We start from the raw sequence: 144,179 nt of genomic DNA, 5'->3' as shown, positions 1-144,179 counted from the left end.
GCTGGGAGGGGGAGGTGGGGGCGGGGCTTAGAGGAAGTGCCACTTTCAAATCTTGCTAGCTCTCCAAAATCATGGATAATACCTTTAAGGTCTGGGGGTTGGGAAGGTTCTGATTGGATAGGGGGGCGGACCAGAAGTTACGTCTACCGGAAGAAAAACAAACTTAGCCGCTACAACTTTGAAAAGCTCACAATTTTAATGTTTCCTCCCATCTGTTCTTTTAATTATTTCCAGGTCATCCAAGCTATTTATTAAATAAATGGTCTCTGCTCTTGACCACCGTTTACTGCTGCTGCCATCTTGAAACTTTGTTTGGAAAACCAGCCCAGCGTGGAATATAAACGTCATGGAGACAGACGGGTGAGGGAACGAGCAGAAAGAAAGACCGGAAATAATTTAAAGAGGAATGAGTCGTGGAATTATTATATTCAGATATTCAGATTTAAAGTCGGAATAAACCAGCCACTTACTTTGGAATTAAGTTTAATTTGGAATGGCCATTTCTATTCGGAATTAGGTGTTTACATGTTAATTTTTACTCATTTTAAATCAGATTTAATTTTAATTCCAAATTAAAGAGGAATTAAACTTCCCATGTAAAGGCACTGAATGTTTATGTGAAGGGTCATCTACAGCAGAGCTGTGAGGGGCCTGAAACAGGACTGTTCCTCTGCTGACTACTAGGGTCTGGATCTGGACCTGGAGTTTCTCTACTGAGTGACGGGCTGTGATTGGTGGTTTGGTACCTGTTTACCTGTTTGGCCGGTTCAGGGACTTCTGCAGGCTCTGGGCCAGCTTCAGATCACTGGGTAAACCATGCAACACCCAGCCGTTGCAGGTGCATTCCAGGAGGCTCAGCCGCAGCTCTAGAACCTGCAGCACCAGTGCGTGTGGAACTGAAGCAGGATCAATCAGAACTAGAACCAACACCTGCTCAGTGTTTAGGATAAAAACGGAGCAAATTTCTTACCTGGATTTCCTCTATCCAGATACTCTCTGACCTTTTTTCCCAGATTAGTACCATCCGCGGCAGCAGACCTCAACGCCTGGTCACAACACACTGAGGTGCACAAATACAACAACACGTGATGCAGCAACCACAAATGCAACAATCCCATCATGCAACAACGACACGCGCAGCAACCACAAACTCAGCAACCCCAGAAGCAACCACCGCAGACAAAACAACCCCAAATACAACAACCCGTGATCAGAGCTATCATGCAGATTTGCAAGGCCCTTGCGCGAAATTTTTCGGATCGGGTGTCTATATGTGCAATTTGAACTCTCCAATTAGCAAAATACTGGATACAAACACATACAGTACACACGTTTCATTATGAAGCATTGCATACCTTCACCTGCCTCATCATCATTTGGCTTGCCTCGACGCGGGGCCCCGCGGCTGCTTGAGACCCGGTCGGATCGGTGATTTTTCTAACAAATTTATCAAACGAGCCTTTCAGAGAGGCATTAAACTCTTCCATTTTCTTTAGTTTTTTTCATCCCCTGATGGAAATTTCCTGAATCTGTCTCGTTCTCTCGACATTGTGTGACAGTTGCATTTGCACATATATTTATTGATATGCACAGACTAGTACACATTTAGGTCTATAATGGAACGTGACTGTTGATATTTATAAGGGAAAGAAGGAAAAAAAACGGAGAAAAAAAAGATGGAAAAAAAAGACGAAAAAAAACAAACAAAAAAAACGGCCCATAGCGCGAGGCCCCGTGCAGTCGCACAGTTCGCACACCCCTTGCCCGTAATGCAGCAACCACAAAATGCAACAATCACAGAAGCAACAGATGCAACAACAAACAACCTCAAACACAACAACACCAGATGCAAGAGCCATAAATAAAACACAACAGATTCAGTGTGTGTGTGTGTGTGTGTGTGTGTGTGTGTGTGTGTGTGTGTGTGTGTGTGTGTGTACCGTCCACCATCTTGTGCGTCTCTGACAGCAGTGCAGCCTGGTGACTCTTCCCAGAACCGGGTGGACCCAGCAGGAGGACTCTGGGGGGTGCGGTTACGTCGCGCTTGCGAATCTGGATGAAAGCTAGAACTGACAACACACGGACAGGAGGGTTTCTGGTCTCATGACTGCAAATATACAAGCCAGGATGTGTTTGGCCACGCTGGTGGATGTTGAACCTTCAGAAAAGAAGGCTGTTGGATGATCCATCATTTACATCAATGTTGCACCCAGACATGCAAACTGCCAGAACATCTGCTTCTACAGAGGCCTGCACATCTGCTGATGATGAGTTTGTCAACACCTCTTAAAGCTTATGGAGGCAGTAAAGGTGTACTTCGTATTGCCATGCTTTTTTCATTTTGTTAAATAAATGATGGCACTGTTAGATAAGTTATATGCTGCTGTTTGTGAGGTTTTATTTTTATTTACAGGTGTGGCCTCAAGGCAAGGCAAGTTTATTTGTATAGCACAATTCAACACAATTTTTTTCAATTCAATTTTATTTATATAGCGTCTAATACAACAGAGTTGTCTCTAGACGCTTTACAGAGACCCATACCCAGAACATGACCCCCGAGCAGTTATTACATAAACAATGGCAGGTAAAAACTCCCCTGGTGGGAGAAAAACCTTAAGCCAAACAGTGGCAAGGAAAAACTCCCCTTTAGGAGGGAAGAAACCTTGAGCAGGACCTGGATCATAAGAGGGGACCCTCCTGCCGAGGGCACTTTGAATCAACACAAGTTGATTCAAAGTGCTTTACATCGACATTAAAAGCAGCAAGACCCAATTGTACAGTAAATAGCAAATAAAATGAAATAAAATTATGGGAAAAGAAGGTAAAATAATAATAATAATAATAATAATAATAATAATAAAAGCACAGGTTACTAATTTAAGAGTATGCTTAAATAACGAATAAATGAAATAAAATGATAAGAAAAGTAGAATTAAAAGAAGTAAAATAATAAAAAGCACAAGCTGTTAAAAATAAGGGCAGTAGAGTCCAGCAGGTAAGTATTTAATTTAGGAGTACGCTTCAGTAGCCAGTAATGTTTTTAGGCATGATTTAAAGGGGTTTATTGCAGGTGTTAAAGTGGTACATCACAGCAGCAGTCGTCTCCCACAGAGATGACCGCACAGGAACCTGTGTCCTGGGACTGCAGGAAGTGTGTGTGTGTGTGTGTGTGTGTGTGTGTGTGTGTGTGTGTGTGTGTGTGTGTGTGTGTGTGTTCGTACCTTCCTGGTAGACTCCATTTTGAGGTTGCTCAGTGTCCACGACCTTCAGGCGGCCCTGGTAGGCCGATCTCAGCCCTGTGAACTCACAGTTGTAACGGTGCAGCCGGGCCAGCAGCTGCTCCTCAGACAGACGCTGCCCAATCTCCAGCCGCTCAGCGACCCTGGCGTCTGCCGGTAGGACCAAGCTCTCATGGTAGACGTCTGCAGGCAGGAAGTGATGTCATGTCCCGAGCTGCTCTTATTCCACGGACAGGTGTTGTGGACTGAGGTGGAGCAGACTCACCTTTGGTTAGTGGGTCCAGCATTCGCCCCTGATTCCTGGCCAGCAGCACCGTGGCAGGAGCCTCGAGCATCACTGACACACACACACGCAGAGGCAGCAAGGTACATGCAGCATGTGCAGCACAACACACACAGAGAGAAGAGAGGGAATGTGCATGACGTCACAGATGCCACTTCACAGCAGGTTACGCCCACTGAGTGTCAGAAAGACTGAGTGTCAGAAAGACTGAGTGTCAGAAAGACTGAGTGGCAGCGTAAACTTTCAGTTTGAGCAACTGGAAAACATCTAAAATGGGAAAGAGCTGTTGTACGATTGACTGTACTCATAGATTTAGCAAGAAATTGGAGTTATCGTTTAACAGACTGCCGAAAAATAAGCTTAAAGGTATTGTGACATCATTTTTAACATGCTTTTAACACTATTAAAAGTCTTGGCCAACATCCCTCAAATGTGTCTAAAAGAGTGTAACAAGAAAATATTCACTCTAGTACTCTATTCCTGGCTTTTTATTACAGTGTTTTTTTGCGCCGTGAAAAATGCTTCCTTTCCCCCCTTTCCTGTCAATCATTGCTCCGCTCCTCCTCCAAACCTCCTCCTCCTCCAGCCATACGCTCACAGCGGCGTCGGAGAGAGCCGGGTGCGGCAGGCGAAGCATGCACGGAAAAGCAGCACGGCGAACCACAGCAAACAATCATAAAAATAAAGGCATGCAAGCAGCAGTGTCACCTTATCTTAAGTCCAGTCAGTGGCCGCGGGTGTTCTTAGCAGTTTTCCTCCGGTGATTAGAACAAAAGAGGCTCTAAACACTAAACAGCTCCGTGTTAAGCCTGATTTATGGTTCCGCGTTAAATCGATGCAGAGCCCTACGCCGTAGGGTTCAGCGTACGGTGCGCGTCGCCGCGTAACCCTACGCCGTAGGCTCTGCGTCGGTGTAACGCGGAACCATAAATCAGCCTTTATGGTGCGCTGGAGAGGAGCGGAGGCAGGGAGCTGGGTGGAGGGGGCGGTGATTTAGCGGGCCGTTACGTAACGGCCCGCCACCAAACCACATGCGCCGTTTTTGCATAGTTATGCGGAAAATCCCAGAAAGCACACAATACACTGAATGTTAAAAGTTTGTTGTTTTTTGGGTGTAATTGATGTCAAGACACCCAACAAAACACAAAAAATCAAGAAAAATGGGTTTTTCATGTCACAATCCCTTTAAGAGAGACAAATGGATCGCTGCAATTCGCAGAAACAACTGGATTCCAGACACCGAAACGTGGATTTGCGGTTCCCATTTTGTATCAGCTAATGTTGGATTTTTGGGTAGCTAACGTTAAACGGTCAAATCATAAAGTTAGGTTTTCTCATCACTTTAATTTCACCAACAAATCCTGCCTTGAAGTCGGACCAAGCGTCAAGACTTTTGTAAGCCTTCAAGCTTTGCTTTGTGTATTTCCCAGAAATGAAGTACATGTAAATATCAGGAAACTGGATTCATGGCCAAATATTAATGTCCATGGACCACTGGTTCTTGGGGTAACTGTACCAAATATTAATGTCCATGGACCACTGGTTCTTGGTAACTGTACCAAATATTAATGTCCATGGACCACTGGTTCTTGGGGTAACTGTACGGGTCACTGTCAAGTCCAACTGCCTTTAATTTAAGCCGATAATCAGCTGTTATCCCGTCTTCTCCACTAGTTGCAGCTGTTTCTGCTGATGTTTTGCCACTCAGTGGGAGTAACGGGGCTGGTCCAGTGGGGAAGTGACATCAATGCATTCCCTCTATATGTGTGTGTGTGAGAGTCGTGTTGCGTTCTCACCAACATGTTCAGGGAGGACTCCAACCCGCTGCAGAGCCAGAGCCTGAAGGTGAGTCTGAGGAAATCCCTCAAGCAACCAGCCCTACACACACAACCACACACGTTAAATGTTTGATGCCGGCTGCAGAACTCCCAGTACAACCAGTCTGCACCACTGTGTGTATGACAGGAACCTCTGAAGAGCGGGCCTGGACTCTGACTGGTGTCTCCATACACTAGGATGGTTTGCAGATGTGTACTGAGAGTAGGAAGCAGGGGGGAGGAACATGTGGACAGATGGAGTTATGAGCAGAGAAAAGAGATGGTCGTCACAGCAAGACGGAAGATGGAAGGAGTAGAGGTGAAGGAGTGCGGGACAGAGGACAAGAAGAGAGTGCAGCAGGGTGGAGCAGGTGGAGAAGATGGAGGAGGGCCAGCAACAGTAAAGAGGAACATTTACAGTTGGTTATGAGACCAGAACTTCTCTGTGGTTGGAAACAGCAGCACTGACCCAGAGACGGGGAGCAGAGCTGGAGGATGAGAAAATCCCACAACCAACCAGAATCACAGGTCTTGGGGATGAGGTCAGAGAGGCCAAATGAAGATGGTGACACACTGATAGAAGGATTATGGAGCTGACAGACAGGAGAAGACCAGAGGGACCATTAGTGGATGTGAAATCGTCTCTCCGTCTGACGATGGAGGTCTGGACCTCTCTCTCTGGACCTCTCTACTTAAACCTCAGCCTCCAGCGAGCTGCACTTGGAGAAGTGCTGGTTGTTGTGTAGAGGAATTGGTGTTTTTATATATATATAATTATTTGGTTGGAATCTAACATTGGAAACTTTTCATTCCAGAATGATCTGTATAAGAACTTTAAAGTGAGGGAGGAAAAAAGACAGTATGTGTGTGTGTGTGTGTGTGTGTGTGTGTGTGTGTGTGTGTGTGTGTGTGTGTGTGTGTGTGTGTGTGTATCTGTCTCCCTCTGGCACTTGGCTGAGGTGGGGGCAGATGTCAACAGATGGGAACAGAAAAAGTCATATATATGCGCTAAAATTGTACACATATACCAGTGATGTCATAGTTAAGGGGCCTGTTTGGGTTTGAATTGAAGGCAGAAACTGTCAGATAGGAGCGTAAATGAGACAGATTGCGCAAAACGGAGAAAGACTGATGAAGTTTGAGGAGCGGCCACTGCTTTTTATACGGTATAAAAGAAGAGTAAAAATCCACAAGTTTTCAGAGTCGGTTACTGGGACCCAGCCGGCTCTTGGTACAAATTGTAATTTTTGCAATAAAGACCTTCACAGTATTTGAACGGAATACCAGCCGAAAAACCTGACTCGGTGTTTTTTCTTCAGTCCATGGATGAAGGTGTTAATACTTATAGGAACAACTTAGTTTTATGTGGGGGTCCCGAAAGGATTCTCTACAGTTGGACGACACTCTACAGGTGTCTTGTTTACGGTCAAAGTGCAGTTCATAAGTTGATGGATGCTTGAAACAAGGATGGATGTCCCAGCTCGTTGTTCATGTGGAATAGTGTATGATGCAGATGGGAGTGTAAACGTGTGCAGGACGCTCACGTTTGGCTTTGTGCATTTCCTGGTTTTGGATTATTAAAGGTCATGGAGGTCTTTCCTGTCCTGTACCAGGAGGTTTTTCTGGAGCGGTGGGGTGGCAGTCAGACAGACGTACAGACGTACAGGTGTGGTGTTGGATGAGGCAGCAGCAGGCGGGGTTCTGAGGGGAGCTGTCAATCATCCCCCATTCACAACAACACACACACTCTAACGGTCCCAGGAGTGTGTGTGATGAGTTCAGCCTGCGGCAAAACACACACACACACACACACACACACACACACACACACACACACACACACACACACACACACACACACACACACACACACACACACACACACACACACACACACACACACACACACACACACACACACACACACACACGCGGTGCGTCCGAAATGCCATACTAAACAGTATATACTCAAAAAGTATACTTTAGTTCGGCAAACTTTTGAGTAAATATCAGTAGTATGCATTAATTCAGACGTACTATTCAAACGGACCTTCCCGCCGTTGGGAGGGGGAGTTGTTACCATGGTAACAACTCACAGCAGCAGTAGCAGCACAGCTCTTTCCCGTTTATCCTTGCCCAAAAAAGATTATATAATATTATTATATACGAATATTATAATATTAATATTATATAATAATATTATGCTTATGACATATACGTCTCTGTGCAGCACTTAGCAACCAAACACCGCTGCATTACATTGTGGGAAGTTTCTACTCAGCTAGTGTCCATCAATCCACACTAATACATTTCTCCAGAATGAGTATGGATAGTACATACTATTGAGTACGTACTAATGTTTCGGACACTAAAAAATATCACATACTGTTTTTGCTACTCATTAGGGTGGAAGGGTCCAGACTACCAGCAAATAAACCTCAAGCAGGTCTGACCCACCAGTTACTGGGCTGAGCCTAGACCAGTCACTAGACCAGTTAGTTGCTGTAGCTGATGATCTAGACCAGTGTTTCCCAACCCTGGTCCTCGGGGCCACACTGTCCTGCATGTTTTAGATGTTTCCCTGCATCATCACACATGATTCTGATTAATGCTCCTAATTAACTGGTCATCAAGGTCTGCACAACTCTGTTGATGTCACAGGCACTTGTATCACGGTGTGTTGGTGCAGGGAAACATCTAAAACATGCAGGATAGTGTTGCCCCGAGGACCAGGGTTGGGAAACACTGATCTAGACAGTAACCTGGTGGTCAGTAGAGGACCTGCAGGTCTGGATCTGGACCCTGGTGGTCTGTAGAGGACCTGCAGGCTTCTTCTGGCTTGAGCCGTCATTTGCAGGACTGCTGTGTGTTTTTTATCTGCACATCCTCATTTAAAGAGTCTTTTGTTATTTGCTTGTGAGTATTTGCAGCATGTGCATTATCAATTTGAGGATGTTTTGCTGGTGGTTCCATATATTTGCATGTGTTTCATCAAGTGTTAAGTTTAGAAAACCCTCCGTAACGGGTGTAAAGGCCTTTGACAGCCACCAGAGGAGCTGCTCCAGGACCCAGCTGAGTAAAGTGCAGAAGCTCCTGGAGGATATCCGTGTCAGGGAGTTGTCTCCGTGTCCCGCAGCACTAGAGGTGTTACTGGACGGGGAGCTCGGTTTGAGGGACAGCAGCTCGGCGTGCTGATGAAGACTGACAGGAAGCAGGACGTGATGCTGATGAGGACAGGCGGAGACGACGGGGCCTCAGAGGAACGACGGCGCTGATGTGACAACGGCACGGCCGTTTGATCAGCTGGTCTCTGAGGAGCTGAACCCCCGGTGCTCGGCCTGCTGGGAATCGGAGTGTGACACGCTGGCGACCACAGCGCTAATTATCATCATCAAAGCGTGGCAGACAGACAAACGATGGATTCATCCTCCACCAGCAGAAACACGCCAGTCAACATCATTTTTACACAAACATCAAAGCTTCACAACTGAAGGAACTCTGGGATTCTGTTGGACCGTTACCATGGAGACGAGTCTGGGGAGGCAAAGGGGACTCACATTGTTGAAGCAGTCGGACTCCCTCACTCTCTGTTGGACCAGCAAGGCCAGCAGATCATTAGGATCCCCCTGAAATAAATGCAGCAGTCATATGAATTCAATTCAATTCAATTTTATTTATATAGCGTTGTTGTGCCCGACCATATGCCCATCTGAACTTATAAAATGTATGAACATTTTGTGATTATGAGGACCTGTAAAACCAGACTTTGCCCCTTCTTCCTGAAGTCCTGCGACCCCCTTCTGCTAACTCCTGGTTATCTCGGCCTGGGTCGAGATAGCCCGTTTACGACCCCCACGGCATGGCCGGAGATCAAAACAAGGACCCAGCAGGGTTTCTGCCAGGGAAAACAGACTTCCCTGGGGGTTTTATGACACCTAAGCAGGGGTCGGGATGCAGCGGAGCCAAAACCAGACCTCAAAATGGTACTGCTTCTTTGAACCCCCCCTTTTCCGCTTTAATGTGCCTCATAAAATGGCGCTGTTGCCTGAACTACAACCCCCAGCATGCCTTGCGGGGGGGGGTGGCGCCTACAAGCGGCGTTCATCCAATCGCAATGAGGCACCGATGACGTCACCGCAGCGCGCGTAGGATCAAAACCCCTGCCGCTGCTCCTCTTCCCTCTCTTCCGATCAACCTCTCTTCCTGAGCAGCAGGACCAAAGGATCCCATCTCCCTTCTCTCCCCCCGGCTGGGGGGAGGCGGAAGGCCCGCAACGGACCGGGCCTGCGGAGCTCCGGCTCCCATTGACTCTTTTCTCAACTACATCTCGTCCTGGAACAGCTGGATCTTCTTGGCTCTGGGCCAAAGATCCCACCTCTCTCTCCCCCCGGGCTGGGGGGAGGCAGGAGGCCCGCACCGGACCGGGCCCTGCGGGGTCCGGCCGTTGAAGCCGCGGTCCCCCGGGAGGCTCCGATTTCTCACTAAACTCTGTTCCTCTTTAAGTTCACAGATCCAAGCTTCCGACGCCCACGCGCTCCCGGCAACCAGATCGGGACACAGCTGCGATTCAGACTGAACCCCCCTCCCCGCTCCGAGCCCCTGTCTGCCAACCGGCGCAGGGATCGGGGACGGACGGCCGGCGTCTCGCCCGGCGTGAGCTCTCCCGGGGCCCGGACGGCCGCGCGTCGGCGACCGGCGCAGAGAGGGAAGCACGGCAAGGAGAGACCGGTCCCCCCGCCGCGCCTAGGAATGCGTGTGAGCCTCCGTTTGGTCCGGAACCACGGCCCGGCACGCCGCTGTCTAATCCGTTTCAGGGGAAGGGACGGGACGCGATAGCCTGACTGCGAAACCCCAGCAGGACCACGGCCCAGTCACAGAACCCGCAGGCACCCGATTCCGGATCCCAGAGGAGACGTGAGCCCGCGTAGCAGTGATCAGTAGGATTTAAGAGTGTTCAGAACTGTGTGTGAGATTGTGAGACCTGGGTTATCAGTAACTTAAGAGTGTTACAGAGCTAAATCTGTGTTCAGAGCTGAGATTACACCACCATCATTATAAGGACTGTTTTCATTAATTTGTAGCCACTACTTTCTGCTAGTCATTCATGTTTTAAAGCGCTGTTTTCTACAGTTGATCACGGTTTAACACCGGGATCACCATCCGTTCTAATTGCACGTGGCCAAGAGGGCGCGTCCATCTTTAAAAGACCACAGGAGCCCAGTTTGAACTGTAGATGTTCTGTATCTTCGTTATTATTGCTTGATTTCTTTTCTTTTTCATTCCATGCATTTAACGTTTATGTTTCATTTTATTGATTGTTGTTTTTCTAGTTAATTAATTGTTTTATGATACTTAAGCCATTTCGCCATCGGGATTTATTGGGTATTTATTTACCATCTTTTGATACCCGTATGTAAATAAATCCTGATTGATGTTTTAACGAGTGGTTGTGTTATTTCATGCAAGATTTGGTCACAAATTGATTTGTTTAAGCAGAGCCTAGTGTTCGGATATCACGCCTTCACTGTTATTCTGTAAGATATAGTAAGATCTGCTGTTCTGCAGGATAATTCAAATCATAATGAGACTGATTTTCTGCTGTTAGTTATCGAATCCCACCGGAAGTAAGGCCCCGGCGGTGGTGCCCCTACGAGAATTATCATTTTTGATAATACAATTTGATAAATAGTCAACTTTATTAATTATTAATAATTCTTTAATAGAATTATCATTAGCCTTGATAACTGGACAGCCAAGCTACCTATGAGTTGCACAACATAAATGGTGCCCCGTGTGAGGGCTCTAATAACGACATAAATGGCGCCCCAGCGTGAGGCTCTCTCGAAGCGATATTTGTGACTGAATTTGTATGAAATGACAGAACATTAATTTTGATCGGGAAAGAAAATATTTCTATTTTTATTCCCCTCTCATTATCTGATTCCTACGGTTATTTTAAAACCTGTTAATGGCAACCTCGCCTCACTAAGGGTTGGTTGCTTTGTTAAGTTCTTTAATTTTATTAATTTGAACTTTTATTTTTCATCACACGATTATTAATCTTGTGATTGATTTCCTCTGCAACCTTACTTCACTGAAGGTAATGGTTGGGTTTGCTTTAAGTTCTGTTAATTTTATTAACCTGAACTTTTTCTATCACTCAATTTTTGTGAATCTGTTTGAGTAATTTCCTTTTGCAACCAGGTTCCATGGAAACTAATGGTTGGCTCGCTGTAAGTTCCTGATTTTTATTAATCTGAACTTTTATTGAGGGATCACTATTTTATTAATCTCTGATTAATTCCCTTTTGCAACCATACTTAACTGAAGGTAATGGTTGACTTAATTTCTTTAATCCTATTAATTGAACTGTTGCTGATTACCCCATGTGAGTTATTAATCTTCTCAGATTAATCTCTACTGTGTTTTAAGTTGAATCTTTAATTTAAAGTTATTTAAAGATTCCTCCCTTTTAACTCACTTTATTAATTCCTTTCAGTTGGTTCTTGCTTCTAAGGTTATAACCAATACCCCAGTCTCTCAGGGTTTGTTATCGGTTTAATTCTTCTAATCTGGGTGATAACGTGAGCTGACTTCGTTAATAAGTGTAATCTCTTGCCAGAATCCCAAGCGAAGCGCTGGGGCCTGGACCGTGAGCTGAGGTGTGGTTATTAATGGCAGAGAGCTCATCGCAGTGGACGGAGAACCAGCAGAGGTGGGCATGCAGGCTGATAGAGATCGACCGACAGGCAAGTCTGTTCTTAGGCTGGACCCAAAAGTGGTGAGCCCGGTCATCTTATCCCCTGAGCCCCCTGGTCAGACGCCACCATGAGTAAGCCAAAAATTAATTACCCGAAAGGAGCTGCGGCCCTTCCCAGTTTTCACTGTTACTGACGCTGAAGAAGCAGCTCAGCGTCTTCTTAAAGTAAACCAGAGGAGAACAGATCACGATTAACAACCAAGGCGCAGACGCCGTACCTCAGAGCGAGAGGGGTCCCACGTTTGACCTTTTTTAGCCAAAGAACACTGAACAGCTGCATTACCTTGTATGCAGCGGCCCCCTCACAATTTTTCTGACCCAGAAGTGGAAGTCCGCTCCACACCTGGAAAGGGGGGTAGGATACTTTGTGGCGTTAAAGAAAAATTCACGCCTACACACAACTTTCAGGCTTCCACAGCCAAACATAAGTTAATGTGTGTTTTTGTCGCCTAGCAATTAATCAAAGAGTGGTTAAATTGTTGGCTTTTGATTTTAGGTACAGTGTACATCCTGAAACCTAACTAACCCCTCCTTTTATCTTTCATCTACCGCACTTTAAGAGTGATATCACTGTGTTAGGTAAATGAATGATGTTATTGCTTTGAATATGTTTTTCTTTTCATATTTTTGTGCATTGCTCGCCTAGTGGACTAACCAGGCTAGCCTCACGCCCCCAACCAGAGTTTATGACCACATGGACTGGTGCACCGTTGTTAGATTCGACAACCAGACCCTGCATTCCGGTTTTCGATTCGAAGGGGGGATGTTGTGCCCGACCATATGCCCATCTGAACTTATAAAATGTATGAACATTTTGTGATTATGAGGACCTGTAAAACCAGACTTTGCCCCTTCTTCCTGAAGTCCTGCGACCCCCTTCTGCTAACTCCTGGTTATCTCGGCCTGGGTCGAGATAGCCCGTTTACGACCCCCACGGCATGGCCGGAGATCAAAACAAGGACCCAGCAGGGTTTCTGCCAGGGAAAACAGACTTCCCTGGGGGTTTTATGACACCTAAGCAGGGGTCGGGATGCAGCGGAGCCAAAACCAGACCTCAAAATGGTACTGCTTCTTTGAACCCCCCCTTTTCCGCTTTAATGTGCCTCATAAAATGGCGCTGTTGCCTGAACTACAACCCCCAGCATGCCTTGCGGGGGGGGGTGGCGCCTACAAGCGGCGTTCATCCAATCGCAATGAGGCACCGATGACGTCACCGCAGCGCGCGTAGGATCAAAACCCCTGCCGCTGCTCCTCTTCCCTCTCTTCCGATCAACCTCTCTTCCTGAGCAGCAGGACCAAAGGATCCCATCTCCCTTCTCTCCCCCCGGCTGGGGGGAGGCGGAAGGCCCGCAACGGACCGGGCCTGCGGAGCTCCGGCTCCCATTGACTCTTTTCTCAACTACATCTCGTCCTGGAACAGCTGGATCTTCTTGGCTCTGGGCCAAAGATCCCACCTCTCTCTCCCCCCGGGCTGGGGGGAGGCAGGAGGCCCGCACCGGACCGGGCCCTGCGGGGTCCGGCCGTTGAAGCCGCGGTCCCCCGGGAGGCTCCGATTTCTCACTAAACTCTGTTCCTCTTTAAGTTCACAGATCCAAGCTTCCGACGCCCACGCGCTCCCGGCAACCAGATCGGGACACAGCTGCGATTCAGACTGAACCCCCCTCCCCGCTCCGAGCCCCTGTCTGCCAACCGGCGCAGGGATCGGGGACGGACGGCCGGCGTCTCGCCCGGCGTGAGCTCTCCCGGGGCCCGGACGGCCGCGCGTCGGCGACCGGCGCAGAGAGGGAAGCACGGCAAGGAGAGACCGGTCCCCCCGCCGCGCCTAGGAATGCGTGTGAGCCTCCGTTTGGTCCGGAACCACGGCCCGGCACGAGGCGGCCCCGCCGCTGTCTAATCCGTTTCAGGGGAAGGGACGGGACGCGATAGCCTGACTGCGAAACCCCAGCAGGACCACGGCCCAGTCACAGAACCCGCAGGCACCCGATTCCGGATCCCAGAGGAGACGTGAGCCCGCGTAGCAGTGATCAGTAGGATTTAAGAGTGTTCAGAACTGTGTGTGAGATTGTGAGACCTGGGTTATCAGTAACTTAAGAGTGTTACAGAGCTAAATCTGTGTTCAGAGCTGAGATTACACCACCATCATTATAAGGACTGTTTTCATTAATTTGTAGCCACTACTTTCTGCTAGTCATTCATGTTTTAAAGCGCTGTTTTCTACAGTTGATCACGGTTTAACACCGGGATCACCATCCGTTCTAATTGCACGTGGCCAAGAGGGCGCGTCCATCTTTAAAAGACCACAGGAGCCCAGTTTGAACTGTAGATGTTCTGTATCTTCGTTATTATTGCTTGATTTCTTTTCTTTTTCATTCCATGCATTTAACGTTTATGTTTCATTTTATTGATTGTTGTTTTTCTAGTTAATTAATTGTTTTATGATACTTAAGCCATTTCGCCATCGGGATTTATTGGGTATTTATTTACCATCTTTTGATACCCGTATGTAAATAAATCCTGATTGATGTTTTAACGAGTGGTTGTGTTATTTCATGCAAGATTTGGTCACAAATTGATTTGTTTAAGCAGAGCCTAGTGTTCGGATATCACGCCTTCACTGTTATTCTGTAAGATATAGTAAGATCTGCTGTTCTGCAGGATAATTCAAATCATAATGAGACTGATTTTCTGCTGTTAGTTATCGAATCCCACCGGAAGTAAGGCCCCGGCGGTGGTGCCCCTACGAGAATTATCATTTTTGATAATACAATTTGATAAATAGTCAACTTTATTAATTATTAATAATTCTTTAATAGAATTATCATTAGCCTTGATAACTGGACAGCCAAGCTACCTATGAGTTGCACAACAGCGTCTATTACAACAGAAGTTGTCTCTAGGCGCTTTCCAGAGACCCGGACATGACCCCTGAGCAATATGAGCATATAGTCCATGGGCCAGAGCCCAAAATTTCACTTGTCAGCACCACTCAAGGTGACCAAACGTCCTTATAATTTTTGAAAATATCCATGTCTGTAGATGATATTTTGGTACGATAACCCTTCCTGAGTGGCAGCTGGATCACAGTTATCAGCTCATGAAGTTCAGAAAATTACATTTTAGATGCTGCTGCATATCCTGGTTTAGACTCATGTACAGGAAATCTGTCAATATTTCACAATATTGTCTTTGGTATCATTTTAAAGGGGACCTTTAAAGCATTCATTCAAGCTAAGATGTGATACATTTCCTGAATCCTTATGGTCCTGTGAGTATTCCAGTTTTTGTATTTTGTGTCTCTGTTGTTCCTAGATGACACAGGGATAAAAGATAGTATATCATTTAGGCGAAAACTGTGTAAAAATGTGTGTTGTTTATAGTTTAAAGAGCTGCAGTGACCTCTATGTTGGTCAGAAAGATTCACATCTTAGCTTGAATGAATGCTTAAAATGATACCAAACACAATATTGTGAAACATTGACAGATTTCTTCCCAGCCTGGTGCAGGTCTACAATTTTGTTTCTCTGTCCTTTGACAGCTCTTTGGTCTTGGCCATAGTGGAGTTTGGAGTGTGACTGTTTGAGGTTGTGGACAGGTGTCTTTTATACTGATAACCAGTTAAAACAGCTGCATTAATACAGGTAACCAGTGGAGGACAGAGGAGCCTCTTAAAGAAGAAGTTACTGGTCTGTGAAAGCCACTGATTAATGGAAATACCGACCCCCATAGTGGTTCCTTATTGCAAATTCAGAGATTTCTTGTGCAAAATTGTGTTATGGAATCCCGACTAATGGAAATGGAATTTCAGTATCTGCTGATCCTAAAAATCTTGTTTTGGGGTCCGAAGTTCACTTTGTGCAATTTTTCTGCCATCAACATTGACAACATTTACGTTTCAGGATGAAAGCAAGACTCTGCTGTACAGTAGACATAGTTTTGTTTGCGTGGTTAAATGCATCCAGAATTTCCCAATAGAGAGAATGTGCATGACGTCACAGATGCGACTTCACAGCAGGTTACACCCACTGAGTGTCAGAAAGACTGAGTGTCAGAAAGACTGAGTGGCAGAAAGACTGAGTGTCAGCGTAAACTTTCAGTTTGAGCACTTGGAAAACATCTAAAATGGGAAAGAGCTGTTGTGCGATCGACTGTACTCATAGATTTAGCAAGAAATCGGAGTTATCGTTTTACAGACTGCCGAAAAATAAGCTTAAGAGAGACAAATGGATCGCTGCAATTCACAGAAACAACTGGATTCCAGGCACCGAAACGTGGATTTGTGGTTCCCATTTTGTACCAGGTAATGTTGGATTTTTGGGTAGCTAACGTTAAACGGTTAAATCCTAAAGTTCGGTGTCCTCATCACTTTAATTTCTACAACAAATCCTGCCTTGAAGTCGGACCAAGCATCAAGACTTTTGTAAGCCTTCAAGCTTTGCTTCATGTATTTCCCTGGCGTACAAAATTAAGTACATATAAATATCAGGAAACTGGATTCGTGGCCAAATATTAATGTCCATGGACCACAGGTTCTTGGGGTAACTGTACCAAATATTAATGTCCATGGACCACTGGTTCTTGGTAACTGTACCAAATATTAATGTCCATGGACCACTGGTTCTTGGGGTAACTGTACGGGTCACTGTCAAGTCCAACTGACTTTAATTTAAGCCCATAATCCGCTGTTATCCCATCTTTTCCACAGTTTCCCCTACTAGTTGCAGCCAAGTAAGGGGGCTTGGTCCAGTGGGAAAGTGACGTCACTGCATACCCTCTATATGAAATATGTTTTAAACTCAAAAGTACGGTACCATGGTAACGATGAGAGACACTGATGAAGTCAGACAGGGAACATCGACTGAGATTTCCTGCGAACTCTTAGTGGATGTTAAGGGTGGAAACCGGAACCTGTCACAGGAAGTGGACGAGTACCTGCTCAGTGGATTTGCTCTGCTCAATCTTCTGCTGTATACTCTCCTTGGTCACAAGAACAACGTTCAGCTCAGTGCTCAGCCTCTTCGCCTAAAAACATCACAGAAGAAGAAGCACTCGAGCACATGAACAGAGGACAGGAAATGTGTGTTCGTGAGCGTGTGCTGCTTGAGAACTCACCATGGTGTATTTTCCGACAGCAGGAGGACCGATCAGCATCACCCTGGGAGCTAAGCACAGGTCAGACTGGTCACAACCAGAACCACAACTTCCTTTCTGGCTCTGTTCACAATGGGTTGGAACAGAACCACCATCTCTTAGAATGAGTTTTAAATCAGATGTTAAATCAAGGTGTAAAGAGAGTTATCAATTATGTGTGAATGCGGTTATTAACATGGGAATTAAATCAAATTTTAAATTGCTGAATAAATCAGACTTGTAGGAATCATTAGCCGGAACATTAGCAATGTTTCTGCACTTGTTTACAGTACATTGATGCGCTTCTACACTTCAGGAATGTGTCTGCAGTCATTTACTGTAAAAAGGAGTAAATCTACTGATACACTGTGGAAAAAAACTCTGAATTTCCTGAAAGTCTTTTTTTTTTTTAAATTTGATTTCATGTTCCCAAGTTTACTTTGTTAACTTTAAAATTTCCTTCTAAAAAAAGTCAGACTTTCAACAATAAAATAATTAAATATTAAATATAAATTTGTGAATACTTGACTTGATTTGACTAATTTGGGGCTTTATAAATTTGCAAATATTAGAGAAAAATGTTATTGTAGATTCATAAACTTGAATTTCCAAAACATTTTTTTAGACCCCAACATAAATGGAGGACATATGCATGATGATTGCAGTCCTCACAGTAAAGTTGTGAGTAAAGTTCTCATTCATTTATTCCTCCTCTCACGCTGGATATCAGGCTGTAGCCTGAGATCTGTACAGGCTGCAGGGAGACCCTGTTCATCCACATCTCCCCACATATACGAGACCTGAAGTCTTCAGAATATTGGATGATGGAGGTGCCGCCCATCAAACCCCAACCCTGACAGGAGGAGACCTACGATACGGGTTGGTCCTCCGCAGCAGCCGTATCATGTAGCGTTTGGGATCCTCGGGCTTCTCGATGAGCAGGTTGGACAGCAGATCCTGGAACATACAGAAGGATGCAGATACAAAACCAGTGTCGGGATGCAGTTTTCATGCTTCTAACGTGGAGAACGCAAGCAGGAGCATTTATCTGCATCAACGTAACCCCCCCACCCCACCCCACTGGGTGCTTTTCTGTATATGTGGGTGTGAGTGTGTATAGGAGGGTGTATAGAGGGTCTGCATTGACGTCACTTCCTCACTGGACCAGCCCCCTTACTCACACTGAGTGGTAAAACATCAGCAAAAACAGCTGCAACTAGTGGAGAAGACGGGATAACAGCTGATTATTAGCTTAAATTAAAGGCAGTTGGACTTGACAGTGACCGGTACAGTTAGCAAGAACCAGTGGTCCATGGACATTAATATTTGGTACAGTTACCCCAAGAACCAGTGGTCCATGGACATTAATATTTGGTACAGTTACCAAGAACCAGTGGTCCATGGACATTAATATTTGGCCACGAATCCAGTTTCCTGATATTTATATGTACTTAATTTCTACGCCGGGGAAATACACGAAGCAAAGCTTGAAGGCTTACAAAAGTCTTGACGCTTGGTCCGACTTCAAGGCAGGATTTGTTGTAGAAATTAAAGTGATGAGGACACGGAACTTTATGATTTGACCGTTTAACGTTAGCTACCCAAAAATCCAACATTACCTGATACAAAATGGGAACCACAAATCCACGTTTCGGTGTCTGGAATCCAGTTGTTTCTGTGAATTACAGTGATCCATTTGTCTCTCTTAAGCTTATTTTTCAGCAGTCTGTAAAACTTTAACTCCGATTTCTTTCTAAATCTATGAGTACAGTCGATCACACAACAGCTCTTTCCCATTTTAGATGTTTTCCAGTTACTCAAACTGTAAGTCTACGCTGCCACTCAGTCTTTCTGCCACTCAGTCTTTCTGACACTCAGTCTTTCTGACACTCAGTGGGCGTAACCCGCTGTGAAGTTGCATCTGTGACGTCATGTGCATTCCCTCCATATAAATATATATACATAGATAGATGTGTGCATGTACGTATGTGTAGATAGATAGGTGAGAGCATGCAGCTTGTTACCAGTCTGATTTTTACAATGTGGACCAGATCTTTAATCCATTTCAAACGCTTGAAATGGAGAACATTTGGACCCACCTCTGCCTGGTTGATGGTAGCACTACACCAACATCCAGAGCTCAGTCAAACTACTTACTAATGATCTTCTATGAACTAAAACCTGATAAAAGCAGGTCAGGTGTCGAGAGCTTGTCAGTCCTAAACTCCTGCTCAGAACGGTTCAGACTCCCCTGCCGCCTCCAAGTCAGGAGACGGTTTGAGATTCTGAGTTTCCAACATGTGTCCTGTCAAAGTTCCTGGAATGAATAATAACAAAGAGAAGACTGGTTCCTGTTGAAGATGCTGGGCGTTGGTCTACCTGCATCATGTGGCAGACTTCATGTTCTTCGGCGTAGGCCCTCATCCTGGCGGGAACACTCACATTCTTGAACCTCTCGTCCATGTCCATGGTCTTGTTTCCTGAGGGCCACCAACGCAACATGGTCAGAAACCTGCAGGCTGAAGGTGGAAAGAATCTGGCCCCAGTTTAACATTAGTCCTCGTCCAAAACAGAAGCCGGTCCCAGTCTAAAACTTATCCCAGACTAGGACCGGTCCCAGTTTACCACTGGTTCCAGTCTGGGTCTCGTGTGAATGTGAAACTGATCTTGGTTTGAGACTGGTAACTGATCAGACCAGGGGCCTCATGTATAAAGAGTTTGTGGATTTCAACGTGAATCTGTATGTGGAATTCTTGCGTGCCCAAAAAAACAACAGAGCTTCAAAACTGTGCGCCCAAATCCACGCACGTGGATCACAACCAACGTGGAATTGAGCGCACAATTTTTTTACTTTTTTGTAGGTGTGCCGTCACCTTAATGTTTAGCTGTGTTTTAATCTGTGTTTCTGGTGCGCCGTCACCTTAATGTTCCAGCGGTGGATGCTAATAATGCTAATAATGATATTGGAATACTTTTTATCACACAATAGCTTAAAGTGAACAGCTGCTGACAAAAAACATGAGCTCTTGACAGCAAACGCTCTACTCCTCTGTTTGCATTGAGACGCAGTTGCTGCACAGACACCATCAATTTTGTCCCACTCTCGCCTCATCCCGTCTTTCTTGGTCTTCATTTGGCTCGTTTTGAGATATGTTTTCAGTGTTGTCCTCGTCCTTGACCTTGTGCTCAGGTTCAAATTGAAATGGCTGAACAAATGACATGTTTATCCTCTGGATTATCTCGTTGAACAGTCACAACAGTGGAAGGGGGCCAGCAGGTGCAACCGTCTGACGTCACTACCCAGAATGCCTTGCGGTGTAAACAACAATGGCGACCTACGAGTTCAATTATATTTTCAAATTTTATAAAAACGAAGACATCAAAAAGGTTTTTTATATCACATTGTTATAATTGATACCAACATTTATCTTTTAAGACCTACATGTCTTAATAGCCAGGGTTCCCTTTAAATACTAACAGATTAAGCCCAATGTACATAGCTGTGTCCGAAATTCACACCCTAATGAGGAGCAAAAACAGTATGTGCGTCCGAAAACATTAGTACGTACACAATAGTATGCGCTATCCATACTCATTCCAGAGAAATGTATTAGTATTAGGGCTGTCAAAGTTAATAACGCATTAACTTTACGTCCTCTCAATGCCGACAATTTTTTTAACACACGATTAACGCGCAGGATAAAAAAATAAAAAAAAGCGCATTATATAATTTCTGGCGGTTAACGCCACCCGCAGCTTGAGGAAAAGTATATTGGATTACTGCGTGAACTTTTTTGAAAATCGATGAAAGATTAAGAATGAAAAGGGACTTTTGAACGGCAAGTTCACTTTCAAAAAGATGCCCGATGGTTCGCTGGACAAGTCTAAAGTTATTTGCCCCCCCCCCCTTGTCAAAAGCAGACGACGCTGGATAGCAGCTTGCACTTAGTAGAAGGGGATTTTTTTTTTTTTTTATCCCGATTCTTTCCCCCATTTTCACCCAGTATATTTTTTGAGCCTTATTCTCCTCCATATGAGGTTAGACATAATTACATGGAAAATTTAACTGACCAATGCATTTCTTGTACAATGTTTGTGATGCATATGGTTCATTGTTTTACATTGAGCTGATTAAAAAGTCTTTACAAGTGTAAAGTTGGAGACTACATTGTGTTTGTATTTATGAAGTTACATTCAGGTCAAAAGCTTTTTTTTGTGTAAAGTTGAATAAACATTGGCATAAAGCAAGCATATTTGCCCTTTCTCATGTTGTTAACAGTATTAAAAACATTTCAAAAAATACCTTAAGGTAATTTAGAACAGCAAAAAATTTGTGAATAAATGTATGATTAATCGCAAGTTAACTATGGACAACATGCGATTAATCGCGATTAAAAAAAATGTATCGTTTGACAGCCCTAATTAGTATGGATTGATGGACACTAGCTGAGCAGAAACTTCCCACAATGCAATGCAGCGGTGTTTGGTTGCTAAGTGCTGTGCAGATACGTATACGCATAAGTATAATAATAATTATTATAATAGATAATAATAGTAAATAGTAAATAATAATAGTAATTATTAATAGTATAATATTATTATATAATATTAATATGTCATATTAATATTAAATAATATATAATATTACTATTATAATATTCGTATATAATATTATATAATTTATATAAGGGGAAAGAGCGGTGCTGCTACTGCTGCTGTGACAGGAGTTGTTACCATGGTAACAACTCCCTCCTCCTCCCTACGGCATGAAGTGCCGTGTGTCTCTGAGTAGTACGTCTGAATTAATGCATAATACTGATATTTACTCAAAGTTTGCCGAACTAAAGTATACTTTTTGAGTATATACTGTAAAGTATGGCATTTCGGACGCACCGAGTGTGTATTGACGGTGCACTCTCTGTACGTGAGGCCCCTGGTCTGAATTTAACTGCGTCTTTAACAACTGGACTAACGGTTTAGAAACCAACTCCAGTGTCATAACGAATGTAATGCTTTTTTTCCTCAGTTAAACCCAAACCGAGCCCACTGCTGTCAGCATCTTCAGACTTTACCGTGTTTGTAGATTCTTGAAGCAGAAACCAACGTCACCAGGTCAAACTTCGACAAGAAAAGTAACGTAAATCCGCAGTAAACGGTAAACGGGCCGCCGGTTGCCAAGACCCGTCGTTAGGCCAGCGGTTGCCTAGCAACGGGTCCTCCTTGAACTTTCTCCCGACGCTCTCGTTTCTTATTTATCTATTTTTTAAACAAAACTTTGTTGAAAATATACAAACTCTCAAAGAAGATAATGGACAAATATCAATTTAAATACAATATGAAAATTAATTGTCTCTCCACGTTGATCCACTTGTTTGACCTCATCTTCATGTACAGGACTGTCTCAGAAAATTAGAATATTGTGATTTTCTGTAATGGAATTACAAAAACAAAAATGTCATACATTCTGGATTCATTACAAATCAACTGAAATATTGCAAGCCTTTTATTATTTTAATATTGCTGATCATGGCTTACAGCTTAAGAAAACTCAAATATCCTATCTAAAAAAAATAGAATATTCTGTGAATCTTAATCTTAAACTGTAAGCCATATTAAAATAATAAAAGGCTTGCAATATTTCAGTTGATTTGTAATGAATCCAGAATGTATGACATTTTTGTTTTTTTTAATTGCATTACAGAAAATAAAGAACTTTATCACAATATTCAAATTTTCTGAGACAGTCCTGTAAGCGTTTGAGGAGCTAATCTGTGCATGCTTCCAATAACGTATCCGTCTCTCGTGAAACTTTCAGCATCGTGAGAACAAAGTTATTCACCTTTTCCACATTCCACATTTTCACATTCCACATTTTCCGTCCCATGAAGCATTTAAGACATCATCAGTGACATGGAGTGAGCATGTTCAGGACAAAGTGCATACGGACGCAGAGGTTTCTCTCATTCTTTATTGCTGATGTTGAGTGTTGCTGCAGATCAGTGGCAGAGTCGGCCTCAGATCAGCAGACGTCTCACGAAACACCAGTCAGTCATCCTTCTGGACATTTGCAAAGATAAAAGCTCAAATCTTAAAGACATTGCTCTTCTGAGTCATTAAACACCTGTGTTCATTTCTGAATCAAAAACAAGGAGCTAAATTAAAGTTTACATGCATGTGGTGGTTCTTCTTCATGAGGTCAAAGCAGGTCACTGCAGACACACCCACCAATATCCAGTAAACCCCTGGATCCACGGTGATCACAACCTTCTCAGGGCCACACCCGACCCTCCACCCCTTTAAAATCTGCAGCCATGCATCATTAGTCAAGACAGAAAGGCTGTGCCTGTGAACATCAAGTCCACGTTTAAGCCGAGCAGGTATGATGGGAAATTAGACACGCACGGCAGGGAGGAGAAAAAAAAGAAAAAAATCAGAAATAGGACAAGATCTGGTCATTAACAAACAGTGAAGTGAAAAAGAAAAGAATTTAAGTGTTTGTGTTATTTGTGTTACCCCAAAATTAACCTTTATTTGATAAATTCTTGACTTCATAAAATCATTATAAAGTCAAAAACTCAAACGTTGACATTGAAAATTTGGAAAAGAATAAGCCCCTAAGGATTCCCTGATTGAATAAACTTGGACAAACCGGAATTTCTTTGCTCACAAAAAACCAACAAAACGAAAAGCAAAACACCTCAGAAACTTGTGAATTTGAGAGAAAAGCATTGGGGACCCAAACGGAAAACATCCGAGTCTCACAGTGAAGGTCTTGGATGGTCTGATTGAGCAGGCCACAAGTGAAGGCTGGATCTGGATCTGACTGGGAACGGCTCTGAACGTCCAACTCATCTCAGACATCTGACCCGACCCCCGTCTGGAGCTCGGCAGGATTTGGAAGGACGTCTGACGTACCGCGTCAGATGTCCCATGTGTGAGTGACGGTCAGGCTCCATGAAGGGGGAGCATCCTGACAAACAACCGTTGCTAAGCAGCAGTTCCATTTGGGGCTGGTGGTTACGCTGGCATTGTCGTGTGTCCTCCACCTTCCTCTCTTCGGGACTGAGACAACACCGTCAGTACGTTAATGACACCGTTCTTCTGGAAATCATTCAGGAGAGACATTTACTATTTTCAGCATCTTCTAAAACGTCCTGCTGGCTCCGCCTCCTCCACCAGGGCCCGCCTCTCCTTGTCTCGTCACGCCCTCAGTACTCTGGCGGGAACTCGTCGTAGTCCATGATGCTGAGCTCGTGTCTCCTCTGGCCGCCAGATGTGGAGGTGCCAGATGTGGAGGCGCCAGCGGGGGAGGCCGTGACCTGATTGGACGGCTCAGCCTCCGGACTCATAGAGAGGGGCGTGGCCTCTTCCACCTCCTGAGCCAGAGGAGGACTCAGCTGGCCTTCTTCCTCCTCTTCCTCCTCCTCCTCCTCCTCCTCCTCTTCCTCCTCCTCCTCGTCCTCCTCCTGGCTCTGACTGGTTGGTGCAAACAGCTGCCTTGCTCGCTGCTCCAGGAAGGAGCCCACGGCCAGAGGGGAGTCGAGGGGGGAGGAGGAGCCGGGAGGGAGGAGCAGGGGGGAGGTGGACAGCACCTCCACCGCACCGTTTAAGATCCCAACAGCAGAAGAAGAGGGGTGGAGCTTGTTGCTGTCCTGAGCCACAGGTGAGGAGACGGCGCTGCCACTCGGCCTGAGGGGACGAGAGACGACATCAGATGACTTTAGATGACGTCACAGAACATCACAGGACATTTCTAACTTGCTGTAGGCCTTATGCAGGTTCCCGCTCAGACACACTCCAGGGGGACAGAGGAGTGCAGAGCTTTGAAGAGAACCGACTCAATTTGTGGATCTGAAGATCAAATCCCAGTAGAGCTACAAGCAGTACTGGAGTTGAGGGGGGATGAGGGGGTGGCATCCCCCCCTGAAATAAAAACGGTTAAAATCATCCCCCCTGTAAAACTGCCATCCCTCCTTTCCATCCCTTATGTAATTTCATCAATGAATGTGGTTTTACTGCTATTTCAACATTTAGAGTCATCACCAGAAAAATAACACCAGAAAAATAACTTATTTCACAATTTTCACCTGTTTCAAGTAGCCTTTAACTTGAAATAAGTAGGAAAATCTGCCAGTGGGACAAGATTTATCTTCATATTACAAGCAAAAAAATATATACTTATTTCAAATGAAAATCTACTTGAAACAGGTGAAAATTGCTGTTTTTTTCAGTGATGAGTCTTGTTTTAAGTGTAATGAGATTGTTTTACTAAAATGAGACATTTTAACTAGAAATAAGACAAATATTCTTGTTAAGATTGTGAGTTTTTGCAGTGATCCATTTTACTTATCCTGTGAAGGACAGAGTCATATTGATAAGTTCAGAAAAGTGTTTTTTATTGTTGTGTTTTGATGTATTTGATGTAAGCCCAGTGGATATTTAAAGCTTACAGAAGGCTGCATTTAACTGCTGCTATGTCATTCCTGCAGTATTTCTGCAGGTGTTTTGGTCAGTGATATTATTTGTAATATATTATATTATTTGTAACCAGCACAAATTATCTGTCCCCATATGATAAAATCCACCATCCCCCCTGATTTTTTTTTTTATAACTCGAGTACTGGCTACAACCTAGCCTGGTGGGATACCACTGCTGAGGCTGACTGATGGCGTACAGAGGACTGGAAAAACTATCTCCTCTTGATTTCTGAAACTTGCAAATACAATTACAGTTTCTGGTCCCATACACTCTATAAGAAAATGAAGATTAAAAATGAGACAATAATGAGTTAATACTCAATGAAGTGATGATGAACATGTAGAGGCTGATCTGATAACAAGCTCTGACTTCTGCTGCGTCACCTGTCCACATCCTGAGGTCGGCTGCCAGAGCGTGCACCGTGGCCAGCGTGCACGTCCAGGTGAATCTGGCTGTACAGGTGAAGCATCTCGGTCTGCAGAGTCTGGGTGACCTTCCTCAGAGCGACGTAGCGACTCTCTGAAGCCGACAGCTCAGTCCTGAAACCAACACACAGTCAGGAATGAATCTGTCATGAAATTGTGTTAATATCAGTTTATTTTCTGCTGAAGGTCTGTTACTAGGGGACACACCTTGTCAGCTGCTGCTCCTAAACTTTGGAACTGCCTCCCTTTTTCTGTGAGGTCTGCCAGAACTCTCAGTGGTTTTAAATCTCCTTTAAAAGCATGTTTTTTGCACTGTGTTTTAACTCCAGCACGATCAATAGGCCTGCCTTTCATTGTATTTAGTTTATTTTAGGGATGTTGCTTACTGCTTTTATTTGTATCTTATGGTTTTATTTGTTTTAAATTGATTCCCCTGTACAGCACTTCCTGTTCAGTCCCTGTTTCTTAACTTTCTCAGACAAATAGGTTCAACTGATAGCACAGTAGGAATGGGCGATATTTTACCGTTCACGATAAACCGTCAAAAAAATTCCCCACGGTAAGAATTTGTCGTCTCGCGGTAAAAATGATAAATTCCTGTTGATGACGTTTTTGTGTAAAACTGATTTATGGTTCTGTGTTAAATCCACACAATGTACGTGAAGGAAGGAAGGAAGGAAGGAAGGAAGGATATGAGCCAGAAAGAAAGAAAGAAAGAAAGAAAGAAAGAAAGAAAGAAAGAAAGAAAGAAAGAAAGAAAGAAAGAAAGAAAGAAAGAAAGAAAGAAAGAAAGAAAGAAAGAAAGAAAGAAAGAAAGAAAGAAAGAAAGAAAGAAAGAAAACATGGTGGATCTGAGTCATTCCAGTTTTGCAGTACAGGTGTAACTCATTTAATTGGTTTTTATTAATTCAATTTAATTGGTGTAGTTTAGTATTTAGTATCTTTTAGAGCAGTGTTTTGGCTCCAAAGACTGAATGTGGTGATAGATTTATAGTTACAAAGGTGGAGTTGAATTGGTATTTTTTTTATCGTCATTTTTATCGTTATTAAATGATATTAAATGCCAGAAATTATCGTGATACATTTTTTAGTCCATACCGCCCATCCCTATAGCACACAATCAATTAGTATTCCTCCTGACTTTATTGAGCACATGTATGTCTCTAAACTACACCTCCAAAATAATTTCATTACCTAAACTTCAAGTGTGCAAATTATGAGTCCAATGAGCTGTTGGAGCAATCAATGTCTGGGTTCCCTCAAACTCCCAGCAGTTCCTTCCAAGGGTTCACATACTAATACTAATAGAACTGAGAGCCAATCAGTAGCTGTTGTGGTTCATCTGCCTGACCCGCGTTGAGACCGGTGCCAGTAACCGTACCAGTTAACAAGTGAACAGTGGACCAGGACTCAGACCTGCTCTGGTTCTTGGTGTCCTCCAGAAGCTTCTTCTGGTTCAGGATCAGCTGCTCTTTCTTGGCCAGCTGGCTCTCCAGGTCTGCCACCCTGTGATTGGCTGCTTCCAGCTTCTGCCTCAGGTGGACGTCACTCTCCTTCAGTCTCTGGAAGTCTCGCCCCACGCTGCTCTGCAACATGGAGGACTCCTACACAGCAGGGACAGACGGGATCTGAACCAGGGACCAACATCTGGCTCACCGCTCTGATAAGAACGTAATATAAGTGCAGGTCCTCTGCTGACCTCTAGAGGGAGCAAGTCCATCTCCATTGACTCACATGTTAATATGTCCAACTTTCGAGCAGAAATAAACATTTTTACAGCCTGTTCATCGTCATGACAACTATACTGGGGAATATTTATGTTCGTCAGTTAAAACACATTTATGAATAGAGGGTCTGCATTGACGTCACTTCCCCGCTGGACCAGCCCCCTTACTCACACTGAGTGGCAAAACATCAGCAAAAACAGCTGCAACTAGTGGAGAAGACGGGATAACAGCTGATTATGGGCTTAAATTAAAGGCAGTTGGAGTTGACAGTGACCCGTACAGTTACCAAGAACCAGTGGTCCATGGACATTAAAGGGGACCTATTATGAAAAACACGTTTTTTCTTGTTTTAACATATATAAAGTGGTCTCCCCTCACCCTGCCAACACAGAAAAGATGATATCCCATAGCCACAGCTGCTCTGCCGTGTACTGAGCCGTGAGTAAACCCCTAACAGGAAACAGTCTTGTTTAAGAATTGTTGTCCTGTTAGCTGCACCAATAGACCACTGAGAACATGTGATTCACTTTCCTTCAGGGATATCAAAGTATTTTTGAATTTGAATCTGAAGGAATTCCTCACAAATCTGGCAGTGTTTTAGGTCAGATATGGTGATTACGTAAAACCAGTGTCATTTTAAAGTCAGATTTCCTGACTATGCTCAACTGGATGTGAGTATTTATATATCTCAACTTTACATTCACAATTGTAAGCTGTTTCCTTCTTAAAGTGCGACTGATTACCGCGTCAGCTCAAACAGAGACTGGTGTGTGCATGTGCATGTCCTTACGGTCCAGCTGTGCGCGTCCCCTCCTTGCAGCTGCTCGTTCAGAGCTCTGTTAGCGTCTCTCAGCAGGACCAGCCGCTGGTTGAGCAGACAGATGTGCTCCTGCAGCTGCTGGCTGCTGCACAGCTGCACAAACACCGTGCACGGTTACTGCAGCAAACGTAACACCAGACACCAAAATACAGCTAAAAAACTTATATTACCAGAATTAACCCTTGTGCTGTCTTTGGGTCAAGGGAGGGGGAAGGGAGAAAAGAAGGAAAGAAGGAAGTAAGGAAGAAAGGAAGAAAGGAGAAAAGAAGGAAGGAAGTAGGAAAGGGAGTAAGGAAGGGAGAAAAGATGGAACGGAGGAAAGAAGGAAGTAAGGAAGAAAGGAGAAAAGAAAGAAGGAAGTAGGAAAGGGAGTAAGGCTGTGAGAAAAGATGGAAGGGAGGAAGGGAGAAAAGATGGAAGGAAGGAAAGAAGGAAGTAAGGAAGAAAGGAGAAAAGAAGGATGGAAGTAGGAAAGGGAGTAAGGAAGGGAGAAAAGATGGAACGGAGGAAGGGAGAAAAGATGGAAGGAAGGAAAGAAGGAAGTAAGGAAGAAAGGAGAAAGAAAGTAGGAAAGGGAGTAAGGAAGGGAGAAAAGATGGAGGAGAGGGAGAAAGAAAGTAAAGAAGGGAGAAAAGGAAAGAAGGGAGGGAGGAAGGAATGGAGAAAAGGAAAGAAAGAAGGGAGGGAAGAAGGAAGGAATGGATAAAATAAGGAAAGAAGGAAGGAAAAGCAAAGAAGGTAATAAAGGAAGGAATGACGGAAGGGAGGTAGGAAGAAAAAGGAGTAAAGGAGGGTAAAAAAGGAGGAAAAGAGGAAGGGAAGAAGGAAGGAGAGAGCATGGCAGGAGGAAAGAAGGATAGAAGAATTGGGTCATTTTGAACCAAAGACAGCACAAGGGTTAAAGTGTACCATTACTGGTAGATAAGTCATAGTTTTACTAGAATAAAGTCATAATAACTTGAATTTAACACAAGGACTTATAATGTTTATCTTTCCATCACGGTGGCTGCAGCTCTGCTGTGAATATTACTGAAACTTAAACATAAATGTTTTGATCCAAACTGGATTTTTGGTATGAAGAGCCTGCTCACCTTGAGTGACAGCTGGGTCAGCTGATGCTCCGCGTTGTAGGCCGTGTTATTGGCTTTCTGAAGCTCCGCCTCCAGATCCCCCAGTCTGTGCCGACTGTCCTCAAGTTCAGTCTGAGACATCCAACCACAGCACAGATGTTGTTAAACAGATGCTTTTACCAGCTGCACTAACTCTTTCTGACCTACCAAAGAACAAGTCCGTCTAAGCAGATTCTTACATTTCTGCATGCTATACTGCCATTTTATGGAGTATTTTTATTTGCTATGCATCAAAACAACCCATATAAGCCAATCTTTAATAATCTGTATGTCAAGTCCATACTAACTAAATAAATAGCTAAAAAGTGCAAATAACTACCAAAAAAATGTCAATCTAAATTTTACACATATTTTTATAAATACAGAAATCCCATAGCAAGATCACTCAAAATTGTCAATGGAAAAAAGTAACACAGAGGCCTTTCAAACCAGGAAAAATGTATTTGGAATGAATTCATACTTTAGTTTTTGAGATATATCATTTTATATATCGCGTTTAGATATCGCGTCTTAATCCGGCGCTTAAACCAGCTGTTTGTGTGTGGGCTTGTATAGTGAGTGTGTAGTGTCAGTGTGTGTATGGTGTGTTTGGGTTGTCGCTAAGTAATCTTTTGTGAAAATCTCTGATAAAAAGCACAAACAAGAGCGCAAATTCAAACAGACTAGTTTCCCGCGGGAAGTGGTGGGACAAAATACAGTGAAAAAATCCAACCTGATGACACGCTGACAACGTGATGATATATGTGACAACGTAGGACACGTACCGGATCTATAAATAACCCGCGGTGTCAAGTATGAAGATTTCCGTGTGGCAATATCACTGGATTATTATGTGATTTTTCCAAACGATTTAATGGATTAAAACAGCACTCTGGGCCACACTCAATGCAAGATATGTAAGTGAAACTCTTCCTGTTTAACATGCAAAAAGAATTATTGCTCTGTTTTATTTGGTTGTAATTGTACATACGTTTTGAAAATCAATATGCAAACGAGAGCGCCGGCGCTCCAGCCGATCATAAAGGGTTAACAGAGCTGGACACAGCGTGTCCTAGTGTTTCTTCTGTTCAATTCAATTCAATTTGGTTTTATTTATATAGCGTCTATTACAACATAAGTTGTCTCTAGGATCTTTCCAGAGACCAGAACATGACCCCCGATTAATTATTACATAAACAATAACAGGTAAAGACCCCCCTCTAGGAGGGAAGAAACCTGGACCAGGACCAGGATCATAAGGGGGAACCTCCTGCTGAAGGCCAGCCGGGTAGAGCAGGAAAATAGAAAACAGACAGAGAGAATGACTACGTTTACATTCAGTCAAAATTTGGGTTATTGCTAATATTCCGGTTACTGAAACATTCGGAATCTTCTTCTTCCTTTTTTTTTTCTTTTTCCGCTTCTTCTTCCTGTATCCAAATTCAAAACAAATGCTGCTTCGCGCAACTTTTCGCTCACCTTCTTGTAAATCTCGCTATCCCGGTACTTTCTACCGTCTACAAATGCAGAAATGTTCATATCCTTCATTACATTTATGAAGTGATTAGTCTCCTCCTGGTCTTGTGTTTCTCCGTGTTTATAAGAACTTCCTGGACTCAAAAGACCAGGATTCCTTGTGAACAGAGCATGCGCAGAAAACAAATTCATGTTCCGTTTGATCGAGATATTCTGTTAGGCGTTTACATGACCAAATATTCAGGTTTTAAAAGGAGTAACCCAGGGGTCATATTCGGGTTTTTAAAAGGGTTATTGACTGCATGTAAACGCAGTCAATAAAGAACAGAGAGAGAGAAGTTCTCACTGGCTGCTCCTCCTGCAGCGTGTATTTTAGTGTGTGTGTGTGTGGACACACCTGCAGCTGCTGGTTCCCCTGCTGCTCCTCCTGCAGCTGCAGCAGCAGCTGTTGGGTTTGTGCGTGCAGCTGGTCCATGCGTTTCTGTGTATCCTGCAAGAGTTGGCTGTTTTGTTTCTGCTCTTGGGCCACAGTGGACTTCAGACACCGGATCTCCTCGTCTTGAAGGCCCAGCTGCGCCTTCTGCACCACATGAGGTAAAACATGGTATGTGAGGAACAACCAAACATAAAAAAAACAGCAGAATCAATGCAAAAGGAGGGGTTGAGGTGTGTGTGTCACCATGGCAACGCTGTGCTCCTCCAGCACGGTGGTGTTGATGACTCGGCGCAGCAGCCGGCGGTTCCTCATGGCGTGCTGCTGACGCTTGAAGCGCTCGTACTGAAGCTGGCTGTGAACCAGCAGCAGCTGACTCCTCAGGGAATGAAGCTCCTCCCCCTGGGCGGAGCCTGACAACACAGGTGAAGGAACACCTGAACACCTCAGCACGGCACAGGGACCACGAAGCAGCACACATGCATTAGGAACGGAGTTGAAGACACAAGCGTGCATGCAGAACCTGCAGCGTTTCCAGAGGACAGCATCAGCTGCACTGCAGACTTTAACGATCTTATTCACTGGAGCTCTGGGAGAGCTTGCACCTTTGGTGGCTGACTAAATACTTTTTTGCCTCACTGTTCCAAGACATCAGAGTCTCCAAGAAAGGTCAGGGGAAGGTTTACCGTCCCGGTAACAGGACAACACGCAGCAGCCGTTACTTGCTCCTGCCATGGAAGCATTGGGGGTAAATATATGAACCAGTGTATATATAGCATTTCTACTCTTATATAGTTATTCAAGTATATTGTTATACCATTGCTGTCTATTGTTCTCTATTATATTGTAGTATTATAGTAAAGTAATGATAATGTAATACTATGCGTTATGATTACTTCTATTAGTACATACATACATAATAGCACAACTTAATGCTGGGCGTTTGTTTTGTTTTTGACTATATTTATACAGTTATTAAAGTACACACACACACACACACACACACACACACTCATTATATATATATATATATATATATATATATATATATATATATATATATATATACATACATACACATATATATATATACATATATATATATATATATATTTTTTTTTTTGTATTCTGTTTTTTTTTACTTTTTTGTACTCTTTTTTTTATCATGCATGTTCGAAATAAAATCTTTCAATCAAATCAAAGATTCACTGCACCACATCCACTTTAGTGGCAGGACAAGGAGCAGGTCACACTAATTAAACTGGTTAGACTGGAAAGGCTGGTCACAATCCCACTTCCACACATGTACAAGCAGATGTTATCCAGAAATGCAGCAGGTTGTTTGGATCCAAACAAACCTTTTGACTTTTTAATCTCGACATTTCGGCTTTTTTATTTATTTATTTATTTTCCTGAAATTTTGAATTTTTTCTCGACATTTCGACTTTTTTCTCGAAGTGCATAATGAAAAAATAAATCTTCCCCCAGTTATAACTAATATAGAAACATGCAGCATGTGTTGTCTTCATTCTAAGGCTTATGCAAGACTTAATTTTTAGCGGCTCCAGACATATTTGTTTTTTGTGTTTTTGGTCCAATATGGCTCTTTCAACATTTTGGGTTGCCGACCCCTGGCCTAGACTAATAGAGCTCGTCCAGTCCAGGATGGAACCCACACTGGCCACGGTTGCATGATGCTTTTTAATTGGGAATTAATTATTCCATAATGAAATACTTCTGAATTAAACTATTTTCTTTCGAGTTTAAATGGAAATAGTAATTCCGAATTGAGGTTTACATGGAAAACATTTTTGACCGGAAGTTACGTCTACTGGAAATGATGTCTACCGGAAGAAAAACAAACTTAACTAGGTACAACTTTGAAAAGCTCACAATTTTTATGTTTCCTGTTTCCATCTGTTCTTTTAATTATTTCTAGGTCCTCCAAGCTATTTATTAAATAAATGGTCTCTGCTCTTGACCAGCGTTTACTGCGTGCTGCCATTGTGAAACTTTGTTTGGAAAACCAGCCCAGCGCGGAATATAAGCGTCATGGAGACAGACGGGAGAGGGAACGAGCAGAAAGAAAGACCGGGATTAATTTAAAGAGGAATGAGTGTATACATGATCGTGAAATTATTCTATTCAGATTTAAAATCAGAATAAACCAGCCACTTACTTTGGAATTAAGTTTAATTCCGAATGACCATTTTAATTCGTAATTTTTATTCTCATTCTAAAATCGGATTTAATTTTAATTCTGAATTAAAGAGGAATTAAACTTCCCCTGTAAACGCACTCAGGGAGTCTGCTGTGGAGATGCTGACTAGGAATCACTGCTGAGGTGAAGACAGACTCCATCATGGCAGTTGGATCAGAAACATCACAGCGATGAGATTAATGAGGCGTGTCAGTTTTAGTTGCAGGTACCTTTGGTTTTCATGCTCTGCTGTTTACCTCCAAAGTGACTCCGATCCACCGACTTACTTCCTGCTGACAACCTGCCGAACACCACAACCACGACAAACATGTTAGCTGATATATTCACACTGATGGAGGACTGACTCCTCAGGTATGTACTCACCTGACTCTTGAAATTCAAACTGAAGACTCTAAATCACACAAACTGAGAAAATGTTTGACACCTCAACATTCAATGCAACAGGAACGTATCCAGAACAACAGGCCTGCAGCGCTAACTCACGGTGCGTCCGAAATGCCATACTAAACAGTATATACTCAAAAAGTATACTTTAGTTCGGCACACTTTTGAGTAAATATCAGTAGTATTATGCATTAATTGGGAAGTACTACTCAGAGCCATACGGCACTTCCTGCCGTTGGGAGGGGGAGTTGTTACCATGGTAACAACATGACTATGCTCTTTCCCCTTTATCTTGGCCCAAACAAGATGACAGTATATAATATTATTATGGCGCTTTTGCACTAGTCCCGCGTCCGCCCGGCTCGGCGCGGCTCGTCGCGGCTCCACCCGTCCTTGTCCTCGTTTGTTTTTCCACAGCCAGGTGAGAAGTGGGGGGTTGGGGTGAAGCTGCTGTGACGTACTCGATTGCACAACACCTTTGTTTGTGTCGGCGCAGATGAGAAATCAGCTGGAGCCGCGAGCGGCTGTAGAAAAAAACAGCCCGTCTACATCCCTTTTTTAATTTTCTCGACAGCCACCAGGTTTATGAACATCTGCACCTCAGAGTTGGATCACCAAACAGACGTTTGTGCTGTATAATAAAATCGCCGCGAGCCGCCTCGCGCTGACTCCCGCTTCCTGATTCAAAAGTTTGACGGCCCCGCCCCCCGACCAATGAGGGGCCTGTAGTTTGATGACGGCCCCGCCCCCCGACCAATCGGTGGCGAGGAGGGTGGTGACGTCAGAAATAGTCCCGGCTCAGCCCGGATAGAACCTCGCCAGAATGGTTACTTTCAGAGAAAGAGACTCTGACGGATTCATTTTATTCGACAGGCAACGGCAGCACAAAAGTCTGTTTCATGATCCAACTCTGAGGTGCAGATGTTCATAAACCTGGTGCTGAGGAGAGAATTAAAAAGGGATCTAGACGGAGATAAGGAATGACCAGATCTACCAGGAGATCTGTCACTTCATAGCTGCTAACGGCTCCAGCTGACTTTTCAGCAGCACCGACACAAACTAAAAAAGATTAAAAAAGCGTCACCGTTTGAATCTTCTCTCACTCTCATTTTTTAACTCGATATCGAACACGAGCCACAGATCCAGCAGCACATCTATCATCTCCTCCAGGTTCTACATCTTTAGTGTTGTTGTCTTCTTCGTTTAGATCACACAATCAAATACGTCACAGCAGCTTCACTCCAACCTCCTACTTCTGCTCCAGGTGCTGAATTGGCCGAGTTGAGATGAGTAGAGCTGAGAAGGTACTGGTGGAAAAGCGTTTTTAGGTACAGGAACTCTCACAGGAGCCATGTGGTGGAAACATCTCACCTCCTGCTGAGGTCTTGGTGGGCTTCATTTCCATGGATGATCATCTGGTCCAGAGCCCTGATAGGAGACATGGAGGAGTTGTGTTCCTCGCCCTCCTGCTCCTTCTCCTGCTCTCCTACAGCTTTCTGCAGCGCCTCCTGCAGGAGAAACAACGCTGCTGACCGCTCTGAACACGGGTCCCAACCGGCTCCCTTCCCCTGCGTCTGCTCACCTGCGTCTTCCTCCCGATGAAGAGCGAGGCGGCTCGGGGCAGAGCGAGCTCGAACAGGCCGTCGTAAGGAGAGGCGGGGCCGAGGTCCGACAGGGCCGAGCCCCTGAGGGAGGAGACGTGAGGAGGGGTGAAGCACAGGGAGACGGGGGACGCCTCGTCTCGGGTGGGGGTGGGGGTGGAGGTGAGGAGGTGGGGCTGAAAGGACTCTGCTGCTTTGACACCTGAAGACGAGCAGAAAGTGGTTTAAAAAAAAGCCCGGTGACATCTAGGTCTGTGTTGAAAAAAAAATAATTTTCGATTCTAAATCGATTCTCATATTTATTCCTAAAAATCGATTTGTATGTCTAAAGATTGATTTTCTTTCATCATTACATTACAACTTTTTGTTTTTGCCTTTAAATATCTTTTTAAAAGGTATGAAAACAATAAAGTTTTCAGTTATAATTGCATAAATTGTCTATATTTCATTACTTTATATACTGTTTTGGGGTTACATGGAAAAAATTTAAACGGAATGTGTTAAAAAATAAAAACAATTTCATACGTTTGCTGCCCTGGATCTGTTTGATAATTCTGACCCGCACGATGTTTCTGAAAGCAGTTATAGAGGGAATGCGCACAACGTCACAGATGCGACTTCACAGAAAGACTGAGTGGCAGAAAGACTGAGTGGCAGCGTAAACTTTCAGTTTGAGCAACTGGAAAACATCTAAAATGGGAAAGAGCTGTTGTGCGATCGACTGAACTCATAGATTTAGCAAGAAATCAGAGTTATCGTTTTACAGACTGCCGAAAAATAAGCTTAAGAGAGACAAATGGATCACTGCAATTCACAGAAACAACTGGATTCCAGACACCGAAACGTGGATTTGAGGTTCCCATTTTGTATCAGGTATAGGGATGCAAATTATCGATTATTTCATTAATTGATAGTTGATAACCTTATCGATCGATCATCGATTAGTTGATAAGCGGCGTTTTTCCCCCATCTGAGATACAAACATAATTTTTTTTGCTTATATAAAATACAAAGGATATTTTAATGTATTCCTTAATCAAATATTTATTTGATACAAAAGTAACAAAAAGACATTTTTGTACCACAAGGAATATAATATAAAGTGCACTTCAAGGCTATTAGTAGTAGCAGCAGCCATAATAGTGTCATTTGTGTCAAGCAAATTTTAAGTTCTAGTTACGTTTTAAGTTAGAGTTTTGGCAGTGTTCAAAATAAAATGATGAGACCTGCTCTATTGGAGCACATTTTCTTCTAGTTAAAACTGTAGCGGGGACAGATGTTTAGAGAAACCTATGTATGTACCGGGTGAAGGCTGATTTATGGTTCCTCGTTACAACGACGCAGAGCGTCGTAGGCTACGGCGGCGGCTCTGCGTCGATTTAAGGCGGAACCATAATTCAGGCTTTAGGGGAACAGATCGGAGAACAACCAGAAGAATATAGAGTGGATTAAAAATAAAAGTTAAGCACTACGCTACATGTGTCTCCCGTCTGGGCCATTGCAGACTCATTGCCTGAGCATGATATTACTAAAACCAAACATATCCGCCGTCTCTTTCTTCTGCGCGCGCCGCGGCGGCAGCGTGTTGTGTCGCATTAAATGTGGTCCGGGCGTAATACCAGCTGGTGAAATTAAACGAAAAAAATAAATAAATAAATAAATAAATAGATTAATTGTAATCGTTAATTTTAATCGGGTAATTTCATAACGGCAATTAATCGAAAATTGATTAATTATTAACATCCCTAATCAGGTAATGTTGGATTTTTGGGTAGCTAACGTTAAACGATCAAATCATAAAGTTCAGTGTCCTCATCACTTTAATTTCTACAACAAATCCTGCCTTGAAGTCGGACCAAGCGTCAAAACTTTTGTAAGCCTTCAAGCTTTGTTTCGTGTATTTCCCCGGCGTAGAAATTAAGTACATATAAATATCAGGAAACTGGATTCGTGGCCAAATATTAATGTCCATGGACCACTGGTTCTTGGTAACTGTACCAAATATTAATGTCCATGGAAAACTGGTTCTTCAGGTAACTGTACGGGTCACTGTCTAGTCCAACTGCCTTTAATTTAAGCCGATAATCAGCTGTTATCCCGTCTTCTCCACTAGTTGCAGCTGTTTTTACCACTCTGTGTGAGTAAGGGGGCTGGTCCAGTGGGGATGTGACGTCAATGCAGACCCTCTATATCAGCATTCTGGGAGGTGATTGGTCCTAACAGCATCATTAGCTGCCAATACTTGCTGTTGAATCTCAATATAATACTAGTATTAATATGTTGCATAACTACAGTCATATAATTCATGCAACAGCTCAAAAAACAGTTTTAATAACACTAACCCAAATCGATATTGGAATCGAATCAGATCTTGATCATCGAATCGGAATCGATTCTTGACATTTTTACATGGATCCCCAGCCCTGGTGACATCAGGAAGTGGGTCAGCTGATCAGCTCACCTGCTCTGCTGCTGTTGTTGATGGATTCCCTCAGACCAGGCTCCTCCTGGGCTGTGATTGGCTGCTTCGTCTGTAAGGAAATACAGGTGCTGAGTTACGAGCGAAGCCTGGGAGCAGAGACAAGACCTGTCGGTCTCCCTGACCTGGCTGCTGCTGTCGGGTCGCTGGCCGTCTTCAGCGGGCAGCACTACGGGGAGAGACGTGGGACATCTCACACCTGAACACAAACACAAGGACTCGCGCTCAGTGGAATTCATTTCCCAAACACATCACACAAACAAAACAGCATAAGAACATTCAAATTATTAGTTAAGCAACATGTTTTGAATCAGTATAAGCAACAATTATAGAACATGGAAATAGAAATCACTTAAACCAGCAGATTGCTGAGACTGATTGTCTGACCTGCTGGAAATTGAAACATAGTTGGTTATGACTGTTGTTGAATGTATTTTTTACTTTTTTCTGTATTAGATCAGCTGTGAAGTTCTAGACTACCAATGAAATGAAATTGTGGACTGATTTTCAGACTTTTTGACGACCTCAGATGAATCTTAACTGTGCAGGGGTATGTTCTCCTTTAGCTGTCTTCATTTTGTGGAATGTCTTTGATTTTTTTGAGTATTTTTAATTTGATATTCTCTTTATCTAGTGGAAATTTACTTGGTTTGCTTTTATTATGTTATGTTTAGTAGTGTATTATTTTAAAGTGTTGGCGGACCCCAGGAAGAATAGCTGCAGTAATGCTGTAGCTAACGGGGATCCTAATTAAACAATTAAATGCTGTCGTTACTGACCATACTGCTGCTGATACACACCAGAGGTGAAGTCTCCTCACCTGAGAAGGAGGTGCACCTGCTGAGTGAAGGTGTGGAGTCTGCACTCTCACTCTCTGGGGGGGGCGTTGACAAACCACAGTCTGAGGACGGGCTCCATGTGACATCATCAAGCTGCACAGAGAGGGAGAGAAGGGTAAAGACGGGAAATTAACCGTTACAGTCTTCATTTCAGCGTCTTCAAGAGTTACTGCAGAGGGTTACTGTTGTGAGTGAGTGAGCGCCGCGTGAGTGGCAGCTCGTTACAGCAGCTCCTGCTCACCTTTGAGCTTTTTCTCCTTTTTTTCTCCTTTAATTTTGTAATCTTGTTATTTTTTGTAAGTGTGTATATATTATTTATTACTCTGCACCATGGAGACCAAAACAGCCGTCTTGATCTCAACTTTTTTATTACTTTTTTCGCCGTTTACGTCCGTGTCTGGGGGTCCCGCAAGCAGCCCTATTGTTTACAGCAGGGATCAGCTGCTGGCGCTCCGCAACACCGCGCTGCTGCCGCCACGGGAGAGACCCGACGTCCCCCCCGAGATCAAGAGGAGGAGACGGGGATGCCGTGCCGGAGCTCAGCGCCGCATCAGGAGGAGGAAACACAGACCTGTTCTCCCGTCTGTTTTAATGGGGAATGTAAGATCTCTCCCTAACAAGATGGATGAGCTGGCGGCGCTGAGCCGGCATCAGCGGGAGTACAGAGAATGCAGCGTGATGGTTTACTCTGAAACCTGGCTCACTGCGGCGATCCAAGACACGGTGGTGGAGCTGGACGGATTTAAGTTGGTGCGGGCGGATCGGACGAGAGAAAGTGGAAAGAGGAAAGGAGGGGGCCTGGCGGTGTTTGTGAATGAGAGATGGTGCAAACCCGGGCACATCACTGTGAAAGAACAACAGTGCAGCAGGGACATTGAGCTGCTGGCTGTTAGTATGAGGCCGTATTATCTGCCGCGGGAATTTACGCACGTTATACTGATGGCTGCATATATTCCCCCTTCTGCTAATAGTGATGCAGCATGTGATGCCCTGAACTCAGTCACCAGCAGGCTGCAGACACAGCACCCGCAGGCTCTCATTCTGATCTCTGGAGACTTTAATCACGTTTCTTTGTCCTCCACTCTGCCAACTTTCACCCAGTATGTAACATGCTGCACCCGGGACAATAAAATACTGGACCTTTTTTATTCCAACACCAAGGAGGCATACACCTCATCACCTTTCCCCCCGCTGGGCAGATCCGACCACAACCTGGTTCATCTCCTGCCTGTGTACAGACCCCTGGTGCACAGGGAACCAGCTGTCTCCCGCACAGTGACGAGATGGTCCAGCGAAGCTGAAGAAGCTTTGCAGGACTGTTTTAACACAACTGTGTGGGAAGAACTCTGTGACTCTCATGGGGACGACATTGATGGTCTCACTGACTGTATCACAGATTACATTAACTTCTGTGTGGAAAACACCATACCCACAAGGACAATAAGGTGTTTTTCAAACAACAAACCCTGGATTAATCCTGGCATAAAGGCTCTCCTGAAGGAGAAGAAGAGGGCCTTTAGATCAGGAAATAAAGAGGAGCTGAAGACTGCTCAGAAGGAACTAAGAAGGAGGATCAGGGAGGGGAAGAACTGCTACAGAAGAAAGATGGAGGAACAACTGCAGCAGAACAACATCAGAGGAGTCTGGAAAGGCCTAAAAACCATCTCGGGCCACAAGAAGAAACCAGACTCCCAGGCTGTGGGGGATCAACAGTGGGTGAACGATCTAAATTTGTTTTTCAATAGATTTGATCAGTCTTCTCCCCCTCCCCCAACCCAGCTCACACTGCTGCAACCCCCTTCATCTGCTTCTACAGGACACCCCCCCTCCCCCTCCTCCTCCTCCTTCAGCTCAACAACAGCCCCCCCACTGTCATCGACACCTTCACCTTCACCTCCAGCTCCCCCCCCACCCCCACCTCCACTCCCAAAACAACAAAGCTCATCCCACAGCCGACCCCCCGCTGTTCCTGCTCTCTGCTCTACCCCCCCACCCCCCTCCACTGTTCCTGCCCTCTGCTCTACCCCCCCACCCCCCTCCGCTACCTCTGATACACCCCCCCCCTGCTCCAGCTTGTCCCTCACAACCCTCCAGGTGAGAAATCAGCTCAGGAAGATGAACGCGAGGAAGGCGGCAGGTCCGGATCGCATCAGCTCCAGGCTCCTGAAGTCCTGTGCAGACCAGCTGTGCGGGATTGTTGGACACATGTTCAACCTGAGCCTGAGGCTGGGGAGGGTACCACCACTATGGAAGACATCCTGCGTGGTACCTGTTCCCAAGAACCCACACCCCAAGGACCTCAGCAGCTTCAGGCCGGTGGCTCTGACATCCCACCTGATGAAGGCCCTGGAGCGGCTGCTCCTCCGACATCTCCGCCCCATGGTGAGCCCAGCGATGGACCCACTACAGTTTGCTTACCAACCTGGCATTGGGGTGGATGATGCCGTCATCTTCATGTTACATCGTGCCCTGTCTCACCTGGAGAAACCTGGGAGCACTGTGAGGATCATGTTCTTTGATTTCTCCAGTGCGTTCAACACCATCCAGCCGGCACTTCTGGGAGACAAGCTGGAGAATGCAGGGGTTGACAGTCACCTCACATCCTGGATTCTGGACTACCTCACCAACCGGCCACAGTATGTGAGGACACGGGACCACACATCGGACATGGTCGTCTGCAGTGTGGGGGCCCCGCAGGGAACGGTCCTGGCGCCGTTCCTCTTCACCCTCTACACTGCTGACTTCTCCTACAACTCCCCAACCTGTCACCTCCAAAAGTTCTCTGATGACTCTGCTATCGTCGGCCTCATCACTGATGAAGACGATAGCGAGTACAGAGAACTGTCCCAGGACTTTGTGGACTGGTGCCTGCAGAACCACCTCCAGATCAACGCGGGGAAAACCAAAGAACTGGTGGTGGATTTCCGCAGGTGTAATAAATCCCCCTCGACACCGGTGAACATCCAGGGAAAGGACATTGAGATGGTGACATCTTATAAGTACCTGGGTGTTCACCTCAACAATAAACTGGACTGGACTACTAATTCCTCTGCACTCCACAGAAAAGGCCAGAGCAGACTCTATCTGCTCAGGAGACTGAGGGCCTTTGGTGTGCAGGAGAAGCTCCTGAAAACATTTTACAACACTGTGGTGGCATCAGCCATTTTTTACGGAGTGGTCTGCTGGGGCAGCAACATCACAGCTGCAGACAGAAGGAGGCTGGACAAAACAATCAAAAGGGCCGGCTCTGTCGTGGGCTGCTCTCTGGACACAGTGCAGGTGGTGGGAGAGAGGAGGATGATGGCTAAGCTGTCATCTATGATGGAGAAGGACTCCCACCCCATGAAGGACACCTTCAGAGCGCTGGAGAGCTCCTTCAGCGACAGGCTCCTTCACCCTAGGTGTGTGAAGGAGCGCTACAGAAGGTCCTTCCTCCCTGCAGCTGTGAGACTACACAACCAGCACTGCTCACAGTAGACCACAAACAAAACAAACAATCCTGACAATAAAAACCATTCTGCAACGGGCATAAATAACATCTGTAAATATCCATCTGTTTTTTCTTTTTGTATACTAGAATTTTTTTTTTATTTATTACTATTTTTATTCTCCTTCTTATTCTTATTCTTATTATTATTGTATATACTGTTTATAGTGTTATAGTGTTTATTATTATTATTATTGTTGTGTGATATTGTGTGATATTGATGCCTCTTGTTTTGCACTATCCCCTTTGCTGCTGTAACCTGGAAATTTCCCCTCTGGGGGACTATTAAAGGATTTCTTATCTTATCTTATCTTGTGGACAGGACTGCTGGTAACAACTCGTCTGTTGCTATGGTTACTCATCACAACAGTTGGTAAAATGCATACGTAACCAAGGAAGCACAGGATGATGAAACCTAGATATTAACGAAGAGACTGGGAGCAGGATCCACTGCAGCGAGCTGCAACCATGAGCAAACGCTTACCTGTATACAGGAGGGCTCCAGGATCAGCCGAGGTGACGACGACGGGCCCACGGAGCTTCCTGTCAGCAGAAAGACAAACGCCTTTAGATGGACAGAGAAAAAGCACAACAGCACTGCCTTTTCTGCTGAGGTTACTCCTGAATCATCATCTTATCATCATCATCATCGTCATCATCATCACTCCGATACCACGCACCGATACCACTTCATTGTTGTTGTAGTTACTGGTTAGTGACTCTAGGGGGAGATGTTGAGCTGCAGTCAGTGGTGATGAGAAGAGAGTGATACATGAGTGAGAAGAGAGTGATACATGAGTGAGAAGAGAGTGATACATGAGTGAGACTGGCAGTGCCGTTTCAGGCAACATAGCAACAATTAATGCAGCGGGACGTCAGCAGTGTGGACATATTTCTAAATAAGGGACGACGACAGAAGCAAGGCAGACTGAAGCTACGTGCTGCTAAGGTGTCAAGAGGAGGGAAGGAGAATACGTCGTTTAATACCAGCAACTTGATAAAACATCTCAAGACGCATCATAAAGCTGAGTATACAGAGTTTTCTAATGCTACTGCAAGAACACGACAGCAACATTAGCTCAGGTTCTGCAAAAGAGGCGGACAATGGCAAGAGACAAGTTAAAATAACGGAGGCTCAGAGCCGTTATCTAGCGCTGGATGAGCAGCCACTGAAGTTGGAGAAGACGAAGGATTTAATGGCATTTCTGTTCTGTCAGTGTTTCCTGCAGGTGTTTTAAAAAGGAGGGAAACCAACTCATTCACTCCCTCCAGGTAAAGGTGCTGCGTATCACCATCAACTTGCAGAATTTAATGGTTAAGTTACAACAGGTACATTCAAGAGGGTGCTGGAGACGTCTCTTTAGGAGACGATGTGTAAAATTCCTGCAGATAATCATAAGGATCATCATCCTATGTCTCACTGACGCTGCGTCTGCAACGTCTCTCTCTTCACTGGTCATGTAAAGATGCACCGGGCTCGGGCCACCGTTGCTATGGAGCTGGTGCCCGTTGCTATGCTAGTGTGTGAGCTGCATTGTGGGTAATGTAGTGAGAAGTCGTTGTCTTGTCGAGTATTTTAAATGTGGTGAAATGTATTCCGTAATAATTGGACCTAAACAGTGAAGCTGAAACTCATATAATCTGAACAGTTCAAACTCCAGTTCATGATTTGCAGAATTAAGTTCACGTTCAAGTTCTTTATTTGCAAATATGTTGCGTTCGGTTCAACGTTCTCACAGAAATGAACGTGTTCAATGAACGCGTTCATTTGAACTGGTTCATGCTCAACGCTGCCTGTAGTTTGGTGGTTTAGGTGCTACCTGAGTGACTGAGTGGTGCCGCCTCTGCGACACCAGGAGTTGAGGGGAGCTCCAGGTGAGGGAGGAAGGAGGAGACGGAGGGAGGTCCGGGTGAGGAAGAGGAGTAAATGTCCTCTTCGCAGGAAGACTCCAGCGGATCCAGAGACACCCTGGAGCACTCGATCAGGATGTCGTGGACTTCATAACATCTCCACCTGCAGAGAAGACGAGCAGATTTCTGTTGATCATCACATCTGGTCAGTGAACTGGTTTCTCTGGTTTTAGAGGGGTTCCACAGGGATCAACACTTGGCCTACTGAGATGTCCAGAACCAGTAGGACAGATCTCTAACAGGGCACATGGTGCAGGCCAGAGAGGACGACTGTGGTGTCTGACTCCACCCTCTAAAACCAGCTGCTATGAAGAGTGCTGTAAAGAGGTGGTTGATCAGGGAGCTGTGGGGGAATCTTCACCAATACATACAGTGGACTCACCTGGACGGCTCCAGTTCGTAGTCCTGGGTCCCTGTGACCAGCTCTGGGTGAACCCGTACATGGTCCAACATCGGCTGAAAGAAGAACGGAACCAGAGAGGAGTCAGAACCTGCAGAACCAGCAGAACTGGTCCAGCAGAACTCATTTAGGGGGGAACTAGGGACGGGTTTAGGCGGACAAACCTGATGAACACCGGTACTTTTAAAACACAGAACCTCAAAAGGTTCTAGTTGTTAGTGGTTGGTTCCATTTAAGATGATGAAAACTTCCATTTAAGAAGGTCCCTGGTCCAAAACCAGTCCTGAGGAAAGCTTCCAGAACTACCACTAACACGGGTCAGTGTACGGTTCAGACAGCTTTGTACCGGTCTGTGCAGGTCTAACCTGGTCTCTACCGGTCTGTGCAGGTCTAACCTGGTCTCTACCGGTCTGTGCAGGTCTAACCTGGTCTCTACCGGTCTGTGCAGGTCTAACCTGGTCTCTACCGGTCTGTGCAGCTCTATACTGGTCTGTACCGGTCTGTGTAGCTCTATAATGGTCTGTACCGGTCTGTACCGGTCTGTGCAGGTCTAACCTGGTCTGTACTGGTCTGTGTAGCTCTATACAGTGGTCTCTACCAGTCTGTACCGGTTTGTGCAGGTCTAACCTGGTCTGTACCGGTCTATGTAGCTCTATACTGGTCTTTGTAGTTTGTTGCTGGACTCCACATGTCTGCAGATATCTTTTGCAGTGTGTGTAGGTCTTTTTTGGTTCTGTAGTGGTCTTCAGTGGTCTGTTCAAGTCTTACTGGTCCATACGAGCCTTTGGTGCTCTTCTACTGGTTGTACTAGTCCGTCCAGGTCTGCAGCGGTCTTCAACGGTCCACACGGGTCTGTACTGACCTTCACCACCTCCTGGAAGGTGTCCAGGTTCTCCTTCATGCTGTAGTGCAGCCTCAGGTAGGAGACGAAGTTACAGGGGAACATCCCGTACAGCCGGTGGAACAGAGAGTAGACACCTGCATGGAGGTGGACCAGGTAGACGGAGGGCACCCGACCTGCAGGGGACAGAAGCAGCCGGTCAGAGCGACCCGCGACTGAAAACCCAACCAGGGAGCTCTACACTAGAAAAACTGCGCGGGACTGTTTTCATCATCCCGTACCCGCTGAATTTCTGACCAATACCGCCCGCTTCAGCAAAACTCTGAGAATTTATGCCCGCACAATAATAGAGATGCATTGATTTTGTGTCTTCTCCAGTCCCGTAAGAGAAATGTCCTGGACAAATCTATCTGATTTAATGTTAACGTGATCATTGTGCTTCCCGTAGGCCCACCACCCGCAGGAAGGACCGTGAGAGGCTGGTGCAATGTGGGCTGGGTAGCAGTCGTGGCGGGGCCTCGACGACCCAATCCCTGGACCAAAACCCTCACAGTGGGGACATGGAATGTCACCTCGCTGGGGGGGAAGGAGCCGGAGCTTGTGCGTGAGGTTGAGAGATACCGGCTAGAGGTAGTCGGGCTCACCTCCACACATAGCTTGGGCTCTGGAACCCAGCTCCTTGAAAGGGGCTGGACCCTCCACTACTCTGGAGTTGCCCAGGGTGAGAGGCGGCGGGCTGGTGTGGGCTTGGTTATAGCCCCTCAACTCAGTCGCCATGTGTTGGAGTTCACCCCAGTGAACGAGAGGGTCGCTTCACTGCGCCTTCGGGTCGGGAAAAGGTCTCTCACTGTTGTTTGTGCCTACGGGCCGAACAGCAGTGCAGAGTACCCGGCCTTCTTGGAGTCCCTGGGAGGAGTACTTGATAGTGCTCCAACTGGGGACTCCATTGTTCTACTGGGGGACTTCAACGCTCACGTGGGCAATGACAGTGATACCTGGAGAGGCGTGATTGGGAGGAACGGCCTCCCCGGTCTGAACCCGAGCAGTGTTTTGTTGTTGGACTTCTTAGCTAGTCACGGTTTGTCCATAACGAACACCATGTTCAAGCATAAGGGTTCCATCAGTGCACGTGGCACCAGGACACCCTAGGCCGAAGGTCAATGATCGACTTTGTTGTTGTTTCATCTGACCTTCGGCCGCATGTCTTGGACACTCGGGTGAAGAGAGGGGCTGAGCTGTCAACTGATCACCACCTGGTGGTGAGTTGGATGCGCTGGCGGAGGAGGAGGTTGGACAGACCGGGCAGACCCAAACGGATTGTGAGGGTCTGTTGGGAACGTCTGGCTGAGCCCTCTGTCAGGGACATCTTCAACTACCACCTCCGGGAGAGCTTCTCTCAGATCCCGGGGGAGGCGGGGGACATCGAGTCCGAGTGGACCATGTTCTCTGCCTCCATTGTCGACGCGGCGGCTCAAAGTTGTGGTCGCAAGGTCTCCGGTGCCTGTCGTGGCGGCAATCCTAGAACCCTGTGGTGGACACCGGAAGTACAGGATGCCGTCAGACTGAATAAGGAGTCCGACCGGGCTATGTTGGCCTGTGGGACTCCTGACGCAGTAGATGGGTACCGGCAGGCCAAGCGAGCCGCGGCTTGGGCGGTCCTGGAGGCAAAAACCCGGGTCTGGGAGGAGTTCGGGGAGGAGGAAGACTTTCGGTCGGCCTCGAGGAAATTCTGGAGGACCGTTCGGCGCCTCAGAAGGGGGAAGCAGTACTCTGCCGGCACCGTTTATGGCAGGGGTGTCGGATTCCGGTCCTCGAGGGCCGGTGTCCCTGCAGGTTTTAGATGTTTCCCTGCTTCATTGCACCATGATACAAGTGACTGTGTCATCAACAGAACTATCCAGACTTTGATGACAATCTGGTGACGATGATTAATTAGAATCAGGTGTGTTAAAGCAGTGAAACATCTAAAACATGCAGGACACCGGCCCTTCTGGGATTCAGTTTGACACCTGTGGTTTATGGTGCGGGTGGGGAGCTGTTGACCTCGACTGGGGATATCGTCGGACGGTGGAAGGAATACTTCGAGGATCTCCTCAACCCGACTGACATGCCTTCCACTGAGGAAGCAGAGAGTGGGGACTCTGGGGCGTGCTCATCCATCACCCAAGCCGAGGTCACTAAGGTAGTTCGTAAGCTCCTCAGTGGCAGGGCACCGGGGGTGGATGAGATTCGCCCTGAGTACCTCAAGTTTCTGGATGTCGTAGGGCTGTCTTGGTTGACACGCCTCTGCGACATCGCATGGAGGAAGGGGACAGTACCGTTGGGGTGGCAAAACGGGGGTGGTGGTCCCTCTGTTTAAAAAGGGGGACTGGAGAGTGTGTTCCAACTATAGGGGGATCACACTTCTCAGCTTCCCCGGGAAAGTCTACGCCAAGGTACTGGAGAGGAGAATACGGCCGATAGTTGAACCTCGGATTCAGGAGGAACAATGCGGTTTTCGTCCCGGTCGTGGAACACTGGACCAACTCTACACCCTCCGCAGGGTGCTCAAGGGTTCATGGGAATTTGCCCAACCAGTCCACATGTGCTTTGTGGATCTGGAGAAGGCATTTAACTGTGTCCCTCGTGCCATTCTGTGGGGTGTGCTTGGTGAGTATGGAGTCCGGGGCCCTCTATTAAGGGCTGTCCGGTCTCTGTATGATCGGAGCAGGAGTCTGGTTCGCATTGCCGGCAGTAAGTCAAGACTTGTTCCCGGTGCATGTTGGACTCCGGCAGGGCTGCCCTTTGTCACCGGTCCTGTTCATAATTTTTATGGACAGGATTTCTAGGCGCAGTCAAGGGTCGGAGGGGATCTGGTTTGGGAACCACAGGATTTCGTCTCTGCTTTTTGCAGATGACGTTGTCCTGTTGGCTTCATCGGACCGGGACCTTCAGCATGTGCTGGGGCGGTTTGAGGCCGAGTGCGACACGGCAGGGATGAGAATCAGCACCTCCAAAACCGAGGCCATGGTTCTCCACCGGGAAAGGGTGGCGTGCCTTCTCCGGGTGGGTGGGGAAGTCCTGCCTCAGGTGGAGGAGTTCAAGTATCTCGGGGTCTTGTTCATGAGTGAGGGAACGATGTAGCGGGAGATTGACAGACGGATCGGTGCAGTGTCCGCAGTTATGCGGTCGGTGTACCGGACCGTCGTGGTGAAGAAGGAGCTGAGTCGAAACGCGAACCTCTTGATTTACCGGTCAATCTACGCACCTACCCTCACCTATGGTAATGAGTAGTGACTGAAAGGATAAGATCGCGGATACAAGCGGGCGAGATGGAATTCCTCCGCAGGGTGGCTGGACACTCCCTTAGAGATAGGGTGAGTAGTTCGGTCACCCGGGAGGAGCTCGGAGTCGAGCCGCTGCTCCTTCACATTGAGAGGAGTCAGCTGAGGTGGCTTGGACATCTGTATCTGATCCTCCTGGACGAGGTGTTCCAGGCATGTCCCTCCTCCCCAGGGAGGTGTTCCAGCCATGTCCCTCTGGGAGGAGAACCCGGGGAAGACCCAGGACACGCTGGAGAGAATATGTCTCTTGGCTGGCCTAGGAACGTCTCGGACTCCCCCCGGAAGAGCTGGAGGGAAGAGCTGTCTGGGGGGAGGGAAGTCTGGGCATCTCTGTTGAGACTGCTTCCCCCACGACCCGGGAACGGATAAGCGGCGGACGATGGATGGATGGATGGATAAAATATGTTCAGCAATTCAAGTTCTACACGGACAACCTTGTTTTAGCTTTCATAAGACAGCCATCTTGAAAAAAGGGTTGGATTTTCAGGCGGCTAACGGGCTTTTCCGCATAAGTAGGTACTCGGCAATGTTCATGCAAAATTTGGTGCTTGTCTCACAAAGGGAACGATTCTCCTAAAAACCTGACTTAATTTCCCTCACTATGGAGGGAGAGAATGTTGCTGATTGACTGCTGGTTCCAATCCCTCGTCTCTCTTCCAAGATGATCCACAGACACTGAACGCAGTTTCTCCAAATATCTGACAGGCCTTGCTTTGTCTTTGTTTTGTAAAGACCTTGTTTGAGGTTCTTTTCCACATCATTGATTTCCACCTTGTTGCTAGACTACATCTTGAACCCGCAGTGTTTTTTTACTTCAAACCGCCCGCTCCCGCCAGATTTGTGTTGGGTCCCGCGTGACCCGGCGGGACCCAATCCCAACGCAGCCCTCTACTCTAAACCCCAGTGGTTTGCTGTGGCGCCCCCTACTGCCTCCACCCTACCGGGGTTCTTGTAGCTCCAGGATGTGAGTCGTCCGAACACGTCAAAGAAGTCGTAGATGTGCTGCTTCCCTGCCTGAGGGATCATGGGCAGAAGAGTGATGAGGACCAGGACCCCGGTGATCAGGACCACCACGTCTCCATCTGTCTGAAGAAGACACAAACGTGAGCATCTGTGGAGAGCTGAGACGACACCTGCTGAGAACCAGTCCAGCTGCCGCGGCGGTTTAGCTCGGGGACGACCGGCGCTCGCACACGTTTAAACCCAGCACACAGCAGATGCAGCACGACTTGGTGCCAGTGGCCCAAAAACGCTGGGAGGCTGTGGAGAATGATGATGATGCGGAGGTCAGAGGTCTCCTGTGGCGCTTTTCCACTAGTACCTACTCGGCCCGACTCGACCCGACTCGCCCTCGTTTCGTTTCAATACCCAGATCAGAAGTGGGCAGGTTGGAGCGAAGCTGCTGTGACGTTTGTAGCCTGTGTTATTAGCAGGATGTCCAAGTAATTTGCTGAATAGGCTCCAGCCTATCCAGAATGCAGCAACACGAGTACCGACAGGAATCAGCAGGAGAGACCACGTCTCTCCAGTGTTAGTGTCGCTCCATTGGCTACCTGTAAAATTCAGAATCCAATTAAAAATTGTATTACTTGCGTATAAAGCCCAAAACGTCTTAGTTCCGCATTATTTGCAAGACCTGATAGTGCCTTATGTTCCTGGCAGAGCTCTCCGCTCCCAGAGTGCAGGTTTACTCGTAGTTCCTACAGTATCCAAATGTAGATTTAGAGGGCGGGCGTTCTGCTATCAGGCACCATTACTATTGAACCAACTTCCAATCTGGGTTAAGAAGGCTGACACCACCTCCACCTTTAAAACTAAACTTAAAACCTTTCTGTTTAGTAAAGCCTATAGTTAATGTTTAGTAAACCTCTAGCTGGTGTTGGCAAATCTCTAGGTAGTGTAAACTCTAGTCTGTTAGAGTCAGTAGTCATAGTTGCAGCTATAGAACAAGACTATAATAGTTAGTCTCAAATATAGCTTGGTGGTAGATATGCTGCTATAGGCCTCTGCTGCAGGGGGGACCGACATGATCCGCTGGGCGGTGCCTCTCACCCTTCTTCTCCTCTCCTCTTCCCTTCCTTTCTTCTCCATTTCCATTTTTATTTATTTTAGGTATCTCATAGCTATAATTTTGTCCATCGCTCCTGTAGTTTCTTGTGCTGGCCCCCTTTTTTCCTTTTTTGTGCATGTTTGCAGGCCGGAGCTTCGGGAGCTGCGTGTTGGCCTGCTGTCCCTGGAATTGGTCATTTGAGCTGACTGGAAACTCTAGTGTTATAATTATGAACAGTATACCTAAAAACAATCTGTTCATTTTTAAACACTGGGGTTTTCGCGCTCATGACCGACTCTAACTTGAGCTCTCTCTGGATATTTTCCTCAGCCACCAGGTTTAAGAAGGTCTCCACCTCGGAATTTGACCACGTAACAGATTTCTGTGCTGCCATTGTTCTTGAACAAGAAGCCGCGAGTCGCTCTTAAAATGATGTCACATCCTGACTCAGACGTCTAACTCCAACCCCCCGACCAATCAGTGGCCTGTAGTGTGATGAGGTCAGATGCAGCCGACTCAGCCGCTTAGATCCTCTGCAGAATAGTTACAGAAAAAGTATCTACTCTGCACGTTAGACCCCTAGTGGAAAAGAACCTAACCGAGTGGAGGCGAGTTGAGCCGGGCTGAGTAGGTACTAGTGGAAAAGCGCCACAACTTTCAGGTCCTCCAGCTCAGGTCTCAACCACACAAATACTTCAAAGTACCCAGAAGGAAACCTGCCCGTCCACCTGAACCCCAGACCGGGTGAGGGGAAGGAGGGCCGGCGTCTGTACCTTGAGGCAGCGCAGCAGGGACGCCAGCAGCGGCGAGTGGCTGACGTGATGGACCCAGGGAGGCTGTTTCCTGATCAGGTGACCCAGCAAGGTGATGCCCGCCAGTCTGCTTCCGGGTCTGCTCAGGCTTTCGTTCAGCTTCTCCAGCAGCGCCTGGCGTGGACACGCACGGGTTTAACGGACGCAGAGAAACGCCGGCTCGCCGGTCACGGGACCCGCTGCTCACCTTGTGATGAGGCTCCCTGACGGAGGAGAGCAGCAGCACCGCCTGAGAAGAGGAGGAGTCCAGGTAGTAATCCACCAGAGAGGACAGGACGGCGCCTCCTCTGTCTGGGAGGAGAACTGCAGGTCAGGCTGAGCAGGAAGACCCGGCTGCAGGTGGTAAACGCTCACCACAACTCACCTGAACTCAGCTGCTGGTTGACGGCTGCTCTCACTTGCTCCGCCTCCTGCAGCTCTGAGCTGTCCAATGAGAGCAGGAGCTCCGTGACACTCACCTGCTCCCTGGACATCCTGCACACAAACAGTGTGTTTAAACAGGTAAGGCAAGATGTTGAACTTCAACTCCTAACCACCGTTCAATTAATCATCAGGTCAATGAATTGTGTGACGTTGTGGTGTATAACATAACGTTTAAACGATAGTAGCCTGTGATGTAACGCCACATAACCGAGAAACCTTGTCTTTTAGCTCCACAGAAGCTCGACCCGGCGCCGAGCACCAACCACGAGCCCGCAGATCTAGAGGGGACAGGTAGGCTACTCACGAGTATGAAAAGTGCCCTGAGATGCTAGATGGTTCATTAATGAAACTGGCCTGAATTGGTGAGAAAACTTTGTGAAAGGGGCAGATTTGTTCTGAGAATTATTCTCATAATGAGGTTTAGGGCCAATCCCAATACACCCCCTACTTTCTACCACTAGCCCTCCCTCACTACCACTACCCCTAAAAAAGAAGCCACAAATTTTAAGCACTTGAAATCTACCCAGGGCCCTGTCCCAATACATCACTACCCCTACTTTCAGCACCACACCTAAATTTTGCGTGCTACGTCACTGCGTGGTTTACGTTCGGGTACGTAAGCGACTGCGTAGTTACGTTTGCACATACATTACACCATATCAGGAAGCTGAGAGTCAAAAGCTGTTTTAATTTCCGCTGTAGCGCTGTTAATATGCCACTTTATTAAGTTTTAATATTTTTTCAGGCGTAAAAGTAACCATTAAGATCCCCAACGTGGGCTCAGTTTATCCAAATAACGCCTGTTAAGAAATTTGATGCAATGTTTTCGGAGAAGAGCCGCCGGTCCGGAGCAGCAGCAGCTCACGGCCGGGTCAACCTGCGCCGTCGTCCCGGGGAGAAACATGCAGCTCTGTGGAGAATTATCGCTGGCTGAAATAAATCATTTAGGAAGATAAATGTTGGTTTAATAGATGAAATCTAACAGTTTTAGCTACGCCTGTTAAGAAATTTGCTCCGAAAATTTCGGGATGATGATGCCTGCCGGCTCGGGAGCTGATTTATGGTTCCGCGTTATATCAACGCAGAGCCTACGGCGTAGGGTACGGCGTACGGTGCGCGACGCCGCGTAACTTGCGCCGTAGGCTCTGCGTTGGTGTAACGCGGAACAATAAAACAGCCTTTATTCTGGCGAGGTTTGAAAAAGACTTTGCAACAACGGGCAAGCGAGTGATTATGTACATTCACTGAGTGAATATTATGAAAGTAAAATATATATTTCTCGCTTGAAATGTAATCAAAACACATTTTTATGCAGAAACTAACTCAAAATATTGATTTTATTCACTAAAAAATAAGAAATGTCCGCCATGTTTTTTTTTTTTGATTCAGTCCGCAAATGACAACGAAAAGCATTCTGAGAAATTTTTCTGGCCTTAGATCAACTAGTGAGCATCGGAAATCCCTCGCTCCGTAGGGCCAGATTCATAGCCACTACCCCTCGTTTAAGCCACTACCAATAGGTGAAAAGAGGAATTGGGACACCACTACCCTCACGGGAACGCGCAAAATTTAGGGGTAGTGCTGAAAAGTAGGGGTAGTGGGTGTATTGGGACAGGGCCTTAGTCAGAATCCGAGCCAGGAGCCAGTCGTGATGAAGGGACTGCTCCTGTCAGTATGGAGGCACAGGTGAACAAGCTAGCATTAGTTCCAGTATAACCACTTCCTATGCCCAGATGATGAAAAGTGCTGACCCGTTTATCATTAACACTAGAACCGCCAAGGGGGTCATTTTTACCCCTGTGGTTTTTATCTGTGCTAAAAGGAAATCCTTTGCTCTCAGTTCATGACTTTCATTGTGATACAGGCAAGTCTGGGAAAGCCGGAGGAAGTATAGAAGGGGGAGCAGAGTCTATCCAGGGACTGATTACAGCAGCTCAGCAGAACCGGAACCACAAGTTGAGACAGAAGAAGATGAGTCAGTTGCCAGTTTTGATTTCTTTGCTCGCCCTCAGTCACAGGATATGTACATTTTTCCATATCATCCTCATCAATCCTCTAAAATCCCCATACCAAAAGTTTTCAATAACAAAGATGGAACCAACTGCAAGCTGACTCACTGTACTGTTCTGTTTGTCTGGCATTTGCCCCTGTGGTTAGTGGTGGCCCTTTCATAAAGGGAGGCATGAAAGCCTGGAAACACATTCACCAGAGGATAGTGGAGCACGACAAAGGTAAGACACACACAGATAGTGCGGCTGATTACTTTCTGAATGTACAAAAGGCAAACGTGAAGCGCCTGTTGACTGGCAACCAAACGTCACTGCGTGCTGAGCAAGTGAAACAGAAACGTCACGTGATGGAGCACATAGTGGATGTTATTATTAGTTATCGGTAAACATGGCCTCAGCTACAGGGGAGATAAAGAGGAGGCAGGTTGCAGCCTAGAAAACATTGCTGTTAGTCATGGCAACGTCTTAGAGGGGATTCTACTGAGTAGATACAACATTTGCTTACAACAGCAGAGAAAACTGCAAGAAGCAGCATGAAACTGGTGCCAAAGGCAGGGACTCTAGTTACGCTGCTGTCAAAAGACACATTCCAAAAAGTTGTTTTGCCTTTTGCAGAGCTTGTGAAGAATTTCTACTGGAGCCTCATATCGGCACATGTGGGAAACTCTGCAGACGGCGGAGCCGACATGCAGGGACAGTATCTCTCTGAGCACTCCCCCCATCATTCATACATGATGTTATGAACATCTGTTGAATCTTGTACTGGCAGACACAGCAGGCAGTGTGGTGGAAGTGCATCCCTCTTCCCTGCTTACTACTACTACTACTACTACTACTACTGTCATTTAGCAGATGCTTTTATCCAAAGCAACTTACATATGAGAGAACAACACAAGCCCAAAATCACATAGGAGGTCCAGCTGAATAAGTGCTGGTCAGACTGCTTAGAGTCCAGTTGGACACAGGAGCTGTCACGCCATTGCTAGAATATATATATATATATATATATATATATATATATATATATATATATATATATATATATATATCTTCTTCTTCTTTTTTTTTAAATAAGAAAGCTACGTCTAAGAAGACACCATCTTGTCATAAGTGCATGCATCTTATTATATATAAGATATAAGAAAGCTACGTCTGAGAGTGTATGCAGCTTACTAGAGCTGAGTCTTTAGCTTGCTCTTAAAAGTAGGTACAGACCCTGCAGATCGGACAGAGTTTGGTAGGTCGCTCCACCACCGGGGAACAATGGAGGAGAAGAGTTTAGCTACTGATTTCACGCCACGTTGTGGTGGAAGCACCAGGCGTCCTTCACTGGCTGAGTGGAGCTGTCGAGAGGGAGTGTAGCTCTGGATGAGGGAGTGAAGGTAGGCAGGAGCCGTTTGGGTAATTGCTTGCTTAATGATATAGCAGTTTTCCTATGCTATACAAGCAGGGGTGGGAAGAGATGAATGAGGACAAGCATCACAGATGACTGTGCCCAATAGGCCCAACCAGGTGTTGGGCTAAGGACCAGGCACTAGCTAAAGTGTTTGGGAATCCTCAGGGAGCCTTGTTTCTTGAAGTGCTTATGACTCAACACACCATTGTAGATGACAGAACAGCCAACTGTGAGGGCCAAGGCAAAGGGATTCATAGAAGCCCTATTGAGGTATGAGACAGCGCTCACTGCTTAAATTATCCTTCACATTTTTGAGCAGACACCACCCCTTTCAAAATACTTACAGACAAGGAGAGCTAAATATCTGGTTGACAGTCTCTAGAAGGGGGCGTGGCAGTCTTTCGCTCAGAGTTTTACAGTGTCCGAAAAGAACAACAAACTTGCAGTTTGCAAGCTGTGTGCAAAGGAGATACCCCGAGGAGGAATGTTATAAAATCGGCTGCCGCTAAAGCCTGAATTATGGTTCTGCGTCAAATCGACACCGTGCCTACGCCGTCACCGTGACGCCGTCGTGAATCCTTCGGACTTCTCCGTCACTGCATTTCGCCACGGTGCAGTACCCCCCGCGACCGCTAGGTCGAGATCTTTTCCTGAATGGTTTATCCGACTTTTCCAGTCACAGTGAATCAAAGAGATAAAGACAATTATTGTGCAAAAAAAAATAAAAAAATCACACATACACGAAGAAAAGAGCGCAGAAAGTTCACCACTGCTTCAAACCGGTTGCCGTTGCTACCAAGGAAACCAATCACTCTTGGTCTGCGTTTGGTCTGTGTCGCCTCGACGCGTAGTTACAATTTTTGGAAGGTACGCGTCAGTGACGCGTCAGTGACGCGTGTGGTACGCGTTGACGTTGACGTTGACGCGTACCACACGCCGTAGGCACGGCGTCGTTTTGACGCAGAACCATAACTCAGCCTTAAGGCAGAGAAAGAAAAGGAGGGTGCATCAACGCCGCTAACTCAGCTGAACGTAACAGAGACCTATAAACGACAGCAACAACAGCAAGAAAAAGAAAGAACATCATCATAAGGTAATGGATTCATACGTCTCGATCATCATCTTTCTGTTGTAGAAGACATCGGGTTTAAACACATCGTTAGCAGCCTAGATCCGCGGTACACGCTTCAGAGTCGGAAATATTTCACTGATGAATGTCCGCCGGCGTTATACCAGACTATTTACAGTCACATCCAACCTTAACCCTCACGCAGGACGACAGTCGTGTCAGTCGGCTTCATAAGTGACATTTGGAGCTCTAGTGTGAAGAGTTTTGCTTCACTCACAAGCTGGGTCACAAGCGGCGGATGCTACCGCTAAAGCTTTCATAATTAATTTTTTATTTTAAGATTTAATTCCTTTTTCCACAGGAAAACTAAGATTTAGTTTACAACTTGTCTCAACTCTAAGAGAGTGACATGTCTACTGTTGTGGTTGTTGGTGCACATGTTGTGTTGTACACATAATTATTGCCACAAGAAAGCTTAAACTAGTGAACTACACGAGTCTAAGTCGTCTCTAGAGGGTGAAATATTGCACGTTGCCTCAGCCTGCAATAAAACAGTCAATTCATGATACTTGCTCATTTCCTAATTTTTATACCGAATAATACAATGTCAGTATTGTACAAGAGACAACAATATTGAAGAATTTATGGATTTCACACCGTGATCGGTGATTAGCAATATTAGGATCATCAGATACTGCTTTTGGAGATTGGTGATCGGCCCTCAATATCCTGATCGGTGCATCTCTAGCCAGGAAAGCTTGCAGAAGATTAGCAGCTAGCATCAGCTGATACTGACTTCAAGGTCAAAGTTCACAATGTCGTTGTGGACACAGTGACAGACAGTATCCAGAGGTTTTTTCTGCCAATGCAAAACTTCGCTCAGATTTTTCCCGTCTAGACCCTTGAATCTGTGCTCATGTGAGGGAAAATAAGACTTCCCAGCTCAGCTCTGGAAGAAATAAGCAAATGGCTGCTTAAGTTTGACAACAGAGCCACAGTTGGCACATTATGTAGTGTAGTGAACCTTGCATGCCAATGGGACGGACTAAAGATGTTGGGGGGGGGGGGTAAAGGCTGGATTATGGTTCTGCGTTAAATCGACGCCGAGCATTCACCGCAAGTTGCTCTGCAATGAGCACCCCACAGCGCCATGCCGTGCCTGACGCGCACTTCCCAATAATTGTGACTACGCGTCGAGAGGTCGCAGACCCAACGCAGACCGAGAGGGCTGTGATTGGTTCGCTTGGTAGCAACGCATTTCCGGTTCCGGTTCGTGAAGCAGTCGTGAACTTTCAGCACTCTTTTCTTCGTGTGTGTGTGATTTTTTTTGTTTTGTTTTTTTGCACAATAGTTGTCCTTGTCTCTTTGACTCACTGTGACCGTAAAAGTCGAATAAACCATTCAGGAAAAGATCGCCACCCCCTAGTGGTCGTGGGGTGTACTGCAAGTTCGGAGGGTTCACGACGGCGTCACGGCAGCGGCATGTGCTCTGCCTTGGTGTAGCGCAGAACCATAATCCAGGCTTAAAACTGTCAGGACAGCTCAGGGAATGCCACGAGCAGGATGTTGAACTTGAGATTTGCTCCTCCTGTAAAAACTGTGTCATGTGTGTTCATCTCATTCTTTCTCAGTACAATCTGCGAACAGGTGCCGGCCATGTGATTAGACTGGCCTACAAGTTGCTATTAACACTGTCCATCACACAGGTAGCCTGTGAGAGAAGTTCCTCAGCTGTGAAATTCATTAAAAACAGACTCGGAGCACTTCGACCCAGGAGAAACTTGAGGCATTCATGCTCACGTGCACCGAGTCAGAAGTTCTCATGTCTTTGGACAATGATGCCGTTATAAACAAGGTCGCAGAGACCAGCACACTGCTCAGACGTTTATTAATGTTGCAGGGTTGAGCATGTCTCTTTGCAGATGGAAAAAAAGACAATCATCAGAAAGTTATGTTACACTGTGAATAACCTTGCAGAGAACAGCGCAGTAATAGTTTTTATTCTATTTTCTATTTATTTCATTGATATTTGATGTTGCAGAAAAGAACATACTGATGTTGTAAAGAATAGTCTTGGAGACTTCTCCTTTAACTCATGTTCCCATATTTGTGAAATCTAATTTGTGATGGAGCTGTTTCTTTGCATTAGAAAAAACATATGATAGTGTTATTAGATATGTAACTTTTCTTTTTTACTTTATTTTATTTATTTTGATTTAATACTTATAATTTTATTTGTTCCTTTATTTCATTTTTAAAGTTTGGATACCTGAGGAGAAGTATTTGAACAGAATATAGATTCTGATATTGTTGAAGGATGTAAAGAATAATATCGGACATGTGCACGAATGTTGAAATAAATCTTAATTCTTACTCTTACTTCAACTCTTACTTGTGCTGAATTGGAAATATCTAAAAGTACACTGAATTACAAAGCCTTACAGAACAATGCACTATTGTAGACTTAACATGTAAGGTTACAATTACAAGATTTTATTATTAATAATAATAATAATAATAATAATAATAAGTCGTGAGGCATGAAACTCCCCCTCCGCCCTGGACACAGGCTTGTTTTAACTTTGGATCGGTTCTTTAAAAGCCCATTTACTGTCATAATGAATGTCACTCGCCTTATAAAAATAACTCCACTTTTACTTTATGTAAAAGGAAAATAACCCCAAGAGGGAAATTTGTTTGGAACTCACATTTTTCTGACATTCAATGGAAAACAGTGTGGCTCTTTCCCTATAAATTTGCAATCTCAAACTAATTAAAATAAGTCCAATATAAAATTTTACATCATATTTACCCCACCAACCAACTTATATCCAAATTTGTAGACATTGATATCAGATGTGTATTTTGTAAACATGACGAAGAGACCATCATACATTTGTTTTATGAATGTGAACATACTTTAAGTTTCTGGAAAAAATGTGAAGAATTTTTTGACATACAAACTAAAAATGTAATTAAATTAGAAGCTAAAGATATTTTACTATATTACGAAAACCAAAATGACAAAATTCAACAATTGGTCAACTTAATGATTCTTATTGCCAAGTTTCACATTCATAAGGCAAAATTCTCCAAATCCTGTCCATCCTTAGTTCCCTTTAAAGTTGATTTCAAAATGTATTTTGAGACGATACAATTGATTAATAACAAGAAATGTAATACCACTGTCAACCTCATAAAATAAATGTTTACTGATATCTGAATGTATTGCCTTCCTATTATGTTTAGTGGAATTGTTAATGTCACGAACTACTTGCACTTTATTGTAGTTTTGTTTGGGAAGAGAATAATTTTATATTTTTTGGACTATGATGACTATGTATGTTTGTGTGTTTATATTATTGAATGATGTCTGCCATTTATTTTAATGTTATTGTATTTTCTGAAATTGAAATAAAGTTTCATACAAAAAAACTTTTACTTTATGTATTCCTTCAAAACAAACACGTTTTAATGGAAGAAAGTGCAGATTTATCAGGTTTAATAAACCAACAGCTGTTCGCAGACCCGGAGGGGCGTGTCTGTGACATCACGGCCTTCATGGCAGGCTGTGACGTCACGGCCAGCTAGCCGCTAGCCCCGGGCTAGCCACGCTAACGCGGCTCGCGGAGCGGACATGGCGAGACGACGCGGCTGGTTCCCCCCACGCAGCGGTCGCGGACTCCGGGGGGAAACGGACGGAAACGTTTGCGTCGCGAACACAGAAGAGTGTGAAGTTGGGGAAGAGTTTTACCTCCTGACCTGTTGATCCCGGTGGAGCAGACCTGTCCTGCAGCAGGCCCCGCCCACCGCCGCAACCTGACACTGCCGCGGCCAATCAGAGCCAGGGACGTTCAGGGCCGGGGCCCGCCGTGGGAAAACACAGGCTCACAAGCTTATTTTCGTGTCAACTGTAAAGGCTTGATTCTGGTGTCAAAAAAAGAGAATACGTGAATTTCTCGACCAGAAAATCCACATCCAGAAGGAATCAACACCAAAGTGAATTCACAACAAACTATGACTCATTTGTTCCCACATTTTCTAATCGGAGCGTTCAGAATGATCAGTCAGATCGATCATATCCGTTCTCTCCGATGCCCCTGAAATAATCAGTGGAAGGAGTTTCTGGGCCAGTGCAAACAGCAGCTGTGTGTTTTCTCACTGCTGGAGATAAAAACAGCAGGATATCGATCCGTTTTCACCTGAAACTTAACAACTGGGCGACTGACATATGTGTAAACAGAAAGACATGAAATAAGTGAACAAATAACTGCCAAGTTCGTTTCATGAGGAAATGTTTCATCCCAAAACCTGTTCTTCACCAAAGTTCAAAGACAGGGTGACTTTCCTGTGGACCAGTGGCGGAGCCAGAACATTTTCAGTGGGGTGGCCAGGATGGAGCCTGAAATAATTTGCAGGTGGCATAGAAATCACTATTGCAGGAACATAAAAAAGTCTAAAATGCAGCGCTATATAAATTTACAAATGCACTGCGATATAGACTCTTTTAATTAACAGATTATTTATTATTCTATTTTTATATTCATACTTGTTTTTAAACTGAGTAGAGTTGAGTTGATTGATTGTTGCTGACTGTTGTATTTATGTTGTATGTAGGGCCCGCTACTGGGAAGTTACACAGAATTTCAGCTGTGATGATAAGGCATTCTGTTCCATTCTATAATACAAGTGTCCCAAACTACTGATTATTACTACTACTGTACTATTACTAGGAGCAGATGTTCAGGTCAGCCTATCAGTGTATCATCAGAAATGCAGACAGATACATAATAAAAAAAAATACTGGTTCATTTAAATCAACGTTTGATTTAATTTAAATTTCAAAAAAGACATGAACAAACATCACAAAAACTATTAAGCAAACATTGTATTCGTTTCATTTGTCACACATTCAGCTTACAACAACTGTATTCTGCGATTATCATGGTTTGCAGCAAAACGATTGACAAAGTCATCTAAGTCCAGGGACTTAGCTCGACGAGACTCCACACTTAAAACACCAAGACTGCTCAGTCTATCATCATCCATGGTGGATCTCAAATACGTCTTAACAAGCTTGAGTGTGGAAAAGCTGCGTTCACAGGAGGCAGTACTGACAGGTATGGCAATAGCAATTTTGTACAATCGGAAGAGCTCATGGAATACCTCTTTAAAAGGTTCAATTATTTGAGCAAGTTCCACTATGTTAGAGGGCTTCTGTATGCCTGACGCTACTTTCCTGTCTATGATCCTTTTCATTTGGTGTAGCTCATGTCTGAGGTCATCCATGTTGCATTCATAAATAGAAGCAAATGAAAAGATAGCCTCCTCTTGGCAAAATGTAGTGCTTGCAGGATTTAAGGCTTGGATCCCTGTCATTATAACACAGTTTGGTTTTGAGAATCGTCTATCTAACTCACTGAGCATGTTATCGAGAATAGGGTAGAATATGGTGCAACGAAAAGTGTCCTTGTTCTGCTCAGAACGCTCACCCACTGAGGACATGACAGTATGTCCATCCAGCCTTCTGCTCTGTTTTGTCTTTCTTTTTGGAACATGTTCTGTCTCAACATTGCATTTTTCAGCAGTATCCAAGACTTCTTTCCAGAGTCCAAAGTGTGATTCATCCCTGTAGTCTTGAAAATGTTGCACAAGGGCTTCAACTAGATCAGGGGTCAGCAACCCACGGCTCTGCATGCTTTTTAGCACCGCCCTGGCGGCTCCTGGAGCTTTTTCAATTTTTTTTTTGTTTTTGTTCCTTTTTTTCTTCTTTTTTCTTTTTTTCTTCTTTTTTCCCTTTTTTCTCCTTTTTTCTTTTTCCTTTCCTTTTTAATCTAGGCATTTCAACTTTTTTCTCAAATTTTGACTTTTTTCTCAACATTTTTGATTTTTTCCCGACATTTTGACTTTTTTCTCGAAATTTTGACTATTTCCTCGACATTTTGACTTTTTTTTCTCAACATTTCGACTTTTTTCTCAACATTTCGACTTTTTTCTCAACATTTCGACTTTTTTCTCGAAATTTCGACTTTTTTTCTCAACATTTCGGCTTTCTTCTCGACATTTTGACTTTTTTCTCGAAGTGCATAATGAAAAAAAAATAAAAATCTTCCCCCAGTTCTAACTAATATAGAAACATGCAGCATGTGTTGTCTTCATTCTAAGGCTGATACAAGACTTTTCATTTTTTGCAGCTCCAGACATATTTGTTTTTTGTGTTTTTGGTCCAATATGGCTCTAAAACATTTTGGGTTGCCGACCCCTGAACTAGATCTACAGCTGAACATAAATCAAGAGAGGGAGACTGTAGAAAGTCAGACAGACATTTTGCATCACCAAAAACCTTAGTGCATGTCACTAAAAGGCCATTGAACTGCAGGTCAATTTGTGCAAGCAGCCCCCTTGCATCAATACTTCTATCTCCACTGTTTTCTGTAGATACCTCCTCAAGGACACGAATAACAGCAGGTAGTCTACCAAGTACAGTATGACAAGCACTATACCGACAAGCCCCCCTCGTATCACTTAATCGTTGAGGCTCTCTGGGTGCTCCAGCATACATTTCTTTCTGTGTGTTAAGCCACTTGGTGTGGATGTAAGAGCCAGACATGAAGACATATAGTCTCTGCAACAATGAAAAAAAGCATTCAGCTTGAGGGGCTGTTTTAACTGTGTCAACAAGAACCAAGTTAAGACAATGAGCGTTACAGTGGACATAACAGGCTTGCTTTGCCACTTCCTTTATACGAGACTGAACGCCAGTGTGCCTGCCACTCATGACAGCAGCACCGTCATATGCTTGTCCAACCAGGTTGCTTTTGTACTCCAGGCCAGATTTCTCGAGGATCTGGATAATTTTTTCTGTCAAACCTGCAGCATCGAGGTGGTCTGCAGATTCAAAGTGCAGAAAGCTTTCTTTTACAGCCCCTCTATAATAGTACCTGAGCCCTAAAGACATCTGTTCCTTCTTTTTTGTGTCTTTTGTTTCATCCGCTAATAGGGAAAAGACTCACTTTCCTTGACCTTGTTTATGATGGAGACGCGTACCATTTCCGCCAATGTATTCAAAATTTCATTCTGAATTTGGTGGCTCGTGTATTTTGCATTACAAGGCCCTGTCAGCTTCTTTTTAACAACTGGGTCATGGTTACCAATTGCATCCAATATAGCCGGGAAGTTTCCTCTGTTGTCTGCATCACTCGTCTCCCTATGACCTCTCTGTGAAATATTTTGGGTTGCAGTCAACAGCAAGACTTCGGCTACAGTTTTTATATAGGTACGGTTTTCCTGTACCTGCTTACTGTGCTCTTTTGTTAGTGTACTCATCAAAGATGCATCAACTTTTTCTCCCCTTTCAAATTCCCTCCATGCCATCATTGCATTTATGTGAGCTTCTCCCCTTGCATGGAGAGCAAACCCTCCATCTCTAAATGTTGGCTTTTTCCAGTTCCTATATCCCAAGGCTGAGGTGAAAACAGACTGTTTGTTTGAGAGGCCAAAATGCCTGCATGCTTAACAGAATGTAGAGTCCTGAGTCTTAGAGTACTCCAGCCACGAGTGAATATTGTACCAGGAGGCTTGACATTTTCTCCTCCTGTCGCCCTGGAGGGTCCTGGGGAAGAGTTTTAATCTTGGCTGGACAGGTCCATCAAATCTTGATTTTGAAATGTCTGTTAAAAAAAAAAGAGAAAAAACTAAAAAAACTTCAACAACATCTATTCAATTACATCAGAGATTAATAACAATTAAGATAAGCAAGTTAATTTGAACTATTTCCCCCATTCTCTTATATCTTTCGTCTTTGGGAAGCATCTACAAACAATAAAATAATTTAAAAAAAAATCAGGTTATAATTTGTTCTAATTATTTTACAAAAGGCTCCATTATGGAAATGCATTTTATTAGTAATTGTTTGACCGTCATGGTATCAATCATTAATATGTGTGCAGACAAGGTAGAAAAAAAAAAGTAATTGTTTGACAGATTGACAGAATAAACTAGTGGACAATATCAGTGAAGGTACAGGTAGAAACAGAAAAACGGTTAAATGTATGACTGAAAAATGTACCTGGAGGTCCACTGGGGCCACAGGCTCCTCTCTCTCGCTCTGAGTCTGTCTGCTGTGTGGGAGCATGTCGTTAGGAAGCACCTATGAATGATCAAAATAAAAAATCAGGTTATAAGTTGTTTCAAATATTTTGCAAAAGGTTCCATTATGCAAATGCGTTGTAGCAACTGAAAAGTAGCCAAATGTATGACTGAAAGATGTACCTGGACATTCACTGGGGCCACAGGCCTGTGAGGGCTCCTCTGTCTCGCTCTCTGAGTCTGGCTGTGTCAGAGCATGTCTTTGGGAAGCATCTACAAACACTCATTTAAAAAATAAAATAAAAAAAAACAGATTATAAGGTGTTTAAATTGTTTTCCAAAAGGTTTAATTTGGGGTCTTAGAGAAACACAGATTTACTAAAAGGTTTAAAATGCATTTTCATCATGATCTCTATTTAGATAGAACAAACTGGTGGACAATATCGAGAAAATAGGTAACACTGTACCAAAGCGTGTGTTAGAGTATAACGTTACCTGGAGGTCCACTTGAACCAGTGCTCTCTCTTTCACCCTCTTTCTCTGATGCCTGCCTTTTCTTTCTCACCCTCTTTTCTCTTCCTACTGAAGAACGATGCTATGTCTGCTGACTTTCTCTTCTCTTCATTTCTTTTGCCTTTTATCTGACATAAAAGGCAAAATATTTATCAACCATACCACCAACATTATAACTATCCCTAGCAAAGTTAACTAAATCAATTAATTTATTTAATTGCCTGCTAAACTTATGACGCCAAGACAGATTCATAAATAAATAAAAAATACAACTGTATCCATTAGCACTTTAAAACTTTGTTTCATGCACAAGAGAGAGAAAACACATACACACATGTTAAGTACTTTATAAATGAGATTAAAATGCATTTAGGCAGAGTTCACATCTCATTTGTATCTTCTCTAATCAGTGAAACAATACACATGGTAAATACTTTCAATGGGGGAGGAGGCACCTGCAAAGTCTTTGGGAATGACTGCTTTAGCAGAGCTTTATTAAAAAAATGACAAGTATTCAAATAATTATTAGACTAAAGTTTTTGTATGACTCAAAGTTAAATTATACATCGCGTGTGGGTGTTGTTATGTAACAGTTAATGTTAACTCACTGAAGAGTAACGTTACTTGTGGAGGATAAATTCACCGTTGGTAAGTTGTTTTTCACAATGCAGAAAAAGTTAGCTAATGCTGTTAGCAATGTTTTCCCTCCTAGTGAGCACGCTAGAGGCTCTAAACTTCGCTAAATAGATCAGTCATGGGGCAAACGTTACTAAAAGTGTTGAAATGAAATCTCCCCTTTGATATAATAGCTTACCTGTTACAGGTAACCTGTAGCCACAAGTTATCAGCGTGCATGCTTGTAGTTGCTTTTTCTTCTTGGTGAACTTCGCGCGCACTTGACCGACAGTTAGGCTGTGCGGCGTGCAGCTTAAGTGTCCGGCCGGAAATGCTGCGCCAGTGCAGGAAGGTTCCGTTCCACATGTGGGATACCATTGACAGCTGTGACGTTTTGCCAGGGGTGGCCAATAGGGTGGCCAAGACTCAGCGTGAGGTGGCCACGGCCACCCCCAGCCACCCCCCCACCTCCGCCATTGCCTGTGGACCAGTGTCATTTCAGCCTGTAAGGACCAAACGGTTGAAATGTGAAAGCTGCCAAGGCTCAAAGACGTTGGGATAAAAAGAAGAAAGGCAGAGAAACAAGTGTTTGCAATGAAAATCCCCCGTGGGCTCAGGAACCTCCAGGAATGGCTCAAACTATCAGGGGCCTCATAAAGCTTGCTTGCGCACAAAACAGGGCTTGAAAGATGCGCACGCCACCTTCTATGCAAAGGTTGAGATCTAAAAAAAAAAATTAACCGAAAAATGTATGTATCTTTACGCCAACCCTGACCCTAGCGCACGTTCATTTTGAAGATATGGGGAACTGGCGACGCAGGCGGTGAGGTGGTGAAATGAAGCCAGATTCATGTCAGACAAAGTACATACAAAGTAACGATTCCCAAGGTCCTCAGTGAGTCCAATATTTCAGGCAGTTCCCAGGTACTCCAACACTTTCCCAAATTTTGCTCCAAAAAGGCTCCTCTGACCACCTATTCCAAATCTCACTCTTTCCAGTGAAATATAGTCGGCTGTCAAACAACTTCCATAGCTGTGTTGAGGGAGGTTCTTCTCCCACCCACTTAGTTATAATAGCCTTTCGGCCCAACATAAGCAAGAACTGTAAAGTGTTATTATGCCGTGATAGTGATTTAGGGACACTTCCCAGTAGACATAGTAGTGGGTTTGGCTGTAATTGTTGTTGTATTATCCCACTAACCTCGTCACATACAGTTCGCCAGAAACTTTGAATCTTCTCACATTCCCAAAGACAGTGCAATCTTGTTCCTAATCTAGTTTTACATTTTTGTCATGTCATACTTTTAATGTCATCACATATCAGACTTATAATATAATAACGCTGATCGTGTCCCTCTGTGTTTGAAGCACAGCGTCAGTCAGGACTGTCGGTGCAGGACATGCCGGGAACCTCCTCGTCACCCACCGCTTCCAACCGTAGAGTGACTGAAGACAAAACAAATGAGTGCCGGGCCACTCTACGGAGCCCTTAAAGGGACACAGATTTTTTTATATATATAATGAGTTTTACACGCGCGTGAAACCTTTACGCGCGCACGTAAAGCCTAAATTATGGTTCCGCTTTAAAACGACGCTCTGCGTTGGTGTAACGCGGCACCATAAGGTTTTTGGGGTTCAAGTTGTCGACCTCCTCGTGGTGAACCCTGGTAACTGATTCGTCAGGCGAACGACAACAACCAGAGACAGCAGCAGCAACTACAGCTACAGCCTAAACGTCCACCTCACTGTACCAGTCACACACCCACAGAATGCAACCTGGTGCCAACCCAGAACACGTGCCCTTTTCAGGGCGGGCGTCAGAAGATGTCATAAGGGACGGCATCATTGTGCTTCATCTGAATGTGGAAGGCCTCACTAAGGCCAAGACATCGATCATCGAGCATCTAATACAAGCCCATAATCCTACCGCCATCCTCCTTCAAGAAACCCACACGAGCGAAAGCTCCCGCCTCAAAATTCCTGGCTTCACCTTGGCCGCCTTTACAGAGAGTGACATCCATGGGATAGCCACCTTCGTTAGGAGCTATGCAAGATGGACAGCGATTGCTACCTCCCCTCAAAACTCTGCAGTAGAATGGACAGCTACCAAAATCGAAGGCGTGTCCATCATCAACGTATACAAGCCCCCCACAACCCGGCTCCTCGTAGACACTATCCCTGCCTTTGAGTCGCCCTGTATCTATGCTGGCGACTTCAACTGCCGCAGCACTACCTGGGGATACAGCTCAACAAACCCAGACGGAGGAGCACTCAAGGACTGGGCCTCAGTGTCCGGTGTCCAACTCCTGTTCGACCCCAAGCAACCAGACAGCTTCCACTCCGGAAGATGGAACACCACCTCAAACCCCGACCTTGCATTCGCAAAAGTCAATGGCCCCTTGCCCCACCGCACCATTCTGGAACCTTTTCCCAGGTCCCAGCACAGGCCATCACTGATCACTCCAGTCAACCCAATTGAACCAATACATACCAAACCTGTGAAGAGGTGGAACTTCCGCAAGGCAAGATGGAACCAGTTCACAAATCTAGTGGACTCGGGGATAGACAACCTCCCCCTCCATCCTCCTTCAATCCCGACCTCGCCTACTCAGCCTTCTGCAAACTCACCATCAGGGCAGCTAAGAAGGCCATCCCTCGCGGCTTCCGCCGTCGGTACATACCCACCTGGGACGAGGAGTGCGAAACACACTACAACGAATACTTGAATGCCGAATCCCAGCGAAGAGGCAGCCTCAAAAGCATCAGACCTGACAGAATGCCTCGACAAAAAGCGTAGAGAGCGATGGGAGGAAACTGTCCGAGGAATCGACTTCACCCACTCTAGCAGAATGGCTTGGAAGACCTTCAATCGCCTCACAGGCAGAAGCTCCAGACCAACACAATGCCCTGTATCAGCCAATTAAATTGCTGAACAACTTCTTGCCAGCGGCCGATTCACGGACACCGCAAAAGACCACACCCGTTCCGTCAAGCAGGAAACCACAAACCTCTTTCAAGCCCCATGAGCAGATGGCCACATGTCAACACCATTCACATCCAATGAGCTCTCCACCGCCATTGGACAACTGAAGAGTGGGAAAGCCCAGGGGCCAGACAACATCTCACCAGAATTCTTTCTTCACTGTGGCCAAAAATGTCAGAACTGGCTCAAGGAGTTTTACTCCTCCTGCCTCAACCGACTAGCAATACCCAAGATCTGGCGAAGGGCAACAATCATTGCCTTACCCAAACCCAACAAACCAACGGACAACCCCAAGAACTACCGCCCAATCTCACTTCTCTGTGTCCCATTCAAGGTCCTGGAGCGACTTCTTTTAGCCCGCCTGGACCCCACCATAGACCCCCAACTACCCGACCAACAAGCAGGATTCAGCCGCGGACGCAGCACCGTCCACCAGATCGTAAAGCTGACAAACGACATCGAAGACAGCTTCGAAAAACGCCACAAAGCAGGCGTTGTCCTGGTGGATCTTACTGCGGCCTATGACACCGTCTGGCACCAGGGCCTTACCTTGAAGCTCCTCCGGGGTGTTCCAGACCGCCGCCTAGTACGATTTATACGCACTATCCTCTCCAACCGCAGCTTCATACTGAAGACAAGCGATGGTCAGTCCAGCCGCCCTCTGCGCCTCAAAAACGGAGTCCCCCAAGGATCAGTACTGGCCCCACTGCTCTTCAACTTATACATCAGCGATCTGCCCTACACAACATCAAGGCAGTACGGATACGCCGACGACCTGGCCCTCCTACACTCCGACAGTAACTGGACAACAGTAGAGGAGACCCTAACCTCAGACATGTCACAAATAGCAGAGTACCTGAAAACGTGGAGACTGAAGCTGAGTGTCGCAAAAACATCCTCCACAGCCTTCCATCTCAACACCAAGGAGGCTCGCCGCCAACTCACAGTTAACGTCAATGGGTCACCCCTGCCGCACAACCCAACCCCCACATACCTTGGAGTGAAACTGGACAGGCAGCTAACGTACAAACAACATCTTGAATCGTTGCGTGCCAAAGTCTCCTCCAGGAACAACCTCCTACGCCGACTAGCAGGGTCGTCTTGGGGAGCAAGTGCCTCTACCTTAAGAACCGGCGCCCTTGCCCTGGTATACAGCGCGGCAGAATACGCCTCCCCTGCATGGAGCCGCAGTGCGCATGCCAAGAAACTTGACACCACCCTCAACGAGACCATGAGGATTGTCACCGGCTGCTTGAAACCCACCCCAACGGAGTTCCTCCCGGTACTATCTGGCATCGCACCAGCCGCTCTACGCAGGGAAAACCACACACACAGACTTGTGAGCAAGGCCTCGCAGGATCCAACACATCTCCTGCACAAACTCGTGGCAGACTCCCAAGACCCCCTGGTCGCCAGCGTCTACCTTCCCGGCGCCCGTTCTCTCGCCACCCAGCAATTTCTGGTGGACCCCCCTTCAACACACTTGAAGTATGGAGAACCAGCTGGCAGGAGACCCCCGACCCCCTCAACTCTCAGTCAACCCAAAAACGAGTTTACCACCGGGCGCTGACCTTCCTTGCAAGGACTGGTCAACACTAAACCGGCTACGGACGGGTGTGGGCCGTTTCAACGCCACCATGCACCGCTGGGGCCTGCGCCCATCAGCACCCTGCCCATGCGGAGCCGAGGAACAGACCGCCCACCACATCATCCACGAGTGCCCCACCTTCCCCCCACCCAATGACCTTGACCTGAATGACCTGGGTCCCGACACAATGAGCTGGCTGCAGCGGCTGAGCGGCATTGCCTAGCTGCCTCACACGAAAGAAGAAGAAGACCATAAGGTTTCACGTGAGCACGTAAAACTCATATATATAAAAAAAATCTGCGTCTCTTTAGGGGCTCTGTACCTCTTGGCCTCTACCTTCAAATCACACCACTTCTTTTTTTTTCTGCAACAGATCTGTCCGTGGCACTCGCAACGGCGTGCTGCAACTCACTCGCTTTATTTTATACTATTTATATACTTTTTATACTTTTACTGTGACCACCAAATAATGTGGTTTTCCTGCCTCCACCTCATCCACAACATGTTGATCTCAGACTCCGTGAAATTTAGTGGCACGGTGGCTCGACACGTCTCATTCATCCTGACGCGCAGCAGAAACAGGCTGCAGGAATCCGATGCGCATGCTCAGCAGGCTCATTCATATACAAATATTGCCCATTTATGGTATGAAGTGGGCGTGTAGAGGGCGGGATATGAGGCGAATTCACCTGCGCAACCTTCCAGCTGGACTTTGATTTATAAAGAGAACATTGCGTGCAGATGTGCGTGCACACGGTTTTATAAATCCGGATTTTTTTGTGTGCAAGCCATTTTCAGCTTTTGGGCGCACGTGCACTTTTAGTATGGATCCTACACATTCTTTTATAAATGAGGCTCCTGCTCCTTTAAATCAAGGCTAAAAACTTCAGTGAGTCCATACAAGTGGATCACTGGACAGATGCAAGAGGAGCGTTCATGACCTCTTCTCCCCACACAGGCTGGATTTGTCATAAAGATGGAAGTACTGATCCAGCTGCAGGAACAACACGTCTTTTCAGAGGCGTTTTAAAATGTTCTGTGTTGTACTGACTTTAAGGACTATTTTACTGCAAACCAATACTCTGAAAATGTACACTTGTTACTAGGGATGAGAATCGAGAACCGGTTCTTGTTCAGAACCAGTTCCCAGTGTTTCAATTCTTTGGAATCGTTTGCATATTTTTCAAACGATTCCATTTTCGATTCCAGTGAGCACGAATGACGTCATCACGCATGTTGCATAACGTGCGTGTCCAGCAGTCGATAGTAGACATGGCACCCAAGCAATACAGACGTACGAAAGTCTGGTTATATTTCAGTAAAAAAGATGACAACAGGCTAATTTGCAACACTTGCCAAGTGAATATTTCGCCAAAGGGAGGAAATGCTACCAACATGCAAAAACATTTGCGCACAAAGCAGCAATAACAATCACTGAATGTTTGTTTTCCAGCAGCAGCAGCAACGTTAGCATGTCCTTGGCTAATAATACTGCAGGTAACTAATGAACTAGTGAACACTCCCTATCATATTAGCGCCATTTGCTTCATTGTTGTCCTTTTTTTCTAAATGGGAAGCGATAAGGGAATTATTAAAGAACTGAGTTGGTAAGCAGAATCGAAAATTTCATTTCATTTCATTTCATTTTTATTTATTCCAATCATGGAAATATGCAAACAGAAAAAACAAACAAGTAAAATAACAACACAATCAAAAGCATATTCCATAACCAGAAAGGAGGAGGAAGAAGAAAATCTTATTATACCTGCCCCTCCCTCAAAACAAAATTGAACAATAATAACAGATGGTCTGCACAATTACTTAGTTAACATCACAAGGAAAGAAAAACTAAAAAATCAAAGATAAATTGTCTGTCTCCATACGCGTATATTATAAATTTTAACTATTTCATTGATACATTGCATTACATTTTTTTCTCTTTAAATTTCTTTTTAAACTGAAATATGTTTATACAGCCCTTTAAATCATAATGTAATGAATTCCATAACTTAATTCATCTGCTTTAAAGTTGTTCGGGCAAATAGATGTTTAAAATTACATTTTCTACGACTATCTTCATTATTTGAACTGAAAGTAAACATGTATTGTAAGTTTTCTGGTAATGCTTTACATTTAGCTGTTACATGATTGTGAGTGTCTTTAACTTAACCAAATCATCGAGTTTCAGTAATCTTGATTCAAGCTGGAATCGGAATCGAAAAAAAGAAATGGAATCGGAATCGTAAAAAACGTATCAATTCCCATCTTTACTTGTTACATCGAATAAAAGAGATGATGAAGCTCCTGAACAGCTTTTAAAGCTTTAAATACTTAGAGGACGATGCAGCAACAGAGTCTTTAAGACGCTCTGCTGTGGTCATGTGAGTTAACGTGGGAAGTTGTTCTTGGACAACAGGTCCATCCAGACTAAAGACTGGGACGTCTGTGGAACATCTGCACAGGAGACGTCCTGCATCCATGTCACCAGCGTGACGTTGTAGCAGAGGGCTCTCCACGTGCACCAGCAGGGACCGGACTGTGACGTGACCTTGGCCTCGCAGCTTTCCAAACAGCAGCAGCTGTGTCAGATAAGAGCCCCCCACCCCACCCTCCCCGGCCCTATAAATCAGCAGGAGCTGCAGCAGAGCAGCTGATGAAGATGATGAAGATCACGCTGCTGGTTCTGCTGGGCCTCTGGCTGGACCCGGCCTCGGCCGCCAAGGTGAGACGCGTCTTGTCCTGTTTCAGAACCGGTAACAGTCCTGGAGCTCCTGCGAGCAGACCGGTTCCCCTCGTCTTATCTGCGTGGACTCGTGGTTAGTTCGGACGGAGACGTGAAGACTGAGCTGGACTTCTGGGAACAAGTTCTAACCCGGATCATGTCTCTCGTGGCGTCACGTTGGTTCATTTCAGAGACGAGTTTAGAGATCATATTCTGTCCGACTTGGGTTCTGTGGGCCAAATCCATCCCGTCCACTCATTTGATCTGGCCCAGGATCTTTATGATGTCCTACTGAAGATCAGTATCTACTTAAAATGAATCTGCATTGTGTTTTTGAGATGTATACGGACCGTCATGTCCCACAATGCAGTAGTTTTTGTTACCGGTCCCATGATGTGTCTTTATACAACCGTCTTCTTGTTCAGTTGCACATTTGAGCCAAAGATGTCTCAGAAAAGGAAAATGTGGAGAAAAGAAGGTAGATAAGACGACGGGAAGAAGGAGAAGAAGGAGGAAGAAGAACCAGTCTGTGCCTGCAGGGTGAGAAGCTCAGTCACTGGGGAGGAGCTGGGAGTCGCTGCTCCTTCACACTGAGAGGATCAGCTGAGGTGGCTTGGACATCTGTACCTGATCCTCCTGGATCCTCCCTAGGGAGGTGTTCCAGGCATGTCCCACCGGGAGGAGACCCTGGGGAAGACCCAGGACACGCTGGAGAGACTATTGGCGCTTTTCCACTAGTACCTACTCAGCTCTACTCATCTCAGCTCGGCCTGTCCGTTGGAGTGAAGCTTCTGTGACGTATTTCATTGTGTGATCTAAACTAAGAAGACAACAACACTAAAGATGTAGAACCTGGAGGAGATGATAGATGTGCTGCTGGATCTGTGGCTTGTGTTTGATATCAAGTTAAAGACTGAGAGTGAGAGAAGCTTCAAGTGGCAACGCTTTTTCTTTTTTTAGTTTGTTTGTCTCGGCGCTGCTGAAAAGTCAGCTGGAGCCGTGAGCAGCTATGAAGAGACAGATCTCCTGGTAGATCTGGTCGTTCCTTATCTCCGTCTAGATCCCTTTTTAATTCTCTCCTCAGCACCAGGTTTATGAACATCTGCACCTCAGAGTTGGATCATGAAACAGACTTTTGCTGCCATCGCCTGTTGAATAAAATGAACAAGAATCCGTCAGAGTCTCTTTCTCTGATTTCCTCCTCCTGACTCAGACGTCTGACTCCAACCCCCCGACCAATCGGTGGCCTGTAGTGTGATGATGTCAGATACAGCCGACTCAGCAGCTTAGAACCTCGGCAGAATAGTTACAGAAAAGTATCTACTCTGCACGTTAGACCCCTAGTGGAAAAGAACCAAACCGATTGGAGTCGAGTCGGGCTGAGTAGGTACTAGTGGAAAAGCGCCATATGTCTCTCGGCTGGCCTGGGAACGTCGAAGAAGAAAATGGCTGGATGGATGGATGGATGGATGGATGGATGGATGGATGGATGGAGGGATGGATGGATGGATGGATGGATGGATGGATGGATGGATGGATGATGGATGGATGGATGGATGGATGGATGGATGGATGGATGGATGATGGATGGATGGATGGATGGATGGATGGATGGATGGATGGATGGATGGATGGATGGATAAATGGATGAATGGATGGATGTACAGATGGATGGATGATCGATGATGGATGATGGATGATGGATGATGGATGGATGGATGGATGGATGATGGATGATGGATGATGGATGATGGATGATGGATGATGGATGATGGATAAATGGATAGATGGATAGATGGATGGATGTACAGATGGATGGATGATGGATGGATGGATGGATGGATGGATGGATGATGGATGATGGATGATGGATGATGGATGATGGATGGATGGATGGATGATGGATGATGGATGATGGATGATGGATGGATGGATGATGGATAAATGGATAGATGGATAGATGGATGGATGTACAGATGGATGGATGATGGATGGATGGATAGATGGATAGATGGATGGATGTACAGATGGATGGATGATGGATGGATGGATGATGGATGATGGATGATGGATATTTTTAAGAGACCTCCTCCTGCAAATCTCTGAGTTCATTAAATTGATCACATGACCTCACAAAGTGGATCTGGTGTCCCCTGCTTCTGTTCTCTGATTGGTTGCTTGTCTCTCCAGTGCCGTCTTTATCTGTGTCCGTTGGTACCGCCTTGAAGTCCATAGGAACCAGAATAAGTGTTTGTGTTGGAGGGGAACAGGCTGAGCTGTGTGCTGAAGGTGAACTTGTGTTCCAGCTGGGCGTGGTGCAGACCGAGGGGGGCCGCGTGGAGGGCAAGAGCTTCAGGATGGGTTTCTTCAGGACCGTCGACGTCTTCAGGGGCATCCCCTTCGCAGACGTCCCTGGAAAATGGGAGAAACCCAAACCTCACCCTGGGTGGAGCGGTAAGTACCTGACCTTACCTGGGAGAAATGACTACGTTTACATGCAGTTAAAATTCGGGTTGAGGTCAATATTTCGGTTACTGAAACATTCAGAATAATCTGTTTCATGCGTGAGCAAACAGGGTTATCCCTGTATACATGGTGATTAATCATTTGGGATATCTGGATCAAACTAGCGACGCACGGAGAACTTCATGACGCAATTCCCGTCATTTCGGCTTCTTCTTCCTGTATCCAAATCCAAAATAATACTCAATGTACCCATTAGGGCTGTTCGATTTTGCCCAAAAATAAAATCTCGATTTTTTTCTCTCAAAATCCGATTTTCGATTACGATTATTTTGTGAATTGACAAAAGGCAAAGAAATGATTTCAAATATGCTGTTTTTTTATTGAACATTTGCCCCATTGGGCTTTAAGTGCAAACTTTGCTCTTATTAAACCAAAAATGAATGAATAAAGTGCAAAACTCTGTAAAATAAGTTGAAAAAAAGTTTTAAAAAATATAATAAAATATAAAGTTTTATCTCTGAAAAAAAAATCAGCAAATCAGCACTTGCAAACATACAGTAAGTTATATTTCCAATTAAATAAAACAAGACATTTTCTAATTAAACTAAACTGGGTCTTTACATGCTAAATAATAATGCAACCCATGAAGGAGGTAGAGGTGTGTAATGTCAGTCATTACATTTGCTGTTCACATTTGCAAGTTTTTTGCAAGGAACACGAGCCGGTCTACGGCATCTGGCTTGAGGGATGCCCGGTGGCATGTTACAACGCCCCCTCCTACACTAAAGAGCCTCTCCGATGGGGCACTTGTCGCAGGTATTGAGAGGTATTTCCATCAATCATTAATATGGTATCAATCATTAATATGTGTGCAGACAAGGTAAAAAAAAAAAAAAAAAAGGGAAAAATCGATTTTACGAGTTTCACGTTTTAACATCGTTCTAATTACATAATCACGATTACGATTTAAAATCGATTAATCGAACAGCCCTAGTACCCATCCTTTTGTTTCCTTTCTTTATGACATAATTCCATTACCCGGGAACAAGTCTGTACTTATCCATCATCATGTCTTTATACCTTTTTTTAAAATTCAACACATTTCTGCTATATTTTAATTCTTCCGGTAATGCATTCCATAACCACAGACAGAAATGCACCTACTTTTCGCAACTATATTCCAGATCGGTTGTTTGATTTTTTCTGGCTTTAAACATAAGCAAAGCTGTTTTCTGATCTACCAGGTCCATGAATTTGAGTGCTTTTGACTTGATGAATAATAAATTGGTGTGATCATGAAAACCAACATTATTCACCATTCGTATTGCTCTTTTTTGTATTGTGCAAACTGTCTGTAGTGTGGTCTTGCAGGCATTACCCCAGATTTCAACACAGTAAGTCAAGTAAGGTAGAATAAGCGTGCAGTATAGAGTATTCATAGATCTAAAGTTAAAAAAAATGTCTGACTTTGCTCAATACTCAGATACTTCTGGAAATGTTTAAACTTACCTGGCTTACCTGTGGTTTCCAACTGAATTTATGGTATATTATTATCCCCAAAAAGATGTTCTCATATACTCTTTCTAAATCAACTCTTTCTATTCTTAAACCTACCTGAGTTGTTAAATGTGTTTTACGGTTTCCAGATAAATTTGGTTTTGTTTAAATTCAAAGATAATTTGTTGATATATATAGAGATAGTATGGTGTAAATAAGTATATTTATATAAATATTTATATGGGCATGTGTGTACAAATATATAGAAACATATAGAAAACTATGTGTATGTATGTATAGGTAAGGGCGTGAGTACAGTGTGTGAGTATAATTATAGTATAGTTAGTTATTATAAATACGTGTTAATAAATGATTAGTGAATGGGGGTAGGATTAAATCATTTTACACTTCTTCCTACTCCTTTTTGCACATGTAAATTAATTGTTAAAGGATGCAATTCTTTGTTTTGTTGTTTTGTTTTCTTATCTTTTCTTTAATTGTTGTTTTTACATGTACAAAATCAAATCAAATCAAATCAAATCAAAAACTGGCCGTTCAAAAGTCACTTTTCATTCTCCATCTTTCCTCGCTTTTCAAAAAAGTTCACGCCGTACTCCACCATACTTTTCCTCGAGCTACGGTAACGTCGACCGCCAGAAATTATATAATGCGCAGTTTTTTTTTATCCTGCGCATTAAAAAAATTGTTGGCGTTAAGAGGACGTTAAGTTAACTTTGACAGCTCTAGTAAAAACTCTTCTGAACCAGCTTTTTCCAGACTGTGTTGCAGGTCTGACGTGTATTTTCCGGGAGGTACCAACTGGGTTTCGTCAGCAGCATTTTAACAGATGATCATCGGATGAAAGCAACAGATCAGAACAGACCACTTGTGTTTGTTGTTTCCAGGAGTCCTGGAGGCCACAAAGTATCGAGATCGCTGCCTGCAGGTGAATGTGTTCCAGACGAAAACCAAGGGCAGCGAGGACTGTCTTTACCTGAACATCTTTGTTCCTCAGGGACGAAAACGTACGTGACAACATTAAATCCTTCCCTTCTGAGGTGAACCCATAGACATATATATGTAGACGCCCCATCGAGTGGTTTTTCCCGCTGCTGCGATACGTCAACGTCGCCGCCATATTGGATGTTCAAGACTGCGCTGTAAACTAATACAAGTAAATTGACTTATTTTCATAAAGCGCCTTTCTACAAAGAAATGTATGTTTTACGTCTCATTTATTCATTCACACACGCACTAATATACTTGGGAAACAGTTAGGCACCACATATAATATATTTAATAAAAACAACATATTTGTACCATTTTTCAGACAATAAAATAACATTTGAACAATTTTTCAAACAATAAAATAACTGAAAAAATCTGAAAAATGGTTCAAATATGTTATTTTGTTACTTGAAAATGTTTAAATATGTTTTAAGTATGTAAAATATGCTGTGTTGATGAGAAAATATGTTTCTCTATTTTTCTTATTTTTGTGAGGGGGATATATATTGTTTTTCGGCACTACCTTGTTCTCTATAGCTGATAGAACATGAATTACTCCTATGTGGGATCAATAAAGTTCTTATTTTTGCCGTCTGAGAAAATTAAATATATTATATTTGGTGCCTAACTGTTCCCCAAGTATATTAGTGCGTGTGTGAATGAATAAATGATACATAAAACCTAAATCTATTTGTAGAAAGGCGCTTTATGAAAATAAGTCAATTTACTTATATTAGTTTACAGCGCAGTCTTGCCACATCCAATATGGCGGCGTCGTTGACGTAGGCTCAGCTCCATGGGGCGTCTAGGTATGTATGTCTATGGGTGAACCAGGGTAAAACTGCAGTTCCTCTGGTGACAACTGGGGTGTGGATGCAGACCTGGAGGTCTGGTCCAGCCCCCAGTGGACACCAGTGGGATTGCAGCTCCTTGAATCAAAGCCAAAGCTCCGATGTCTGTCTGGTTTCAGTGTCCACCAGCCTCCCGGTGATGGTGTATCTGTTCGGAGGGGCCTTCATGTTGGGGGCGTCCAACGCCGTGGCCTTCCTCGGAGACTCTCTGTACGATGGGAAGGAGATGGCAGACCGGGGCGGGGTCATCGTCGTCACGGTCAACTACAGAGTTGGCACTATGGGTTTCCTCAGCACCGGTGATGACCGATTGCCAGGTGGGACCTACCACAAAAACAAGACGTTCAGTTAATATGAAACAGTATTTTTACCCCACAGATGAGCTCAGAGGTGCTGCCCCCTGTTCAGGAGGGGGGTATTACTAGGGGTGTAACAATGTATCGTGCCACGAAATTTTGCGATACAAAAACATCACGATACGTGTCGTGGAGGGGTTATTAATATTAATCTATTGTGTTGACTAGTAACATCCTATTGGTGCAGCGGGATCACGTGGTGACCGCACCTCAACCCGCGGACCAGGGGCGGAGCAGGGGTCCCAGCCTAGGGGGGGCGAAGCATTCTAGATGGGCCCTTGTGGCCTAAACACCCCCGTTAGAACATAATCGCTAAAAATGCCACAGATCAGGCCCAACCAACCGCAATTCCAACAGCAGCAGCGACACGGTCAGAACCATTCAAATGAGGTTCTAGCACCATGGATTTACCAGTCATTATGTCAAACCTAATTATAAGCCTAATGCAGACTTTAAGATATAAGTATCGAACTGGAGATAAAAATCAAACATCAGTGATGTCTATGGAAGCTCATTTCCGCCAGTAAAACAAAAAAATAAGATGAAATCTTAGCCTTAAAAATAAAAATATCCCCACGGTAAGTCTTAATTATGAGAAAAAGTCATCATTTCGAGTTTCTATCTCATAATTTCGACCTTTTTATCTCATCAGCCGGTTCTTCACCTTTCAATCACTTTGCTCTTATCAACGGAGAAGTCCCTCTGGATTGAGAGCAAGGTGAGGTTGCCAGGTTGGGCAGGTTTCAGCCCAATTGGGCTAAAAAAAATATATATTTGGGCTGCTTTTCCTGGGTTTTACTAAATATTTAGGAGAAATTATTAACAAAAAAAAGTTTCCATTATGGCAGAGAAAAGTAGAAATTTACACAATAAACTCACTGATAATATATTTGCTTTAATCTACTCCATTTTATTGTAGTTTTTGTTTGGAGCCTGATCTTTTTTTTTTAGGTTATTTAGTAATGTGAAGATGAAATGTATTACGCATTTAATAATTTATGGTTTTAACAGAGAATGTAAGATTCGGGCTGGTTTTTCATTTTTTCGGTGGGTTTTACGTTGCATTTGGGCTGGAACCTGTCAGATCTGGCAACCTCAGCGCTGGATTTCTTAATGACTCGTGTTTTTGGTCACAATAAACTTGCTCTCATCAACGGCGATGTCCCTCTGGATTGAGAGCAAGGTGAGGTTTGGTAGTCTGGCCTCACCCATACAGCCCGGAGAGAGTTTTTAATCAACTTAAGCTGCTGAAACTCAGCATGAGTTAAGGCTCTGATGCGACAACTGGCTCGACGCATTGCCGCGGCGTAGGGTACGCGGCGACGCGCACCCTACGCCGTAGGTTCTGTGTTGGTGTAACGCGGAACCATAAATCAGCCTTAAACATGCGCCTGCGAACCCGTGCATGACAGGGAGACACACACGGGGAGAAGGGACTATTTGTTTCATTTTTATTTTTTAAACAACGTTATCCTTATGAACGCAAGTGTTAAACAGTCCAACTTTCCTTATTTTATTCAGAACACTTTTTTTTTTTTTTCCTCTTCGGAGTGGGCCCCCCCGGAGCAGTGGGCCCGGGGCGGCCGCCCCCCCTGCCCCCCCGCCTGCTCCGCTACAGCCGCGGACCAAAATCTGACTCCGCTCAGAAGAAACTAGTACCGTTTTGCGGCCCCGATCACGGGACTCTTGCAGGGTTTTGAGCTCTGAACCTTTACTTCTAAGGTGATTATGAATCAATCTTTTTTACGATGTAAGATTGTGTCGTCCCCAAAGGTGGGAGGATGAAACAATAACGGGGCTCACCTTACAGCCTCAGGCTGGAGCATGTGAAGCTTTTAGCTCTAGCAGAAGATAAATAACAGTCATGTTGCATTTGGAGTTTGCGACTTTTCATAGTTTATTGATTTACTTTTATTTATGTATTTATGTATTTATTTATTTAATTTTAGTTGTTACATTTCTGGAAAAGAAAAAAGTCAAGTCACACATGAGAGAAACTATTCGTGGCAATATTTTATTGGGGCAAAATATTTGTACTTGTATGAAACTGAAGATGCATAATGCAAACCTTACATTTACTTTTAGTTCAGTTTGTGGAAAATGGTTGGCCTCGCTTGCTCTTTAAAACTTAAACAGTTATAAAGCATTACAAGCTGTAACAATAGGGCAAACGCACAGCATTGTTTTGTATTTTGTGTCTTTCAAATAAAAGACCATTTTCTTAATTCAAGGTTGTTAAAAAAATACTGCTATAATATCGTATTGTGACCTCAATATCATGTATCGTACCGTATCGTGAGATTAGTGTACTGTTACACCCCTAGGTATTACCATCAGAGGCATGACCATACCAGGATCAAGTCCGCCCAAGCCCGCAAGAAATAACAGAGATTTTAAAAGTTTTCATCTTCTTTGTAACATACATCAACTAGTGATGCAACCTGGACACATCATCAGTGATGCTACCTGGGGTCATTGAGTGTTTCGGGTCATTTCAACATCATACACTCTCTTCCAGGCGACCCAGCCGGGGGTGATCAATCCCCCAGCTTTTGTCCAGGTAGCGCTACCCTACCCACGGATCTCCTCTCCTGATCCACAGCCAATGTGAGGCAACCTCTGCTGCCTCTGTGGCCTCCTTGATGGCCCTTCTCTTACTGGCCCCGGTGATGCCCAGCATACTGTAGGCCCTGCAGAGGGACCGGCCTGCGAACCCTCTGCATCCCACCTCAATGGGCTCACATCTTGCTCGCAACCCGTTGAGCCGACACTCCTCCACCAGAGCCTGGTATTTAGCCCTCTTCCTCTCATTGGCCTCCTCGATGCGGTCTTCCCAAGGGACCGTTAGCTCCAGGAGCACGACCTGCTTGGAGGTTGCTGAGGTCAGCACCACATCTGGCCTTAGTGATGTTATGGCCACGTTGTCCGGGAACTTTAATTGTTTCCCCAAATCAACCTTCAGCTCCCAGTCTTGTGCCATTGATAGCAAGCCAGAGGAGGAGGTCCTGGCAGCAGCTGGTGGTTCTTCTCCAGCTCTGATGAAGGAGATGGTCTTCTTCTCTGGGCAGAGGCGCTTGCAGTGGGCAATTCCGCTGCAGATGGTGTTCGCTATAGCCTTCAAGACCTGGTCATGACGCCAGCGGTAGCGCCCCTCACTCAGGCCTCTCGGACAGCAGCTGAAGATGTGCTCCAGGGTCCCTCTCTTCTGGCACAGAGCGCAAGCTGGAGACTCCACCTTCCGCCAACAGAACAGGTTAGACGGGCTTGGCGGCACGTCATAGACGGCCTGGATCAGGAATTTTAGGCGCTGGGGCTCGGCTCTCCACAGCTCAGTCCAAGTGACTTTGCGCTCTGCTTCCTGCTCCCACCGCGTCCAGGCTCCCCGCTGCCGCATTCCAACCATCGTGCTGGCTCGCTCTTCTTCCACTGCTGCCCGCACCTCTTCCTGGAGCAATGTTCTCCTGTCCTTCCCCTCTGCCTTGTCGTAGCGAGGTGTTTTACTGCTACCCAGGCCTGCCCTTCCCCGAGCCACTGTCCCAACCAGAGCCCTGTGCCGCAGCCGTGATTCAGCAACATCCACGGCCTCTGCTGCCTTCCATTTCCGTCCCGTTCTGACGTCAATCCCAGCTTGAGAGACTTTTGGGTCAGATGATTCTCTGTATTGCAGCACCTCCCTAGTACGGCTCACCTTGAATTCTTCATTCAGGCTGCTGATGGGGAGCTTCAGCATGTTGTTTTTCCCATACAGGGCGATGCTGCTCAGGCTCCGGGCTAAGCCCAGCCACTTCCGCAGGAACCTGCTGACTCTCCTTTCAAATCCCTCAACAGTGGAGATCGAGACCTCGTACACCAAGAGGGGCAAGAGGATCCTTGGGAGGATGCCATGTTGGTACACCCAGGCCTTGAACTTGCCTGGTAGACCTGACTTGTCCACAGTGGCTAGCCAAGCCTCCAGCTCCTGGTTGGTCACATAGATGGCTGCCTTGTCCTTCAAGCTGCAATGAAACACCTTCCACAGGCTCTTCACTGGTCTGTCGGTGATGGATGGTATCTGGATGCTGCCAAGTGAGAAGTGGAACTTGTTGGTGACCTTTCCTTTCTTCAGCACGAGGGATCTGGATTTTGCAGGCTTGAAGGTCATGCGGGCCCAGGTGGTTAGTTCCTCCAGGCCCTTCCGGATCCACCTCCCCCCTGGGACGTTCGGTGTCGTCACAGTCAGGTCGTCCATGAAGGCCCTGATGGGCGGCTGCCTGATGCCGGACTTGGTGAGAGGCCCTCTGCACTGAACCTCAGCATGTTCATGGCAAGTGCGAAGAGGATTACTGAAATTGTGCATCCAGTGATGATTCCCTTCTCCAGCTTATGCCAGTCCGATGTTGAGGAACCCGCTGAGACCCTCAGACTGAACCTGCTGTAATAGTCCAGAATGAGGTCTCTGAACTTGACGGGGACATGATGCCGGCGTAATGCCTCTTCGACGAGCTTGTGAGGTATGGACCCGTAGGCGTTTGCGAGGTCCAGCCACAGTACGACTAGGTTGCGCTTGTTCTCTCTGGCTTCCCTAATCAGCTGGGTGACAACTTAATTATGCTACAGACACCCTGGTATCTTTGGGATCCCTCCTTTCTAGACTGAAGTGTCAATGTAGGCGTTCCTCAGGAGGTAGTCTGTCAGACGCCTGGCAACAATGCTGAAGAATAGTTTGCCGTCAACACTGAGCAGGGAGATGGTTCTGAACTGATCGATGTTTTTAGACTCTTCCTCCTTCGGAATCCATACACCTTCTGCGAAGCGCCACTGGTCAGCAACCTTTCCCCTCCTCCAGATCACCTTCAAGATGCTCCAGAGCCTGTGGAGTAATTTTGGGCAGTTCTTGTATACCTTGTAAGGTACCCCGCTCTGTCCTGGGACTGAGCTTGATCTTGTCTTCTTGACCACTTCCTGGATCTCCTTCCAGCTGGGCTCCCTCCCATCGAAGTCCAGTGTTGGTGCAGGTGGGTCAATCAGGGAATGGCAGTAGCCCGGCTCTTGCTCCCTGGAAACATCTTGATAGGTTGCATCTAGGTGACGGTCAATCTCTGCTTTGGAGCAGGTAAGTTGGCCACTACGCTTCTGCCCCAGCAGCTGTTTTGTAAACCCGAATGGATTCACTAGAAAGGCAGTGCGTTTCCTGGCTCTTTCCTTCCTCCTTCTCCTATGACACTCAGCCCTCCTCAAGGTCATGAGCTTCTTGCGCAATATGTTTCGCAAGTCAGACAAAGTTTTCATCTTCTATTTATTTTAGCTGTTACAACCCCTAAATATAACAACAGAAGTGCAGTGTGCATTTGTAGGCATACTTTGAAATAAATTAAACTGTGAACTGTAGGCCTATTTCAGTCTATATTTGTGTAAAAGTAAAATAAAAACTACCCCACTTTAATGTAAATAAAAAATTTAGCTGCAGCTTAGCAGCTTTAAAAATAAATATAGAAATATAGAAATTAAAAATTGTTGTTTTAAAATAAGATGGCATCAACTCAAACTCCAAGATAACTGCCCAACAAAATAAACTGATAATATGACTAAAAATGAATTCAGAAATATCATTTATTTATGTTCAGGGTATTTTTCGAGGCCAAACGGAGCCGTAGCGATGAGGATGAAGAGCCGCTCCGGAGCCGCATGCGGCTCCGGAGCCGCAGGTTGCCGCAGGTTGCAGACCCCTGGTCTAGCCTCTAGAGCAGGAACTAGGTCCTGCCGCTTCTGGATGGTTCCACATCAAGCATAGCATAGGTGGATACAGGCCTGGGGGGTGTGGACTGTTAACCTGCTCAACTGCTGCACCTCTCAGGTAACTACGGGCTCTGGGACCAGCACGCTGCCATCTCCTGGGTGCGCAGGAACATCGAGGCGTTTGGAGGACACCCGGACAACCTCACCATCTTTGGCCAAGCGTCTGGTGCTGCCAGCGTCAGCTTCCAGGTAACCTCTGTCTGTCAGAACCCTCACGTTTATCCGTCCCGCGGTACGGGCTGGGCCTTTCTCGGACTTTAGACTTTTATCTTGAAACTTTACCACCTCGGGTCCCAGTGGCCACAGGGCCGCTTGTCGTCCGCCTCTGCAATTGTGATGTCCACGCTCGTCAGAGAAAGCCGTCCCACCTGGACTGGTTCAGAAGCAGCCGTCGACTCTGGTCTGCTAAAATCTTGGCGATGGGGAAGAGCTTTGGTGGGAGCGAGTCCCCCGTCAACTTCAGCGCTCCTCCAGGTTCCTCCGCAGCAGCACCAGAGCTCATCGATGGCCCGTCCAACCACTCTGGGGATGTTTTTTGGGAGTTGATGGGGTGAGAGTAGGGGATGGATAAAACTATTCATAGAACTCGTCCGTGTGATCTGTGCACGCACATACAAGCATATAGACACCCGTAGATACTACTACTACTACTACTACTACTACTGTCATTTAGCAGATGCTTTTATCCAGAGTGATTTACTATTACTATTTATCTGAGAGAACAAACACACCATTTCACCCGGGGGAGCAATTAGGGTTAAGGGCCTTGCTCAGGGGCCCAAGGTGGTTCATCTTTGTTGCCGTTCCTGGGTCTTCCAGACCCAAGCCCACCTCTGTGGCCACTAGACTACCAGTCCCCTAGCTGTGTACATACATGCAGGAACCCCTAAACCCCTGTTCATGCTCATCCCTCCGTCTCCTGGGGCACGTTCAGCACCCTCATCATTCCCTTCTGAGGTGAACCAGGGTAAAACTGCAGTTCCTCTATTGACAACCGGGGTCTGGATGCAGACCTGGAGGTCTTCTACTCCAGTAGAAGTGGACTCAAGTGGACACATACCCGTGTCCACTTGAGTATGTCTCCGCTGACCTCCAGGTCAAAGTGTCCACCTGTGCATCATAAATAAACATGTACAGTCTGTGCTTTTGTCCCCGGTCTGCCCCAGGGTCTCTCCCTAGTTGGACAATCAGATCACATCTGATCAAACTGGAGGAAGGGGCTAGCCTTCCCAGTTGTTTTGTTTTGTGACGTCCTACAGAACTCGCTTATTCTGCCTTTAAACTGCAAACCCGTCCTCGTCTTCCTAGCTCCCTCACTTTTTAATTTGATTATTGACAGTAATCATTGAATCAAATATTGATCGTAAAGTCATGTTCGATATTTCTTTTTTTTTGTGATCAAATGTTTTTATTTATTTTTCATGATATTCTTATCAACAGTGGCATCCACAATGATGTTAAACAAGCATTAACACACATTCTCAGCCCCTTTCAAACCCATCCCTTGGACCTAAGTATTCGATGAAAAAAAAGATAATGAAGAAAAACAGATACTACAAAGATAATAGAACAAAGGACAAAATAAAACAAAAGGCAAAACATAATAATATCAAAAACTGGACAAGGATGCTGCAACAAGGTAATCTATGTCAATGTTGAATACATCTTTCAATTTTGGCCTTAATTTTATCTGCTGCCATATACCAAAATAAAATATTTTGTTGTTTTGCATTATGGATTGGGGCTGTAGATATGTCCAGGTAGATAATTTCAAGGAAGGTCAGATACCAATGGGAGATGTTAAGCGCGTGTGGTGGTTTCCATCTTACTGCAATTATCTTTTTTGCTGTTGTTAGGCCAGCAAGCAACATTCGTTTTTGACATAGTGAAGCATTGATTGTTGATAAATTATTTAAAATAAGTGTTTGAGGGTTTATTGGAATATTCTGTACTGTTATGGAGGATAATGCAGTTGCAACCTGTTGCCAGAAGTTTGCAACAGGTTGTCATTCCCAAACCATCTGCATGAAGGTTCCTGGTTTATTCTGAGAGCATAATGTACATAAAGAGCTAACCAGGATCTTCATATGGTAAAGCTTGCAAGGTGTTAAATAAGTTATGTGTACAAATTGATAATGAATAAACTGATGATCTGGGTGATATTTCTTTTCATGTTGTGTCCATCTCATGTTTATATCAGTTGTGTCTTTAGTTTTTCCATTTTCATCTTGCAAACCTTTTTTTGGGTCTCGGACCAGAACCTTACTGGTTCCCGTTGACTGGCCTGAGTGACCTGATGACCTGATGACCCCGTGAGCTCATGCCGCTGCTGTTGTCCCCCTGTGTGTCTCAGATGCTGTCCCCCTACAGTAAAGGGCTGTTCCGCAGAGCCATCACCCAGAGTGGCGTGGCCCTCTGTCCCTGGGCCCTCCAGAGGAACCCCTGGGCCCTCACCAAGAAGGTCCGTGATTCACTCTGCACCACATTCACCTGCACTTTCAGCTCCGCCGTCACGTTAGCATCCTAGTAGGATCATAAACATCAACACCGACCCGGCCAGTGTCCCTAGTTCTGCTCTGCAGGTTTCTTTTGTTTTTGCTCCAATCTTCCTGTCAGTGCCGAGAACCAACACGACTCACCAAGTGTCAATAAGATTTTGATAATCATCGCGATTAAATTTTGAAGGTTCTCAGTCATTCAGCTCATGTTGACCCAGTAACGCCTCCTCTTCAAAGCTTATGGACTATGGAGTGTTGGTGAGCCTGTGCGAATTGTAGCCTCAGTTTCCTGTTCTTAGCTGACAGAAGAGGTGTGGTCGTCTGCTGCTGTAGCCCATCCGCATCAAGGTTCCACGTGTTCTGCGTTCAGAGAGGCTCTTCTGCAAACCTCGGTTGTAACGAGTGGTTATTTACGGGCCAAACGCACTGCAACGGCCTAATGCGTCTCAGTTAAGGAAAACGGCTTCAAGTACAGAAACGATTCAAATTCACAAACTCAAAACGAGGGACAAAAAGAGGAACGTGGTGCAAATGAAAAAACGTGCTGCAAAAAACAAAGACAAATGCAGCATCATCAAACGCTGCAAATAGAGAAACGATGCAAAGCACAAAACGATATAAAACAAGAAACCATCTTCAAAAGAAAAACGCTTCATAACCGGTCACTACAACAGGAAGTGCTCCAAACCTGCAGGGGGCGCAGCTGACTGAACCACAGTGTTTACATCCATGGTTTAAACATACAGCGGGAACGGTAATGTGATTTTTATCTGACTATATTTATATACAATGTTTATATCACTGTACAACGCTATACATTGTATCGTCTGGTGTAAAATATAATAAAGAAATGTCTCGTAATGTGCAGCGTTGTACAGTGATATAAACATCGTATATAAATTGTTTTTTGCAGCACGTTTTTTCATTTGCACCACGTTCCTCTTTCTGTACCTCGTTTTGAGTTTGTGAATTTGAATCGTTTCTGTACTTGAAGCCGTTTTCCTTAAATGAGATGCATTAGGCCGTTGCAGTGCCTTTGGCCCTTGTCGGCCACCGTAGTTACTGCTACCTTTCTATCAGCTCGAACCAGGCTGACCGTTCTCCTCTGACCTCTGGCATTAACAAGGCATTTGTGCCCACAGAACTGCCCTTCCTGGATATTTTCTCTTCTTCTGACCGTTTTCTGTAAACCCTAGAGATGGTTGTGCATGAAAATCCAAGTGGATCATCAGTTTTTTAAATACTCACGTGGGTTTTATTAAAACATTGGATTAAAGAGGACGTACTAACTTTTGAACAAGACCAGAACAGCTGCTGAATATAAAGTCACATCTCTGATATCTGCAGATTGCTCGCAAGGTCGGTTGTTCTAGGACCGATGAAGAGAAGATGATCGCCTGCCTAAAGATGAGTGACCCGGTCGGCCTGACCATGGCGGGAAAGATCGACATATTACTTCTTCTGGGGAAAGGTCAGAACATGAGCAGCTGTGCAGCTCCGCTTTAAAGCGCCGCTTCACGCTCAGAGCTTGTCCTCTATCTTCGGTCTGTGTGGTGTACTGAAACTGGTCTGATCTCTAGAAAAGATGTAACATAACGTGTTAAACTGAAGTGTGTCCTATAATGAACATCTCAGGTGTCTTCAGTGAGTCTATTTAAATGGTTAAAGGTCATCTTTGCTGTTTGGTATCATGGTGTCCACCACACTGAACATGGACCTGAGACATTAAAGGAGACGGAGAACCTTCCAGACCAGCATGTTGAAGACAAGAAGACCGTCTCCAAGCAGCTGGATGTTTCCGTGACTACAGCCAAACATTTAATTCAGAAGTCGACACAAGAGGACAACTGAGGACCAAAGAGACGGAGAATACGAATGGAAACCAAAGAGTCCAGAACAACTTCCAAAGAGATTCAAGGTGACCTTCAAGGTCGTGGACCACCAAGGGGGACTGTTGGAAGAACATCAGAAAAAACACACTTACCAACCACAAAGCTTCTGGGAGAACATCCTTCGGACAGATGAGACACAACTTGAGCTTTTTGACAAGTCACATCATCTCTATGTTCAAAGATGCAGAGATGAGTTCTTCGTAGAAAAGAAGAATGTATCTGCTGTGGAACATGGGGGAGGCTCGGTTCTGTTCTGGAGCTGCTTTGCTGCGTCTGGTACCGGGAGTCTTGAATCTGTCCTACTATGATAAAATCTCAAGACCATCAAGACGTTCTGGAGAAAACCGTGCTGTCCAGTGTCAGAAAGCTTGGTCTCAGTCGCAGGTCATGAATCCTCCAACAGGATCATGACCCAAAACACAAGACTAGAACCAGCCAAACACCACTCAGAACCAAACGCTGGACTGTTCTGAAGTGTCCTTCTATAAGTCCTGATCTTCATCCTGTTGAACATCTGTGAAAACATCTGGAACCTGCAGGAGAAGAAACCCTTCAGACCTGAGACACGTTTGTTCATGAGGACCAGAACACCTGTCTACAGCTCGACACGTTTGATTCTCTGACAGTTAGGGCCAATCCCAATACACCCCCTACTTTCTACCACTAGCCCTAAAAATGAGTAGGGCCCTTGTAATGTTCCCTAGGGATTGGGACACCACTTGCTACGTCACTGTGTGGTTTACGTTCGGGTACGTAAGCGACTGCGTAGTTACGTTTGCACATACGTCACACCATATCAGGAAGCCCAGAGATAAAAGCTGTTTTAATTTCAGCTGTAACGCTGTTAATATACCACTTTATTAAGTTTTAATATTTTTTCAGGCGTAAAAGTAACCGTTAAGATCCCCAACCTGGGCTCAGTTTATCCAAATAACATCTGTTAAGAAATTTGCTTGTGATGTTTTCGGTGGATATCTGGAGCCGCCGAGATCTGAAAAAACTTTGCAACAACGAGCAAGCGAGTGATTATGTACATTTACTGAGTGAATATTATGAAAGTAAAATATATATTTCTCACTAGAAATGTAATCAAAACACATTTTCATGCAGAAACTAACTCAAAATATTGATTTTATTCACTAAAAATTAGAAATGTGCGCCATGTTTTTTTGTTTGATTCAGTCTGCAAATGATGACGTAAAGCATTCTGGGAAATTTTTCTGGCCCTCGGTCGGTGAGTTCATCTGAAATCCCTTGCTGTGAAGGGCTAGATTCATACACACTAGTCCTCGTTATGTCCACTAGCCCTACATGCAAAGAGGAATTGGGACACCACTACCCTCACGGGAACGCGCAGAATTTATGACTGGACCAAAGTGATTGACTTGTAAGCTTGTAAAACTAAATATTCAATAGTGGATCTGTCATTTTAGTCCAGAACAGGTCTTTTTTACGATTCTGTTAAATGTCTGATTTTAGTCAACTTTCAGTAATTCGTTTTTTTTTTTTTAATATAATTTATGTCAGTTTTGAGTTTTTTCAGTGACTTTTGTGGATTTTTTCTTTCTTGTACGGAAGGGTACCAGTACATCTGTAAATGTTCTTCTTATTCTGATAATTAATACATTTCCCTTCTCGGATTCATACCATTTTTCTGAATGATTTGGGAGGTTACAAATAAAGACAGCTCATTTTGTTTCTCCAATCAGACATTGATAAGATAAGATAAGATAAGATAAGATAAGATAAGATAAGATAAGATAAGATAAGATAAGATAAGATAAGATAAGATAAGATAAGAAATCCTTTAATAGTCCCACAGAGGGGAAATTTCCAGATTACAGCAGCAAAGGGGATAGTGCAAAACACAAGAGGCATCAATATCACACAGTAAAAAAAAAACAAAAAAAAACCCACTATAAACAGTATATACAATAAGAAGAATAAGAAGAAGGAGAATAAAAATAGTAATAAAAAATACTAGTATATAAAAAGAATAAAAAGATACAGATGGATATTTACAGATGTTATTTACATAATTGCACGTTGCAGAGAATGGTATTGCACATTATTTTCCGGTTTGTATATTTATTGTCAGGTTGTATGTGGTCTACTGTGAGCAGTGCTGGTTGTGTAGTCTCACAGCTGCAGGGAGGAAGGACCTTCTGAGGCTGATTGTGTAGCATGAGCGCCCACCCGGTGTATCTGTGTGTTGACTGTATGGCCGGAAATGTCCCAGCATTCTTCACCTGTGTCCTGCCTCTCTCTAGGTGTGGTCAGCGACCTCCTAGAGTTCGCACCGGTGATCGACGGTGATTTCATCCCGGATGAGCCCGAGAGGCTGTTTCACAACGCTGCTCAGTTTGATTACTTGGCTGGTGTCAACAGCATGGGCGGACACATTTTTGCTGGAGTCGACGTTCCTTCCATCAACAAAAGAAATGCCAACACTACTACGTGAGTCCTGACACACCACCAGAACGGAGCCTGATGTACAGGCTTTTATTTTGATATGAAACACCTTGGTGATACAAATTTACAGCTCAGCGATGATATGAGCAGGAGTGAGTTTGAGTGGATTTGCTCTTCAGGTTTCTGGGCCCACTGCTGTTCACCATACAAAACAAATGCTGATTTTGATGATTTAAGTTACTTTAATGAGGTAAAAGCTGCAATATGACTGCAGGAAGTGTTTCCAGGGACTAGAGTCTACTAGAGGGTCTTTTCCTCACCAAATGCCTAGGCCATCTCATTTGGCTCCTCTCAATGTGCAGGAGCCGCGGCTTTACTCTGAGCCCCTTCCAGATGACTAATATTCTCACGCTGTGCCTAAGGGAGAGTCCAGACACCCTGCAGAAGAAACTCATTTCAGCTTGTTCTTTCTGTCACTAGCATGTGACAGAAAGAACGTAGATCGACTAACAATAACAATTAAAGCTGCAAGTAGCGATGAACGGGCCCTCGCACTCACGGCCACCGCCCCCATAAACATATCAGAAATGACACCACCCACGACTTCCTATGTCAAACCATTCAAAAGATATAGCAGAAAAAATGGACAACCAATCAGAACAAGGGGCGGGGCTAATTCAGGCCAATGAAGCTCAAGGACTCCATACAGAATCTGATGACACCACCCACGACTCTCTATGTCAAAACATTCAAAAGTTATAGCAGAAAATTGGGACAACCAATCAGAAGAAGGGGCGGGGCTAATTTTCACCAATTATGGTCAAGGACTCTATACCGAGTCCCATGACACCACCCACGACTCTTTATGTCAAACCTTTCAAAAGTTATGGCAGAGAAAAGTTTTCTAGGGGGCGCTGTTGAGCCATTTTGCCACGCCCATTAATGCAAACCATGAAATATCAAATTTTTCGCCAGGCCTGACTTGCATGCAAAATTTGGTGACTTTTGGAGAACTATCAAATATGGACCAATCAGATGAAGGGGGGGCGCGCTTTTTGGCGTCTAGCGTCGCCACGGTAACACTTTTGAAAGAGAAAAGTAATGCACGTAGTCGCAGGATGGAGACGAACATTTTGATGTATAACACACCTGGGTGCACGTTAGGGTTCGGGCCGTATTAATTCTCGAAGGAATGGCTCATATTGCTCCAAAATTACGCGATTAATTCAGAATGTTCAAAATGGCCGAATTCCTGTTCGTTTCGGCCATGGCGCCAAGAGACTTTTCTTTAAGTTGCGACATGATACACGTGTGTACCGATTTTCGTGCATGTACGTCAAACCGTATTGTGGGGCTTGAGGCACAAAGTTTTCCGGGGGGCGCTGTTGAGCCATTTTGCCACGCCCGTTAATGTAAACCATTAAATATCAAATTTTTCGCCGGGCCTGACTTGCATGAAAAATTTGGTGACTGAATTGGTGAATTTTTTTGGGCACGTTTAGGGGGGCAAAAAGGCCCTCCTTTCGTCAGAAGAAAGAAAAAGAAAGAAAAAAAACATTCCTACAGATACAATAGGGCCTTCGCACTGAAGGTGCTCGGGCCCTAATAAAAATGGAAATTAATTACCAAATGTTAGCAAATATAGAGAGAAAAGAATCGGTTCAAACACATAACCCTGCAGAACTCCGTGGTTAAGTCTGATACGTAGGGACGACTTTTCATTTACGTTAAACTGGAATGAGATAAATATGACTTAAACCAGTTTAATGCAGTTCCTTTAATCTCAATAACATGTTCAAGTCTCTGTGGTAATATGTTGGGATTATGTGCAATGATGCTTTAAATCCTGACTGAAACTCTTCAAACAGATTATTTCTGTGTAAATAATGGTGGTGGATCTAGAAAAATATTCATGGGGTGCAAAAGAGTGGCAGGAAATTTTCAGTTGTGGCAACATATGGCAGAATTGTATATCCATACATTTTCTATTCTTGCTTAGTCCAACGTGGGGTTTTTCACTAATACATATATGTACTGTGTATATCTATAGAGGGTCTGCATTGACGTCACCTCGCCACTGGACCAGCCCCCTTACTCACACTGAGTGGCAAAAACATCATCAAAAACAGCTGCAACTAGTGGAGAAGACGGGATAACAACCGATTATCAGCTTAAATTAAAGGCAGTTGGACTTGACAGTGACCCGTACAGTTACCCCAAGAACCAGTGGTCCATGGACATTAATATTTGGTACAGTTACCAAGAACCAGTGGTCCATGGACATTAATATTTGGTACAGTTACCAAGAACCAGTGGTCCATGGACATTAATATTTGGTACAGTTACCTAGAACCAGTGGTCCATGGACATTAATATTTGGTACAGTTACCAAGAACCAGTGGTCCATGGACATTAATATTTGGTACAGTTACCAAGAACCAGTGGTCCATGGACATTAATATTTGGCCACGAATCCAGTTTCCTGATATTTATATGTACTTCATTTCTACGCCGGGGAAATACATGAAGCAAAGCTTGAAGGAATACAAAAGTCTTGACGCTTGGTCCGACTTCAAGGCAGGATTTGTTGTAGAAATTAAAATGATGAGGACTGAACTTTATGATTTGACCGTTTAACGTTAGCTACCCAAAAATCCAACATTACCTGATACAAAATGGGAACCACAAATCCACGTTTCGGTGCCTGGAATCCGGTTGTTTCTGTGAATTGTAGCGATCCATTTGTCTCTCTTAAGCTTATTTTTCGGCAGTCTGTAAATCGATAACTCCGATTTCTTGCTAAATCTATGAGTACGGTCGATCGCACAACAGCTCTTTCCCATTTTAGATGTTTTCCAGTTGCTCAAACTGAAAGTTTACGCTGACACTCAGTCTTTCTGCCACTCAGTCTTTCTGCCACTCAGTGGGCGTAACCTGTTGTGAAGTCACATCACATATATATATATATATATATATATATATATATATATATATATATATATATATATATATATATATATATATATATATATATATATATATATATATATATATATATATATATATATATATATATATATATATATATATATATATCATGCATATATGTGCATATATGTACACACACAGACACATTGAAAAAGGTCACCAATAGAATATGAAGGCTTGTACAGAACTTTGGTTTTATTGTTCACTCATACCACTTGCTTTCCTCGTTAATTTCTAAGTATATACCCTGGTAGATCCGCCCATGGTGCTCACGGTAGAAGCTGAACATTTTCTCTTTAAATCGCTGCAGTTTGAGACAGTTTCTGTGTGTTTTTCTCGGATGGTAATGAACCATGAACCCCCAGGAGTAACATGAGCTGTGTTTCCTCCCTCAGAGAGCAGGTGTCCAGACTGCTGGGGCGTCTGACCAAGGATAAGGGCTCTGCGGCCGTCGCCTCGGCCTTCAGCGTTTACTCGGTTAGTTGGGGTTCGTATCCGTTGCCCGAGGTGGTGAAGAAGACGGTGGCCGACATCGAGACTGACTACCTGTTCCTGGCCCCGACTCAGCAGGCTCTCCAGCTCCATGCTGCCAACTCCAGGTCAGTTCTGATGGGCCCATCACCCAAGGGCAGGAGTTTGATCAAAGGTTTCCATGGTAACCCCTTGATTCAGCGTCAGTGATGGATCAGAGATCTCAGGTGTGCAGATCAGACTTCCTGTGTTGCTCTCTGGCCACGGAGACTGCAAACACCTTCCAGGTTTTCTTTCACTCACATCGTTTTGAAACGTTACAATGATTTTCCTACACATTTGAAGAGATCTTGGAGATCTTCTGTCCAACTTTGCTCCTCAAACACGTGAAACATTTTCCGAGCTACGGGTCTGAAATATTTTTTTAAAAGATGGATTTTTGTTGGATTGTCACAGTCACAGTCTGAAAAGAAAGAGTTTCAGTGAATGCAGGGTCGTCGTCAGAGGTGGGTAGTAACGAGTTACATTTACTCCGTTACATTTACTTGAGTAAGTTTTGGGAAATGTTGTACTTTTAGGAGTAGTTTTGAATCACTATACTTTTTACTTTTACTTGAGTAGATTTGTGAAGAAGAAACTGTTCCTCTTACTCCGCTACATTAGGCTACGTTGAGCTGTTACTTTTCTTTTATCCCTTTTATCCACGTACGTGTCAATCTCATGACATCACTGAGTAATTCTTTGGGAAAAATGTTTGTTTTTGCATGTTTTGTCACATTTACACAGACTCAAACACACACAGAGTTTATATGAGTTCATGTTTGTTCTAGTTCTGCTGGTTAAAAAAGAAAAGTACAAAGGCTTGAAATGTTGTGCTACTTGTGCTTAATTAATTTTTTTATTCTGTTATTCTTTTATTTATTTTATTATTTATTAAAGTACTTGAATTTACTTTAAGATTATTTTAATTTAAATTATTTTTTATTTTTTATTAATTTAAATTTATTTTATTTTATTGATTTAATTTGCCTGGAGATGATTATTTTGTACTTTTGTCTGTTTGAATGGTTGTGTTTATTTTATCTTAAATTAAATTTCACGGAGACCGAGATGGAGATGTTGTGGATGAGGTGGAGGCAGGAAAACCACATTATTTGGTGGTCACAGTAGTGGCATCACTAACAAAAATAAAGCGAGTTAGTTGCTTGCCAGAATCTGATTTCTGGCCGCGGGAGCGCGCACAGCAGCCCGTGGAGCGATAGCGCTGAAACGTCAGATTTTCAGATTATGAAGCTCAAGAATGAGATCAAGTCATATTTAGGTAGAAACAACTTTTCATTAACTGTATTTGGCCTTCAATCCATTTTTGGCAGGTGAAAAGACCCATTTTCAGGGGAGAAATCAGATTCTGGCAGGCAATCTCTTTTTGGCACGACACCTGCATGGCGTGTCCTGCACCACGGACACGCCGGGCTGGTAGGATGATTTGACAGATGAAAATACCCCGTCAGATCACGCTTCCACATAGACATCAACATTTATCTATGTGGAAGCGTGACCTGACAGGGTATTTTCATCTGTCAAATCATCCTACCTCCATTTATCTATGTGGAAGCGTGATTTGGCGGGTTTTTTTCTTCAGCGTCGTACACATAGATCTATGTGAAGCACTTTCTGACTTCCTGCTGTTAAATCGTCTGTTTGCACGAAAAAGCCTTTGAAAAAAAAGAAACTGAGATAAAAGAAACGGGGATCGTACAGTAGTATTTTCTGCCGAGGTAGGACACGTCGGCAGAACACCGGCTTGGGTGTACATGGATCTATAAGTCTGATATGTGATGACATTAAAAGTATGACATGAATCTGGCTTCATTTCACCACCTCACCGTCTGCGTCTCCAGTTCCCCATATCTGCAAAATGTTTGTGCGCGAGGGTCAGGGTTGGTGTAAAGATACACACATTTTTCGGTTCGTTTTTTTCTTTTTAGATCCCAACCTTTGCGTAGAAGGTGGCATGCGCATCTTTCAAGCCCTGTTTTGTGCGCAAGCGAGCTTTATAAATGAGGCCCCTGGACTTTAGTCCTTCAAACGAGTAAATGAGTCACTGGGTTTTGTTTTTCAGTCCATCCCAACGCTTTTGTGATTCAGGTTTGTTTTCCATCATCCAAAGATCTGGATGGTCACCAGCCTCAGAGCCGGACACAGACCTGACCCGTGGTTGTGTTTGTCCCTCAGCGCCCGTACTTACTCCTACCTGTTCAACATGGAGACTCGGATCCCCGGGTTCCCGCGCTGGGTGGAGGCGGAGCACGCAGAGGACCTGCAGTACCTGTTTGGAAAACCCTTCTCCACGCCCCTCGTCTACTTCCCCCGACATCGAGACCTCTCCGGCTACATGATCGCGTACTGGACCAACTTCGCCAGGACCGGGTAAACTCCCAGCATGCACTACACGTGCAGGCTACACAACAAAACACCAGCAGGGTCTGACTGACAGATGCAACAAAGAATCTGCTAAAACAAACACTTGAAGATGCTTGAACCTATGGAAGCGTATTAGGGCCAGGCAGGAGAAAAATAAAAATAATATTTTAGAGGAGGAAGATTTTTTTTCATTATGCACTTCGAGAAAAAAGTTGAAATGTCGAGAATAATGTTGAAATACAATTTAAAAAAAAAAAAGTCGAAATGTCGAGAATAATGTTGAAATACAATTTCAAGAATAAAGAAGAAATTTTGGCGTAGGCTCTGCGTTAATTTAATGTATCCATAATTCAGCCTTTAGGTAGGAGCACTGGGTGATAGAATGGGGGAAATAAATCAGGGGATAAATATAAAAAAAAAACAGTGTTAAATAGAAAATCTAAGGTAGAAAATCTAAAACAAGATTAAAACAAAGGCCACATTCTCTGCAGCCCTCTGGTATGCTGGTCTATAAACGTGGGGTTCAGTATTGGAACGCAGCCTCAGCGTGGGTTCTAGTTTTAACATTGACATGCTTTGTTCATTTACATGTAAATTTCTAGTTTATTTCCATGTTTGTCCACAAGTTTTTGAGGAAAATGTTTCCGTAGTTTTACAACCCTAATGCTGGCGTAAACATGTACTCCTTTCTCCTCAGTGATCCCAATAAAGGCGACAGTAAAGTCCCGGTTGCCTGGCCCGCCTTCACCACAAACAACCCGCCGTACCTGATCATCAACCACAAGATGACCAAGTCCTCCGTCAGGTGCTCTGGTTCTGCTGCTGGCTGTTCTTCATCTTTACTCTTTGCAATCTTTCATTTTAACCCTTGTGCTGTCAAGGGAGGGTGAAGGGAGAAAAGAAGGAATGAAGGAAAGAAGGAAGTAAGGAAGAAAGGAGAAAAGAAGGAAGGAAGTAGGAAAGGGAGTAAGGAAGGGAGAAAAGATGGAAGGGAGGAAAAAAGGGAGAAAAGATGGAAGGAAGGGAGAAAAGGAAAGAATGGAGGGAGGAAGGAATGGAGAAAAGGAAAGAAAGAAGAGAGGGAAGAAGGAAGGAATGGATAAAATAAGGAAAGAAGTAAGGAAAGCAAAGAAGGTAATAAAGGAACGAATGACGGAAGGGAGGTAGGAAGAAAAAGGAGTAAAGGAGGGTAAAAAAGGAGGAAAAGAGGAAAGGAAGAAGGAAGGAGAGAGCATGGCAAGAAGAAAGAAGGATAGAAGAATTGGGTCATTTTGACCCAAAGACAGCACAAGGGTTAAATCTTAAATTTAAATGTCTTAAAATCTTAAATTTAAATGTCTTAAAATCTTAAATTTAAAAAATTAAAAAATTAACAATATTTTATTTTTTTTTAAATGTTTTAATTTTTATAATCTTAAATGTTCAATCTTGGAAATATTAAGCAGATTTGAAGGTAAACTAGCTCCTATCACTAGATGGGGGTGCTGTACAGTGTTCTACTTACAGAACTATGGTGTCCTTGCTCACACCAGAGTTCTGAATTTCATTCCATGCAGGATGCTATTTTTTTCCTGTTCATTATATTTTCATCATGTGTAAGTGAGCTGTGTCCATGGTTGTCTTGATATATGATTTCTCTGGTTTTCCCTCAGTGGTGGAGCTAAACTTTCTGCACCCACTGGGAAACTCCACTATATTATTCGAAGCACAAGTCTCAGAGACAACTCAGAGTCATGTACAAACTTCCAGATTGTTTGTGTTTATAGCAGGACCATCCAAAAGTAGGACTCCAGAGAAACACATTGAGGAAACATGCAATATTTCCATTGTTCTGATTGGATAATGGCTAAATTAAGATGGATTTGTGAGCTGCATGTGGATTCTGATGGCTATGAAGATGCTGTTGAAGTGTCAACCATCCAATTCCATCCAACCATTCCTGAGATATGTCCTTGTACATATGTGAAAAGAGCCGAACTTCAATGTATAAGATAATAAAAAGACTGATTCCTAACAACACCACTTAAAATGAGGTTACCACTGTGCAAACTGCACAGTATGAGCATAAAAATAGCACTGTTGAATAATGGGCTGACACTCAAAAGCAGAATTCAATAAAATGTATTTTATAAAAAAACAATAAAAGGGTAAGCAATTCAGCAAATACAAAGACCACAGTAGATCTAAGTCTCCCTAAAACAATACCAATGACAGCAGAGTCAGCAAAGTAGAGTCCATGACCTGCAGAGATTTCACTGCAGCCCACCCGGTCTAAATGGATTGAATGATGGATGGATGGATGGATCTCACCTTACTTCTTTCTACGTCTACGCCGTAACCTGACCTGCACCTCCCAAAAAATGTAACTACGCGACGCAGACCCAACGCAGACCAGAGAGGGCTGTGATTGGTTTGCTTGGTAGCAACGCATTTCTGGTTCAGGTTCTGGTTCATGAAGCAGTAGTGAACTTTCAGCGCTCTTTTCTTCGTGTGTGTGTGATTTTTTTTTTTTGGGGTTGTTTTGTTTTTTTACACAATAGTTGTCCTTATCTCTTTGATTCACTGTGACCGGAAAAGCCAAAACTTAAACAAAGTATCAACTAGTGCTCTGGGGGGTACTGCATCGTGGAGAAATGGAGTGACGGAGAAGTCACAGAAGGATTCACGACGACGTCATGGCAACGGTATTGGTTTAAAGGAGCTGTATGTAAGAGCAATTTTTTCACCTTACTTCTTTCTTCTTTTTATTGCTTTATTTTTGCTGTGGTGAGGATGTAAACGTTGTCAGAGATTAATCTTCTGGTTTTTCTCCTCAGCCATGACCTGAGATCGTACTACGTCAACTACTGGACTCAAACCTACAGCAAGATCCCAACAGTAAAGACGGCAGGGGAAGAAGACACAGTCTCATTAACTGTTTGAACATCATTATTTCACTCCCGGAGGATTAAAACACAGTTAATTAGAAAATAATCAGAAGTTATTATGTGGAGCTTTTATGGATGAGAAAATACTGTACTGACAGTATAAAGGTCCAAAAGTACAGAGAAGATGTTAACATCTGGTCTAATAAACAGAGGTGAAACCTTCTCTCCGAGTCTTTGTTTTCTAGATTTAGTATATTTGTATTCCTTTTTTACTCGATGCAAGAGTTAAAGGCAATAAAAGTGAAATGTGCTGCTTAGTGCACATTTCATCTGATACAAACTATTACATGATGTTTAAGGTCGATCAATCAGTCAGTTCATTAATATTACAATATTATAAATTAATATAACAAGTTTAGGACGACTCAGTAATCTGTTTCAAGGAAACTTGGGAGCAGCTTCTGGGGCGTTGTTTCCTCTGATATCTGAGTACATTACTTGAGGTTCATCCTCAATGGACTTCAATTGTTTTGTGTCAATTATTATTAAAGGTATTGTGACATCATTTTTAACATGCTTTTAACACTATTAAAAGTCTTGGCCAACATCCCTCAAATGTGTCTAAAAGAGTGTAACAAGAAAAACTTCACTCTAGTACTCTTTTCCTGGCTTTTTATTACAGTGTTTTTTTGCGCCGTGAAAAATGCTTCCTTTCCCCCCTTTCCTGTCAATCATTGCTCCGCTCCTCCTCCAAACCTCCTCCTCCTCCAGCCATACGCTCACAGCGGCGTCGGAGCGACAGGCGAAGCATGCACGGAAAAGCAGGAGGGCGAACCACAGCAAACAATCATAAAAATAAAGGCATGCAAGCAGCACTGTCCCCTTATCTTAAGTCCAGTCAGTGGCCGCGGGTCTTCTTAGCAGTTTTCCTCCAGTGATTAGAACAAAAGAGGCTCTAAACAGCTCCTTGTTAAGCCTCATTTATGGTTCCGCGTTAAATCGACGCAGAGCCTACGCCGTAGGTTCTGCGTCGGTGTAACGCGGAACCACAAATCAGCTTTTATGACCCACCAGTCTGGCCCTCGGCAGGAGGGTCCCCCCTGATGAGCCTGGTCCTGCTCAAGGTTTCTTCCCTCCTAAAGGGGAGTTTTTCCTTGCCACTGTTTGGCTTAAGGTTTTTCTCCCACTAGGGGAGTTTTTACCTGCCATTGTTTATGTAATAACTGCTCGGGGGTCATGTTCTGGGTATGGGTCTCTGTAAAGCGTCTAGAGACAACTCTGTTGTATTAGACGCTATATAAATAAAATTGAATTGAATTGAATTTTATGGTGCGCTGGAGAGGAGCGGAGGCAGGGAGCTGGGTGGAGGGGGCGGTGATTTAGCGGATCGTTACGTAACGATCCGCCACCAAACCACATGCGCCGTTTTTGCACAGTTATGCGGAAAATCCCAGAAAGCACACAATACACTGAATGTTAAAAGTTTGTTGTTTTTTGGGTGTAATTGATGTCAAGACACCCAACAAAACACAAAAAATCAAGAAAAATGTGTTTTTCATGTCACAATCCCTTTAAAGTCTCTCTTAGTTTTCCTTATTCTGTTAAGGATATGTTAGTCTGCAGAGAACCGGTAGGCCTCCTCCAATGCTTTCATTTCACATTCTTATTCCTTTGTTTTTTAATTTTCTTCCTTTTCTTATTTGAAGAAAAGGAAATTATTTTGCCTCGCATTACTGCTTTTCCTGCTTCCTGCGGGTTCAGCTGCTACACTCCCTGGTTGGTTCCTAAGTAACTATGTGAATAATGCAATGGATATCAAATAAGTGTGGAATGATGACAGAGCTCTTCCGACCTGCTACTCCATTGCTCGTCTGACCGGACGTCCACATACCTCTCTTCAGGTTTATGATGACTACAAGCATACATTTCAAACAAAAAGATAAAAAAAAAAAAAAAACACTTTTATTATAGAAAAGGAGAGAAATCGTTGTGAAATTGTGCAAATATTAGACTTTATTATTAGGGCATTTGCCTTTTTTGCCTGAGGTACTGCTTCAGCAACACCGTGATCAGTACTCGAGTTGTACAAGAACATCAGGGGGGATGGTGGATTTTATCATAAGGGGACAGATAATTTGTGCTGATTACAAATAATATAATATATTACAAATAATAGCAGTGACCAAAACACCTGCAGAAATACTGCAGGAATGACATAGCAGCAGTTAAATGCAGCCTTCTGTAAGCTTTAAATATCCACTGGGCTTACATCAAATACATCAAAACACAACAATAAAAAACACTTTTCTGAACTTATCAATATGACTCTGTCCTTCACAGGATAAGTAACATGGATCACTGCAAAAACTCACAATCTTAACAAGAATATTTGTCTTATTTCTAGTTAAAATGTCTCATTTTTTTGTAAAAAAAAATCTCATTACACTTAAAACAAGACTCATCACTGGAAAAAACAACAATTTTCACCTGTTAAAAGTAGATTTTCACTTAAAATAAGTAGAAAAATCTGCCAGTGGAACAAGATTTTTTTGCTTGTAATGAGAAAATAAATCTCAGTGGCAGATTTTTCTACTTATTTCAAGTGAAAATTTACTTGAAACAGGTGAAAATTATCAAATAAGTTATTTTTCTGGTGTTATTTTTCTGGTGATGACTCTAAATGTTGAAATAGCAGTAAAACCACATTCATTGATGAAATGACATAAGGGATGGAAAGGGGGGATGGCAGTTTTACAGGGGGATGATTGATGTCAAGCTGGTGACGAGCATTAATTTGAAGCAGCTGTGCTGATGCGTAGCAACACAGAGGACCAGGGTTGGGGACCCCTGCTGTATATGACTGACTGGAAAAGTGATTTCTGGTAATAAGTGCTGCATTCCACTTTAGGATGAGGTGTAGTTACATTCAGTAGTGAATATCAGAGTTTGTCACTCGGGCTAAATTTTGCTTGTCTGGATAAAACTGTGCAAAAGGAAACTGATTTAAAAGTCATATCCTATCATAATCTCTTAATCACCTTTAAAATAAATACTTGGAGTGTTTTTTTTTTGGTTTCATTAAACTTTATTCCTCCCACAAGGGACGTCTACGCCGTAACCTGACCTGCACCTCCCAAAAAATGTAACTACGCGACGCAGACCCAACGCAGACCAGAGAGGGCTGTGATTGGTTTGCTTGGTAGCAACGCATTTCTGGTTCAGGTTCTGGTTCATGAAGCAGTAGTGAACTTTCAGCGCTCTTTTCTTCGTGTGTGTGTGATTTTTTTTTTTTGGGGTTGTTTTGTTTTTTTACACAATAGTTGTCCTTATCTCTTTGATTCACTGTGACCGGAAAAGCCAAAACTTAAACAAAGTATCAACTAGTGCTCTGGGGGGTACTGCATCGTGGAGAAATGGAGTGACGGAGAAGTCACAGAAGGATTCACGACGACGTCATGGCAACGGTATTGGTTTAAAGGAGCTGTATGTAAGAGCAATAATGAAACGAATCATAAAATGACCCCGATATGTCAACAGACATTTAAAAATCATTTCAAATACTTATGTCACTGACAACAGCACTCAAGCCAGGATATTCCAGTTTAAAAAGAGGAGTTGCAGCCCTCAACTGATGTTTATGTTGTCATTTTTTGTTTTGGTCTGAAGCTCCACCCTCCACCTATCTCCCAATCCCCAAGTCAGTATTGTTTCTGAAGCTCCACCCTCCACCTATCTCCCAATCACCAAGTCAGTATTGTTTCTGAAGCTCCACCCTCCACCTATCTCCCAATCACCAAGTCAGTATTGTTTCTGAAGCTCCACCCTCCACCTATCTCCCAATCACCAAGTCAGTATTGTTTCTGAAGCTCCACCCTCCACCTATCTCCCAATCACCAAGTCAGTATTGTTTCTGAAGCTCCACCCTCCACCTATCTCCCAATCACCAAGTCAGTATTGTTTCGGCATCCGGGTTGCCAGCTCGGCTCTAATTATTGCAGCCATGGCAGCCTACGTTCCTGCTGCATTCTGCAGCCTACCTGGCAACCTCTGGTCGGGGGGAGGAGGGGGAGGGTACACGCCGCTCAACAATATTTTGAAAGTGACTGCAGTACCAGTTTTGGACATTTCTTACAGACGGCTCCTTTAACGCAGAACCTTAAATCTGGTCTGATTTAAGGCAAAAAACCAAAACAACCCAAAAATAAATAATAAAAAATGACACACACACACACACACACACACACACACACACACACACACACACACACACACACACACACACACACACACACACACGAAGAAACAAGCGTTGAAAGTTCACGACTGCTTCACGAACCGGAACTGGAAATGCGTTGCTACCAAGCAAACCAATCACAGCCCTCTCAGTCTGCGTTGGGTCTGCGTTTCCTCGACGCCTAGTTACTAGTTTTTTGGGAGGTGCACGTCAGGCTACGGTGTAGACTACGGAGAGATTCCTGCGTAGCCGCCTACCCTACAGCGTAGGCTCCGCGTTGATTTAACGCAGAACCATAATTTTACCTGCCATTGTTTATGTAATAATTGATCGGGTGTTTATGTTTATGTTCTGGATCTCTGGAAAGCGTCTAGAGACAAGATCTGTTGTATTAGACGCTATACAAATAAAATTGAATTGAATAATTCAGCCTTAATGCAGTGGGTGACCAGCTCGTTAGCAAGTCTTCCTCACCAGAGTCTTCCTCACCGGCCGGAAGCATAAGGGTCTTCTTCGTCTGGGTCTTCTTCGTCAGCTGTAAAAAGCTGAGAGAAACAAAACGCTTCTGTCCCATCAGTGGACGGCTCTCCATCTCAGCCTTTCACAGATAAAAACTGGAAGCTTCTCAGGTTGAAGTCTGAAGATGGTCCAGGACAACCTGCTGGTGAGATGTTCCTACTGCTGATCAGGAGTCTCTGATAATCAGATTGTTTTTAAACCCAAGACTTTAGAGAACAGAAATGAGAATAAAAAGCAGCTGTCTAACAAAATCAGCAGCAAAGCTCCACAACCATGAGAAGAAAACACATTCAAACGTTCATCTTCATTCCAACAGAACTTTTAATACAAAATAAACCCAAATCATCTCCATGACTGATAACCGAATTGAAACATTCCAATCGATGCGTCACAATCACAAATACGAATAAGACACGATGAAGGTGATGATGTCCAGCTTCACCAGTGCTTCTGTGGAAAAGTGTCCACTGACACAGAGGACGTCTCGCCCGGTTGTCCAGCCTCTGCTCCTTCAAAATAAAACTCCACAGACGCAACTGACTTCACAGGACCTGGGACCTGACGGCCCGTTTCCATGACAACCACAGCCTCCCATCCGTCAGAGGTGGAGGTCCGAGGAGATCCAGGAGTTCAGGGGTCTGAGTCGATGCTGGAGATCTTATCAATGGACTGAAGGAGCTGAGAGACCAGACGGAGAGTCTCTGCTTCCCCCAGCAGCTGCCTGCACACACACACACACACACACACACACACACACACATATATACAGGTCAGAAACTGATGATGAAAACCCAGACATGACTAATGACCAGTTCTGGACGGGTTCGTTAGGACGCCAGAATGAAAACAGGACAGAGATGAGCCCTCTGACCCCAAACTTGTCATCAAAGGTCACTCTGAAGACTTGGAGGGACAAACGGTTAATAACAGCGTCCTGGTGATGTTAAAGACCATTCTGAAGGTCGAGACCCTCACCGTAGTCCTGGAACACCAGACCAGGGTCCACACGGTCGGATGTTCAAAAAGTGATTTGAACATGGAAAGTTGCAGTCCTTCACGCACACATCAAGGCTGGCGTACGCACTTTTCTGAGGTTTTGTACGTTGGCGACACTCACTGGTGATGCAGTGAAGTCCAGAATATGAGGAAACGTGACGTCAACAATAAGTTCATGACCACACGAAGGACACCAAATAAATTATTTCAACTTTTGACAGGAGTGTCTCCAGCTCACGGTCGATGTTTCTTTTTCACTTTTTCAATTGATCCTTGTTAGGATTTGCGTTTTTCCATGGATAATTATCCTCATTATCATATTCAAATTGATCTACTTGAGGGAGGAGACGGGGAGGAGTGTTGTGCTCCATGTTAAGATGAAACGTGCATGGATTTGGGCGTACACACAGTTTTTAATTTTTAATTTTTTTTTGCGTATGCAAGATTTCCACGCAAGGATTCACGTTGAGATCCACAAACTCTTTGTACATGAGGCCCCCGGTCTAGACTCAGAGTCCTGGAACACCGTTGTTGCCTCCATTGTTCCAGCGATGGTCTCAGGAAGCAGCCGTGTAATTCATCGCAGTACTCTGCAGGTTAGTGATCTCGTCACACACACAGACATATATACGTAGACGCCGCATCGAGTGGTTTTGCCCCCTGCTGCGATACGTCAACGTCGCCGCCATATTGGATGTTCAAGACTGCGCTGTAAACTAATACAAGTAAATTGACTTATTTTCATAAAGCATCTTTCTACAAAGAAATGTACGTTTTACGTCTCATTTATTCATTCACACACGCACTAATATACTTGGGAGACAGTTAGGCACCAAATATAATATATTTAATTTTCTCAGATGGAGAAAATAAGAACTTTATTGATCCCACATAGGAGTAATTCATGTTCTATCAGCTATAGAGAACAAGGTAGTGCCGAAAAACAATATATATCCCCCCTCACAAAAATAAGAAAAATACAAAACAAATTAAAAATTTTTCAAATAACAAAATAACATATTTGAACCATTTTTCAGACAATAAAATAACTGAAAAAATCTGAAAAATATGTTATGTATATAAATATGTTATTTTGTTACTTGAAAAATGTAAAATATGTATATGTAAAATATGTTTTGTTGATGAGAAAATAAGTTTCTCTATTTTTCTTATTTTTGTGAGGGGGGATATATATTGTTTTTCAGCACTACCTTGTTCTCTATAGCTGATATAATATGAGGGATCAATAAAGTTCTTATTTGCCATCTGAGAAAATTAAATATATTATATTTGGTGCCTAACTGTTTCCCAAGTATATTAGTGCGTGTGTGAATGAATAAATGAGACGTAAAACGTACATTTCTTTGTAGAAAGGCGCTTTATTAAAATAAGTCCATTTACTTGTATTAGTTTACAGCGCAGTCTTGAACATCCAATATGGCGGCGACGTTGACGTATCGCAGCAGCTCCATGGGGCGTCTACGTGTATAAGTCTATGGTCACTCACCCCTGGACCGCTGCCGTGCACACGTACGACTGTCTGTGTGAACTACTGACCTGCCGGAGGAGTGAAGCACTGACCTGACGGAGGAGTGGAGCACTGACCTGACGGAGGAGTGGGCCTGACTAGCAGACCTGTTCAGGTACTCCGACGCCACCTGAGCGTTCCGTCTCATCGTCATGACAACCTCAGACTCTGTCGTCTTCAGACTGGTGTTTTCTGAACGGAGAGACTCCACCTCCACCTGAAACAGACACACGTTCATTTGTTCTGGATGGACTGTCGGGAAGAACAACATCCACCTTCTCTGTAAAACAACCTCATCACCATCACCAACACCATCAACACAAGCTGGCAGCTTTGCTAGTCTGGACTGGATGGTGGAGACGCAGATCTCATCAGATGGAGACTAGGGATGGGGATCCATTCAAATGTCAAGAATCGATTCCGATTCTTAAGATTCACAATCGATTATCACCATTTGATTCGATCCGATTCGATATTGATTTGGGTTAGTGTTGCTTGAATTATATGACTGTAAAATAACTAGTGAAATATTAATTTCACAATAATTATTGTGAAATAACTAAGAAATAAATAACTCAAATAGGCCTTTCATTATCCATTTAAAGTGCAAAAAAAGAAAGAAATTGCAACAGCTCAAGCAGTAAACAAATTATTTTAACTTGTCTGATTTATTCTGTCACCACACACAGCTTGCCATGAAGTTGCCAGCATTTTACAGGTATTTCATGACAAACTGTGTCCGATAACAAAGAAACCAAACAAGCTATAGTAAATATAGATAATAACTTCTTTGAACTAATATAATATTTAGAAATTTAAGCTGAAATGTCCAGCATTTTCTCTAAAGAAAAGTTCATTTCAGGAGTTTTCAAAACCGGCGTTTGTCAACGCTGCAGCTGCTCTTCCATGCCATGTTCATCGTTTGATAGTTTCACACCACACGCACGTGTGATTTAAATGATGTGACTACTGGGATTAAAGTTCACCAGGCAAAAATGTAATGATGAAATAAATAAATAAATGACATGGTGACCTGGGGCCTGTACTACGAAGCAAGTTCAACATACCCAGGATATCTTTTCCTTATCCAGATTCACTAACCCGGACAATTGCAATCACGCTAAGCGGTCACACGACGGTGGTTATCAACTCGGTATATCAACCCAGGTTTCTCCAATCTGGATATGAGCGCGTGCACATAAAAGGGGCGGTGTTTTCAGCGCATGACCAATCGCAAGCATGGAGAAGTCCGCTGTCAGAGCCGCTTATTTCAGTAGCGAAGAGCAAAGGATAAATTACACTGTGATTTAACTTAATATTTAGACTTGAAATTAAAAGTTCATGTCGTGTTCAAATTAAACGAGGTCTGACATTTCACCCTCTCTCAAATCACTCATACCTTGTTTCTACAGTATATTTACAGTTTGTACATAAAGGTTTATTTACAAAAGTAGTTTTCTTAGAAAGACGGAGTGAGGGTATCTACAGCAAAGACAAACGTACTCGCATACCTCTCTGTCAGGAGAAAAGAAATGATAAAGTGTTGATACTTGGGTATGAAAGGAATTGCTTAGTTTCTTGACTAATTCAATTTTTGTTGAAAGTCAGCCCACTCTTTTTTTTTTCCTCTCACGATCCGCGCACCGAGCTCCACTGGATTCTCTTCGAAAGGGCATGTCATTTTCCAAGAGAGCTGATTGGTCAGTGGGCGGTGCTTTTATACCCGGCGATCTGTATCTCGAACATAACCTGCTCCGGAGCAGGTTAGCTGTTCAGCATAAGTTACCATGGCGATGTGCCCCGGTAAGAAGTGAACCACCGTCGTAGTCCTGAAAACCCAGGGTTAAACCTGAAGTTACCTCGCTAAACCCAAATCCCGCTTCGTAGTACAGGCCCCTGGGGATCCATGCAGGTGGAGACAAAACAACAGTCCTGAACATCTCACCTGCAGCTGCTGTAACTCTGCCTTCAGTCTGGAAACACTGCTCTCCGCCTTCACTGCTCGCCTCTGACACACACACACACACACCTCAGATCAATACACCGGCTGATCAAACATTTCCAAACTACAAATGTTATGAAGTCTGATATATTAAAATGAGAGAAACAGTCAGTACGTTTCCATGCAGCAAAGAAATAGGATTTCTGATGGTATCAGACAAACATCCAGAACCCAATCACTTGTCTGAGTTTACATGCTGTTCAGAGAATGGGATAAATGTCCAGAGCATGGCTGACTCTGTGACGCTAGGTGGCGCTGTAACCATGGTAACCATTTCAACAAAGAGCCACTTCCGGTTGACGGTTGTTTTGTTTGGCACCAATGTTATGCCTTCCATATATTTTTCCTCTTTATTTTGATCTGCTCCGGTTCCTGATGAATCTTCTGCATCTCTTTCACGATCTTTTTAAAGGTGTTTAAACAACTATTTAACACGCTCCTTTCACGTCCGGGTGAAGCCCCAGAGGAAATTCTCCAGCATGCGCAGACTGCAATATCTGATGTCTCCGTATACATGGAGATAACATTCCGACTGTGAACGAGTTATCTAGGTGTTGTTATCCGATTATTAAATGTCCGAAATAGGTCTGAAGTAGATCGGATTAAGGTGTTTACATGCAGTTTAAAAGTCAGAACGATGTCTTATACGATCAGAAATCCGATTGAACTGCTGCATGTAAATGTACTGAGTGTGTGTGTGTGTGTGTGTGTGTGTGTGTGTGTGTGTGTGTGTGTGTGTGTGTGTGTGTGTGTGTGTGTGTGTGTGTGTGTGTGTGTGTGTGTGTGTGTGTCACCGTCATCAGGTGCAGGTTCTGCTCCACAGAGTGAACCATGTTCTCCAGGTCCTGGGCCTCCTTCTCCTCCTGACGTTTCTTCTGCAGCAGCTCCTCCGACAGCTGCAGCACCCTGCAGAGGGAGGACCAGGACGCACAGAGGCATGCTGGGTAAACGGCAGCCCGGGCAGCCCGTGGTGCTGTGCTGTGATCGGTCTCCACCCACCTGCACTGGGCGTCCTCCGCTCTCCTCTGCAGCTCCCCGACGGTTCTCCTCAGTGATATGTTCTGCTGCTTCAGCTGGGACACACAACATGTTCGTTTCAAAGGAGACCGGGGCGTCCAGGTTACAATTAGGACAAACCAGGACAATGAAGCTCAGCAAAAAAGATATCTTCATCCATATAGGAGGCTGCTAGCCAGGAGTAACCAGAGTAGGAACTAGAAGACCAACCATAGGACTAATCTGAAAGCTTAAAGGGATTGTGACATGAAAAACAAATTTTTCTTGATTTTTTGTGTTTTGTTGGGTGTCTTGACATCAATTACACCCAAAAAACAACGAACTTTTAACATTCAGTGTATTGTGTGCTTTCTGGGATTTTCCGCATAACTGTGCAAAAACGGCGCATGTGGTTTGCTGGCGGGTCGTTACGTAACGACCCGCTAAATCACCGGCCCCTCCACCCAGCTCCCTGTCTCCTCTCCTCTCCAGCGCACCATAAAGGCTGATTTATGGTTCCGCGTTACACCGACGCAGAGCCTACGGCGTAGGGTTACGCAGCGACGCGCACCGTACGCTGAACCCTACGGCGTAGCCTCTGCGTCGATTTAACGCGGAACCATAAATCAGGCTTAACACGGAGCAGTTTAGAGCCTCTTCTGTTCTAATCACCGGATGAAAACTGCTAAGAAGACCCGCGGCCACTGACTGGACTTAAGATAAGGGGACAGTGCTGCTTGCATGCCTTTATTTTTATGATTGTTTGCGGTGGACTGGTTTTCTGTGCATGCTTCGCCTGTCGCTCCCGGCTTAACTCTCCGCCGCCGCTGTTAGAAGTCCGGTTCGGTGTGCGCACGGACTTCATCCCCGGGCTGTAGTCGCCCTGTCTGGGCTGTGTGTGTGGGTGTTTGTGGTTTGGTGTGCGCGCGTGTGTGTGGAGACGGCAGAAGTGTGTAGCAGTTGGTTGGAGGAGGTTTGGAGGAGGAGCGGGGCAATGATTGACAGGAAAGGGGGAAAAGGACCCGTTTTTCACGGCGCAAAAAAACACTGTCATAAAAAGCCAGGAATGGAGTACTGGAGTGAAGTTTTTCTTGTTACACCCTTTTAGACACATTTGAGGGATGTTGGCCAAGACTTTTAATAGTGTTAAAAGCATTTTAAAAATTATGTCACAATACCTTTAAGGCTGAATTCTGGTTATGCGTTAAACCTACACCGTAGGGTACGCGGCTACGCGGGAGTCTCTCCGTAGCTACGCCGTAGCCTGACCTGCACCTCCCAAAAAATGGAACTACGTGTCGAGGCGACGCAGACCCAATGCAGACCGAGAGGGCTGTGATTGGTTTGCTTGGTAGCAACGCATTTCCGGTTTCGGTTCGTGAAGCAGTCGTGAACTTTCAGCGCTTGTTTCTTCGTGTGTGTGTGATTTTTTTTTTTTTGGGGTTGTTTTGGACAATACTTGTCCTTATCTCTTTGATTCACTGTGACCGGAAAAGCAGGAAGTTAAACAAAGTATCAACTAGTGCTCTGGGGGGGTACTGCACCGCGAGAAATGGAGTGATGGAGAAGTCCGAAGGGTTCACGACGGCTTCACGGCAACGCCGTAGGCTCTGCGTTGATTTAACGCAGAAATTAAATCAGGCTTAAAGCTCCAGATATACTTGCAGTTCAGAACGCGTACGCATCATGGCCGCCACGCGTATCCAGCTGGTCCCGGTCAGATATCAGCTGATTCAACGGTCTAACATACCATCTCCGATCCCACTGGCGCCGTTTCCTTTGCCGAGATCGCAACCAAAGCAATGTTATAATCTCCTCTTCATCCAATGTTGTCATGTAAACTTGTTTGTTGTTCTAATCTGATGCTGCTACTACCTCTACTACTAAATATGTAATCACTTTTCCAACTGTTGCTCTGCTTACCCCTATCATTCACCGCCGGTACGACGCTCTCCTCGCGTACTACGCGAGCGACGTTGCAGTTGGTGGTGCACACGAACGGACGTGAACGAACGTTAACGGAATCGAACGCAAGCACCAACAGCAAGTATATCTGGGCTCTAAAAACAAGACTAACCAGTGGACTAATCAGAGGAACCAGCTGGACTGTCTTTAGCTCACCAGCTTCTACATCCGGCAACAGCTGGTGAAGGTCACTCCAGTCACAAGACCTTCACCTCAGACCCTTCCAAGTTGCTCTCCAGTCCACTGGGCACCGATGAACCAACCCCAACTCCACTACCCACTGCCCGTCACCAGGGTCACCAGGCTCGGTTGACCCAAGTGTGACTCAAGTGTCAGGATGTGACCGTGGGTCAACTTCAGCAGCACTCCTGAAGATGTGTTCACTCGTATGTGGGACCTGGATGTAGGACGTTGCTACGGAGACGCAGGTTGTTGCTGGTGTAGACACACAGACTGGACTAGTCCTGCATGAGCGACGATGGGACTAGAAACACGCTGGCCAAGACGGGAAGGATGCAGGGCTGCAGCACAGCTGACATGAAGGAGTCTGAGGCCACGATTACACATAGCCAGGTATTTACAAAAACAGATATTTCCCCCTCTACGTTTTGAAAAATACCATAATTTACACGAACCCGCATAAATAGCTGTTAAGGTGCTATGAGCAGCCAAACCTACAGGGGGCAGTGTAACGAGAAGATAAAGTCATGCTAGCCAATCAGAATCCTGGAAAAAAACATCAACAAAGACACGAGTAACTTCCAGTTACTTCCAAGATGAACGAGAGTCTTTCGTTTGGAGTGACAGAGAAGTGGAGTTACTTTTAAGTGTGACTTTAGAATATAAAACAGGTAAAATACAAGAAAATATTGACGGTGGCCAAACAAATTGTAAACACAGGTCGAACTCATGACGCTGGAGACGTTTCTGACGCATAATGTGACATTATGAAGCCTAAATATCCGTTTCTCTCTGTTTACAAGCAAACGTGAAGACGGGGTTTTTGCAAATCTCCACTTTGGCCGGAGTTTTCATAAATTATCGTTTTTTGGTGACTTTGAGCTTCGTTTTCGTGTAAACGAACGGCTAAAATGCATGAAAACACCAGTGTTTTTGCTGCGTGTAAACGGGCCGGACCAGGAAGTGTTTGGTACCTGCTGCACCTGGCTGCTCCTCCCACCCCTCCTCCCACAGGAGCCGGCTATTTCAGCCAGGGACGTCTCATCGTCCCCTTCGTAGTTCTCTGCTCCTCCTGCTCCTGCAGCCGTGGAGGAGAACCTGGAGGAGAAGAGCGGTTTTCATCTAAAAGGTGTGTTTTTAAAGCGAAAAAGAAATGCTGCTACAGCTTAACTGAAGGACGCGCATAGAACGATGTTAGAAAGAGTTACTGTTGAAGTCAAAGACAGCGATGACCGCAGCCTAACTAGAGTTCACCGACCGAACCGCGGATCCAAGCTGCAAACAACGCGTTTAAACCCGATGTCTGCTACAACAAAAAGCGGTTGATGATCAAGGCTTATGAATTCATTACCTTAGCATGTAGTTCTTTATTTTTCTTGCTGTCGTTTATAGGTCTCTGTTACGTTCAGCTGAGTTAGCGTGGCTGCACCTCCTTTTGTTTCTCTGCCTTAGCGGCAGCCGAATGTCTTATCAGCGTCGTTGTGTTGAAATTCTTTTATAACATTCCTCCTCGGGGTGTTTCCTTTGCACACACTTTGCAAACTACAAATTTGGACATTGTAAAACTCCTGTACCGGAGACGCCAGTCACGCCCCCTTAGGACACCTGGGTCTGGGATGTGGGAACGTACGCACGGGCGGTGGTTTGTTGTTGTAAACGTCATCGGATCGGCTTTGAACTATTATTTTGAGACCAATAGGGGCATTATCGGCCGATACCGATCAGTTGCCGATGGATCGGTGCATCTCCACTAGCAGCCCTGTCTGGAACACCTGTAGGACTCTTTCAGACCCGGTCCCCCTCCGGTCCAGGGACTGGTCCTCCACAGAGCAACTCATTCACCTGGTCTCCTCCTCGTCCTGCTCCTCCTCCTCAGAGCACAGGGAGGAGGTGTTGCCGAACCCTGACTGGAGGCTCCGCCCCCCGCCGTCTTCCTCCTCCTCCTGATTGGACAGAGACCACCAGAACAAATCCAGATCACATCACAGATCCTTCTGTTCAGGGTCTAACACGTCAAAACCATGGAATGTGATTCAAATATGAACCTATTATGAACTCATTATCTCATGATGTCAGCGATGATGTCACTCATCACAATACAAGAATTACATCAGAAAGGAGGTTCATACCAAGCGTGAGAACAGGTTTGCTACAGAGAACTTTTTTACAGAGCCATGGTTGGCTGGAACTCTATACCAGTTCATATTTCTCATGTAGGGAGCAAAGATTGGTTTAAGATTAAGTTGAAACAATATCTTTTAAGATTGAATGAATTATGATTTGACATTTGGAAGGAACAGAATGAAGTTTGAATAGAATTACAGGTAGTGTAAACCCTATCACAATAAAGGTGGAAAGTGGTCAAAAATTCTAAGATAAGGTCATTTCAGGCAGGTATTGTTTATGAAGGTCAGAGCCGGATTAAATAAATGGACTACACTAGGCAGACTGTGATTTTTGGGCCCCCCTCCATCGATGTTATTTATGAATTGAAATCTTAAACTTACCAAAGTTACTAATAAAAGTTCATTCACATTTTACATAGCATAGTCATAGTCAAGTTGGTTCTTTGTATTCCAAAATAAGTCATGTGTTGTATATTAAACAGTCTATCAGACTATTTTTTGATTTTTATTATTTATACGTTATTACAACACTCTATTAAATGCTATTAAATTATCCGTATCTTATCGATTGCGAGTATCATTGTTAAGGTATTAGTACCAGTAAATCACCAATAGGTGTCAGCATTGCTATGTAAACAGAGTAAAATAAGATAAATGTTTTAAGCTATTGCATTTTGCAGAAAATCTTAATTAAATGTGTTGATTAAATTGAATAGTTAAATAAGAAGTCAAATCTACAAAGACCAATAAAATTTGCAGTAAGACAAAGTGTGCTGTAGTATGTATGTCTGTATGTGTATATGTATGTATGTGAATGCGTATGCAGAGCCGTCTGGGAGATTTTCGAGGCCCTGTGTGAAATGGCCGGGGGGGGCCCTTGCGCGCTCGCTACGCTCACGCGTGCAAAATTTTTGGCTTTTTCGGGTCGGATCGGGTGTCTATATGCGCAATTTTAACTCTCCAATTAGCAAAATACTGGATACCTTCCCCTGCCTCATCATCATCTGGGCTTGCCTCGACGCGGGGCCCCACGGCTGCTTGAGACCCGGTCGGATCGGTGATCAAAAAACATTTTTGTAAAAAAAAAAAAAAAAACGCCCATAGCGCGAGGCCCCGCGTATGTATGGGTATATATATGTATGTATACTAAATATAGTAATAATGCACATATATATATGCCTTAGGTTTTTACCAGCATGGTATCAACCATTAATATGTGTGCAGACAGCCTAGGCCTAGTTTGCCTTTGCGTTAATCCGGCTCTGATGAAGGTGTTTTATTTGATTTCATTTCTATGTATTTATGTCTGATAATTATGGTGATTTAATTATCCTCTGTGTTGTTTGTGACTAAGGGAGTTATGTCTATTATTGTCTTGTTTGTCATGTATAATGTATGTCTGTTATGTATTAAGTGTTAATTTGTATGTTGTGTGTATATCGGACCCCAGGAAGAATAGCTAATGCTAATGGGGATCCTAAATAAAACAAACAAAGCAACTGTACCTGAGCTGCCAGGTGGGCGTCAGAGAGGAAACAGCTGCTCACTTCAGCCTCAAAGTTCCCAAAACGCCTCTGAAACACAGACAATACCAGACATGGGACACAGTTCTTGGTGTTCCTCAGATTCTGAACCTCCATACCTTCCTCACTGTCTGCTGCTGGTCTGGATCCTGGTCCTGGTCCTGGTCCTGGTCCTGGTCCTGGTCTTTCCAGCGCAGAAACTCTTTGAAGGAGTACGGGTTCAGTCCCTCCTCCTCCTCCTCCTCCTGCTCCTCCTGCTGCCTCACCTCCTCCACCTCATCTGCACAAAGACGAAGAGGCAGCATCTTTAAAATGCTGAGCCCGACTTCACCGTCTGTGTCGGTTCTGATCACAATGAAGACCCAGACAGACCGAGATTATCGACAACAGTGAAGAAAAAGGCAGACCAAGAAGCCGGACAACAGTGAAGACCTAGAGCAGGGGTCGGCAACCCAAAATGTTGAAAGAGCCATATTGGACCAAAAACACAAAAAACAAATATGTCTGGAGCCACAAAAAATGAAAAGTCTTGTATCAGCCTTAGAATGAAGGCAACACATGCTGCATGTTTCTATATTAGTTATAACTGGGGGAAGATTTTTTTTTTCATTATGCACTTCGAGAAAAAAGTCAAAAAGTCGAGAAAAAAGTCGAAATGTCGAGAAAAAAGTCGAAATGTTGAGATTAATGTTGAAGTACAATCTCGAGAAAAAAGTCGAAATGTTGAGAAAAAAGTTGAAATGTCGAGAAAAAAGTCGAAATGTCGAGATTAAAAAGGAAAGGAAAAAGGAAGAAAAAAAGAGAAAAAAGGAAAAAAAGAAGAAAAAAAAGAAAAAAAAAAAAAAGGAAAAAAAGAAAAAAAAGAAAAAAAGAAGAAAAAAAATCAAACATTTTTGAAAAAGCTCCAGGAGCCACATGCGGCTCTAGAGACGGGGGTTGCCGACCCCTGGTCTAGACAGACACCACCGACACCAAAACACCCGATCCACTGCAGAGCTTCATCTCACAATCACTGATTAGTTGAATCATGAACAACGAAATGAAACGTCTGATCCAAGACCAGAAACATCCAGATGTTCCATGATAGAAAACCCTGAAAATGTGAAACTTCATGCTGACACTTTCTCCAAACATAGTTCTGGACATTGAGACCAAACATGTCCACGTTGGTCTCACGTGTCCCGGAGGACATGGTTCCAGAAGTCTGCAGGTTTGTGGACCTCAGTCCTGCTTCCAGGTTCTTCTCAGACAGAAGAGGTTTTCCCATATAGACGTACTGCGGGGTATTTAAACTTGCTTTGCAGGTACATCTACCTACCATCTGTTGGAGCTCCTTAAATATGATCAAGAGGCAAGGCGAGCCAATCAAAGCAGTCCATCCTTGGAGACAGAGTTTCTGGAAACATCTAAAACCTGCAGTATATTTCATTACTTTATATACTGTCTTGGGGTTACATTTGCAAAAAATGCTAAAAACCAAATTCTCAAAAATTAAAAACCGAAATAGACCGAAAATGGAAAAATTCAAATGGAATGTGGGAAAAAAATAAAACCGATTGGTTCTGAAAGCAGTTCTATCAGCATTCTGGGAGGTGATTGGTCCTTACAGCATCATTAGCTGCTAATACTTTCTGTTGAATCTCAATATAATACTAGTATTAATATGTTGCATAACTACACAGTCACATAATTCATGCAACAACTGAAAAACCTGTTTTAATAACACTAACCCAAATCAACACACACACACACACACACACACACACACACACACACACACACACACACACACACACACACACACACACACACACACACACACACACACACACACACACACACACTCTTCTATTGCTGTTCTGGGTTTTTCAAAAATGTTAAAAAGTGAAAAATAAAGATATTTCAAACATGAACTCATTCTTGTGTGGTCCTAAATATAATACAAGTGATTATTCTTAACCAAAATGACCAAAACGCCATGAAAACACATAGATTCTAATGTGGGTCAGTTTTGAGTGTAGGGTCCAGTCACTCATCTTTACCAGAGCTGTCACTACTGGGATCTGGACCAAAACCTGACTGGAAGACTCTCACAAATGACATGTTACCTAAATTATACCCAGGCTTTGGGCCCCACAAGATCATAGATTGTTACAAGAATCCAGAAACACAACGAAACACTGACCCAGTTCTATCCCACCGGGAACAGATTGTGTCTCACCGTCAGTAATGATCAGGGTGTTGCAGCGCTTCTGCCCGGACATGATGGACCAGGGGGAGGCGGTGTGGTCCGGTCCGGGTCCCTACCAGCCCATCGCAGCACCGGGTCTCCTGGACCCGCTACAGACCCGCTACAGACATAAACATATATACGTATATGTGTCAATGCTTACAGACCCGCTACAAACCCGGAAATAAACTCACCAGCTCCGCACTCACGTGACCCGCCATCCAACTTCTGATTGGCTGGGAGAGTCACGTGACGGCAGATCCAGCGGGCACCGAGCTGTGATTCAGATGGAAACACTCAACACGTGTCGCGTCCCAAACACTTCGTGTGGTTCCTTTTAGAAGCGGAGGAGACCCGGAATAAAGGCAGCTCTCAGCCGCCGGTCGGACCGGTGAGTCTCTGGTGCGGGAGCTCGGCTCGGTTCACCGCGTCTCCCCCCGTCTCCCCCCGCTTCGTTCCTGCGGGTGGTTGCGGATGTGGACCCGGTGTGTTAAACCTGAATTATGGTTCTGCGTTAAATCGACGGCGTAGGGTACGCGGCGACACGCCGTAGGCACTGCGTTGGTGTAACGCGGAACCATAAATCAGCCTTTAGGGTTGTAGGTTCACCATCCGTCCCTGGAAAAACGGAATCGTCCCGTATTGAGCTGAAAAGGGACGCACTTTGTCCCGTATTACTGAGTCAAAAACACTCTTAAAATTGCCAATGGAAAAGGGCATTGAGCTGTTGAGTTCATAAGTAATTTATTTCTGTTTTACTGCAACTGTAGCTACAGTCATGGCCTTTGAGGCACAAATATGTTTACAAGTTTTCTACAGACTTTCTGTTTGCACTTTTGTTGTTGCACTAAAAATGTGCACTATTACAGAATGGATGTTCTGCTTTCTTTCTATTGTTTTATATTAATTTATACAATTTTAAGTTAAGCAGGACAGGTTTCTGTTTAAGAAAGATACTTATTTTATTCAGTTCATTTTGTTATTTTGTATTAAAGTGAATTGCTGGATAACAATTTGTTTTCCATGTGTTCATGGGATTCAAAAATATGCATCTAATTCAATTCAGTTCCGAGTAGAATAGTTAAAAAATCGTTTCACTCACAAAAAAAGGGGCTAAAAAAATTCACCACCCCAGGAAGGGTGAAGGGGTCCCTTATTTATTTTTCAGGGAGTTGGCAACCCTACCGGTTTGCCTTTAGTCAGTTGAGACCAAGACAAGACCAAGACTAGTTCACCTCGAGACCAAAACAAAATAAAAAACCTAGTTATTTCATCATCCTGAGTTGTAGAACATCAGCTCCATCCTGGTTCAGCTAGTTTCCATATGAGCTTGTTTTCAACTGCAGCTCAATAACACAGAGAAGTGGATGATGATGTTGACCTTGGCATACAACGGGGTGTAACGCTACACAGAAGTCACGGTTAGGTACAAGCTTAGTACAATGGGGGGAAAAAAAAGGTAGAAAATAATATTTTGGTCCTTTTATTTTGAAAAATGTAACCATCCAACAATAGCTTATTGGTCATACGTTTTCGTGAAGCAGTTCAGTTCTGCTGCAGTGGGAAAAGAAAACTGAACGTAAAGTAGGGGTTTAACATTTCAACGAGTCCACTGTTGTTTTGTATTGTTTTTTTCTTACTGGTTTGGGTTCAGTTTATTTTACACATTAGAGAGAATAAAAACACTAACATTTCCATTGTTTTGTCTGGAATTTTCTATTATTTGAAAAGATAACATTCCTTTCTTTCAGATATTTGATAATATACAAAATCAACAAATATTATTTCAAAAGCAAGTGTTATTGAACCTATTTAAAACAAACATAAAAATTTGGTTTGTGTAGTTCAGTTTGATTTTCTAAAAAAGACGGAGAATGAATTGTCCAATCACATTAGATTAAAAGCAACATACGAGTAAGTCACGATACTGATCGTGGATCCGTTGCTGATAACTGAGTTTCTGGGACGAACACGACTGCGTCCCTCTATGAATCTAATTCCAACCAATTAACAGAGATCCTCAGGTCCCGTGCTTATCAAATGTTGGAGAGTTTACACTGGATTCTGTTTGACCTGCGCCCCTTACTTCCAGAAGTAAATAAAATAAAATAAAAAACATTTTGGAACCAAATAAATATTTAAATAACATTTAATTACTATTGACAGTCACCCACAGACTGAAATAACACATTCTTTTAATAATTATATGCATCTTACAGCATGTTTTTTATTTTTATTTTAATTTTAATCTTCTTCTCTTGATTGGATGGGGGCGGCACCCTAGCGCCCTCTACTGACCAGCCGACACTGCTATAAATGTTTTCATCGATCAGCTGAGATCAAATATGTGTGGCAACTGCGCTACTGCTATTTCTACACTATTGGAGGATTGACTCCAGTGCTTTTAAGGATTGACACGACTACTAACTAGTCCCAAAGTCCTCTAATGGCACTTCCACTGGTACCTACTCAGCTCGACTCAACTCGGCCTGGTTTCTTTTCCACAACAATTCAGCACCTGGAGCAGAAGTAGGAGGTTGGAGTGAAGCTGCTGTGACGTATTTGATTGTGTATCTAAACGAAGAAGACACAACACTAAAGATGTAGAACCTGGAGGAGATGATAGATGTGCTGCTGGTCTGTGGCTGGTGTTAAATGTCAAGTTAAAAACAGAGTGAGAGAAGCTTCAAGCAGAGATGCTTTTTAATTTTTTTCAGTTTGTCTCTGCGCTGCTGAAAAGTCAGCTGGAGCCGTGAGCAGCTATGAAGAGACAGAGCTCCTGGTAGATCTGGTCGTTCCTTATCACTGTCTAGATCCCTTTTTAATTCTCTCCTCAGCACCAGGTTTATGAACATCTGCACCTCAGAGTTGGATCACCAAACAGATTTTTGCTGCCATTGCTAGTCGTATAAAATGATCAAGAATCCGTCAGATTCTCTTTCTCTGATTTCCTCCTCCTGACTCAGAGGTCTGACTCCAACCCCCCGACCAATCGGTGGCTTGTAGTGTGATGATGTCAGATGCAGCCGACTCAGCCACTTAGAACCTCGGCAGAATAGATACAGAAAAGTATCTACTCGGCACGCCTCCACCCGCCTCCACCCCTAGTGGAGAAGCGCAAAACCGGGGCAAGGCGAGTCGAGTCAAGCTGAGTAGGTGCTAATGGAAAAGCGCCATAACAAAATAACCAGCCTCCAACACCCCCGTCCACCTCAGAAAAGTCTCATCAATAGTAACTGTTACTGATTTAAATTGTACTTAATTTGTAGATGAAACGTGAATTTTAAATATTAAAGATACAATTGTCGTCTTGAACTTGAATTGAAATAGACCTGATGCTTAATCAGTCACAACGGTATAAAAATATTATCCATATATTTATTCAAACAAGAGGATTATAAGCACAAAACTGTAATTAAATACAGACACACATGTTGATGCACCGAAACATTAAATTTAATGCAAAATACAAATAGTTTACAAAACTGTACAGTAACAAGAGGAAGAACTGGGGATCACCAGATTCTGTCACCTTGGTGTGCAACGGCATCTCAATTATCTGAGACAAGACCTGGCGAGGCCGAGAGACCCGAGACGAGACCAGGACCACAAAAAAGTGTTGTCGAGACCAAGACTGGTCTCCAGAACTAAGTGGTCTAGCTTTTGGGTCGTGTTCGTTCTTGTGTTCTTATCGGTTCCTTTCCGGCTCTGGACAAAAGACAAACTCCCCAATGAAACAAATAAAGGTGTCCATGCTTGTCCTGTCATAACTGAAGACCGACTCAGGTTCACCAAGTTGTGGTTGAGACATTGATCTTTTTCCTTTTTGAAATGTTTGCATTGAGCTGAACAGGGCCGATGGGGAACGTGGTGACTTTTTAAAAGGACCTTTTTACATGTGTTTTGTTCCGTTTTGAAATGTGCTGTGGTGCTGATGTGAGGAGACGGGTCAGCTGAGCGGTGGGCGGGAGGTTTCATCGTTAAAGCACTCACACTTGTCCTCATGTGTCTGCAGAGCGCCAGGATGTCTGAGGAGGCCCCACCGGAGGGGGAGCAGCCCCAGACCCAAACCCAGTCCACCCTGTCCCCCTCCCAGGCCAGGTCCCAGTCTCAGCCCGGCTCCAGTTCGTCCAGCGGACCCGCCTCGGGCAGCCAGTCCTCCAGCGGCTCGGGGACCCTGAGCAGCGTGGACACCATCCCCGTCACCCTGCCCTCCGTCCCGGAGGAGCCGGAGCCGCAGCCCTGGGGCCGCCTCCTGCCCATGGCTCAGGGCTTCAGGACCCATGGTGACCACGCTCACATCACGCTGACATCACGCTCACATCACGCTCACATCACGCTCACATCACGCTCACATCACGCTGACGTCACACACTCAAGTGCTCGCTAGCGGTAAAACCGGTCCTGATACCGACAGGGACAGGAGCAGAACCTGATCTGAAAGATTCTCCTCTTGCCATCGTCGCCATTTTATGTTGTTTTGGTCGCGTGCAGACACCATCCACAAAACGCGAATCATAAGAAAATGTTGCGCACAGCGCCGCCACTGGCCAGGAGGTGAATTGATTCAGAGGCTTTGCCTAAAGGTATTGTGACATGAAAAACACAAGTGGTGCTGACATGTTTGCACCGCACCACTTCCCTCCACGCTCTTTTATCTGTTTGATTTCGTCATCTAAACGCACCTGTAATAGATTGATTTATGTTGTTTTGGTTCCACCTGCTGGTGAATGTTAGGTAAATTCTTATGTGGTTAGTTTTTTGTTGGCCAACACTTTATGTGGTGCGCAACCATTACGGGAGCGTTATGTGGTTAGTTTTTGGTTGGCCAACGATTTATGTGGTGCGCAACAGTTACGGAGCGGCCAGTCTATTTATATTTCAACGCCTTTATTAATTGTTCGGTTTTTTTACCACTTATTCCACTTATTGGGTGCAATTCATCGATGTGTCGATGCATCGCGATGCGTCACGTGACGATTTGTGGTCGATTATGGTCCAGTAAAAAAAAATTTTTTTTTTTTTTTTTTTTTTTTTTTTTTTATATAAAGTTATCCTATCCAGATTCCAGACTGAATAAGCTGCTGAATCATTTCATTTTCAAGAATGCACATTTCTTATTATTCACTTGAAATATGTGATATGTTTACACTAAATAAATTTGATGGAAGTACATATCTGGTTTACTTGAATTAATGAACTCATTAAATCCAGGGCTTGACCGTTTTCAGTGTTTTCCGCCAATAGAGGGCGCTCTCATGCAGGTGCAGCTTTCCCTGGTCAAAGTTAAGTAAGTCAAAGAGCAAATGTTTACATAGTCATAAAATAAATTATTTTGTGTCTTTGAAAAATACATGTCAAATGTTCAAAAAACCTTGTTATTTACTTAATGAGTGTTGTTACAGGAACTGAGTTAATTGATTGGCTATTTATTTACAAATGTAGCCACAGATGAAGACAAAATCAATCTTGTATGGAAAAAAGCATTAAAAATCACAATAATCGAAGAATCGTGGCACCAATAACCGAATCGAATCGACAATCGTTATAATCGAAGAATCGAAGAATCGAAGCTCCAATAATCGAAATCGAATCGAATCGTGAGGTACCCTTGTTTGCACACCCCTATGTGTTCATATATACCAAACGAACCGATCTTAAGGGGGAAACGCTCCCTGTTTTGGAACTTTGGAACAACTGCTCCAAATGGGACAAAGGTGAAAGCACCCTTAGAGACGACTTAGAGTCATGTAGTTCACTAGCTTGTGGTTGTGGTTGTGTGCTTGTGGTAATAAATGAGTACAACATGTGCACTAACACAGACAACAGCAGATATTTCACTCAGAGTTGATACAAGTTGTAAACTATAAACCTTCGTTTTCCTGAGGAAAAAGGAATACATCTTAAAATAAAAAATTAATTATGAATTATTAAGGTTTGCTAAAGCTTTAGCGGTAGCATCCGCCGCGTGTGAGGAAACTCTTGTGAGTGAAGCAAAACTCTTTACACTAGAACTCCAGATTACTCATGAAGCGACTGACACGACGTCCTGCATGAGGGTTAAGGTTGGATGTGACTGTTAATAGTCTGGTATAACTCCGGCGGGATTTCATCAGTGAAATATTTACGACGCGGCAGCGCGTACCAGGATCTGAGCAGCTAACGACGTGTTTAAACCCGATGTCTGCTACAACAGCTGATGATCAAGGCTTATCAATTCATTATCTTAGGATCTGGTTCTTTATTTTTCCTGCTGTTGCTGCTGTCGTTTATAAGTCTCTGTTACAGGTGAGTTAGCGGCGTGGCTGCACACTCCTGTTCTCTTGATGTGAGAAACTTTCAAATGTCTTATCAGCTTTGTTGTGTTGAAATTCTTTTATAATATTCCTCCTCGGGGTATTTCCTTTGCAAACAGCAAATTTGTTGTCCTATTTGGACATTGTAAAACTCCCATCTTGCCACGCCTCCTTGGGACACCTCGGTCTGGGGTGTGACAATGCACGGGCGGTGGGTTGTTGTTGTAAACGTCATTAGATCGGCTTTGAACTATTTTGAGAACGCTGATCAAAACCGATAGGGGCATTATCGGCCGATACCGATCGGTTGTCGATCGAACGGTGAATCTCTAGTACTAGTGCACGTGTCGGCGGTGCGAGTGCACGTGTCGGCCCCAGACTGACCCGTGTGCTCGTCTCCAGACTGCCTGGAGGACCAGTACCTGTTCGGCCGGGACCTGAAGTGTGACCACGTGCTTGGGGATCCCAGTGAAAAACGGTCCAAAAAGTTCCGGATCTACAGCAAGAAACACTTCCGGATCTTCAGGGTGAGGACACATCTGCCCCCTAGTGCACGCTGCTGGTGGTGGTACTGGTTCTGCAGAGGTGTGTGGTGCTGCGTTGGGGCTCATGCGCTCGTCTCCACCCGTGCATCTGTCAGGAGGACGGCCAGGTGTTCGTGGAGGACAAGAGCAACAACGGCACCTTCGTGGACGGAGTCCTGGTGGGTCTGAACAAGAAGCTTCCCCTGGTCAACAACGCCGTCCTGGCCCTGGCCGAGCAACGGAACCGAGGTGAGTCCCGGCCGCCGCGCCCTCTCCGCCTCGTCCTGGAGGGTTTGACTCCGGGTGCAGAACGTCATGGTCATGTGGTGTGAGCCCTTAGCAGAGCGATGCCTGAACCGGTCACCTGTCTCCCCTGAACCTGTCTCCCCTGAACCGGTCACCTGTCTCCCCTGAACCGGTCACCTGTCTCCCCTGAACCTGTCCCCTGTCTCACCTGAACCTGTCCCCTGTCTCACCTGAACCTGTCACCTGTCTCCCCTGCAGTGTTTGTCTTCATGGACCTCATGGCAGACGATCAGTCCAGTTTACCTAAAGGCTTGCGGGATAAGTACATGCTGACGCGACAAATTGGCACGTGAGTAGTTTCACACCTGCGTGATGTCACCACCTGCTCCATGTCACACGGCTCACTCTGCGGTTGTGTGTGTGTGTGTTCCAGAGGAGTGTGTGGCAAGGTGCGACTGGCCTTCGAGATCTCCACCTGCAGGAAGTTTGCAGTGAAGATCATCGACAAGAAGAACTTCCAGTCCGAAGGGGTGAGCCGCTCTCCGGCTATGTACACACGTAGCCGGGAATTTTTAAAACCGAATATTTCCCCCCTCCGTTTATAAAATAATTTGTATCCACATTACATTGTTTTTTTTTTTTTAAAAAACCTTCCACACATAACCGAAGATCTGCGTTTTCGACCACATTCATAAGCATTCCAAACCTGTAGATGGCATTATTTCCGATTTATATTATTATTTAATATTTCCGATTATTATTTTCCGTAATCTGCCCTCATCAGCTAAATAGTAAAGCGTGCACGCAACTTTGTTGATCACACTGACGGGTGATCGCATGACCGTGGACCGCCCCTCGATATGAGGATGTAACATCTCCGACAGCGACAGGAGTGAGGACCGGGACATACGAAAATTCTCACGCCATTCCTCTGGAAGTACGACAGTCTGGAAGTTTTCCCACCAGCTGGCAGTTCGTCCCGGTCTGACCTAAAAGCGGCGTCGACGATTACGGCGAGGTTCATGCCTAGGTGGAGTGTCTAAGAGGGGGTAAATTACCGACCGCAATCTTGTCCATCGCCTGTGCTCTTGGAGCAGCAGTTGGGCGTGTAAAATAAAAGAAGTAAACAACGCCCGTACAATAATTACAACCACCGCAGTTTTCAAGGCATTCATGCTTCTGTAGTAAATAGGGGTGGGCAAAAATATCGATATGGCAATATATCGCGATACTTTTCCAGCTGATTCAATATCGATATTAAAAATTTGAATATCGATTTTTTTTTTTTTTTTTTTTTTTTTTTTTATCCCCGATTTTTTTTCCCATTATATCACCAAGTGCTCCTACCTAAGTGACAGTCCTGGGCATTGCCACTCTCTACCAACCCTGGGAGGGCCCTGCACTGAGCTCCGGTTTTATTTCACGTTTTATTTCATTTTATAATTTATTTTTTATATAACACAATTGCCTGTCCTTAAAAAATGAAAAATAATGGACAGAGGTTTATTTATTTATGGATTTATATCTATACTGACTTATCACTGTGCCTGTCCTTGGTTTTAGTTCCATCTTTCTTGTGTTTATTATCATTTGCCACATAATTAAAGCAACCTCATACTAAATGTAATGTTAATTTCATATGTTGTAAATAATATGAAAAACATATACAAATATGTTGTAACTTTAGCTTGTATAGTTATAATAAAACATTGTTTTGACTCAGTTTGTCCCATGAATTGTCACTATAATCTGATGAACGTGCAACTCGGATTTTAAGATCCACCACTATCATCTGATGTACATATATACAACTTGGATTTTAAGATGTGTATGTATGCATTTTTAAATTTTTCGGTGAACTATGTAGAATATAATAATCGGGATATCGCATAATTGGGATATCGCAATGTGTATCGTATCGTGGCTCAAGTATCGTGATGCGTATCGTATCGTGAGGTCCTTCCCAATACCCACCCCTAGGGCTGTTCGATTAATCGATTTTAAATCGTAATCGCGATTATGTAATTAGAACGATGTTAAAACGTGAAAATCGTAAAATCGATTTTTCAAAAAAAAAAAAAAAAAAAAAAAATTTTTTTTTTATAACCTTGTCTGCACACATATTAATGATTGATACCATATTAATGATTGATGGAAATACCTCTCAATACCTGCCCCATGGGAGTGCCCCATGGGAGAGGCTCTTTAGTGTAGGAGGGGGCGTTGTAACATGCCCCCGGGCATCCCTCAAGCCAGATGCCGTAGACCGGCTCGTGTTCCTTGCAAAAAACTTGCAAATGTGAATATCAAATGTAATGACTGACATTACACACCTCTACCTCCTTCATGGGTTGCATTATTATTTAGCATGCAAAGACCCAGTTTAGTTTAATTAGAAAATGTCTTGTTTTATTTAATTGGAAATATAACTTACTGTATGTTTGCAAGTGCTGATTTGCTGATTTTTTTTTTTCAGAGTTAAAACTTTATATTTTATTATATTTTTTTCAACTTTTTTTCAACTTATTTTACAGAGTTTTGCACTTTATTCATTCATTTTTGGTTTAATAAGAGCAAAGTTTGCACTTAAAGCCCAATGGGGCAAATGTTCAATAAAAAAACAGCATATTTGAAATCATTTCTTTGCCTTTTGTCAATTCACAAAATAATCGTAATCGAAAATCGGATTTTGAGAGAAAAAAATCGAGATTTTATTTTTGGGCAAAATCGAACAGCCCTACCCACCACCCCTAGTAGTAAACAAAGGTCGCACGTTAGACGTCGCAGACGAGCAGATTTGTTGTTGTTTTGGCGCATAATGTGACGTTCGAAAACGCAAAACTCCGGTTGTCTCTGTCTACACCAGGTCTACACGCATATACATAAACAGAGTTTTCAAAAATCTTCACTTTGCCCGGAGTTTTTTTAAACATTCGTTTATTTGCGTTTTCATGTGGATGACAGGTCCAAACGTAGGAAAATATCTTCGGTTTAGCAGATACCCGGCTACGTGTGGACGGGGCCTCCGATTGGCTGACGCCTCCACCTTCCTTCAGCCTTCTTCCCTTCTCACTCCTCTCGTTTCCTTCCCTCCTCCTTCAGCCTACAGTGTCAGAAGGTCTTCAGAACTACAAACATGGTGTCTGAATTTATCAGAGCGAGGTGATCATGTGATCTTGGTGTTTTATCATCCAATCACAGACGGCGACCCGAAATGCAGAGACAGAGATAGAGATTCTGCAGAGGATCGACCATGTGAGCATGAAACCCCCACACAGCAGGCTCCTTCATCATTAACATGTCTCCTTGACTGCTCACTTCGTCTGTCATCTCCTTGTTTGTGTCTTTTGTCTTGTGTATCTCTCTTTGTTTCCTCTCCTGTCTCCTTGTGTCCTGCAGCCCTGTCTCATAAAAACCCAAGATTTCTATCAGACGGAGGACAAATACTACATCGTGCTGGAAATGTGAGTTAAAGCTGACCTGCACCTGGAGGGGGTGTAGGGTTCATGCAGATCCATGGGGATTCAGCCGCTGTGTCATCACCCACAATGCAACAGTAACTGGTTCTCAGCTCTGTTCACAGGGGACCATTCACAGTTCACCTCCAGTTCCCTTTTATTCCTACACGTCTATTACAAGCACAGCACGTAAAGAAGTTTATTGTTTTATTCTTTTTCCTGCCATGTCTTGACTTTTTATCCCTTTTATCTCTTATCTTGATTTTATGAGGGCCCGAGCACTGACAGTGCGAATGCCCTATTCTATCTGTAGGAATTTTTCTAATTTTTTTTTTTCCTTCTTCCGATGAAAGGAGGGCCTTTTTTCCCCCTAAACGTGCCCCAAAAGTCACCAAATTTTGCACGTAAGCCAGGCCTGGCGAAAAATGTGATATTTAATGGTTTGCATTAATGGGCATGGCCTAATGGCTCAACAGCGCCCCCTAGAAAACTTTGTGCCTCAAGCCCCACAATACGGTTTGTGGTACATGCACGAAAATCGGTACACACCTGTATCATGTCGCAACTTAAAGAAAAGTCTCTTGGCGCCATGGCCGAAACCCAACAGGAAGTCGGCCATTTTGAATTAATCGTGTAATTTTGGCGCAATTTATGCCATTTCTTCGGCCGTTTTTTCGCCCGAACCGTAACGTGCACCCAGGTGTGTTATACATCAAAATGTGCGTCTCCATCCCGCGACGATGGGCATTACTTTTCTCAGTCAAAAGCGTTACCATGGCGACGATAGACGCCCCGCCTTCATCTGATTGGTCGATATCTGATAGTTCCTACTTTCTGCCATAACTTTTGAATGGTTTGATATAGAGAGTCGTGGCTGGTTTCATCCACTAAATGTCCAGTCCTGAAAAATCTACATCAAGTCATACAAGCTTCCACTGCTGCCTGAACGTGCACAAGGGTGCGAAGGCCCGTTCATCGCTGCTGCAGCTTTAATTGTTGTTGTTTTGGATTTCGATACAGGAAGAGAAGCGGAAATGACGGGAATTGTGTCATGACGTTTTCCGTGCGTCGCTGGTTTGATCCAGATATCCCAAATGATTACAATTACCATGTATATACAGGGATAACCCTGGTTGCTCACGCATGGAAACAGATTATTCCGAATGTTTCAGTAACCGGAATATTGACCTTAACCCGAATTTTGACTGCATGTAGACGTAGTCAGTCAAACACGAAATACAATTTTCATTTCATACTTGAAAAATTCATTTTTGTGAATGTGTGTGTGTCAGGATGGAGGGGGGAGAACTCTTCCACAAAGTCAAGTCTCAGCAGCAGCTGAAGGAATCCGTCGCCAAACTCTACTTCTACCAGATGCTCCGCGCCGTCCAGGTGAGTGCTCGCTGCCGATGCCAGGGTCACAGGCGCTCACAGGTACAGTCATTAGTCCGGGAACAAGTCCTCCAAAAAGGCTGTAGTTTTCCAGATACCCCTACCCGATACAGAACCAACCACAACAATGATTTCTGTTATCTTTAGGGTCTCCTATTAGTGAAATTGGATGTTGGGGTTTTTGATTTTTGGGGGGAAATGTGTTTTTTTGGCTCTTCTTTAGAACTAGTCCAAACCCTGAAAAGGGGCCAAATTGGCCCTGTACGAATAGGGGAAAAGTGAGAAAAAAAGCCCATAACTTGAGAACGCTCACACTTTTCTGCATCAAACTTGCTGAGGTTTGAACCAGGTGACTGTCCACCATCATCAAACAGTCAGAAAATAATTAACCTGAGAAAATAGTGAAATATAGCACTGTAATCATACCTTTAGTTTAGGCGGAAATTGTACATTTTGGTAATAAGAACATATAGGACTCCTTCACTTTTCTCTCATTTATCAGAAAAACATAAATCCCTATAAAATATACTATTACTTAGTTGTTTTGAATGCTATTGAATACTAACCAGTGGTTCTATGGAGATATCTGGTACAGTTCTCTTGAAAATGAGATTTCTTTAGACACAGCCCCTCTCTGAAACAGTCAAATTAAGTCATTGAGGTGTGTGTGTGTGTGTGTCTCTCTGTGTGTGTGTGTCTCTCTGTGTGTGTGTGTGTGTGTGTGTGTGTGTGTGTGTGTGTGTGTGTGTGTGTGTGTGTGTGTGTGTGTGTGTGTGTGTGTGTGTGTGTGTGTGTCTCTCTGTGTGTGTGCAGTATCTCCACGGTAAAGGGATCATCCACCGGGACCTGAAGCCAGAGAATATCCTGCTGTCCTCAAACGAGGACATCTGTCTCATCAAGGTACGCTCTCACCGTCGTCCTCCTCCCCCTCGTCTTCATCCTGACGTGTTCACTTTGTAAACACAGATGTGTGTCAGGTGACAGACTTCAACCAGTCCCGGATCCTGGAGGACGCGGCGTTGATGAGGACGCTGTGCGGGACACCGTCCTACCTGGCTCCTGAGGTCTTCACCCACGCCTCCACCACCGGCTACGGTCTGGCCGTGGACGCTTGGAGCCTCGGGGTTCTGCTCTTCGTCTGGTAGGCTGGTGGGGTAGTACTGGTAGTACTGGTAGTACTGGTAGTACTGGTAGTACTGGTAGTACTGGTATAGAGGGTTTGCATTGACGTCACTTCCCCACTGGACCAGCCCCCTTACTCACACTGAGTGGCAAAAACATCAGCAAAAACAGCTGCAACTAGTGGAGAAGACGGGATAACAGCTGATTATCGGCTTAAATTAAAGGCAGTTGGACTTGACAGTGACCCGTACAGTTACCCCAAGAACCAGTGGTCCATGGACATTAATATTTGGTACAGTTACCAAGAACCAGTGGTCCATGGACATTAATATTTGGTACAGTTACCCCAAGAACCAGTGGTCCATGGACATTAATATTTGGTACAGTTACCCCAAGAACCAGTGGTCCATGGACATTAATATTTGGTACAGTTACCAAGAACCAGTGGTCCATGGACATTAATATTTGGCCACGAATCCAGTTTCCTGATATTTATATGTACTTAATTTTCTACTCCGGGGAAATACACGGCTTACAAAAGTCTTGACGCTTGGTCCGACTTCAAGGCAGGATTTGTTGGCGAAATTAAAGTGACGAGGACACCAAACTTTATGATTTGACCGTTTAACGTTAGCTACCCAAAAATCCAACATTACCTGGTACAAAATGGGAACAACAAATCCACGTTTCGGTGCCTGGAATCCAGTTGTTTCTGTGAATTGCAGCGATCCATACAGTGGGGAGAACAAGTATTTGATACACTGCCGATTTTGCAGGTTTTCCCACTTGAAAAGCATGTAGAAGTCTGTAATTTTTATCATAGGTACTCTTCAACTGTGAGTGATGGAATCTAAAAAAAAATCCAGAAAATCACATTGTATGATTTTTAAGTAATTAATTTGCATTTTATTGCATGACATAAGTATTTGATCACCTGTCAACCAGTAAGACTTCCGGCTCTCACAGACCTGTTAGTTCTTCTTTAAGAAGCCCTCCTGTTCTCCACTCATTACCTGTATTAACTGCACCTGTTTGAACTCATTACCTGTATAAAAGACACCTGTCCACACACTCAATATACCAAACTCCAACCTCTCCACAATGGCCAAGACCAGAGAGCTGTGTAAGGACATCAGGGATAAAATTGTAGACCTGCACAAGGCTGGGATGGGCTACAGGACAATAGGCAAGCAGCTTGGTGAGAAGGCAACAACTGTTGGCACAATTATTAGAAAATGGAAGAAGTTCAAGATGACGGTCAATCTCCCTCGGTCTGGGGCTCCATGAAAATCTCACCTGGTGGGGCATCAATGATCATGAGGAAGGTGAGGGATCAGCCCAGAACTACACGGCAGGACCTGGTCAATGACCTGAAAAGAGCTGGGACCACAGTCTCAAAGAAAACCATTAGTAACACACTACGCCGTTATGGATTAAAATCCTGCAGCGCACGCAAGGTCCCCCTGCTCAAGCCAGTGCATGTCAAGGCCCGTCTGAAGTTTGCCAATGACCATCTGGATGATCCAGAGGAGGAATGGGAGAAGGTCATGTGGTCTGATGAGACTAAAATAGAGCTTTTTGGTCTAAACTCCATTCGCCGTGTTTGGAGGAAGAAGGATGAGTACAACCCCAAGAACACCATCCCAACCGTGAAGCATGGAGGTGGAAACATCAGTCTTTGGGATGCTTTTCTACAAAGGGGACAGGACGACTGCACCGTATTGAGGGGAGGATGGATGGGGCCATGTATCGCGAGATCTTGGCCAACAACCTCCTTCCCTCAGTAAGAGCATTGAAGATGGGTCGTGGCTGGGTCTTCCAGCATGACAACGACCCGAAACACACAGCCAGGACAACTAAGGAGTGGCTCCGTAAGAAGCATTTCAAGGTCCTGGAGTGGCCTAGCCAGTCTAAAGACCTGAACCCAATAGAAAATCTTTGGAGGGAGCTGAAAGTCTGTATTGCCCAGCGACAGCCCCGAAACCTGAAGGATCTGGAGAAGATCTGTATGGAGGAGTGGGCCAAAATCCCTGCTGCAGTGTGTGCAAACCTGGTCAAGAACTACAGGAAACGTCTGATCTCTGTAATTGCAAACAAAGGTTTCTGTACCAAATATTAAGTTCTGTTTTTCTGATGTATCAAATACTTATGTCATGCAATAAAATGCAAATTAATTACTTAAAAATCATACAATGTGATTTTCTGTATTTTTTTTTTAGATTCCATCACTCACAGTTGAAGAGTACCTATGATAAAAATTACAGACTTCTACATGCTTTGCAAGTGGGAAAACCTGCAAAGTCGGCAGTGTATTAAATACTTGTTCTCCCCACTGTATGTCTCTCTTAAGCTTATTCGGCAGTCTGTAAAACAATAACTCCAATTTCTTGCTAAATCTATGAGTTCAGTCGATCACACAACAGCTCTTTCACATTTTAGATGTTTCGAGTTGCTCAAACTGAAAGTTTACGCTGCCACTCAGTCTTTCTGCCACTCAGTCTTTCTGCCACTCAGTCTTTCTGCCACTCAGTCTTTCTGCCACTCAGTCTTTCTGCCACTCAGTCTTTCTGCCACTCAGTCTTTCTGACACTCAGTCTTTCTGCCACTCAGTCTTTCTGACACTCAGTCTTTCTGACACTCAGTCTTTCTGCCACTCAGTCTTTCTGACACTCAGTCTTTCTGACACTCAGTCTTTCTGACACTCAGTCTTTCTGACACTCAGTCTTTCTGCCACTCAGTCTTTCTGACACTCAGTCTTTCTGACACTCAGTCTTTCTGCCACTCAGTCTTTCTGACACTCAGTCTTTCTGCCACTCAGTCTTTCTGACACTCAGTCTTTCTGACACTCAGTCTTTCTGACACTCAGTCTTTCTGCCACTCAGTGGGCGTAACCTGCTGTGAACTCTCATCTGTGACGTCATGCGCATTCCCTCTATACCCAAACACAGTATTTCCTCATGTTTAAAGTTGTCTCTTTCCCCCCTTAGTCTCAGTGGTTACGCGCCGTTCCATGAGAGTTTCAGTGAACTTTCAGTCACCGAGCAGATCATCCGGGGACAGTTCACCATGGTTGCATCCAAGTGGAAATGCGTCTCTAATGAAGGTACTTTTGTTTTATGATGCTGCAGGGCAGCATAATTCAGTCTGTAACGGTTGACATGTTGTAGCACGAGGTCGACTAACCAAAGTCATTTCCCTGCTCTGGTTTTTTTTTTTTTTTTTTTTACTTTATTTTTTTGCATTTTGACATCACTTTTTTTTTTTTTTTTTACATAATATATACGTCGTATCAGTAAAAATAACAAATACTGGCCGCGGATGCCGTCTGGCCCGAGGCCACCATGGGCCCGGTCCTGAAAGCGGCTTTCTCGGCGGCCGGCCCGTCGCCAAGGACGGCCTCCCGAACATTCCCGCTGGTCGGCCCGGCGCCGAGGGCGGCCGAGGGCGGCCTCCCGACCCGTAGCACTCGCCGTGCTACAGTCTCCGACGCCATCACTTCTTATTACTGTTCTGGACGACTGAATTTTGTCCCTCCTGGTGTTCCGTACTACAGTACAGTAGAGTAATCCCTGGCTATAATGCGGTTCACATTTAATGTCTCGCTGCTTCACGGATTTGCATTGTGCATCGTGTTCTGCATTCTAATTGGCTAAACAGTTTCCCCGCTTCTTCACTTCCTGTGTCAATAACGTTGGTTGCTTAGCAACAAGCTGAGAACGGCCAATGAGCTTCAGCAGCAGCTCAAGAACGGGACCCTTTGATGAATCGTTCATTACAGTCTCAGATATAATCCATGGTGGCATATCGGTTTATAAGAATCTTTTTGCCCAGAAGAAAAAAGAGCAACAACAACGGCCCATAACTATGTTCTTCTCTGGAAAAAAAAACCTATCACGGATTGTTTTTGGAACATAACCCCCGCGAAAAACGAGGGATTACTGTATACTAGAGTGATACTGCAGGTGTGTCTGGTTACATGTGAATAGTTTTTGGTGAAATCATCACCTGACTGGCACAAACTGACAGAACATCTGCAGCTTTGTGTTGACTGTTGAAGCATTAGGCTCACTTGGTGTGACGGTGTGTTTCAGCCAAGGATGTGGTGAGGAAGCTGCTGGTGGTGGATCCCACCAAGAGGGTGACGATCGACGACGCTCTGCAGCACCCCTGGTTACAGGTACCCGCTCTCCTGATTAAATATGAATACCCTGGTTTGTTTGTAGAGAAAAAATGATGACACGAGAACATTGGATAAAACGTGCTTAAAAGCTGAAGAAAATGGGAAAAAATAAAACTGATTTCATATGTCTCTGTTTGCTGCCCTGGATCTGTTTGATAATTCTGACCCACACAATGTTTCTAAAAGTAGTTATATCAGAATTCTGGGAGGTGATTAGTAGGAATGGGCGATATTTTACTGTTCACGATATACCGTCAAAAAAATTCCCCACGGTAAGAATTTGTCATCTCGCGGTAAAAACGATAAATTAACGTTGATGACGTTTTTGTGTAAAGCTGATTTATGGTTCTGAAGAAAGAAAGAAAGAAAGAAAGAAAGAAAGAAAGAAAGAAAGAAAGAAAGAAAGAAAGAAAGAAAGAAAGAAAGAAAGAAAGAAAGAAAGAAAGAAAGAAAGAAAGAAAGAAAGAAAGAAAGAAAGAAAGAAAGAAAGAAAGAAAGAAAGAAAGAAAGAAAGAAAGAAAGAAAGAAAGAAAGAAAGAAAGAAAGAAAGAAAGAAAGAAAGAAAGAAAGAGAATGATTGATTGATTGATTGATTGATTGATTGATTGTTTCTTTTAGAGCAGTGATTGGGGGGCTCCAAAGACTGAATGTGGTGATAGATTTATAGTTAAAAAGGTGGAGTTGAATTGGTATTTCTTTTATCGGGATAAATGCCAGAAGTTATCGTGATACATTATTTAGTCCATACCGCCCATCCCTAGTGATTGGTCCTTACAGCATCATTAGCTGCCAATACTTGCTGTTGAATCTCAATATAATACTAGTATTAATATGTTGCAGAACTACAGTCATATCATTCATGCAACAGCTGAAAAAACTGTTTTAATAACACTAACCCAAATCAATATCGGAATCGAATCGGATCGAACCAAAGCGTGATAATCGATTCAGAATCTTAAAGGAGCTTGAGGCAGGATTGAGGCAGAATTTATGAAAAGAAATCGTATACATTTTAAGTTTTCTAGTAATAATGTCAGATGAAGCGTTCCAAACCAAAAAGAATGATTCCTCTAGTGCAGGGGTTCCCAACCTTTTTTGAGCCAAGGACCAGCAGAAGTATAAACAAAAAGCTCAGGGACCGGTTGACAATTTATGTCAATTTTAATAAACATTTTAGAAAAAAACTATGCATTTTAAAATGCAGGCTATCATCAGCGACGTTAGCTGATGTTGTGGCCTTTAAAACTTGCTTCTGCAAATGTAACTCACGTTTTTTCCTTTCGAAAAAATCCACTGGTTTGTCTTTGAGAGAAGGATGTTTTGTATTTAAGTGTCTTTGAAGCTTGGATGGCTTCATTGCTTCGTTGGCGAGCGTTTCTCCACATAAAACATAGTGGGTTTGGCGCCTCCAAATCGCCCGTTGCAACAAATCCGTATTTTATATACATAATCTCGTACTTGCGATTAAAGCATTTGCTTTTCTTTTTGGTAGGATTTTCTACTTGTTCATCACCATTTCTTTTACTCGAACAACCAGTAAAGAAACGGCCCATGGAGGTTTGCTGAGGTCCGCTCATCTCTGCAGCAGACTGTACCTAACCTGCATACAGCACCTGTGCATGGCGCTGTTCAGTCCGGTCGGGTACCAGAACTTATTGTCCGCCAAGCCATGACAGGGCTGCCACTCAAAGAAACACATTTCGATTTATACAAGTTTTGGATGAAATTATATGACAAAAAAATGCAAAAATTGTTTTCTTAAATTTAGTATGAGGTTGCTTTAATTATGTGGCAAATGATAATAAACACGAGAAAGATGGGTACTTCAATGAAAAATAGATATTTTATTCAACTTTGCTGCTGTTCATACAAAAAGTAAATAAAAAACAACAATTTTTTTTCAAAGATTTTCACTTGAAATAAGTAGAAAAATCTGAGATTTTTTTGCTTGTAATGAGAAGATAAATCTTGTTCCACTGGCAGATTTTCCTACTTATTTCAAGTGAAAATTGACTTGAAACAGGTGAAAATTGTCAAATGAGTTATTTTTCTGGTGATGACTCCAAATGTTGAAATAGCAGTAAAACCACATTCATTGATGAAATGACATAAGGGATGGAAAGGAGGGATGGCAGTTTTACAGGGGGATGATTTGGACTTTTTTTATTTCAGGGGGGATGATTCTGACCGTTTTTATTTCAGGGGGGGATGATTTGGACCGTTTTTATTTCAGGGGGGGATGATTCTGACCGTTTTTATTTCAGGGGGGGATGATTTGGACCGTTTTTATTTCGGGGGGGGGTGATTTGGACCGTTTTTATTTCGGAGGGGGATGATTTGGACCGTTTTTATTTCGGGGGGGGGATGATTCTGACCGTTTTTATTTCAGGGGGGGATGATTTGGACCGTTTTTATTTCAGGGGGGGATGATTCTGACCGTTTTTATTTCAGGGGGGGATGATTTGGACCGTTTTTATTTCAGGGGGGGGTGATTTGGACCGTTTTTATTTCAGGGGGGGATGATTCTGACCGTTTTTATTTCAGGGGGGGATGATTTGGACCGTTTTTATTTCAGGGGGGATGATTTGGACCGTTTTTATTTCGGGGGGGGGTGATTTGGACCGTTTTTATTTCGGAGGGGGATGATTTGGACCGTTTTTATTTCGGGGGGGGGATGATTCTGACCGTTTTTATTTCAGGGGGGGATGATTTGGACCGTTTTTATTTCAGGGGGGGGTGATTTGGACCGTTTTTATTTGAGGGGGGATGCTGGCTTTAGTTCTTCTGAGGAGGAGACGACCAGCAGCAGCAAGGAGGGTCCATGAAATCCTCATGAGAAGACTTGAGAAGATTTGGGGGAATCCAGGCTCGTTGGAGCTACAGCTCCATGATGACCAGGTCTACTTCAGATTGAACAGGGAGCAGTTTGACAGCCTGTTTTGGAGTGGGTCCTCAGCAGGATGACAACCACCTTCTCTCCTATTGGTCGCACCGAGATGCCCTCACAGCGCGATGAAATTAAAAAATGTTCAATTCAGACGCAGGCAGGTGAAACGCCCGTGGCAGGTGGCCTCTCGCGCGCCGCCAAGCTCGCCAGCAGAGCGGTCCACTCTTGCGCTGCGGCAGCACATACACAATGAATGGGAAAGCCGGCTGCGGTCCCGCTTTGCGCCCTCTATGTGAAAGGGGCTTAATACTGTTGGCCCGTGAAGGTTAAATTTGGCCCCATAATGGCCCCTGTTTCAGAAAAATCCTAGAACCCCCAGTGCCAAGTTTTGTTACCCGCAACTGCGCTGACACGCAAAAAAAAGAAAAGCTGCTGAGACCCTGTCGTGCAGCGCTGCTCTCGGCAGAGATTGTATGAGGTGAAGTGAAGTGAGATGCCTCACTCCATTGGGAAAAAAACGTCTGGTGACAATTTTGATAATCGCTTTTTTGTCGACAACGTCGGCGAATCATTGCAGCCCTAATTATGATCGGAACACAAGCCATTCCACGGCCCGGTAGTAACGGCTCTACGGACCGGTACCGGTCCGGGGACCGGGGGTTGGGAATCACGGCTCTAGTGTATCTCTCCGTTGCCTTGAACAGGCTGTTTGCTGCAAAATGTGCTGCAATTCGGTCCCGAATTTCCCGCGCTGGGCTGCAGATGTGACGTCACATGACGCTGCATGCGCGTTCTCCCCGTTCTCCCGTGCCGGCTTCACTGTTGGCTGCAGTACCCCCAACGGCCGTCGTGGTGAAGGGTGGCTCTAGAGAGTCTCATTTCTTAAAAGGAGCCTCAAGCTCCTTTAAGAGTCGGAATCAAATCGATTCTTGACATTTGAATGGATCCCCAGCCGTATCCATGACGATCAGCTGGTCCATGACTGTGAACCTCACATGTATAAATGAGCTGTTGCTGCTGATTCAGGGGCGTTTATTAGGCTTCCAGGTGCATGATGAGAAGTGTAGAGTGTTCACAGTGATGGATGTTTGCAGGATCAGGAGATGCTGGACACGGCTCACAGACTCATGTACCCGACAGAGGCGGACGCTGCTGACACTCCTGCTGCCATGGTAACGCCACACACAGGTGTAAACAGCATTGATTCAGCAACCCTGACCCCACTTACCTTCGCTTTGCTCCTTCCCCAACAGGAGGCAGAGTCTGCACCCGGAGACACAAGGAGGAAAAGAGAAAGAGAAGATGATGATGATGAAACGCATCCTGCAAAGAGAAGTCAAGCCCCGCCCCCTGCCCCTTTGAGCAAGTGACACTGTTGTAGAAAGTTTTTAAAGTTTTTCCACTGTTATTTGTACAGTTGTTGATTAAAGTTAAGCCTTTTCTCTTCAATCATGCTGTGTTTTTGATTCCTGTGGAGCTGTTAGATGCTGGGGGAGACTTGAGAAGCTTCTGTTCTGGAAAGAAAAAACTGCAAACTTACTGCAGCATGAAAGTTGATAGTGCTGGGCGGTATACCGGTTCATACCGAATACCGGTGTTTATTTTTCTTATGATATGAATTTTTCATATACCGTAACCTGATTGTTCGGTAACCGAATTTGTTCGGCCGAAAATGGCAAAAAAAACACTTTCGGTGTTCGGTGGAATAAGTGGGGAAAAAAACGAACAATTGATAACGGTGTTGTAATATAAGGAAATAGACTCGCCACTCCTGTAACGGTTGCGCACCACTAACATAAATCGTTGGCCAACCAAAAAGTAACCACATAAGAATTTTACCTAACATTCACCAGGAGGTGGAACCAAAACAACATAATGCTGGGAAATTAAAAAATGTTCTGTTTTTTATGTTCAATAAATATTTTCTACCTAATTTTGTAAAAGATTTTTTTCTTTGAAAAGCATGCCTAAATCAAATTTATTTGATTTGACAGTAAAATAGGCCATTCTAAGCCAATTTACTGCAGCAATTCCTTTCCAAATCATTAGAAAATGTGGTTAACACCCAGTTGTGCATGGAAAAAAAAAAATACCGTGATATACCGTGAAACTGATATCATTTTGAAAAATACCGTGATATAAATTTTTGGTCATACCGCCCAGCACTAAAAGTTGATGTAGTTAAACTGCAGTTTAGCATTTAACCAGGATTCAAACTCGACACAATGTTAAATCCCTGCTCCGTCGTTGGCTCAGAGATGACGTTACGTTCAGCTGCAGGTGGTTTCACCTGCAGCTGAACGTAACGTCATCTCTGCGCTTGTGTCAACCTGATGTTGGTAAATTTGGACGAGTCATTTCTTTACCACCAGAAGACACTGGGTTTATTCATATTTCCCGTCATTTCCACTCACTCCGGTTTGTTATACGCGTCTTCACGCCATGATGAGATGAGATTCAAACGAAGACTGTTGGGAGACCGACGTGGAGTTGGAGTGAGGGTTATTCACGGATGTTATGACCAGAAGTCCAGCATTAGAAGAGCCAGACGGGAGGCGAAGATGAGGGATTTCCAGCCTGCAGACCAGGGGCCTCACGTACAAAGAGTGCGTCGCACAAAAAACGTGCGTACGCCACTTTCTACGTTCACGGTCGGATGTTCAAAAAGTGATTTGAACGTGGAAAGTTTCAGTCCTTCACTCACACGTCAAGTCTGGCACTTTTCTAAGGTTTTGTCCGTTGGTGACTCTCACTGATGATGCAGTGAAGTCCAGAATATGAGGAAACGTGACGTCAACAATAAGTTCACGACCACATGAAGGACATGACAGTCCCCACATCACCAGATAAGTTACACACCAGTGGAGCTGCAACAATCTCACAATCAACCACATGAACATATGAAGGTAGGAACCTGTCAATCCCAACCATGGAACCTGTCAATCACCTATGGAACCTGTCAATCACAACCATGGAACCTGTCAATCACAACCATGGAACCTGTCAATCATAACCATGGAACCTGTCAATCACAACCATGGAACCTGTCAATCACAACCATGGAACCTGTCAATCACCTATGGAACCTGTCAATCACAACCATGGAACCTGTCAATCACAACCATGGAACCTGTCAATCACAACCGTGGAACCTGTCAATCACAACCGTGGAACCTGTCAATCACAACCATGGAACCTGTCAATCACAACCGTGGAACCTGTCAATCATAACCATGGAACCTGTCAATCACAACCATGGAACCTGTCAATCATAACCATGGAACCTGTCAATCACAACCGTGGAACCTGTCAATCATAACCGTGGAACCTGTCAATCACCTATGGAACCTGTCAATCACCTATGGAACCCTGGTGATCCCCGTCTCTCAGGTGATCCCCGTCTCTCAGGTGATCCCCGTGGGTCGCCTGGATCTGGAGCACATGAAAGTGGAGCTGTGGGTCCATCCCACGGCTGAGATGCCGCATTACACCCAGGAGCTGGAGCTTTTATGGGCTCGCTCATCAACATGTTCAGCTGTTTCATTTGACAGAAGAAAGACAAACTTTTTATTTTTTTATTTTAAACAAAACTATTGAAAATATACAAACTCTCAAAGTGGATAATGAACAAATATCAATTTAAATGCAATATGAAAATAAAAATAAATAAAAAATGGGGATTCTTGTAAGGAATTAAAAAAAAGACAAGTGTGCTGCCCCAGGGTGACCACACTTGAAGTGTCCGCTCCTCACACATTTTATGGTTAAAAAAAGGGAAATTTACTATGGTTATAAAGACCATAGATTTACATGAACATATTGCTGAAGCACATGCTCAACACTCGTACTACAAATAAATGTAAGACAAGCAAACCAACTAAGAGTAACACCACAGATAGACATGAGTCCACAAACACCATTTAACTGATGCTCCAATCAGAATGAAACTCACATGTAACACCACATGTTCACTATCATCATTTCCATCATATATGGCCTGTCTGAGGAATACAGTACATGCTAAACTATTACAGCATAAACAATCAAACAGTCCTACTGAATGAGCTGATGTGAAGGTAGGGAACAGCACATTAATAAAATAGCAGTGTGTAGGCTGTTAGATTTAAGGTTGTTAAGTTGTTAAGGCACTCACTCAAACACAATTATTTTCGTTTTATTATTATTATTATTATTTATTTGATTTTGATTTGAAGATTGTATTTCGAAAATGCATGATAAAAAGGAGTACAAAAAAGTAAAAAAACAGAATATATATATATATATATATATATATATATATATATATATATATATATATATATATATATATATATATATATATATATATATAATGTACAGCACTTCCTATAATATTAGTTCACGGATCCACCAACATGCTGGAAACGGAGTAGGATTGAAGTAACCACTTATCGAGTCCTACCCCTGAATCTTACATTCTTCTCTACATTCTTACAATAAGACGAGTTTCAATAACTGTTCAATACAGTGATATTATACTCAATTATATGTAGATATAAATATAGTCAAAATCAAAGCAAATCAAGGCAAACAAAAGAAAAGAAAACAAACGCCCATCATTAAGTTGTGCTACTATGTATGTATGTAATAATAGAAGTAATTATAATGCATAGTATTACATTATCATTACTTTACTATAATACTACAATATAATAGAGAACAATAGACAGCAATGATATAACAATATACTTGAATAACTATATAAGAGTAGATATGTTATATATACACTGGTTCATATATTTACCTCCAATTATATACATAAAAATTACTATAAATCTATAT

At 44.1% G+C, this 144,179-nt stretch overlaps 5 protein-coding genes across 12 annotated transcripts in view; 2 read left to right on the top strand and 3 right to left on the bottom strand.

Annotated features, from left to right (window-relative positions):
* Window positions 1-19,728, bottom strand: part of ak8 (adenylate kinase 8) — a 24,036-nt gene extending 4,308 nt beyond the window's left edge. Inside the window, exons 1-11 of the mRNA XM_061730279.1 lie at window positions 19,606-19,728; window positions 18,079-18,183; window positions 17,209-17,310; window positions 17,029-17,118; window positions 8,897-8,965; window positions 5,319-5,400; window positions 3,505-3,576; window positions 3,222-3,422; window positions 1,941-2,069; window positions 971-1,060; window positions 755-896 (exon numbers count right to left, since the gene is read on the bottom strand). Of these exons, the coding sequence (XP_061586263.1) occupies window positions 755-896; window positions 971-1,060; window positions 1,941-2,069; window positions 3,222-3,422; window positions 3,505-3,576; window positions 5,319-5,400; window positions 8,897-8,965; window positions 17,029-17,118; window positions 17,209-17,310; window positions 18,079-18,183; window positions 19,606-19,728 (1,205 nt within the window). The remainder of the gene's footprint in view (window positions 1-754; window positions 897-970; window positions 1,061-1,940; window positions 2,070-3,221; window positions 3,423-3,504; window positions 3,577-5,318; window positions 5,401-8,896; window positions 8,966-17,028; window positions 17,119-17,208; window positions 17,311-18,078; window positions 18,184-19,605) is intronic.
* Window positions 19,729-23,235: 3,507 nt separating this feature from the next.
* LOC133450761 (hamartin-like) lies at window positions 23,236-60,747 on the bottom strand. 6 transcript variants are annotated; one of them, XM_061729617.1, is made up of 22 exons: window positions 60,695-60,747; window positions 52,408-52,517; window positions 52,231-52,346; window positions 52,005-52,157; window positions 50,123-50,267; window positions 45,880-46,034; window positions 45,000-45,073; window positions 44,527-44,720; window positions 43,191-43,249; window positions 39,201-39,312; window positions 38,506-38,579; window positions 38,363-38,432; window positions 35,883-36,103; window positions 35,672-35,808; window positions 34,126-34,196; window positions 31,942-32,108; window positions 31,660-31,842; window positions 29,769-29,879; window positions 28,648-28,770; window positions 27,547-27,734; window positions 26,089-26,244; window positions 23,236-24,915 (listed from the first exon to the last, which is right to left on the bottom strand). In XM_061729617.1, exons 2-22 carry the CDS (start codon window positions 52,514-52,516, stop codon window positions 24,435-24,437), a joined length of 3,099 nt encoding a protein of 1,032 aa, XP_061585601.1. In that variant the 5' UTR covers window position 52,517; window positions 60,695-60,747; the 3' UTR covers window positions 23,236-24,434. The 6 variants fall into 6 exon arrangements, with proteins under 6 accessions (XP_061585601.1, XP_061585605.1, XP_061585603.1 ...); XM_061729621.1 differs by having other exon boundaries at window positions 34,153-34,196; XM_061729619.1 differs by having other exon boundaries at window positions 52,231-52,334.
* Window positions 60,748-73,380: 12,633 nt separating this feature from the next.
* LOC133450764 (bile salt-activated lipase-like) lies at window positions 73,381-101,176 on the top strand. Its single transcript, XM_061729624.1, has 12 exons — window positions 73,381-73,449; window positions 75,756-75,903; window positions 78,318-78,437; window positions 79,391-79,588; window positions 85,461-85,591; window positions 87,756-87,863; window positions 89,248-89,371; window positions 92,063-92,249; window positions 95,588-95,791; window positions 97,899-98,093; window positions 98,785-98,892; window positions 100,904-101,176. Exons 1-12 carry the CDS (start codon window positions 73,381-73,383, stop codon window positions 101,007-101,009), a joined length of 1,698 nt encoding a protein of 565 aa, XP_061585608.1. The 3' UTR covers window positions 101,010-101,176.
* Window positions 101,177-105,855: 4,679 nt separating this feature from the next.
* entr1 (endosome associated trafficking regulator 1) lies at window positions 105,856-119,445 on the bottom strand. 3 transcript variants are annotated; one of them, XM_061730146.1, is made up of 10 exons: window positions 119,245-119,445; window positions 117,143-117,303; window positions 117,006-117,074; window positions 115,217-115,317; window positions 114,349-114,472; window positions 111,233-111,306; window positions 111,028-111,139; window positions 110,177-110,239; window positions 108,309-108,448; window positions 105,856-106,428 (listed from the first exon to the last, which is right to left on the bottom strand). In XM_061730146.1, exons 1-10 carry the CDS (start codon window positions 119,285-119,287, stop codon window positions 106,338-106,340), a joined length of 978 nt encoding a protein of 325 aa, XP_061586130.1. In that variant the 5' UTR covers window positions 119,288-119,445; the 3' UTR covers window positions 105,856-106,337. The 3 variants fall into 3 exon arrangements, with proteins under 3 accessions (XP_061586130.1, XP_061586131.1, XP_061586132.1); XM_061730147.1 differs by having other exon boundaries at window positions 117,152-117,303; XM_061730148.1 differs by lacking the exon at window positions 117,006-117,074.
* Window positions 119,446-119,513: 68 nt separating this feature from the next.
* Window positions 119,514-140,754, top strand: chek2 (checkpoint kinase 2). The gene is made up of 15 exons (XM_061730145.1): window positions 119,514-119,644; window positions 123,269-123,539; window positions 125,952-126,076; window positions 126,190-126,322; window positions 126,578-126,668; window positions 126,753-126,849; window positions 129,521-129,574; window positions 129,719-129,783; window positions 131,070-131,169; window positions 131,983-132,069; window positions 132,147-132,310; window positions 135,279-135,394; window positions 136,383-136,468; window positions 140,453-140,530; window positions 140,612-140,754. Exons 2-15 carry the CDS (start codon window positions 123,278-123,280, stop codon window positions 140,726-140,728), a joined length of 1,575 nt encoding a protein of 524 aa, XP_061586129.1. The 5' UTR covers window positions 119,514-119,644; window positions 123,269-123,277; the 3' UTR covers window positions 140,729-140,754.
* The last annotated feature ends 3,425 nt before the right edge of the window (window positions 140,755-144,179 follow it).

Source organism: Cololabis saira, chromosome 9 (genome assembly GCF_033807715.1).
Source record: "Cololabis saira isolate AMF1-May2022 chromosome 9, fColSai1.1, whole genome shotgun sequence".
NCBI lineage: Eukaryota > Metazoa > Chordata > Actinopteri > Beloniformes > Belonidae > Cololabis > Cololabis saira.
This window is presented reverse-complemented; position numbering and strand designations above follow the sequence as displayed.

Excerpts from the sequence above, each read along its gene's own strand:
- LOC133450761 (XM_061729617.1), bottom strand. The coding sequence starts at position 52,516 with ATGTCCAGGGAGCAGGTGAGTGTCACGGAGCTCCTGCTCTCATTGGAC. Across the intron at positions 45,074-45,879 it reads CCTTCCAGGAGGTGGTGAAG|CCGATGTTGGACCATGTACG; the intron begins GTCAGTACAGAC and ends TTCTTCTTTCAG. Across the intron at positions 32,109-34,125 it reads GCAGAGCATGAAAACCAAAG|GCTCCGCCCAGGGGGAGGAG; the intron begins GTACCTGCAACT and ends CTGTGTTGTCAG.
- LOC133450764 (XM_061729624.1), top strand. The coding sequence starts at position 73,381 with ATGAAGATGATGAAGATCACGCTGCTGGTTCTGCTGGGCCTCTGGCTG. Across the intron at positions 75,904-78,317 it reads ACCTCACCCTGGGTGGAGCG|GAGTCCTGGAGGCCACAAAG; the intron begins GTAAGTACCTGA and ends TGTTGTTTCCAG. Across the intron at positions 95,792-97,898 it reads CTCCATGCTGCCAACTCCAG|CGCCCGTACTTACTCCTACC; the intron begins GTCAGTTCTGAT and ends TTTGTCCCTCAG.
- entr1 (XM_061730146.1), bottom strand. The coding sequence starts at position 119,287 with ATGTCCGGGCAGAAGCGCTGCAACACCCTGATCATTACTGACG. Across the intron at positions 110,240-111,027 it reads AGAACCTGCACCTGATGACG|AGGCGAGCAGTGAAGGCGGA; the intron begins GTGACACACACA and ends TGTGTGTGTCAG. Across the intron at positions 106,429-108,308 it reads CAGGCCCACTCCTCCGTCAG|GCAGCTGCTGGGGGAAGCAG; the intron begins GTCAGTGCTCCA and ends GTGTGTGTGCAG.
- chek2 (XM_061730145.1), top strand. The coding sequence starts at position 123,278 with ATGTCTGAGGAGGCCCCACCGGAGGGGGAGCAGCCCCAGACCCAAACC. Across the intron at positions 135,395-136,382 it reads GAAATGCGTCTCTAATGAAG|CCAAGGATGTGGTGAGGAAG; the intron begins GTACTTTTGTTT and ends GGTGTGTTTCAG. Across the intron at positions 140,531-140,611 it reads CTGACACTCCTGCTGCCATG|GAGGCAGAGTCTGCACCCGG; the intron begins GTAACGCCACAC and ends CTTCCCCAACAG.